The 131,110-nt window shown below is 46.2% G+C and overlaps 4 protein-coding genes across 11 annotated transcripts; 2 read left to right on the top strand and 2 right to left on the bottom strand.

Annotated features, from left to right (window-relative positions):
- The first annotated feature begins 12,512 nt into the window (after positions 1–12,512).
- RAP2C (RAP2C, member of RAS oncogene family) lies at positions 12,513–21,970 on the top strand. Its single transcript, XM_084212981.1, has 3 exons — positions 12,513–13,022; positions 14,755–15,074; positions 19,888–21,970. The coding sequence occupies exons 1-2, from the start codon at positions 12,750–12,752 to the stop codon at positions 15,031–15,033; spliced, it is 552 nt and encodes a 183-aa protein (XP_084069107.1). The 5' UTR covers positions 12,513–12,749; the 3' UTR covers positions 15,034–15,074; positions 19,888–21,970.
- Positions 21,971–26,060: 4,090 nt separating this feature from the next.
- Positions 26,061–43,761, top strand: FRMD7 (FERM domain containing 7). 7 transcript variants are annotated; one of them, XM_084212924.1, is made up of 16 exons: positions 26,061–26,288; positions 26,692–26,824; positions 28,247–28,293; positions 28,402–28,470; positions 31,700–31,903; positions 35,838–35,942; positions 36,283–36,325; positions 37,558–37,591; positions 38,254–38,351; positions 38,503–38,617; positions 38,809–38,956; positions 40,429–40,524; positions 40,783–40,946; positions 41,171–41,239; positions 41,334–41,409; positions 41,548–43,761. In XM_084212924.1, the coding sequence occupies exons 5-16, from the start codon at positions 31,847–31,849 to the stop codon at positions 42,580–42,582; spliced, it is 2,040 nt and encodes a 679-aa protein (XP_084069050.1). In that variant the 5' UTR covers positions 26,061–26,288; positions 26,692–26,824; positions 28,247–28,293; positions 28,402–28,470; positions 31,700–31,846; the 3' UTR covers positions 42,583–43,761. The 7 variants fall into 7 exon arrangements, with proteins under 7 accessions (XP_084069050.1, XP_084069046.1, XP_084069047.1 ...); XM_084212920.1 differs by having other exon boundaries at positions 37,513–37,591; XM_084212921.1 differs by having other exon boundaries at positions 26,581–26,824; positions 37,513–37,591.
- Positions 43,762–46,508: 2,747 nt separating this feature from the next.
- On the bottom strand, positions 46,509–76,290 carry STK26 (serine/threonine kinase 26; the record flags this gene model as incomplete). Of its 2 annotated transcripts, XM_084213075.1 has the most annotated exons (12): positions 76,059–76,290; positions 75,832–75,953; positions 60,797–61,027; positions 54,708–54,764; positions 52,925–53,033; positions 52,676–52,833; positions 51,184–51,369; positions 50,400–50,548; positions 49,651–49,744; positions 49,059–49,121; positions 48,832–48,968; positions 46,509–48,438 (listed from the first exon to the last, which is right to left on the bottom strand). In XM_084213075.1, the coding sequence occupies exons 2-12, from the start codon at positions 75,871–75,873 to the stop codon at positions 48,414–48,416; spliced, it is 1,251 nt and encodes a 416-aa protein (XP_084069201.1). In that variant the 5' UTR covers positions 75,874–75,953; positions 76,059–76,290. The 2 variants fall into 2 exon arrangements, with proteins under 2 accessions (XP_084069201.1, XP_084069202.1); XM_084213076.1 differs by lacking the exon at positions 46,509–48,438 and having other exon boundaries at positions 48,828–48,968.
- A 2,427-nt stretch (positions 76,291–78,717) lies between these two features.
- On the bottom strand, positions 78,718–90,980 carry LOC311157874 (uncharacterized protein). The gene is made up of 3 exons (XM_084212893.1): positions 90,762–90,980; positions 82,386–82,517; positions 78,718–78,850 (listed from the first exon to the last, which is right to left on the bottom strand). Exons 1-3 carry the CDS (start codon positions 90,876–90,878, stop codon positions 78,785–78,787), a joined length of 315 nt encoding a protein of 104 aa, XP_084069019.1. The 5' UTR covers positions 90,879–90,980; the 3' UTR covers positions 78,718–78,784.
- Between the last annotated feature and the right edge of the window lie 40,130 nt (positions 90,981–131,110).

The following is a 131,110-nucleotide window of genomic DNA, read 5'->3' as shown; positions in this document are numbered from 1 at the left end:
CCTGGATTCCCCAGCTCTCTTCCAAGTGCCCAGCTCATCCCGGGCTGCCCGGCCAGCACAAACTGGGGCTGCCTCTCACCAAGGTCTGGAGCCACCCTGGCTGAGCTGGGTCTAGGCTGCTGCAAGAGAAAATTGCTTCTTGATGAGCTTGTTTGTGCTTTCTGTAACATTGTGTAGATTTAGATGTAAGAAAACTGCTCAACAGTGAGGCCAGCTTGATCACCACCTTGTTACCAATAGCTCTGTGTCAGAGGGGCTTTCACCCTTCGACTGCCTTGCGGTCACCACGTGCTCCACCAAGGCTTAAAGCTGGAGGCACCGAGCCAGGACACGTGGCTGTGCCAGGCCACAGCATCACCCAGCTCACGGGCGGCAGAGGACAGCGTTGGAGCCCCCAGGATGTGAGTAACTGCCCTGAGGAGGTAACTGCCCCCAGGATGTGAGTGACTGCCCTGGTGATGTGAGTGACTGCCCCCAGGATATGAGTGACTGCCCTGGTGATGTGAGTGACTGCCCTGGTGGTGTAACTGCCCTGGTGGTGTAACTGCCCTGGTGACCTGTGAGTGTCGAGTGGCAGTGCAGCCTCGGCGCCCGGGTGGCCGTGACAGGACACGGCTGTGACGGGTGAGCCTGGATGGTGCAGCCAGAGGGGTCTGGTGCCAGCACGAAGGAGTCCCCTCTCAGCAGGGGAGGGATCCTTGGCTGTTTTCCCAAAGGAGTTTAAGAGTCTGACTGTGGGCACTTGGGGGAGGGATTAGGATTGGGAGTTTGAGGATGTGTTTCAGGGGATGTGGGTGCAGTAGAGCTGCTCCGGGCAGGAGTGGTGTCCGGGGGAGGCTGGGCAGACACTGCTCAGTAGGACAAGCTGCTGACTTTGAGAACAGGCAGACTGAGCCCAGGACAAATTATGTAACTGCTGCTTTTTCATCAGCCTGTTCCCCTGACTTCTCCTTGCAGGTTAATTGACTCTATTTGTGTGTCAAGGCCACTTAGAGCTTTCTTCTATAAATGACTCCTGCCTCATCTGATGGCACAGTTAAATGTCTGAATTGTTTCTAAGATCAAAAAAAAGTGGAACTGAAACTTTTCTAGGCAGTTGATGGGGAAGCAGGGATCCTTCCTGAATGGTTACTCATAATTTTTATTGCTAGCTTTGGTCCGGCTTTCTTTCCATGCAGGATGATGGAGACAGGAGCTTTCAACTGCATTTTATGGAGATTTGAGATGGGCTGGGCCTTGGAGACACCAGCTCTGCTCAGAAGCCTCCCCCATGGAGGAGGGTGGGGCTCAGAGTCCCACACTAGCGCTGAAAATTGAGAGTAGTCCATCAACAAGAGACTTGAAATTGTGTTTCAAGGCCAAACAGCATCCTTGGGCCAGGGATGTGGGATTTTACCTGTGGTCCATTTGCAGAAGTTACAGGAGGAGTTGCTGCAAACTGGTGGAGTTGGATGAAAGGATCTGACCAAAATTATTCATGATGCTCTATTTACAGCATATGTAATTTTGAAGTTTTACAGCACCTGGCCCATCTACTTTTTCATTGTGGCTTGTTTGTGCAGGAAAGTCAAGTTTCATAGAAAAACCTATTTTAGCTCTTTGGCTGTTGAAGCTTCAGTGGGGAACATGGGAAAAATTCAATTTTTCAAGACTTGCTGCATATTCAGATAGTCCAAAGCCAGTTTTTATTCAATCTGGTCTTAGTGCTGGATAAATAGATCAATTTAATCTATTTACTATGAGAAATACTGGAGAAAAGTTTGGCCAATCCCCAATGAATTGTGGATCTAAAATATACTCTCCAACACAAGCAGCCCTTAACTTTCCCTAGCAGGGGTTGTGTCAGAGTGCAGGGCAGTGTGAGGAGCAGCCTGCACCCTCTCACTTGTGCTCTGAGCTGTTACTGCAGACAATGGACTCAGGTGCCTTGAGTACCTCTCTGAGATGGCAGCACATGCCAACAAAGGATCCCTGTGAGTGGGCTGGGAGGCCTCTGAGCTCTCTGTGGACAGGGAGACAGAAAAAGCCACAGCCTGAGGGCCATGGGGACAGGCTTGGAGGAGCAGCCACCCAACTCTGATGGGGTCCCAGCTCTGGGGGCTCAATTGGAAGATCTTTGCTTTGCCCTTCCCTCCTCCTTTTGCCTTTTTCAGGGTGGCTCTGCCAGTCTTTAGCACCACGTGCCCTGGCATCTGCCCCACTGTTCCCACTGCCCTTCCCCTGGATCAAATGTGTAAATCCAGCCCTGAGGGGATGGCACTGTGACACCTCACCCCTGCCTGAGGAAGATCCCTGCTGCCAGGCAGGAGACCCTGGCACGTTGCTGCTGCACCATTTCTCTCTTCACAGCCACAGCTGGGCTCCAGAGAGGTATTTCTGCTTTGCTCCATGGTTGGTGTAAATGATTTGCTGGTAAATGTTATCAGAGCCTTCCCAAGGGAGCCGCTGCCTCCCACCCTCCGCAGCCGCCGCTGCTCTGAGCCCGTGTCTGTAATCGATGCTGCTTCTGCTTTAATGCTTCACAGCACCAGCCCTCAGCCCATCTCCATGGCAGTGCTGCTGCTGCAGTTCCTGCATGTCCTGCCCTCCCCATGGCCCCACCTGCCCCACAGCCCTGCCAGCCCCCCATTTTGCCCCCACACCGGCAGCACAGTGGCCCCTGAATGTCTGGCAGGGCTCCCACTGGTGGACAGCTCCTGGTGATCTCATCGAGGGGCACTGCGGGTGTTTTGGGCTGCATGTGGCTGCACCAAAGCAAAGGTGCTTGTGCTTTGGAAAGCTTCTGGAAAACTCTTATTGAGGAAACCTGTGTTTTGCTTTTCCCCACAGAAGCCTGACTCAAAGCCATCAGCCACTTGCCCTGTGGGGTGAGCCTGCCTGAGGGTCACACCCTTCCATGCTAGTAAGGAGACACAGGAGATTCCCATCACTGTTCTCAGAGCCACGTGTGGCTGTGCCAGGGCAGAGGAAATACAAAGGTAAGACCATGTATTCTCTGGGGTGCAAGGTGCTGGTGGCCACCTACAGCCCGTGACGTTGGGGTCTGCAGGAACAGCGGGTGCTGGCTCAGCAGCTCCCCTGTCTGGAGCATCCCTTGTGCTTTGGAAGCTGGACGTGCCCAGTCCTGCTGCCCTGGCCCTGCTGTGACCCTCAGTTAGGTTTGGGACAGGCAGGGCCCCAGCAGTGCTGGCAGCAGGAGGACGGGTGACGCGCAGGTCACACATCACGATGCCACTTGTGCTATTGCATAAATCAAGGGGATTTGGGTGAGGGTAACGAGGGCAACTTGGGGCTCTGAGCTGGGGAGGATGAGGCCTTGGAAGATTTTAATTTTCTACACTGAACAGTCCGAGGGTGGGGGCTGTGGGCACACTTGGACCAGTGGGGATAGACTGAGGGTAGCCCATGCTGAGAAGGGAGGTGGGCTGCAGTTCCCCCCACCAGGCTCTCACCCCTCTGCCAGCTTTGCTCAATTATGGGAAATCCTTTAAGCTTTTGCATTAGTGCTGTATTTAGGTCTGCACTGTATTAGGGCTTGGCATAGGGAGCACAGTGAGATTTCTCACTTAATAAAGAATGTTTTAAAGGCATTTGTCACCATGCCTGCTGCTGGGAGCCAGCTCTCTGGGCAGGCAGGGAGGGTGCTGTGGGAGGTGAGAGAGCTGGGCTGGCTCCAAGGCCTGCTGTGCTTGGCCCTGGCCAGGTCCCATCGCTGTCCCTGTGTTCCCACACTGAACATTGGGACAGAGGGTCCTGGTCTGCTTCCATTACCCAGCCGGGGGGTACCTCAGGTTGTGCATCCCAGGGCTGCAGCTGGTGGCCTCCCCACCCATCTGCATCAGCACAGATGCTGGCAAAGCCCAGCCACCCTCCCGTGAGGCTGCAGGGCTGCTGTGCTGGCAGGAGGCCCATCCCATCCTGCTGGCAGTAAGTGTGTCATGGGTGGTGATCAGGGATCATGAGTCACGAACGCCCACCCCAGGCAGCCAGCCTGGCCGGCCCTGGCACAGGGCTGCAGAGCAGGAGGTGGGACAGATCTGCCTCCTCCTCTCCTTCTGCCTGTCCCTCCTGCAGCCTCACCAACCTGCATCTTCCAGGGCACCAAATGATGGGGTACCCCTCAGGCAGCACTTACCTGGGGCCAAGGTGACAGTCAGCTCCCCTGGACCAGTGTGGGGATGTGTCCCCCCCCAGTCCTGCTCACAGGTGTCAGACACTGCCACAGCTCTACCCCTGGATCTTGGACAGCTTGGCAAGGATGGGGTTGAAGGGGCTGCCTGAGGAAATGTGTGTCCCCTGGACTGTAAGTAGCTGAAGCTGGGGCTGGGCCAGCTCAGGGTGTGCTGCTGGGAGCCAGGAGGAGCCTCTGGACTCCCCTTTCAGTGTGGATTTTTCTTTTAGTTTGGTAATTGTTCAGCCAACAGAGTATTAGATAGAGATTTTGAGCCTCTGGTGATGGAGCTGTGGCAATGGCTCTCACTCTTGAGGAGGGCAAAGCTCAACCCTTGGTTTGAGGGCAAGTGAGGAGCCTTCTCTCCCTGCTCAGCCTCATGAGTGTCACTTCAGCATTGATCCATGTCCCCAAACTCCAACCCCTGCAGTTGTTGTGAGGGCCACAACCTGGAGAAAGCCAGGCTTCTGCATCAGACCATGGCTGCTCATGAAGGACAGGAGAGAAGTTGTGCTGTGGCTCAAGTGCCATCCCTGGGCAAGCCCAGTGTAAGTGCATGTGGCAGCTCCCTTGTTGGGGGCTCAGCTGAGAGCCCTGGCAGCCTCTTCCCCTTTCCCTCAGACCTGCTGTGTGAGCAGGAAAAGAAAAATTTTGTGGGATTGTTGTGGATCTGCTGCTGAACCAGGCCCCAGGGCAAAAGCCTCTCCCAAAACCACCACTGGGGTCCCCAGGGAGGGCCACAACCCCAGAGAGAAATCATCAGACAGAGAAAGCTTTCATTTCCTTTCTGTCTTTGCCTTCTCCAGCGCCAGGCTTGATTATTCCTTTCAGCAACACAAAGTGCTAGCTAGAGAGGCTCAACAGCCAGAGATCAATTTTCTCTGCTCTTGGTGCAATGTGTCTGTGCAGGGGGAAGTGGCTTTTTTCCTTCCCTTCCCATTGTGCTGTGACTTGGTGGGTGGCACCAGGGGCAGTGGCAGCTGCCTTGCTGGAGGGAGGGTGGCAGGGAACGTGTGCCAGCCCTCACCTGGTGCTGTGCTGATGGAGGGTGTCAAAGCCTTTCACTCACAGCCATTGAAGAGCAAAGATATTGCTGGGAAAGAAATCCCAGCTTGTCTCAGACATCAGTATCACTCTGAGGCACAGTGCAGGGTGGGACTCTCCACTGCTGCCTCTGCTCCTGCTGTGACATCCCCTCTCATTCACCACTTGCTAATGGAGGATGACTTTCTTTCTAGGGAACATGCAAAAATTTGTCTCCACAGGAATAATATGCAAAGATCTCATGTTTAAGTGATTGGAACATAATGGCAGCACAAGGTATGAAGTCTGAACACAGAGGAATTCAAGATGGTTCTCAATTATGCAGACAAGATAAGGAAAAAAAAATAAAGAACTTCAGAATTTTAAGGGGATGGGAAAGAATTTGGCATGGGATTAAATATTAGGGAAAAGATTAGACCAGCAAAAAAACATGAGAAAAGCCTGAGGGGTGAGGCAGATGGACCAGAGCAAGGAAAGCTCTGGAAAGCAGGGAAAGCAAGGAAAGCTGTCAACCCACAGACAAGGACTAACCAAGGGATGAGTCCTAGCACTGACCCCACAGCATCCCAAGTCCACATTTCCACATTGGAACTGTGGCACAAGGCAGAGGGAAGAGAATCCTCTCCCTGGCACTGGCATGGCTGGACTTGCTCAGGGGCTGCTGACAGTGGGGTGTGGATCAGTGAGGCAGTGAGCCCTCGGTGTGAGTGCTGGCTCAGCCCATGTAGGGCTGTTTGTTGGTCCATCTGTACAGGGATGGGAGGTGCTTGCCTGTTCCTGGAGGCTGGGAGGGAGCACCAGCCTGGCAGAGCCACAGTTTGCTTCCACCAGCCACTGGTTTGGTCCTCTCCAGACTGTGTAAATTAGGAAACTCTTTGAAACACCAAAGTGTCACACTGCAATGCCAGGCAGCAGCCTTCACTTCTTTAAGCAGAAATACAGCTGGGGTTTGGATCATTGGCTTTTATCTACAAAATGCTCAAGCAAGTTCATAAACTGCAGAACAAAATACTAAAGACTGCAGGTAATTATGGTAGAAACCTCTGGAGTCCTCCCAGCACAAGGAGCCCCAGCAAAGCTGTCGATGGCTCCCACTGCTTCTGATCCTGGCTGGCAAATATTAATTTTGGTTTTTTTCAAGTTGAGAAATTAACTGCTTTGCAACCCCATCTAATTTGAATACTCTAATTAAGCAGTTTCGGTTCTTTTCTCCTCCCAGGACTTTCCCTGGCCAAGCACTTTAACTCCTTGGTTCCCAGGCTCCTGGAGCAGTCAGCCTCTGAGGTCTGCTGATTTGGCTCCCTTGGATGATGATGATGGATGCCACATGTCATCCAGGCTACAGCTCTCCAGGGTGTTATGAAGACCCTTGCTGGTGTCTGGATTGTCTCCAAGCAGCCAGGTGTTCTTTCCAGGAGCGCTGACAGGCTCTGGTGTGGAGGACACACAGCTTTGTCCCATCGGCCTCCCTTGACAGGGAAGCTGATCAAGTGTCTCATAATGAGCTCGCCGTGTTCCTGCTCTGCAGACGGTTTGTTGGCTGCTGGCAAAGGCAGCCTGGGGAGAAGCTCTGCCTGGCTCCCACTGCCCATGGCTCTGCCACTGCACTGCTATGGAAAGCCTTTCCCTCTGGCCTCAGGCTGATCTCTGGAGACATCTCATCCAAAACGTGCAGGGTGGCCATTTGGGGACATGTGCCAGGCACGGGGACTCTCTGCTGATGTGTTTGTGTGGCTGGGGAAAAGAGATGGATGGGAAAGTGTGAGTCCTCAGCCTGGGGAACAGGGCCATGCCAGGGAGATGGTCTGGGAAATTCTGGTTTGATATTCTATGACTCTAAATCAAGTGGGATGTGCCACCCTGCAGCCTTTGGTAACAGTGGCACTGCCCACCTGGGAAGAATCTCCCACACAGCATGACTGCTGCCGGAACTCAGATATTGTGCATCCCATGCTGGCCAGTGGCTCCAGGAAAGGGCCACCAGTATTCCAACAGAAATGTCTCCGTGTCACCCACCCGAGGCACTGAGGAGCCATGAAGACGAGGTGCTCAGCTGTCTCGGCGACACTGCCTGTCCAGGGCTGGGGACAGCACAAGGAGGGGTGTTCTGGTCTCAGGTCACCGCACAACCTGGCAGTGCCCGCCCGGGGACTCGGCACGCTTTAATGAGCTCAGAGCCTGCATGGAGGAATTAACGACTCGGAATAATACTTGTCACTTCTCTGTGAGGAAATTGTCAAGTGAAAAGCAATTTACTAAAAAAGGAGGGAGGAAAGAAATGGTTTTGCTTATTAAGATCAACATCATATTAAAGTATTTTCTCAATACCCCATTTGGGTTGAATTTTACATTTTCTCTCTCTTGCTCTCACCAATGGGAGTAAAGCAGGGGGTTTCACTCTAATTAATTGTCATCTGCTTCATTTGGCCAGCAAATTTCATGAGCAAGGTTACACATTTCTGTAGCATTTGAATTTCAAATGCTGCAGGAATATGATAAAAAAAGGAAAACACGTGGAATTCTAAAAGCAAATGGAAACCTTTCTGCTAGACATCAGTTTAAATTGCTTTATACTTACAAATCTTAAAAATATGTCTTGATGGGGTATTTACCTTCCCCCTCCTTTGTTTTCATTTGGAGTTTAAAGCAACAGGTTTTGGTTTATGTGTTCACTGTTGCCTTTTTTAGCCTTAAGGAGCTTTATTTTCAGTTTTACTCTACTGTTGGTTAGAAACTTTAAAATAGGTATTTGTGTTTCTATGAAGAGGCTGTCCCATGTGTTGGTGATTTAACAAAGGCAAATCTGAGGACAGCTCCATCCCCTCAGCTCTGCAGAAATTTGTGGAAGGTGGTACCCAAGGAGAGGGTGCTGTGCTGGCATCATGTCGGGTGCGTGCAGGACAGGCCACTCTGAGAGCCAGGAGCTACAGCTCGGTGTGAGCCCAGCACAGACCCAGAGAGCAATAGCTGGAGGCGCTTCCAGGCACTGCAGAAAGGATTACAGCAGCTTGGACTGTGAAGGGCAACGAGGAGAGAGCTCGACGTCTGGAGAAAATAGGAAGAGGAATGACCCGTGAAAGCACATTGCTGGTTCACCAGCACGGCTTGCTCGCACGGAGCGGTGACTCATCACCGCCCAGAGACCCGCTCGGATGCTGATCCTGCGGGCAGGAGGTGCAGCATCGCAGGGGATAACCAGCAGAGAGGGATGGTGGGGAGGTGAGGGGCTGCAGGCAGTGAGTGTGGCTGGGTGTAGCAACAGCATCTTCCCCTGTGGTGCTGTTCAGCTCCTGGCCAAGCTCTTCTAAATGGCTGGTGATCTGGTACCATGTCTGTGAGCCAGAGAGAGATGCTTCTCCCAGAAATCCCAATAGTCGCCTTGTTGTATCAGTTATATTTCAGTGCAGCCCTACTTCTGCTTCAGAATTGGTAATTGCTTTGGAAAATGTCCTTTACCTCTTTTGAAGCACCATCATGCCTTTTGTTGCAACTAAAGTAATGGCTAAAAGCTGAGGGATGGCAGAAAATCAGAAATTTCTGAGAAAGGTCCTTAGGATTTGCCTCTGAGTCATCTCTATATTGGCAGGAAAAGCTGGCAAAAAAGAAAAGCATCTCTGCAGGTTCTGAAACAGACCCAGAATTAGGAGTCTGGGCCAGGTGGACACATCCAACCCCTAAAACACATTTCACTGGAACCTGACTGGGCTGAGATCAAAAGCTGTCATTGCAGCTATGTGACTGGTGTAACACGACCTCCTTGAATGAGCTGCATGAGAGAGCAGTCCCCGGTGCTCCAGTAGCCATTTGAGCCCTGAGGAGCTGGTCCTACCCTGCAGCTTCCCTGCTGAACACCATAAGGCACAATAAGTGGATTAGCAAAACCTCTGGAAGAGGCAAAGAAGGAAGGACACTGGGTCTTAAGCTGGTTTTGCATGTATTTACGCAAATGACGTCCCCAGCTGGATGGTAACTGAGGTGAAATCTGGGCTATCCCTGCTTCCCCGGCTCAGAAGCCTGCTGCAGGCTTCCTGGCAGGGGAGAGCCTGGTTTGCAGCTCGAGGGAGTCAGAGCAGATCGATGATGGCAACGGGGACAGCCCACAAGAGGTGGTGGCAGTCACGCAACACCCACACTGTGGCTGCAGTGGGGAGGCTTTGGCTGCTGGGAATTGGTGCAGTCCCACCCTGGCATCCACAGGACATGTTCCAGACTCCTCACTCCATCCATGGCTTGGGGAGGCTGCTTTGTCACCTCTCGGGGTTCTGCTCCCTGTCACACCTCCCTGCTGGGCACAGCACCGGGCAGGATTCATCTCTTACATTGGTGAGATGGGGATTGCAATTATTCCTGGCCCTTGCTTGTGCCATCTGTCTGTTCCCTGAACATCCCTGCAGGATCTGTGTCTTAGCAGGTTAATTTAATAAGAGGCTGCTTTATTGTTGCTGGCTGCAGGCACAGCATAGAGCAGCTGAGTCCATCAACAGCACAGAGCTGCTCTGGCAGCAATCGAATCCTGCCCGGATGTTCAATTGAGAAGGTTGTTTTGCTGAGAAAGGGCAAACCCTCCTGGGGCAGCACCGAGGGCTGAGCCCTGCTCCTTTCTCCTTGGCAGGAGCTGGGGAGAAAGTGGCAGCACAGATTAAATCAGGCCTTTGACCCGGGATGTGCCACACCTCAGGGGAGGGGATGGTGATAGCGAGGGAGTGGCAGAGGTGGTGTTGGCAGGAGGTGCCCTGCATGGCTGGCTCAGGACTTGGCCATTTATGGCAGAAGCAGCTCTTCCCATCCAGACTTTCAAAACCTTTTACATCACCAGCTATTTTTGTGGCTCGGGATATGTGGTAGGGCACAAGGTGGTGAAAGAGCTGTGCAAACTGTTTAATGAAGGGAATGACTCGTCTTAAGGTTAACAAACAACCTGGTGCACTTTGAGTTTGGCCCTTTTTTTCAGCTATAGGCATCTATGCCCAGGTATAAAGCGCTGTGAGTTGGGAAATAAATCTTGGCAATCCAAATCAATACTGGAGGAGGGAAAAAAATCCATTTTCCCAATCCTGTGTCCACCTGCTTGGCCCTCCCCTCAGCCCAAGAGCGAGGTATTGCTGGTTAAAGTCAATTGCACAAAAATATATTTGGCTTTTCTCCCACTGTGCTCTTTGCCCCTTCCTCTCCTGCAGTCATTCCTCCACCCATCACAAACATAATGGACCAGCAGTGCCACAAAGACGTGCACATAATGAACCTAAGTGACCGTGTAATCTCTTTATTGTCACCCTCATCCTCCCTTGCCCCTTTTCTCCCTCCCCCCATTTGTCACTGTCGCCGATTGTGTCATGGTTAAATTTAGATGGGAAGGTCCTCTGGGAGCAACTGCGGCTTTCCTTTATCCCGAGCACCCTGAGTGCATTAAGGTACTTTGCAAACTCGTGACTTCTAATGGGGTTAAAGTAGGAGGCAGCCTGTTTTAATGCTCACCTTTTTACATTTTCGAGCTGATTCACCAGCCACATGAAAATCTTCCATCCAGGCACGTCTGCCTCCTGCCAGCAATTCACTTGACAACACAATTCTGGAGGCAACAGTGAAGGAAGGAGAGGGATTTTTACTTACATGTAATAAAGAAGAGTGAATCAAATTTGGTGTAACTTAAGTAAGATTTGTTCTGGAGGACAGAAGTACTCATTGACCTTTTCCCATAATGGACATGTTCTCTTTATGGAAAGAGAGTGAATAAAATAAAGCTGTTTGTGAAAACAGCCACAAGCAGAGTCACCTGCTCAGTACCTTTGGATGGTTTTAGGCTTGACCAGGCACATCTCTATGGCTGCTGGAAGCCCGGGATGGACACAACGCGGCAGCTGTGTCTGCCCTGGACTTGCAATCAAACAGGTGATGCAAAGGGGAAAGGGACAAATCAGCGCCTCGCACGTGCCTGCTGAAATTCTGCAGTCCGCAGGCAACAGCAGAAACAAGGGCGGTTATATTGGAGGGGAGCTTCTCCTACGGTGGGAATCATCGAGTTGGGTCTGAAGCGAATGGGGGATTTTATTTTAGAGGGAAAACAGACGTTGATTCTTTTTAATTGCTTCCTCGTAACAAGGGGGAGCTGGCGGGGAAGCGGTGGGGATGGCTCTGGTGCCGTGCTGACACCTGCTGTCAGCACTGCCGTGGGACTGCCGAGCCCGGCCCGGCTCAGCCCGGCCCAGCGCCCCGAGCCCGGCCCGACCCGACCCAGCCCAGCTCAGCTCAGCCCAGCTCAGCCCGACCCAGCGCCCCGAGCCCGGCCCGGCCCGGCCCAGCCGGGAAACTCCGGCCGTTTCTGGGGGCATTTTCACGGAACGGAGAAAAGCGGGGGGCAGCCGAGCACTGAGGCTTGGGCAGCTGTGGAAGTGTAAAGGTACGGGACAGGCAGAGGTAACAACTTTGACAGAGCCACGGAGTGGTTCGGGTGGGGAAGGAGCTTAAGGTGATCTGGTTTCAACCTTGCCATGGAGGGCCTTGGACGCTCCAGGCTCTAGGGCAGCCACAGCTTCTCTGCACAGCCTGTGCTAGGGCCTCACCACCCTGACAGGAAAGATTTTCTTCATAATATCAAATCTGAGCCCATTCATTCCGCCTTTCCTGTCACTACATGTATTTGTAAACAATCCCACTCCGTCTTTCCTGTAAATTCCCTTCAGGCACTGGAAGGGGCAATTAGGTCACCCCGAAGCTTTCTCATCTCCAGGCTGAACAATCCCAATTCTCTCAGCCTTTCTTTATATTAGAAGTCCCTCATCCCTGTGATCAACTTGGTGACCGTCTCTGTCCCCAGCCCAGCGGGCTTGCAGGGATGAAGAACCGCGGAGCCGGTGTCACAGCCCGGGTCCCGTGCGGGTCTCTTCCCTCAGGGAGCTGAGAGGAGTTTGTTATGTAGTTTGTTCAAGTTATCGAACAGGAGCTCGTGGACGGACAACGCGCCGCTCACAGAGCCGCCCTCCGAGCGGCCGCGGCCGCCATGTTAGGGCCGCCATGTTGGGGGGCCGGGCAGGGACAGTGCCTCGGTGCCACACTCAAACCTGTCCCCCGTCACAGCGCGGGTGCCTCGGTGCCACACTCAAACCTGTCCCCCGTCACAGCGCGGGTGCCTCGGTGCAACACTCAAACCTGTCCCCCGTCACAGCGCGGCTGCCTCGGTGCAACACTCAAACCCATCCCCCCGGGCGCAGTTCGGGCGGGCCGTGACGCAGCACGCCGGAAGTGAGCGGTGACGACGGGGCGGGGCCGCCTCCGGTGCCTCAGCAAAACTCTTCCGGGTGGGGGTGGCCCTGGCGGGCGGGTCCCGCGGCCGAGGCGGCGATGGCGGGAGCGCGGCGGTGAAGGAGCGCAGCGGGGCCGGGGCCGCGCCGGGCGCTGACGGGGGTCTCGCTCCCCCCAGGACGGCGCGGGAGCAGTGGGGCCTCGCCCTTCACCTGAGGCGGGCCGGGGCTATGCGAGGGCCGCGGTGCCGCCTGCCCTAGGCCCGGGCCCGGCGGGGAGCGGCGAGCGGGGCCCGATGCGGGAGTACAAGGTGGTGGTGCTGGGCAGCGGGGGGGTGGGGAAGTCCGCCCTGACGGTGCAGTTCGTCACCGGGACCTTCATCGAGAAGTACGACCCCACCATTGAGGACTTCTACCGCAAGGAGATCGAGGTGGACTCGTCCCCCTCGGTGCTGGAGATCCTGGACACGGCGGGCACCGAGCAGTTCGCCTCCATGCGCGACCTCTACATCAAGAACGGGCAGGGATTCATCCTCGTCTACAGCCTGGTCAACCAGCAATCCTTCCAGGTAACCTCGCCCGTGTCCCGTCCTCGGATAGAGCCGGCCCTGCCCCGGGAAAGGCGCTGGGCCGAGGAGGAAGTTTTAGGGGTAGCCACGTGTGCGTGGAAGCGCTTTATCTCCCAAGGGCCGAAAGTGTAAATGCCCAGCTTGAAAGCGCGTTTGCCAGCCCTCCTTCCTGATGGAAAACTGCTTGCTTTGCAGGTACTTATCAGGGTGCCACTATTGTTAAATCCCACGCAGTGCTGGAGAACAATGACTAGCTCCCACTTCCCCAGCAGAAATCTCTTGGCAATCCCCTTTTGTGAAGAAATCACTCGATATTAAAACTGAGACTTCCCCTTCCAACCCCCTCTCCTTCCTAAAAGGCATGTTTCTGCAGTTGCTCTTGCAGAGAGTCTCATTGTTCTGCAGTTGTGACTTGTTAAGCGAGCTGCTATTTTCCGCTCCCTGCCCCCAAAATATATTCCTGTCCAGCACGAGCTCGATGCTCTCACAGCGTAGGTGGAGTACTGGAGAGGAGAACTAGCTATACACGATCATTTTGAGGATCTGGATTTGATTTCTGCTATTAAAACTCTTAAAAAAAAAAAAGGGAAATGTCTCAGCTAGTAGCTGGTCTAAGCTGCCTGTAGAGATGGGGCTTTGTTTTTGGGCAGTAAGTGAGTTTAACAGCACTCCGTGCAGCGCAGGGATTTGCAGCTCCTGCCTTGGCTTGGGCTGCTGAGCTGGGTGTGTTCCAGCTGCTTGGCAAGACCTTGCACACCCCCACTGTTTGCTTCTGAAGGCTAAACCTTATCTTAGCAGAGGCCTCGAAACAGCCCTGTGCAAACTGAAGGCATGCTTATCTTTGGAAAACAACAGCAGTGACATTGGGATGCTTCTGCTCTCATTTTCACTGATTTTTGGGTTCCAGTGAGCCCTCATTATTTGAGGAATGGATGTGCAGTAATCCACCTTGTTAATATTTAATTATTCCCGTCTGTCTGTAGTGTTTGCTCTGAAGGCTGTAGGTGTAAGCCTCTCTGCAGTTCTTTACACAGTGGTAACTTCAAACGTTAGGCTTGCTTTGTCTCAGAACTATGCAAGAATTTGTAGTACTGATAGCAACTTAAAACACTCAGGGGGCAGGGGAGGCTGACTCAGACTTTCAAGTGTAAACGCCCCGTGTCGGCTCAGACTTGAATAAATGCATCTCTAGGTAATAAAATCTCTTTACAGCGTCTAATTTGGTTACTTACATGTGATTAAATGTGTTCACAATGAATTATTCCAAGCATTCCAGGACTGAGAAGGCTTTATTTAAATTGATGGCTCTCTCAAGCTGTAAACTAAGCACAAACTTCCTAAATGGTTGTGTAATGGCATGCCCCTGCTAGGGTTACAGGTCCTTAGACTTGAGACAACTTCTTCAGAAAGCTGAAACCAGCCTTCAGAGCAGCAATGCCGAGTCCTCCTCTGGCTGAAGGGACTGTCTGAGAGCACAGCAGTCGCTTTCTGTTTCTAAAGGCACATAAAATTCTCTAAAGTGCACATGCTTTATATAAAAGAAGTAACTTAGTGATAGGTAGTAAATTTTCTCTGAATTCTAGATCTGCGTGACCATGAGTTTAAAAAGCCTCCTGATGTATTTTTAATGTTCAGTTGCACGTGAGGGTTATTAAAATGTGTTTCTGCAGTGGTTGTGTAGCAGTTCCATGTGATCCCGTGCATGTACTAACCAGCTGGATTGTCTGACCAGGACATCAAGCCGATGAGGGACCAGATTGTCCGGGTGAAGAGATACGAGAAAGTTCCTCTGATCCTGGTGGGGAATAAAGTGGATCTGGAGTCGGAGAGGGAAGTCTTGTCTGCAGAAGGCAGAGCCCTGGCTCAGGAGTGGGGCTGTCCCTTCATGGAGACATCAGCCAAGAGCAAAACAATGGTGGATGAACTGTTTGCTGAGATCGTCAGGCAAATGAACTATGCCTCCCTGCCTGAAAAACAAGATCAATGTTGTACAACTTGCATCGTCCAGTGAGAGAGATTAAGAAAAACCTCAACCATGGCCATACAGAGCAGGTTGGTGGAACAGTCATAACTAACTGAGGTGTCTAAATATGGTGTTTCAGTAAGAGATAAAGGGACAGGGAGTCTGAAATGAGGCAGCCTTCCTCCAAAAGAGATGGGAGTGTGTGCACATGGTTGAGTCAAATGGACTTCTTGTGTTACCTCAGTAGGGTTAGTCAGGGAATACTGCATTTGGTTGCAGTTATTGTACAATGACAGAAAGTGAATGATCTCATTGGCACCTATTTTGACTGTCAGTGCTGTATTTGGTGCTGTGTTATTCTGCATAAGTGCTTTGTGATGTTGCAGTGGGTTTTTCTTGTAGCTGGTATCTGAATTATTTTCCAGTAATGGGAGTTACCTTGGAGTTCAATGGGATTATTGTGACCAAGTTTCCCTGTAGTTTTGCTGAGAAGACTTTGAGCTTGTTTAAAAGAAATAAAGTTCTGTAGTACAGAAACTGACAGTACCCTTTTGCCTTATCAGTGGAATAAGTTTCTCTTGCAAGAGAACCACCCTGAGCTGTGAGAAGTGGCTCAAAGCCCGCATGTAATAGTCAAGGGCGTGCACAAAGTGCTCTTCATCTCAAATCTCCAGAGCAGAGAACACACTGTAAAATGGCTTTCCAATGCACAACTCTCCTATCCCAGTGACTCACAAGAGGTGTGATGGGAGTCCAGTGTTCAGAGGGCTCTCTGTAAGGCTTCCCCTGTGTCAGGTGTTGCTTTAATTTTAATTTTTTTTTTTCCTCCAGGACAGCTGCCTTTGGCCTTTCACATGTGTGGTCTTTTTCATCACCTTTTTCCTCCTGACTGTGAGCGGGTCTGTCCCTCCCCGGTGTGCATTCCCATGAGGTGGTTCTGAGCCCCCCACTCCTGTTTCCCCTGTAGCTGTTGTAGGTCTTGTTTCACCTCTGGCTCCAATCCATGTGACTGCAAAGCACCCTTGGTGTGCTCTGTGTGTAGCCAGCTGGGCCCTCAGACCTCCAGTTGTCTGTTGGACCTTCACAAACAACTCGTGATCTCTGAGAGCAAGTGCAGGAGTGAGGGAGGATGTGGAAACTCAGGGGAAGGAACTGCCCCTCCTGACAGCTGCCCTGCTTGAGGCTCAGACTCCCACTGCCGTGGTAGTAACTTGCTTAACTCAAAGGAGCTTTTTGTGTCTGAATGACAAGAGGGAAAATAGGTTATTACTGGAAGCTTTGGACCGTGTATCCTCTTTAATCTTGAGTGCAAGGTCAGAGTGAAGTCTCAATGCTTCTCTTTGAGATTGTTATCAAGTGTTTTGTAAATATCAAGTTTTAGGTGCTCATGGTCCTAGCGCTGTCATGCTACAGATAATATGTGATGTTTTTATCTCCAGTTCTGTGAAATTAGGAAGGGCTGCTGTCACTGTGTAAGAGGTGCAAGTTTGAGATTTCCTTGTTGAAAGGTGAGCTGGTGTTTTGGAGCAGAGGAAAATAAAAATCAAGTCTTTCATTAATCACACCTGCAGAGTCTATGGAGTTCTAGGAAGAAATGAATCTAAGAAATTACTGCCTTTTTTTTTAATTGAGTGCTGCAGGGGTAATATCCTGAATTGTGTATAGTAATGCAATGTTGCAGCTATTTCTAAGGCAGCTTCACAAACAAGATTATGTGGACTAGAAGTATCGTGCCAAAGGATATGGCAATTCCCTGGGTTACTAGTGGTTTGTCTTGTGCAGGTTATTGTCTTAAACTCTGACAAAATCAGGGCTTTCATCCTTGAAATTTAGAGTTCTGGAATTGATTGCTTCTAAGGGAGGCTTTGTAACCTGTCTGCTTCTGGATTTAGCACTAAGTAGCACATTTAATCTTAAAAGTGAAATTGAAGAAGGGGCAGGAGGGCCACATGTTATTCCTTTGAATGATAACTTTTACTTAGATTTGGTGGCTTCCTAAACATGTTCTTGCTTCAGAAGAAGCATCTGTATTCTTATGTCTTTGAGAGGCCTTGAGACAGGGGATCTAAGCTTTTGTGATAGAGATTTCCTCTCCTTCCTTCTGCCTGGCTTAGACAGAAGGAATCACCCCAAGCCTTTAGCAGGAAACTGCTTCCTTGCTTCTGGGGAGTGCTGTCTCTGCCTAGTATAGTCTCATCACCTGTGCCAAACAAGTCTTTCCTTCCTGATCCATTTCCTCTTCAGTCCAGTTCTCACCATGTCTGGTACTTTTTATTACTCATTCTGGCTTTTCACAGGCTTCATGCTCTCTATATTTCATTTCAGGCTAACACTTTTGGGGTACTTTGCTCTTCTTGGCTCCCACTCTGTCCTTGTTCTTTGATTGAGTAGATGTAGGATCTCATTAACTTTATCATGAGCCTTTGCTGCTCGATAATTTCTGTCTGATGTGCTTTGGTAGGAGAGGTGCTGATGGTGTCTTGTGATAGCTCTAATCAGCTTTGTAATCCTGCTTATCTGTGATCCAGGAAACAATTGCTGCTTGTCAGTCCTCTGCTTTAGGAGTGACCCCTCCTAGGTAAATTGAAACTGAGGAAGTAGAACCACCTGTCTGAAAATCTGCGGGCTTGAACTACAGCCGTGTCCTGGGATCATCATCATCATCTCTGAGTTCTGTAACCTGGCTGTGTCCAGGAGGAGTCTTGGGTGTGTCAGTTCACAGAGCAGTGCATACAACAGTTTGTGTTCCTGCAGTTCTGATGCCAGGAGGGCACCAGAGGGGTGGGGCTGGATTTCTTTTCTGAGCCTAGCTTTGCCTGAGGCTGTTCCAGTGTCAGTTTTAACTCTCAGGTACCACTTAACCTGAGCTCTTTTTGGTGCTGATACTTCAGCCTGTCTGTCAGCTATGATGTGTAAGTTCTTTCATGACATTTTTGAGAAGCATTTGCTGAACTGTTGTTCCAGTCAGCTGCCTTGGCTGAGATGGAGGATGGAACATAACTGCATAGTCAGGATAACCCTTAGTTCCTTTTAAAAATGTGTGTTGTTCTCACATCCTGTTTCCCACCTCCTCTTTTGTGTTTCTGCAGTGGTCTTCTGTTGTTTTACTCTTGTATTCAGGGATAGGAGAGTTCCAGGACCTGCTTTGTTTTTCTTGCTCCAGTATTTCTCTTGAGTTTTCAGTATGACACTGTTTTGTATTTTGAATCTTATTTAAAGTATGGTTCCTGGTAGAGTGCTTGTGCACTGAAGTCTTTCTGATACTAACAGGATTGGTAACACCTTAAAGGTTGGGATGAAAGACTGATTCTGATTAGTGGTTTCTGTCCCATGTGTTCATGAATAATTGGTATTAGCAAGGCTGAAGGAAGAGGAATACTCTAGGAATAAAAACTGAAAGTGTACTCTGTTCTGGTCTGTGTGGCTGTGCAACAGAGACACATTTATTATACTATCTTGTCTGACTTCCCCTTCTCTCCTCCCTGCTCACAGAAGAGACCAGAGAGTAGTATAAAATATCACAGGCAAATGAAGCCAGATGAGGTATCCTGTAGTGTTAATTTTAGCGACTAAACACAAATGGAAAGACTACAAATCTGAACTGGGAGATCCCTAACCTGCAAATGCAAGGATGCTGAAGGGCATGTGGAGGAAAATACCATTACTTCATTTTTCTGTTCTTACTATTCCCAGCAATTCTTTGCTGGCCACATTATTGAATGCTGGGTTTAGATGAAGTTTTTGGAGTGGATTTAACTGTGGTAGGATAAGGAGCTACACTGTAAATTATTTGCCTCTTCTGTGCTCTAAGCAAAGATAAAACATCTATTAAGCAGGTCTTATCCATCCCCATTAGAACCTAAATGTTGGTTTGCTGCTTCTGACAATACAGGAACTCTCTGTCTAAAACTTGTGCCCCAGCAACAGTGTGTGAGGTAGGAGTGATCTCACCAGACTGGGAGAAAATTGCTGTTAGTTGGAAAACATACAAACCAGCAAGAAAAACGTGGATGTTGGCTCCTGTCAGGGCAGGACTGCTGCTCCTGAGTGTTGGCCAGTTGTTAGGCAGGAAGGGGAACCCTGGCCATGTCAGAGCACTGTGGTGACAGACTGTTAACTGAGAGCAAACCAACAGCTGAAAAGAAATGGTGCAGTAGGAAACATAGGTCCTGACTCATTTGGAGAAATTGAAGAATTGACAAGGCTCCTCAAAATCCCTGAAAAGTCATGGATCAAGCTAGAGTGAAGTACATGCACATACACATGACAGGTTTCTACAGACTTTGAGCTTCACCTGAGACTTTTAGGCTAGCGATCTCTGCAGATAAATCCTGGGAGCTACAAGCAAGTTATCTGTAATGCAAAGATGGTTTGGTGACATTGGTAATTGTGTTGGTGTGCTTGATTGAGGATGGTGGTATACAGCTCTGTCCCTGCTGAGGCTGTCTGAATGCTAAGGGGCTTTTTTGGAGTCATTTAGAGGGTCTGATTGCTGAGAACTCAGGTGTCAAAACTGAGTGAGTTGGCTCATCTGCCTGTTCCCAGCACTTGTGCTAAAGGCCATTGCTCTATGTTACTGGGTATTACACATACACTAGATGTCCTGCATTGGTGCATCTGTACAGGAGAACTTAAATTTCCTGGCTTTTTCAGATCTTTAGATGCAATTTCCTATCCCACAGCAGAAGCTATTACAAAGTGAATAGCAATAGGTTGTTACCTGCTTGCCTCCTGTATTAACAGTTAGTGGAGCATTTGGGAATGCTGCTGTGGAAAACTGGGCTTTGGAGCTCAGGATGGAAAACTGGCCATTCCAGGCAGGGGAGGAGCCGTGTTCGCTTTGGATATGTATTGAATCTGGCTTTCATTAGGCTTTTTGTTTTTTGTTTGTTTAAATTGCAGATAAAACTCAGAGGAAACTTGCACAGATGCTGCTTTGGAGAACTTTCAGCCCAGGTTGCAGAGCTGAGCCTTGGTAAACCTGTCTCTATTACAGCACATTGCCATACATCTAAGTGCATAAGGTTGGTGGCCTCCAGGATCCACACACCTTAATCAGAATGCTTAGCATGTTTACCATAAGTTTTAAAATCTGTTCTTTACCTATCAGTCCTTTTATAGCTTTCTAAGTTCATATAATGGCTAATATGCAAGAGTTCATTTTTAATATTTTAATTGATTTCTTTAATCAATTCTGAATTTGTATTTATTAAATACTTAAACTCAGTATTACCTACTCAATGCCTTTTAAAAGAAGAGAGTTTTAATGGAGAATAAGTTGAGCCTTAAACAAATGGTTACTTCTGTATATTACCTCGCATCAATGCTTATTTCTATTTGCAAGGTTTTCTCCTACAATGTAGTTGGTCATTCTTTGAGACTTTTTGTTTACGTGTGACAGTGTCATGGAAAGATACTGGAGGCACTCTGTCGTCTGGATGTAGTATCCCTTTTCTTGGCAAATGCAGCTGTGACAATGTGTTTGTAACTGGTCTGATTTGACAGTAGGGATCACTTGGAATGGCATAGAAAGTCTCCAGCTGATGTTTCTGGCAATCTCGGGTTTCTTAATTGAACACGACAATTGTAGCATTGAAAAACAGCAGCACACTTTTCCTTCTACTGAGTTTCTAAACTTGTTTGTTTACAAATTGCTTCTCTATGCCTTTGAAAAGGGATAATGTATCCTTCAAAAGGGGCTCTATGCCTTCTCTGTCAGCTCAGCTTTGCCTGGCACAGTAAGAGACATCTAGTAGACCTCTGCATATGTAAATCTAATGCAAATAAGATCACTTTACATTTTATAGTTTCTAATATTTGTCTTTCTGAATAATATTTTAAAGCAATATTTGTTAAAATTTTTCTTGCACTGTCACAAATTGCTTTTTAGTTTGGTTTTTTTTCCCCAATAAACAAGTTTAATATTAGAGACAAGTTGGTGTAACAAGGGGAAAAGCACCAGGTTTCAGTGATACTAACTGCAAGCGTGCTTTAAACAGCCATTGCCTTCCTTATTGTTTACCTGATCAACATTTTCTCTGAATACTTGAAAATTTTAACAATAACACAGGTATAAAGATCAGAATGAAAATGTACAAAGAACAGACAAAATCTTTTTGTTCACCTCTATTAACGTGTTGCATACATGAGAGCTTTTTCTAGCAGTGGTTTAAAATGTGTAATTTTTTTTGCAGAAATTTAATAACTGCAGCTCACCTACTGCACCAAAGTTCTAGGTTTTTAGGAGCCCAGCTTTAGTCATTTGAACATGCTTCTAGAAATGTACGTTCTTTCAGTGTAATAGCTAAATATCTATGAGAAAAGCTCCAGTAAAAGCAGTGATGGATATATGAGGTTAAGCAGTTGAAAACTCACAAATTGTATTGTGGATGATGGCATTTAAAACAATAAAAGATCACCGGTACAGTATCTCAATATTAATGTGTTTTATTGGTAATAATGCAGGCTGACTTTACAATATTAGCAGAAATAAAGATTCTGTGTCTACATTCAGTGTTGAATTTGAATCCTGAAAAGAAGAGGACAGGATTTCTGCCTGGTTATTAAAACACCTGATTCTTTTTCTGTGGGGTTACTTGAATTTATTTTTTTCCTGTTTGTACAAACTTTATAAACAGGCTGAGGCTAATACTTAGGTTTGCACTTTAATATCAGAATTAAACCAAACCTTGTATTCAAACTAGACCTTTTTTTTAAGTGATGGTTGTTGATCATTTTGGTAGGTTGTAAGGAAGTAATAGGATATGAAAGTAATTCATAAAGATCCTAGTTTTCCTTTGTCTAAGAAGGAAAAAGTTGGTTGATATTGGTCAGTGGTTCATTCCTATGGGTAGTTTTCAAAGCAGTGTTCATTTTCATTGACCTCAGCAAAAAAAGAAAAAAAAGAAAAAAAAAACCACAAAAAACAAACAAATGAAAAAAAACCTTAAACTTGAACTAGCTTAGAGTGACAGGACTGGGAAAATGAGAGATGGTTTCTTCAGCACACTTTGGGGGGAAAAAGGGACCAAAAGTTTATTTAGGCTTCCTCAATAGTTTGCATGTGAAGTTGCTTATTAGAGTAAGAGGCTAATAATAAATGCAATATGTATTGTCTTTACTATGGCATCTGTTTAGGAGTTGTTCAAATCACTGCAGTAGGGCTCTACAAATAAAAATGTAACCTAACATCTTGTATCTAATGTACTGTATCTTTATCAGTGATAGGTGAAATCTGGAATAACAAGTGCAAAAATGGAACAATTACCTATAATGCTTTGTAAAAAGTTTTTTCCAGTAGAATTCATTCTTGTCATTTTGTAAGACAACCCTACAGTCCACCTGTTTGTAACTTTTTTAATAAAATAGATACCTGTATTACCAAAATGGGGTGAGTAGTCTGTGTTCAGTTTCTTCTGGAGTGGGCTGAACTGACAAGCTGCTGCTGCTCTTTGTTTTGTGGGTTGTTTTTGAGGTCCTGTTTTTATTCTAAATGCAGGAACCACATCTGCATTGTCTTGAGTCCTGGTGTGGGGGAGCAGGGTGTACAGCTGTGCCCCAGCTGGGTGTAAAGCTCACAGTGTCGGGTGCTCTCAGGAGGGAGTAGGGGAGTGAAGGCTGTGCATTGTCTTCCTGTGCACGGCAGGCACTCCCCGAGCTGGGGGCCAGTTCAGAGCAGCCCCCTCACAGGCCAGTGTGATGGAGCTTTGTTCAAAAGAAATCTGTGTTTGTCTTGTGTGAGTCTTTAATGTTCTTGATTTCATGCAGGCTTTATGTGTGTGAAGATGGCCACAGGTCCTGACATCATCTTGCAGTGTCTGTAGCTGCCCTCCGGCCAGAGCCGACATCTTCCCAGCACCCTGGCAGAGTGAGTGCTCCTGGAGCTCTGCCACAGGAGAGGCACAAGATTTTTCCAGAAAACCAAAGTGCCCAAAGCTATTTGATAACAATTATCTTAAACGCTCAGTAAAAGCCCTGAATTTGCCAAGTCAATGATTGTCATCTGGGCTCTGTAACAAAAAGTGCATCTTCCTCAGGACATACAGTCTTGGCACTGACCTTTAGTACTGCATTTGTAACTAAAGCTGTGCATTAATGGAAAATGTGATTTCAAGTTGAGAAAAAGTTGATACCTTGGTACCTTCAGTCCTCAGCAGTGTGTCAGCAGGCAAAACCACGTAGCCTGCTCACCACCCCTCCTCCAGCTGAAGCAGCATTAGCCTTATCTTGCAGGTAGGTTTCTGTACTGTTTCTTCTTCCTGCTCACACTTCCTCTGCTGCAATAGAGAAGTAGTTTCCATCTCGAGAGGAAAATGCTTCTAAGTGATTTTGGCTGAAATGTCTGCTTCCCTAACCAAGCTGAGATGTGAGGGTGAAGCATGCTCTGTTCTCATTAGTGTCACTGAGGGTGGGAGCTGATACTTTAGGATCTGTCTGCTTTGAGGTGTTACTATTGGGTTCATTGCTGTGTGAGTCTGACTTCTTGAGTGATTTAAAACAAGTCAGAAGGTGGCAACAATACTCCCAATTCCTTATGGCACTCAGTGTAACTAAGGAAGCTGCTTCCTCTTTCCACTTGTAGGTTGGGAAGTGATGTGAGTTAAACCCCTGTGACTTACACCACTAGTTTGTTTCCAGGTGACAGTGTAATACAGGCTGGGTTGGGGATTTTAAGGAAGGACATAAGATTGTTATTTAAGCTATTATCTTTCAAAAGGCTTTGGTGCTGAGAATGAACTTGGTTGCTGCTGCACAACTTGTGTAGCATCCTTTGTTAAATAGGTGTGGCATAGTCATGTTGCTCTGTCTGGTTTTGGGGCTGTTTATGTAGTGTTTCATGGCAGCTTTTTCTTTGGTCTACCAGGTCTTGCTCTACAGGTGCCTGCAGTGTCCTGCAGCTTCCCCTGTGCAGCCAGAGGACAGGGATGTGCCCCCAGAGCCATCAGAGAGCAGGAGCCAGCTGCAGCACAGGCGAGAGGCTTGTCCCCACCCTGCTCCCCCAGCCAGCACGGGTGACACGTACCTGTGTCACTGCCCAGGGCAGAGCTGGGCCCTGCAGCCCGGCTGGATGTGCAGGGGTGCAGCCCACAGCCCCACAAACCCCACACTGGGCACAGAGACCCTGCCAGGGCGGAGGGTGAGCCGCCGGCCACACCTCGTGTGGAGCTGCACGCTGGCATCTGCCCCGGGAGGCTGGGCTGTAATTACAGTGTGAAACTAGGTGGAAGTGTCTCGTCTTAATTAAAATGAGATACGGGCTCCAGAGCCGTGCCTGGTGGCCGTGTGAGTTATCTGTGCTGGAGAGGCGCAGCCCGGGCCCTTGCTGGGGCTGGTGAGTCACGGCTGCTCCGGAGGAAACGCGAGCGGCTCCCGGCGCTCTGTCGGGAGGTGACGTGGCCCGATGTTCTGCGCTCTGAAAGTGAAATAATGTGGGTTTGGGGTGTTTTTTGTAGCCACTTTTATCTCTGCCTGGTGAAGGCAGCTGCGAGGAGCAGAGCAGGAGGACTGAGCTCGGTGCAGAGGTGATGTCCCGCTGGCAGCAGTGTGCTGGTGCTGCTGAGGGCAGCCCTGAGCTGGGCTGGCAGTGACCCTGCTGATGGCAGGATTGTCGGGGATGAAACTTGTTCTCTGTGGAAACAATGCATTTAGAATGGAATCAGCTTCCTTGCCGCTGGTGCTCTCCTTCAAAACAAGTTTTCTTTGAGTCCCTGCAAAGGCTCTGGAGCAATAACTGCAATAATTGATGGGAAAGAGTCTCTCATGTTGTAGGAACCTGTGAACTGTTCACTCACAGGAGAGGCTCTACTGCTTGTTTGGTTTGTGGCATGTCTGTGCTCTTTGGCGTTGTGCTGGTTCAGTCTGAGTGTGCTGTGACAGCTCTCTTAGCAGTGCCTTACTTTCCTCCTAAGCACATTTCTAGTGATTAGGCTTGCGTGGGATTTGACACTCAGAGACACTGCCAGTTACTGAGTGACCTCAATTGTTCTTGCCTGGGAAGAAAAATCCCAACTGTAGCACTTCCCTCCTGGGGGCATATGGACAAGGGTGTGTTAGAGATGTGGAGGTGCTTGGACTTGCTTGGAATCAGATGCACCGGCATTGTAGAATAATTTTGAAATTGGACTTCTTGCATGTAAATAAATAAGTGGACTAGAACTTAAATAACAAAGTTGAAAAATGAAAAGGGTTCATATTTCATGCATTTGTGAGACTACAATGTAACTTGTTCAGTCTTAAGGCTCCTGCTTCTACTAAAAGGTTTAATTGGTTTGTAAGTGTAACTCAGTAAAGCAAACAATCAGCTTTCTGGGAAGTTTCTGGCTTTTCCAGAAATTATTTTTCTCCTGCCACTAGGCTGACTAATTCATACAGTTTTATGTCCGTAGAAGATCTACCTTGACATAATGCTTAAATTATTTGGTCAGCCCAGAAAAGAGAAAATACACTTGCTGTGTGTGACATTCCTGAAGGACTACTTGTCTTTTTGGGAACTGGCAAGATAGGATGATCAGTCATTGGCTTGAGATTCATCCTACTGCTGGGACAGTTCTTAGACCCCTTTTCTTCAAATTAATAATGATTTTTTAAACTATAACAACCTGGCTTCTGTGGGAAAACAAGAAGAATTTAACTGAATTTTCAGAAAGCTGATCTATGTTGGAAAAGAGAGAAAGCTGCTCACAGAGCACATGTAAGAGCAAGTTGCAGCTCTGTGGGGTGGTGAGGGATTTTCTAAGATGATATTGGAATAGATATCCTCACTGCTGGAGGAAGGAGTGTGTGAGGAAAGTGTAACTCCTGCCTCTGTGTGTTGGGCTGTCACGTGGGATTTCTGAAGTCCCTTGCAGGGACCACAGTCACATTACTGATCTTGTCATTATTTTCCATTTGTTGTTCCAGGAATTAGCACAACCTTGCCAAGTGCTCTGGGTCTAATCTCAGTAATGCAGATGTTTTAATAGGTTAGAAGAAAGATTTTAACTGCAGGGCCTGCCCATTATCAGGCTGTGGTTAGAAGTGCTCGGGTGTCCAGCTGCATTCCTTTCCTTTCAGCTGTCTCTGAAGTAGTTGTCAGCCCAGGATCACCCAAATGTGCTCCCTCTTGGGGCCCAGTTTAATAATCTGGAAAGGTTTTGTGAATGTACCCCTGAGACCTTGGGACAGTCACAATGTAGGAATGTTTCCTGGTTTTGGAAATGAGTCTGTCTTGTAGCTGCCACCCCCTGCCAGAAGGCCCTGGAAGAGAAGCCATGAAGTGGGGATCACCTTTGATCACTACAAAAGGGCCAAGCTCCCAGCTTCAGGTGGGTACTGCTCTGTTCTCCTCCACTGCCTGCTGTGAAGAGTGGCTTTGACACTCCTTTCCCTCTGCTGTCAGCTGTATTCCTGAAATCTGGTGTGCCCTGCTAGGAGTGAAGTGTGAGAAGGGTCTTTTGGGAAAGAATAAAAGGGAAAAAAAAAAAGAGGGGCTACCTGGGAGGGAGGTGTTAATAAAGCTCAGGGTGAAGATCCATATGGTGGAATGGGTCTGATCCATGGGCCTGGAAGTACCTGGCCTGGTACTTGGCCTGGAGAACATGTGCTTGCTTTCTCTAGGTGTAATCAAGGCTTACTCAACCAGAGTCGTTTGTCTTGAGCCAAGAGGGAAACCACATCTGTCATGAAAATCAGCAGTATAGTTCCTTAGAACTCTCTCCTTCCCGCTAGGATTCACCTGGCATTGCAGAACTCCATTTGGCAGCTTCCTCACAGGAAGCCATTGGCTGTGGGATCCTTCCTGGTGCTCAGCAAGTGGCCCAGCAGCAACGTGTGAAAAAATAAAGGACAGCAAAATATAAAGGTACCGGCCCAGTGCAGTGCAGTGCTGCTCAGGTGTGGTGAGGTGCCTCTCCCCAGCTGGAAATCACTGAATGCTGTGTAATGCCCAAGTCCTTGGAGGCATCAGTGCTCCTTTGATTCAATGCATTTAAGAGGCTTTCTCTTGCTGCATAAATTGCTTTCTCATGTCTTTGAAGTGACCTGTTTGAATTAAACATGACAGAGTGCTTTTTATATAGCTGTGCCAACAACACAGTGCAACTGGCATATCAAAAATGAGATAAAGTGGTCTGGATATCACCAGAGTCAGGGCAGTATTTAGTTTCTTGCACAGCTTGTGCTGTCATTTGTATTTGCTTACAGCAAGCTGCCTTCTGCAGTCCTGGTAGCAGTTTTTACATAACATGTAAAATCTGAAAAAGGAGGAAAGGTCAGCAGTGCCCATGGGTGCACGCTGGAAAGTGTGATTGCAGGAGTGACCAGCTCGTCCCTGCACACCGAGTCCTCCCTGTGTTTGTTGTGGGGCACCACCAGCACCACGAGAGGGAGCGTGGAAGCAGCGAGTGGCTCGTCCTGCATGGTCCGGCTGCGAGCAGGGCGGTACTCCGGCCCTGCCAGCCAAACACAGGTTGAAAACAGAACAGAAATGGAAATAAATTCATGTTTCAGAGCTTCGGGACTCCAAAGAATGTTTTGCACGTAGGGTTAATTTGTCTCAGGTGTCTGGAGTTGCAGTTGTGCTTGGAGTTTTTGGTGCGTAATCTAGGTTATTTGGGATTTCCTGCTCTGTTATTGTAGGTAGGTAAAAAGAGACACTTTAGTGCTGGAGCTGAAATAAAAATATAATCACAAGATTTGCTTTAATTCTGTGATTCCTTGAGCATGAGATTATGCACTAATTTTGCCTTGGGTGGGGCTGGGGCAAAATGCTGCTGCATAATGTCACCTTCTGATATCAAAATGCTGCTTGGAGAAGTCTTATCCTGCAGTTGGAAGGTTATGGGTGAACCCCACCTAAACACAAAATAAAACATGCAATTATTTCCATTTTCCAATTATTTCCTATTACTTACGAGTAAGGAGTTTCAGCACACTGATGTCAGATTATTTAGCTGATGGTTGGTAAGCAAAATTTGTCGTTGTTTATTATATTCAATAAATAGAACAGTTTTGAGGCAGAAGTTTTTAGAAGGGCAGGACATGGCAAGACAGGTTTAACTGTTGGGATATGTCCAAGATGTAATGTGGAGAAAATGTAAAACAGTGATCACTGTTAAAGGTTTAAAGGAAGGACCATGTACCTGGACTGTCCCCTACAGGTGTGCCTAAATCAACTCCGGTTTCTCCAGCCTGATTTTTTCTGCCTCACAATTTAAGGGTCTTTCCTAGGACCTAACTCAGATCTTCCCTGCAATTTCTAGCAAATTCTTCTTTTTCTCTTTAGCTTGAGAACACAGCTGGTCCATTCTGGAGTGGCTCTGCATCAATCAGGTGATTGTTGTTCCTTTCTTCTCTTTTTGTGTTAACAAACTCAATTTTTTTCAGGCTTTTTTTTTTTTTAATACTTTTTAGGGGGTATATTTTATAAAAATTTTAAAGCAACTGTGTACAAGCTGTGAGCTCAGCTGAGAGTGAAGCCATTCCTCCTGGAAGGGCAGCAGGAATGTGGTAGGTACCCTATTCTGGGTAGAAATGTCCCTGTTGACAGTGCTGGTGCCATGCCTTGGGTTCATTAACCAGCTGGGATAGCCTGTTGTGGGTCTGGAGCTGCTCAGAAGGATTTTGGCTGTGCCAGAGCCTGCTCTCAGTAGTGCAGCCAAGAGCTGGGCTGCTCCCTGGCCCTGCAGCTGGGGGAGTCATGGCTGGGTGAGGAGGGAGCCTGGATGTTCTCCTTGCAGCTCCAGCTGAGGAAGGGGAGGTGAAGTGAGAGTGTATGAAAGGTCACAGCTGACCAAAGTCCACCTGGGTGAGTCCTGCCTGGCATTTCAAGTGTGCATTTCTGTCTGCTCAGCAACCAGCTGGGTGTGGGTTCTCACCTCTTGGACTGTGGGCTTTAAAATCCCCTGGCATGTCTATTCAATGATTTTATCTGTACATCTCAATTTCCTTTCCTCTAAACCACATTTGAAGATAAACATGACAAATTCTAAGGGACAGCAGTGCACAGTGATGCAGGGGTACCCTGTTATGTCCCTTCTCTGCCAGAGTTTGTTCTCTCACAGCCTGCTCCTCTCTCAGGAGGCAGTGGGGAGGTCTGGGGCATTTCCTTGCCCAGCCCCAGCCCCAGACAGCAGCTCTGCCCTGGCTGGCTCACTGCCCAGTGACAATGGCTCACCCTTCCAGGAGGCTCTGCAGGGCGTAGCTGCAGTGCTCAGCTCTCTGCCCTGTCTCTGCCCTCGCTCAAACAGGGAACAAAGGAGAAATGCCCAAACATTTCTCCTTGGGAAATGTGGCAGCAGGGTTTGGGAGGAAGGAAACTTCATTTCTTGTTCTGCTCAGTCCATCCCAGCAGGCTGCAGAGTATTTGAGAGGTTGAAGAAGACCCTGAGCCAATGCACCCAGCCTAATATGGGGTCAGATGCACTCGGTGGAAGAAAGTCCTTCCTGGGAGAGCTGGTGCACTGGAGGATGCTGCTAGCAGGGTCCAGAGTATTTAAAATCAAGGGCTGAGCTGGCTGAGCAAGGAGCCCTGAAGCAGAACTCACTCCACCATGCTGCTGCTCAGGCCCCTCTGTGCTCTGGTGCTGCTGCTTGGGGTCCCCTCCCCACCTGCCACTATGGCTGTGCCTGCCCTTCACCGGTTCTGTGCTTTCCTGCACCATTTCCACATTTTTCCCTGCCCCTGCAGATAAGGAGGACATACATACCAGGCTGGACTTTGGCATTGGCTCAGGCCAGGAGCCAGAATTACTCCTGGTGCTCCCCTTGTGTGCTGCTCCAGCTGGCCCCCAAGTCACCTCCAGAAGGAGGAGACAGGTGGGGGTAAAACAGGTTTCTCATCTGCTCAGACAGCAACAATCTCCATGCTTTTTGATCCTGTTTGCTGGCTCCATGCTGTGTCCATGGATAGCTTTATAGTGGCCAGAGGTCCTGTCTGACCCAACACAGCCTTATTCCTTCATAGCAAGGTAGTGAAATAAACCTTTTTCTTCTGCCCACAGCCCGACTGGCTGGTGCCCAGCTTCCAACAGCATCTGTGGAGTCCAGGTTCAGTGCCCTGGCATGCCAGGAGAGCCTGTAGCAGACTTGGCTTCTTCTGGGCTTTGGGGGCTCCTCTGTTGCACCCCCATACATCCCTCCTGCCAGCCCAGTGTCCCCACTGTGCTCCCAGTGCAGAGCTGTGCCTGTGATCTGAGTCACTCACAGGAGAGCTGCTCCTCTCCTTGTGCCTGTCAATATTTGACAGCACTAACATTTTAAGTGGCAGAGGGAGAGTGCACTCACCCCCCCCAGATGGTTTGTGTGTGATGCTGCCCTTCTGTGACACAAAGAGCTCAGACCCCAGGGCCACGTGCAGAGCTGCAAATTTGGTCCTTGACGTGGGGCTGGCACAGGGGGCACAGCCATCCCCTCCTGGCAGTGGAGCACAATGGACTCAGCTGATTTGTGGTGCAGCTTCATGGGGAAAAGCAGGTTGGCTTTGATTTTCAGCCTCTTTTTTTGTCTTGGTTAGCAGAGGATTTATACATTTTCTGTGGATAAAAAGCTCTGTGGTCTTTCTCTCTGTACCAGAGATGATGACAAGGCATTGTGTTGCCCTGATGGCTTCTGTCTTGACGTCCTCTGGAATATTTGGGAAGTGTAAGAGAGGCCATGGCAAATGGTCTGGAGTGACTTACAGGGGAATTTTCAGTAAGAAAGGGAAGGGAGCACCAAGCAAAAGTCTCTGCAGCACTACATGTGGGGTTTTTGTTTGCTGAGCCATGGTTCTATCACTCTGGGTCCCACAGGATTGTGTGTGGGTGTGACTTTTCCAGCAGCACTAATGATTCCCTATGCCAGTCCAGTGCCTGCCTTTGACACTGCTCAGTGCATTTCTTTCTGAAAGTGGGGGCTCCTGCCCAAAGGTGCTTTCCCCAAAAGTTCAGTGAGGCGGTGTCTGATGGAGAGAGGAACCAGAGGGGTCAGAGAGCTCCTCGTGGCCCTGCTCACCTGGGGCAGAGGAGCAAAACGAGCATCCCCAGGACCCAGCACAGAGCAGCCTGGGCTGAGCTGGGCTCTGAGGGTGGGGGTGGCTCTGGCACTCTGAGGATGAGCTGATGAGGGGGGACATGGACTTTTCAGATTTGAACTGGGAACCAGGTTGTCTCAAAGGCTTGTGAGACTTCATTAAGCTATTCAACCAGGGTGTGAGCTGGGAATTAGGAGCAGGTTCTCCTCTGCCTCTCCAGGAAGGACTCACAGCGGGTTTTGAGTCCAGTTGGAAGCATTTTCCAGTCTCTGGTGAAGTACATCAGCCCATGCACACATCACTCAGTGGACAGGACGTGATCTGCCCACCCCACGGAGCCAGAGCAGCTGCCAGCCAGCTGCTCTCCCAGTGCCCCTTGAGCAGAGCAGAGCAAGGGTGACACTCACTGCTGGGTGACTTTGGCAGCAGGGATGCTCAGCTCTTCTCCCCTGACCTGTGGCACCAAGCCTGGGCTTGCTTTGCCCTCTCTTTGCTCACCACCAGCTGTAAGAGCTGAGCATTTATCTCAGCCCCATTACTGCCAATCTCCCCCCATTAATACACTCATAATTCACAGGCAGAACACATCTTTTGTTGCAATGGTGACATTTAAAGCAAGGGAGGTATTGGGTTTTGGTTTGTTGGTTTTTTGTGGGTTTTTTTGGGAGGGGGGTGTTGTTTTTTGTTTTTTAATTAGTTTTTAGTCAGTCAGCTCGTTTGCTCCAGCCTCTGCTCCACATCTGTGAGTGCAGCCTTCTGCATCCAGCTGAGAGGGAATTATGTGTGCAAGAGGAGTCAGGGCTCCCTTCCCTGCTCCCAGCTCACACTGCTAGCACTGCCGTGCCTGCTGCACACCCAGCTGCGTGCCCGAGGATGCTGCACCTGAAAGTCCAGTTCCTGGATGATTCCCAGAAGATCTTTGTAGTTGATGTAAGTGGGTATCATATTCTTACTGATTTTTTTGGTGTTAATTATTAAATCATTGCTGCTCTGAAGGATTGCATGGTCTCTGATAGCTTCTTGTTTTCAGCTTAAAAAAAAAAAAAACAGCAAACAAAGAAGAAAACCAATCTCAAATTCGAAATGAAGCTTTCTAGAACTAATTGGTGAGTGCTTTTTGGTATCAACATGCTCCTGTGCTCCCCTGTTATTGGCATTATTTATGAAAAAGGAGGAATGGCTTTTACTTACCTGATGTGATCTTTAGTAAATCAGTTAATATGAAGTGATGGTCTTGACAAGTTCGAGTTCTCTCATCTGTCTGGCTGCCAGTGTAAACATTCAGCAAGGAAGAAAAGTCTGGGAACAGAATAAAAATAGCATATTTGTCCAAGTTATCCCTGTTGAGAAACATCTGCACACATCTTCTCCTGGGCATTCAGCTGAAAAAGAAAACTGTGTGGTTTTGTGAATAGCTGAGGAAAAAACCTCACTCTATCTTATTTTCTGCATGGCAGTGTCCCACAACACGTTGTGATTAATAATTCACATTTAAAAAAGGCTAGCTCTGAACTAGGCTTAAAATATTAAGTATTAATATCTATGGTGTTGGATCTATGCATATGTGTATAGATAACTGAAAGCAGGTGTGTCTTGACTGTGTGTTAGAAGCATCTTTTTTTAAAGTGTGATTGCACATTTACTGTGGTTAGGGTTTAATAATCACAGTAGCTAATTGAATTAGCTAATTCAAGTAGATTTGTTCTAGTACTTACCTGCATCTCCTTTGGGAGCAGAGTGTTTAATATAAAGTGGTTTTTTTTTTCAAATTCTGTTGCTTTTCTTCTACTGTTCTCTTCTGTGGTTTATAGCACAGCCTGAGTACTGCTCTCTCAGATGCACAGCTCCATTTCTTTGTGACAGCATTTTGCACAAAAGAGGATTATAAAGCAATTCCATGCCTTGACACAGTATGGAAGTTGTTTGGTTTAGTTTAATTAATCTATCCTAGTCCAGGAGTCAGTTTAAAAATGAGACTGGTCATTTTAAAAATGCCTTCCCCTCCTCCCCCCACTGATTAGATCAGGTCACAGTGAGACACTATTCAAAAGATGCTTCTGCTACAGTGTTGCTGCATTTTTTTCCACCTCTGTTTTCTTATTTGCTCAAAACACAGCACTATAGCTCTGCACGACATGTTATTGCAGCAAATAGCTTCCATTAGAGGAACTCCTGGTCATTTCCTTTTTTAGCATGGAGTGGTATTGGAAACCCCTTTTAGGCATTTCATGCATTTGCTGCTGCTGTGTGGCTACAATAAATGAGTAGCTGAATTAGTGACTTCTCCAGTATAAAAGGAGCGCTTTGGGCTAAGTTTTGAGCAGATATTTTAAGCAACTCTTCCTAAACCCCTCCTGACTTTGGAAAGCTCTTTTGAATGAGGAGTACTTCAGTATAATGGGAGGGAAAAGGACAAAAGAGGGAAAACACAGAGGGCCTGACTGTCCCTGCACCTCACTCAGTGTAAACATCTCTACCTGCCTCAGTGGGTGTCACAGCTGCTGGCATGTGCAGCAAGGTCTCCTTTCCAGGCTTGCATGAGAACAAATTCCTCTGCTGGTGCTGGATGCTGACCCAGGAAGGTTTCTGCCCCCATCTGCATCAGTGGGGACCACTGAGTTCCTTCAGCTGAGCACTGGAGGTGATTCCTGGGATAACAGGTCTGAGCCCTTAGGGGAGGGCAGAGCGGGGCTTGGCACATCTCTGAATGTCCCCACTGTGCCCTCCCTGCTGATCACCCCATGGCTGGGCCTGGGATGCTGTGGGCAAACCAAACAAGCCCAGAAAAACTAGCTGCTGAGGCTGAGTGAAGGACAGAGCCTCCTGTGGTCGTGTGTTCCCTGTAAAGCTGGGAATTCCTTGCCAGGAGGCATGTGGGCCTGGTGGCAGAGGAGTGACAGGGAGGCTGGTGGCTTTAGGTACGTGACCCTCTGTGCTGACAGGGCAGCCATCTCCCAAGGTGGAGGGGAAAAATCCCACCAAATGCCACGAGCTGTTGCTCACCCCTAAGCCCTAACCTGGTGTAGCAGCCTGTCCTGTGGGAATGCTGCAGAAATGGGCTTTGCCTTTGGGCTGCAGGTGCTGCCAGAGTCCCTTTAGGGACGTGTGTGCGTGTGTGTGTCCCATGTGCTGCTGTCTGCCCCTGGAAGTGCCTCTGGCTTTCTGATTCTGCTCACAGTCCCAGACCCTTTCAGTGAGGGTGAAGGGCAAGTGCAGCCTCTCCTTTTCATCTTCTGCTCTGGGGTTTCTGCTGTGGGTGCTCACCTGGCCCTGCATCATTCCCAGAGGCACCTGTGGGCTGGGACACGGCACAAACAGCCCCACAAACCACTCTTGCCCCTTGCACTGTGCTCCCCAGCACACAGCCCTCATCCCTCACTTGGGGCAGGGCAGGGCTGATGCTGCTGAGCACGGCTGTGCTGGAGGGAGCACTGGCCTCAGCATCCCAAAATCCAGGACGGGACACCTGCAAGCAGCACTCCACAGGAGAAAGGCTCTGCTTCCAAGCAGCCCCTGCAGCAGCAGGGCTGTGTCTCCCAGCCAGCAGGTTTTCCTGGGTTTGGGGCTGCTCCTGTCCTGTGGAGCCTGCCCCGGGCAGTGCTGGCCTCGGAGCAGAGTGGGTCACTCCCAGCAGACATGTGGTAGGTAATAACCCAGTCAGAAATGCTGGTCTTTCCTGGCTGCCTGACAAAGGCCAAGGCCTTTCATGCTAGAAAATTCTAGCTTGGGAAAAAAACATTTATAATTTTTTTAATTACCCTTGTGATCCCGTAATTTTGAGGAGAACTGGGAGTGCTGCAGAGCAAATGCTGTTATTATGCTATCACTTTTCTGCAGCCTTTCAGCACAGAGCCAGCAATTTCATCCCAGGAGAAGCCCTGAAAGGTGGTTATTAGTGTGCATCACCACCAGCAGCCAGGTCCCTCCCATCCCTGCTGGGGACAGCCACTGCCACAGGGAGCTGCAGCCTGTCTTCCCCTCCATCACCCAACATGTGATCATTTAGCAGCTGTCTAACCTGGCCTCTCTGCTCCAGCCTGCTTTTGCAATAACCATTACTTCTATTTGGTTTGCTTTTCACAAGCTGATGAAGGCATATCAGGGTTCTGTTGGAGGGGGCTGCTGCCATTTTAATTTCTGATGCTTTCTGGAGCAATTTCCAGAGTCAGGGGCCTCCTGGCTTGTTCTCCAGCCAGGTCATACAGCGTGGCAGCAAGTCAAGAAAATACCCTCCAAGTGTTTCTGTTTACTGGCAATAACTACAGCCTGGCCTCCCTTATCAGCATGTAGCACCACTTAATTCATATTGCTAAAGCCCAGGGATGACTCAGAGCCCACGGCACAGGATCTCTGGCCCTGTTAATTGCTGTTAATTACCATGAACCATAATAGCAGCTCAGCCCCAGCTGCTGGGACACACAGACTCACTGCACAGGTTTGAGGCTGCTCCCGTTGGCTCTCAATAAAGCACGTTTGCCATGGCTGTCCCTGGTTCAGGCAGGTGCTTGTCCTGGAGTTCACTCTCTGGTTTGCCAGGGACAGAACTGCCCAGACAGTGGTAGTTGTGAACAGTGAGTCAAAACATGGTTTATTTTCTCTTGCTCTCCTTTCTGGTTTATGTTCCTTAATAAAGGAGAGAAGTGATGGGAAGGAATCTGATTTCCAAAAGCAGGGAGCACAGCATGCAGCTGTCCTGTTGCACATGCTGAAGCCAACAGCATTTATTGAGTAAGACTTTGCTGCTGTGTGGTCAGGAAAGGGGAGCAGGAAGGGAGCTGAAACTTCCCCCCAACTGTCTGAAATCCCATCAGGCTGCTGCCAGCATTGCCTAACCTGCTGCTTCTGTGCTGTGTTTGTTTGCTAGCAAAAATCCTGTGGGAAAGGGCTCTTCAACCTCACCTGCAGCCACCTCAACCTGGTGGAGAAGGAGTATTTTGGGCTGGAGTTTCACAGCCAGGCTGGGAACCAGGTGAGTGCAGCTGGCAGTGTGGGGCCCTGGAGCTGCCAGTGCCTGCATGGCTGGGGATTGTCAGCACCTCCCTGAAATTCCAAATGGAAAATTAAATAGAAAGTTTTGCCATGATCCAGGAAATCCCTGAGAATGGGAGTTAGGAGGGGAGCCACAGCCTCCAGTGATATGTGCAGCTCATGGGATCTATCCGTGGCCATCCGTGTGGCACTGCCCAGCAGGACACTTGTCACAGCAGCCAGGCTGGCCAGCGTTTTCGTGCTGCATTCTACCATGCTGCTGCTTTTATTCCCATCTCTCGTGCTGTTTACTTACCCAGCTCTTCTTTGCCTTATTTCAGGTCTGGTTGGAACCACTAAAACCCATAACAAAGCAAGTGAAAAGTAAGTATTTCAAGACTAGAACTCTTATAAATCATTACCAGTGAGAGTCTAGCACGGACACATTCGGGCAGTGTTGTTTCTGGGGTCAGGATCTCTGGCTTCCAGCTCTTAACCAGGCTCATTTTAGAGGGTGAGGCTGGGCAAGGACGCCTCAGTCCCTACAAAATCCCACAGAAATACCACTGCCTTTGCAATCTGCTATCTGCACCATTTGAGGCGGGAGCTGTTAATAATCTGACAGCTTGGCAGAGGAGCAGGGTGGCTGAGTGCCTGTGGCCGTGCTGGCAGCGTGACAGGCACTGCTCCTGCTTGTCCTCCTTTTCCCTTTGCAGCTCAGAGTGGCCCAGGCACCTGCCCGAGGCAGGGTCCCCTCTCTGCCCTGCAGCTCCTCCCCAGCCCCACGGAGATGCTGCAGAGCCTGACCTGAATTCAGGCCATGGCCATGAGCAGTGTTAACTCAGTGCTGCTTTCAGGCCCCTTTCCATCCCCACAGTATTTCCCCAAGTACACGATGTCTGGGAGGTGACTGAGAGCCTGGGGCCATGACCCCAGCCTTTGCAGAGCAGGGTTTGCATGAATTTCCCTGAAAGGGGAAAGCCTGATAAGGATCCTTCCCTTTCTGGGTGCACCACGGATGGAATTGTTGCGGGCCCCTGTTTCCCTTCCCTGCTGCCCTGTCCCTCTGAGCCATCCCAGGGTGTTCTGTGGCAGTCAGTGCTTACATAATTGCCTCCCTCCCTTCACACATTTTGCCTTGGGCTTGAGTGCTTGTTCTCACTCATCCCACAAAAACCCCTTTGCCCAGGCAGCCTCCCATGGAGCTGTTGCATCCCAAGTGCTTGGAGGGCTGAGTTTAACACACAGCCCCAGTGACGGCAATTACACCAAGGCTCTGGCCACGCTCCCTGGCACCACTGCATGGAAACCCCCTCCAACAGGGATTTTTGCACTTTAAAGAATTGCTGGGACATTTTTCTCTTTAGTATTCTTTAGATATCCAAATCTCTATTTGTATTCATTGGTAATACTGGGGGCCTGGGCAGGCTGGTTTTGGGGGGCAGGCTGTAGTCCCTAATTTGTAAGGGTCCAGATAATCTACCCTGTAAGGAGGCAGCATGTGTGAAGAGAGTTGTAAATGTTCTGAATAGACATGTAAAAGAAAACTTATGAAGATGTTGTGTTTTAAGATCCTAAGGAGGTTCTTTTCAAATTTATGGTGAAATTTTTCCCAGTGGACCCCGGCCACCTGAGAGAAGAACTGACCAGGTACAGTGCTTGTTTTATTATTTTCTTAGCACACAGTTCTGTGTTTTGCAGTGTGTCAATCCTTTATCTTCATCCACCCCAGCCTGCCTGTGTGCAGTGGTTATCCCAAGTATCCTAAGTATTACACTTTACAGAACAAAACCAGAGAATATCTTTTCTTGATCCTCTGTTTTTAAACACAATCCACTTGAAGGATCAGCTGTCTTATGAGGCTGCAATTTGTTTACTGCCAAACACTTTAGCAGTTGGGCACAGAGTCTGATTGCTCAGTCTAGCTCCTGCCTCAAGCAGTGTTCTCAGAGAACAACTTTAGTTTTATTTTTAAAAATGACATTGTTAGCTTCTACAATTTTAGAGAAAGTATTGCAAACAGGGACTAAGAATAAAACCAAGACAGCGCTTCTGCAGAATGTCAGCCCCAAGAGAGGCAAATGCCCTTCAAAACAGAAAGGAATGTTAATTTTGAAATCTACTAATGAGCATTTCACTGACAGGGACGTGCTGGTCCTACTGGTGCCCAGCTGCAACCTTCTGCAGGGGCTGCATGCTCATCCTGTGGCCCTGGGGATGTGCATCCTGTGAGATCTGGGAACAGGCACAGCCCTCGTGGCTCAGCCCAGTGCCCAGTTTCCCCCAGGGCATGCTCCTGTCCCCCTCCACAGGTACCTCTTCACCCTCCAGATCAAGAAGGACCTGGCCCAGGGGCGGCTGCCCTGCAGCGACAAGAGCGCGGCGCTGCTCGTCTCCCACCTGCTGCAGTGTAAGGGCAAGAGAGGGCTGGCAGGGCCACACCTGCAGGGCCACACCTGCAGGGCCAGGGCCCCTTCCCTGCAGGGCTATGGCCGTGCAGCCAGGGCTGCCCTCTGCACTGACCCCTCACAGCCTAAGCCATGCTCTCCCTGTCCCCAAAGCCGAGCTGGGCGACTTCCACGAGGAGACAGACCAGCAGCACCTGGCCACGCACAGGTACCTGCCCAACCAGGAGTACCTGGACAACAAGATCATGCACTACCACCGGAGACACAGGTAAGGGCTGCTCCACACCACGGCCACCCACAGACCCGCCATGGACCTCTGCTGGCACGATGTTCCCGTCAGCAGGCAGGGCTGGCAGTGGGCTGGCTGTGATGCCAATGTGCACCCACAAAACGTCTTTTTTCAGCCCATTTCAGCACCTCCCTTCTCACTCCTGTCCTGCCTCTGCGTTGTGTCTCCAGAGGGAAGACGCCGGCCGAGTCGGACGCTCAGCTGCTGGACGTGGCCAGGAAGCTGGAGATGTACGGGATCCGCCCGCACCCCGCCAGCGACGGCGAGGGGACACAGATCAACCTGGCCGTGACACACATGGGGGTGCTGGTGCTGAGGGTGAGGGGACACAGATCAACCTGGCCGTGACACACATGGGGGTGCTGGTGCTGAGGGTGAGCCACATAAATCAACCTGGCTGTGACACACATGGGGTGCTGGTGCTGAGGGTGAGCCACATAAATCAACCTGGCTGTGACACACATGGGGTGCTGGTGCTGAGGGTGAGCCACACATGAACCTGGCTGTGACACACATGGGGTGCTGGTGCTGAGGGTGAGGGGACACAGATCAACCTGGCCGTGACACACATGGGGTGCTGGTGCTGAGGGTGAGCCACAGATCAACCTGGCTGTGACACACATGGGGTGCTGGTGCTGAGGGTGAGGGGACACAGATCAGCCTGGCTGTGACACACATGGGGTGCTGGTGCTGCGGGGGACCCCGGGGCTCAGGGGTGGCCTCTCCAGCTGGAGGTGACCCTTCTCCCCTTTTAGCCCCCCCAACTCTCCCAAATCCTACAAGAGGGCCCGTGTTCCACAGGCCATGGGGGTGAAGGGCATGCTGTAGGACTCAGCCCCACTGTCCCTGCGTGCCACTGAAGGTGCCCCAGCCCTGCTGGCCCTTGTCCCAGGAGCGTGGTGGCCCTGTGAGCAGCGCAGGTTCCACGGCTCTGTCACATGTGCTCACTGTGTAATCTTCCAGCGAAAATAGCCCCCCACGTCTGTGCAATTACATAAGGCTGTAATCACGGCCGAGCTGTGCAGTAAGTACAGACTTCCTCTCAGCCAGCATGGGGCAGTGCTCCGCTCCCACACCAGCTGATTTCAACCTGGGAACATCTTGTCACAGCAAAAAAAAAAAAACCAAACCCAAACATAAAACCTAGCTGTGGGTCTGCTGTTGGTAATTAGTGCTGCCAGACCTGGTTATTTATTCAGAGCCATAAACACCCCTCACATATGATTAGAGCATCTGTGAGCCCATTAAAATCTGGGCTCTTGCAGAAAGCTGCGAGGGTCCTGGTGCCACAGAGTGCAGTAACATGATTCTTCCTGGTTCTGCCATGTGGCTGCATCTAACCTTGTGCAAAATGATAACAGAGTAATTAAAGTGTGCTTGCAGCCTGCTTAAACCAGGTTTAAAGGTGTGGGGGTGAGCTAAGCACTACTACACTTCCCAGCAAAGGTGGGGAGAATATTATTTATCTGGGGCACTGATTCTGTCTTAACTCACATGATACTTGAGCTGGCACAGATAGGACTCCCTGCCTTAACCCCTCTGAGGTTTGTCTGGGGATCTTGGACTTCTGCAAAGAGCTTCAGCAGGCAGAATTAAGCCCTGAACCTCAATTTCTACTTGTAGAACCAGCTGATGGAGAGTCAAACACCAAGCCCCAGCACCCTTTTCCCCAGACTTCAGCAGCTCCAAGAGTCTGATGCACTGTCCTGTGAGCTCAGGCCTTGGCCCACTGCATTTCTGCATTTACAGGTTGCCCCATCCAGCTGTAATTGCTGTGTTTGTCCTTGCAGGGCAATACAAAGATCAACACCTTCAACTGGTCCAAAATTCGCAAACTGAGTTTCAAGAGGAAGCATTTTCTCATCAAGCTCCATGCAAACATCTCTGTAAGTACCACGCCACAGGCAGCTGCTGGGCTCAGGAGCAGACAGCTGGGATGGCAGGTCGGCCACACAACGTCCCCAATTCTGAGTAAAATCCATTCCTGCTGCTCATGATGGTGCTCCTTCTTGAGGGCCACTCCTGTGTCCCCAGTGAGGTGACAGTGCACTGCCTGGAGCCACTGACAGCCCGTCTGACCCCTGGGGATCAGGAGGGCCCATGGCAGAGCTCCTGACCCCGGCTGTCCTGTCTGTGGCACACAGGCGCTGTGCAAGGACACGCTGGAGTTCACCATGCTCAGCCGGGACACCTGCAAGGCCTTCTGGAAGACGTGTGTGGAGTACCACGCCTTCTTCAGGCTCTCTGAGGAGCCCAAGTCAAAGCCCAAAGCCCTTCTGTGCAGCAAAGGTTCCAGCTTCCGCTACAGGTAAATCCATGGGGAAACCCAACCTCCTGGGGCTGGGAAGGGCCCGGGGATGGCTCCGAGTGCCCCTTTTATGTCAGCCCTGTCTGAATCCGAGGGGGTGATAACAGCTACTTCTCCTGGAGAGCCCCCTGCCTCGGTCCTGCTGCATCCCCTCCCAAGGGGCACAGGGCCTGCCCAGGGCCGGGGCTGATGGTGCTGCTCACGTTTCTCCCTCCATGCTGCAGTGGCAGGACTCAGCGGCAGCTGCTGGAGCACGGGAGGAAGGCTAAGATGAAGAGCCTGCCCTTCGAGAGGTACCGGGGCATGGAGGGGGAGAGGTGCCTGAGGGACTGGGGAGAGGGGAAGGACTGTGCTGGCCATACACCTACCCTTGCTCCTGTCCTGCAGGAAACACTACACATCCCGCTACGATGAGAGGCAGTGCCGCTCCTCCCCGGACCTCCTGACGGATGTATCAAAGCAGGTGAGTCCCCACGGCATCAGCGACAGCTCTGTGCCGGGGCCTTGGCATTGCTGCCCCAGCTGGAGGAGCTCAGCTGGAGGCCAAACCAGACCCTCAGCTCTGGGTGCTCCCTTCCCACCCGCTCTGTGCCCTGCCCAGGTGGAGGAGCTGCGCCTGGCCTACGGCAGCCGGGGCTCCTACCACGCCAATGGAGTGCACGGCTCCGAGCCCACCCTGGACAGCCGGCGCCGCAGCTCCACCATGGAGGTGACGTTTGCCGCTGAGCTGGAGCGCTCCAGGCCCGAAGCATCCCCCACCTTCCTGCCCCACTCCAAGAGCTCGTCTGCCTTCCCCCTGCTCTACGCCGAGCTGGAGATGGAGCGGGCGTGGGAGCCCATCGACCTCTTCGGAGCCGGGAATCCCTTGACATCCTTCCGGCCCCACCACCAGTTCGCTGGGAACAGTAAAAGCACCTCCGTGGGCAACATGCGGGAGGTGAGCGCCCGGCAGCTGGTGTACACCGATGTGCCCTGTCCCCCGCCCGTGGCGGCCCCGACGCCCCCTGTGCTCTTCTACCTGGACAGGGCGCTGCAGCCCCCAGGCCCTGCGCTGGCCCCTGGCGAGGACACAGCAGGACCGGCTGGTGCAAGCGGCCCCGTGGCAGCAAAACCCCCCCGGCAGAGCCCGAGCGGGGCCCAGGCCGGGCAGCCCCATGGTGAGGCTGCAGGCACGGCCAGGGGCACGAGCGTGGCGAGGGAGAGCCGGTCACTGGCGCGCTCCTTCGATTACGGCCTGCAGGAGCAGCCTCCCAAGCGCTCTTGGAGCCAGTCGGACATGAAGACCATCCGCTTCCCCTACGGCTCCGAGTTCAGGCCCCTGGGGCCGTGCCCTGCTCTCAGCAGTCGCAGAGGGGGGGTTTTTTGGCACGTGCCAGCCCAGCAAGGGCTGGCTGCGGGGCTGCGGCGCTGCCCCGAGCGCTACCTGGGCAGCAGCACCGAGTCCAGCGACTCTGACCCGGAGCTGCTGGCCGCCGAGCACTGCTCCCGCTACGGCCGCGTGCTGCGCTCGCCCATGGCCCGCGTGCGGCTCTCCTCGGGCAGCCTCCAGCTGGACGAGGAGGATGAGGAGGTGTCCTTTGCCACCAGTGCTGCTGAAGAGAGGATTTCCAGAGGGGCCTCCAAGTATTTCACCTAGGTGCCTGACACGGGCCAGAGGGAGCAGAGGTGGCCTGTGCTAACCCAGGGTCAAAGAATGGTGACACTCTTGGTTTGCAGGTCTGCTTACAGCTTATGAAACATTGATGGGATCGTGTTGTGTGAGTGCTCTTAGCTATAGAGGATGTGTTAATGGACATCAGGGGTGTGTTCAGAAGTATTCAACCCCCGCACCACACTTGGAAGCTGGTTTGCCTCTGCCACACACTTCCAGAGCTGGGTCTTGCTTCAGCCAGAGATCTCCTAAAGCCCTGCTAAGCTTCTATGTCCTGCCCAAGCTGATGCTTGGAGCTCAGCTGCTGGAGTCTTCATTGAGGGGGAGGCAGAAGGAGACTTCTCACAGAATAGTTTCAGCTGCTGCTTTTCCCAGCTGCAGGGTGGCACACTGGAGGGAAGGGTGTTTCATGCCCTTTTGGAAAGGAACAAGGTCTTCATGGGGGCTGCTCCTCGAGCTGATGCCATGTGGACAGGACAAAACCCCAGCACAGAGCCCGTCTCCTCCACCTGCCTCGCCTCACTCCAGCGCTGCAGGGAGCACCTGGCACTCAAAGGCCAGGCTCTGTGTGTGGCTGTCTTCTCCCTGGCCAGTTCAGAGGATTATCCTTCTCCAGAAATATCTCAGGAGTGCTTGTCAAGCTTTAGAAGCAGCCCATGGTGAGCGCTGGGAAGCAGGTTCACACTCTCTAACTGTGCCTTGCTTAGGCACATCAGCCATCACCTCCTGGCAACACCGTGACAGCCCCAGTACCTCAGTGCTCTGCTTAAATCTGAGGGAGAGAGATGTGTAAGGGGGTTCTTTGTGGTCCTTTGCTTCCCCAAATCTGTCCCCAGTTAGGCAGCCTGGGAAGAAAGATTTCAGGAGCAAGTAGGAATGGAACAAGCAGCTTTTTGGAAGTACTTTTATTTTAAAAACTTACTGTTACCCTAAATCTACGTGAAATCTACTTGGAAATTTTGAGAATGGTGACACCTCCATAAGATTTTAGGGGGAGATCTTGGTAATTTTCTTTAAGAACAACCCTGTAAATCTTTGTAGGACATGACTGTAAGCAGGGACACAGCCCAGAAAATCCATGGTGGAAAAACAACTGCAGCCTACTAGAAGGATTTCAGAAACATGGAAGCTGGGACAAAAAAAATAGATTAAAATGTAGAAGGAACTGGGCTTATGGGTCCTGCTCACTCTGCATGTTGCTGTCCTTTGTTTTAGAAGGTGGACAATAAAAAACAGTTGTTCACACTGGAGTTCTGAGTTCCTCCTTCTGCCCTGTGAAATCTACACCCCCAGTCCTGCAGGCACCCCCCAGCACACCTTGCCTTGTGCAAACCAGCTCAGGAGCTTCACTCAGCGCTCTCAGGAGCTGGTTTCCTTCTCCTGCTCTGCTGCCTGGCCTCCTCTGTGCCTTTGCTGTCCTAGCAACTGTGGAGACTTGTGGAGATCCCTGAAGGCTGCTGAAAACAGCCACATTCTTGGTTGGCTGCCCAAAGAAATGCATTAGCCCAACAAGTGAGTACATTGTAAGGCTTGCTTCTGCTCCTAGTTACCCTGGGCTGAAGCTGGGGGCTGCAGTGATCCCTCACGCTGCTCTGGCACATGTTCTACTGAAAAAAGGGATAATCTTTCTGCCTAGAGGGTTGTTTCTTCCCCATTTCCAAAGCTCTGCACCTTGGAAAGAAGAATCACCACTCAGGACAACATTTGAGAATGGCAGTCTGTGGGCACAGTTTGGTAGAGGGTTAAAAAAAGCAGCAGCATTTCAAACACAGGCTGCACACACAGCCCTGGGATACATCCACAATTGCTGTTAGCTCCTCAAAGCACGTGGAGACACACCTTGGGCATGTCCCACCATGAGAGATCACTGTACAAACAACCTGCCCAAATCTTCAGGAACTGGCCAGGGCTGGTCTTCAAGACTGCGCTGGGAAAACAGCATTGAGAGGGAGAAACAAGGGCTTGGGAACTATTTTTGGATTTTTCCATGGACTAGGGAGCACTGGGGCACAGTGTGGGCACTGTGCCTCAGCACATCCTACACATGGTCAACAATAGCAGAGGAACAAAGCAGCTCGTCAGTAAATGACACAAATCAACATCTCTGAGCTAAATTCATTGCGTAAACCACTTTAGTGGGACTGACTAAAATGAAGGAACAATCCCAGTAAGCAGTGACTTACTTGTCAAGGAACAATTGAAACCACCCTTGCCTAAGTCCTTCCCCTCACTCCCTGCTTAGCCCTTTTCACCTTCAAGATAAGGACCACTAAATAAGTGATTTTGTTTCCCTAGGGAAGAAACCAAAGATGGAGGGAGGACGTGGAAAGATTTGGTTTGCTGGTGGTGAAAGACAAACAGCGGAACCTGGAAAATGTAAACTGTTAGAATCCTTACACAAAGGATTACTGAAGGGGGGAAGGCACTGCAGCATCACAGTGGGAAAACATTAAGCTACTCAGTGCATTCAGATAGAAGTAACTGGTTTATATAAAACAGATAAAGGTTTAGACAAAATAGATAAAGCTGTGAAATAAGCCAACATACACACCACTAAAACTTTGCCAAGAGGAAAAGAATCTTATTCCAGTGTTAAGTCATAAAACAGTGCAATAAAAATCAGACTTTTAACAATCACTAAACTTTGTGCAAACACATTAAAACCTACACACTCTCCTATTCAGCTGTCGAAATTGTAAGGCAAGAGCAGGTGTGATGACACTGCACAGAAATTAATAGAGGGGTCAGAGACCAAGGGCTTAAGGAACAGCTACATTGATAAAGGACTCATCTACCCTAAAACAAATACATTTCTCTATTCTGCAATTCAGACTAATTTGGTAAGATTACTTCAGCAACAATTCTTCTCAACCTACAGCAGGAAGCCTGGCAAACCAAAAGAGCAAGAAGATGGCTCCTGCATGAATATTTGGATCTATCTTTCCGTTAGCAATCTGCCAGCAACAGAATACTGCTGATTAAGTTACACAGTTCATCAATAACTAAAACCTGGGAAAAAGACAGCTCATTTCTGGAATCAGCAATACAGATGTCCCTTCTTAGGAGCTAATTATAGTCCTACTACGCACAGAGACCTCAGGCGTATGCAGCACAACAAAAAAACCTTCTTGAATGGACTGTAATACAAGAGAATGAGTCTGTTTTGTACACATGTGGGGGAGTTTTTCCCATGCTGTCCCACGAGGTAGGTATACATCCCACTCACTCCACAGGAAGAGGCACTATAGTTCAGCAACTTATTACAGCTGTATCTCAAATATGTCAGGTTCCAATTTCCCACGTCATTTGCTAACCCCACATACCCTGAACTGTCTGCAAAGTTGCACAGATTAAAGATCCTTCGTCAACAGGGTGGAGCCACCAGTTACAAAACTCAGGAGGAATTCCCATCAGTGCTTCTCTCAGACTGCCACAGGAAAAGAACACCTTAAGGGAAGTGACACGGAAGTAAAAACACGTTTTTCATTCTGAAAAACGTATATGGAGCTCCTTAAAATAAGATCTGTGTTGAGGCTGCTGAGGTGAAAGTTGAGGGAGCTGTGGCACAGGCCTTTGTGTCCCTTCACTGCCCCGTGCCGAGGCCAAAGGCCGGCAGAGCCGTGACAGAGCCGTGACGCTGCTGCACTGCCAGCCCGGTCTGGGCTCACACATCCCAGAGCCTCCTCCCTAGGAAAGGAACCAAAGTGACCCCTGGAACTGCTCCATCCATTCCCGGGGCACAGCAGCTGGGAGGTGTCCCCTGGCCAAGGACAGCGTGGGGCACCCAGAGCTTTGCAAAGCACCCACGCAGGGAACACCTTTCTCCCAGCACGAGCCTGTGCCAGACATGTCCACACCTCTGCACAGCTGCTGAAATCCAGAATAAAATGATGCACAACAGAACGAGCTCATGAAAGTTTACAGAACTTAAATATTTATTTTTAAACCATTTTAAACCCCCCAAAACATTGAAATAAGCTTCATCTATAAACAGATTTACAAGACTAACAACTACAGAAGCTAGAGGAGCACTACAATTTGTTTCTGTGATGCAGTTATTTTGTAAAGCTTCAGATCAACTGTATTTACAACTTTTGCTGCTTTTACATTTATAAAAATATTTATTTAATCCATAACATTATTGTTTTCAAAAACTATTTCCAGACTTTTTTCTCAGATATAAATTCTAATTGAATTTCAGTTATATAGCAGATGAAAGTTTTAAACAGAAACATTTTTTTTAAAATTAAAACAAGGAGTTAAAAGTAATTTTTTTTACAGTGTAGGCACCATTGAAAATAATTGTCCTTGGCATATCTAACCACCATCTCTCACAAGTGTCCTTTATATAAAAACGATGTAATGGCAACATTTGACGAAAAATGCAGTATTTACTTGCACACCATTACTTTTTCAATATTTGGCAGATATATTTCAGATTCTTTAAAATGACTTTTGTGCAAAAACAAAATGTGCAGGTCTGAACCATAAAATAAACACACCCAGCCTTTATCAAAAATAAATTTACACCAACAGTTCCACACCTAAGTACTGAAAAACAATCCCAGTTCAAAACTTCAGCATAATATACATACTGGGTTGAAAAAGGGAAAAAACCAAATCAAAACAAAACAACAGAAGAGATTACCCATCTAGCAGTACCATAAATATATAACTGAAAGCAACTTTATAGCCTTACGTATTTTTATGAAAAAAATCACTCCGTACTGCACAGTACTACCTTTTTGTGAAAGAATATCTATAACTCAGTCATTTGCATTTTAACTGGTAAATACATATTTAAAATACACTTTCAGAAAATTATAAACAAATTATGCTGATGTACTGTATTTAACATATTTCAGAACAAAAAATGTGTATAAATATCTTACAGGAGAAAGAACACCACCACACAGAACGCTGGTGTTACACCGATACCTGCGGGTGAGGTAAGTAACATGCGACGCTCGGCTTCTCTGGCTCCCTTCCACCCAGGCATGTAGACTCAGAGGAAAAAAAATTAAATTAAGTTAAATTGGACTTCAGGTTTTGTCCATTATTGCCGAAAGCCCCACCCCCTCAACTGTATTGCTCTAAATTTTCCTACCATGATGATATAAGATTGAGTTACTACTTCAAAACCTGTTCTAAACGGTAATACACAGACTGTACATCAGGATAGACCTGTTGCTACATATCACCTGCAAACTATTGCCATATTGCTCTCAAATATATTTAATCATAGAGCTGCCTAAAATACTGTACCAATTTAGAATTAAAATAGATACTGTTGCAGGTTTGTTTTTCAGGGCACGATAACTATATGCTGGTTGAAGCAGGTGCTACAGCAATACCCTTGCCACTACATTACATGTCTTGAATATGCTTGTGAAAAAGCTATTTTTCTCTGAAGCTCGTTAGTGATTTACAAAAGTTTAACTCATGAATATAAAAGACCTGTACAACTCCATGTACAGGAACAAAATAGCATCAAAACATACTGTACTTGCACATTCTATTAACTAAAGTAATGGTTATTTCTAAAAGCAAAACTGCACCTCAACATTTATCAGATTAAACAGGTGAAACTACAATATTAAAAGTTGTTCTTTACAAAATAATTTCCTGAAAATATAAAACCATGTGCACTGCCACAAAATAGTTGAGTAGGTTCTTCAAATCCTCAATCACCATCAATATGTTGCAAAGATCCAAAAGGCACAAGGAGCTCATGAGCTAAGCACTGCCAAGCTTGAAGTAGTTTTGGTGGGTTTCACTGGGTCCATATGAAACAGCAGTCAATTGTGTGAAGTTTCTTAGGATGAGTCATTAACAGAAAATCTACGGATAAAAAAGGTAAGTTAAAAAATTTGTTAATTATATTGTTTCAGCTAGGCAAACAGCACATAAATGTTTCTGCATCACCAAAGTAGTACATGCCTTCATTTCAATAGTTTATAGTACAAAACACACCGGAAATGACATTTTAAAGAAAACATTCCTAAAAGAGGTAAGAAAAAGATTCTCTGTCTCCCCTATTGCCTGCTTAAGACAAACCTGCAGGCTAAATTAAAGAAGCAAGATGTAGCAACTACAGTAAAACTGCAGCACTTCAAGACCAGATACAGTAATTGTTAGTATTAGTTTTGGTCTCAAGCAGAAGTGTTACCTGTAACTACAGAGCTAAAGTGCACTGGACATAGCAGATCTCTCTCTTATCACTAAACTACTTACTTCTGAAATTTCTCCATAAGTTTCTTCACCATTTTATCTGTGATCCCTGGACATGTTGCTTCTGCCACATTGATGCTTTTCTCAAGTTCCTCAATTGCTTTCTTTCTGTTAGCATTATTTGTGTCCTGCTGCTTGAGCTGAGGAGCAAACCAAAGAAGTTAAAACTCAGAAAAGTTATTAGACACTTGGCTAGTACTTCCAAAGAAGATTTTTAAGCCAACACTTACCTCAGCAAACACAGGGGTGATTATCATAGTTAAACAACTTAGGGTTTTAACAAGATCCTGATCCTGGAAGTTAACAAATATGAATTACATCAGCATATTACAACATACATCAGCATATATACAACATACACACTGCCTCTTAACACAGCACATGTGATCTTGGAAGTTGAATTAAATTTAATAAAGTGTTTAAAATACATTACAAAACCCACAGAGACACAGTAAGTACAGCAAAAAATGTTATGGGGTCTTGAAACAGATGCTTGATGGCACATCTCAAACAATGTCATTCAGCATCAGAAAAACAGTTCAGTTTTCCCTCACTAGTAAGAGACTTTAAAATTCCCATCTCTATGAATGGATACTACAGTACATCTGCAGTATATTTTGCATTTGAGGCTGACATGACATAGGAAATATCATTAACATGCACTACCTCTTGAACTGCAAAAAATACCAGTCAATTCTTATGAAAAGTGAAGTTAGTAAGTTTTATCACTATCTTCCTTAATTAGTAAGTTTTATCACTATCTTCCTTAAACTGGCTTCAGAGGCAGCAGTTAGAAAAAAGAACTCCTCTGTGTGTACGCACCGTCCCGTTCTGGAGCTTCTTTGCATCCGGCTTCTTCCGAACTGTAGTGAAGCTCCACTCAGGGTGAGAATTATTCTCTTTGTTGCTGGACTCCCTGAAACAAAAAGGACATGATGTACATAATACTAGCCACAACAGAACACCAAGCAAGCACAGGTAACCCAAATACATAACAAGTCTGTCAGCATTAGTTCCATACTCCTTAAAATACGAAGAAAAACATGTATTGAAAACTTAACTGAACTTGAAAAGAGACTGAATAAATTGAAATGTGATCAAAAGCAAACAGAAGATGATATCTACCTACAAGGCTTACCTTCTCCCATGGCATCCCATTTAAGAGTTATTTGATAGCCAGAAAAACAAGACTCTTACAGAAAGCATGTTATTCCACAGGCACTATGCAAACTTCTTCATGCACCTCAACTTTGCTCTGCAATATCTCTAATTGTGACTCAGTGGGTTTGGTACAACCACTGGCCTCAGACTAGGAAATAGACAGCACTTAAACAAAACTGAAACTGAGTTTAAAGAAAGAAAATTTAAAGAGGTAACAAACACATGGATTGACTTATGTGTTAATCTTTAGGGCCATACAGGGGGTTTTCTTGGAAGAAGACAATAAAAAAAGGACCAGAGACAGGTGTACAGAAATGGCATTATTACACAGAAAAGCTGCAGCAAACCCACTTTAAGAACATTATAGAAACAAAAAGCCACACCCAAAAAAGACTACAAAATAAACTTACGAATCTGAACCATCGGAATCACTTTCATCACTACTGTGTCCCTCTGCTTTCCATCTCTTAAACCTATCAATCAGCTCTGTCAGATAGGAAGTCTTCTTGGCATTTTTCATAATGAATTTGTGCTTCAGAAGTTCTTTTGCAGTGGGGCGCTGTAGGAAACACATTAAATATTTAATGTCATGCTAACATTTCATGATTTTAAATGCTAATAGGGGAGACTTAGTAAGACAACAGACTTCAAGAGCTAACTTGTATAATATCAGGAAATTAGTGAAACAGGAAGTCAGAAAAGTCAGTAATGCACATTTACGAGCACACTAAAAATATGAGCAAGTCACCCATAGACTATAGAGCTTATCCTTCTACGTTAGAAGGTCACACCCAGGAAAATGACTAATGAAAACTCTCCAGTGCAACATTTCCTTGTAAGCTGAATTCAGACAGCAAAAGTTGTGCTGAAGAAAAGGGTTTCAGATTATTCTCTCCTCTGTTAAAGCTTCTCTTCTGACATTAGCCTAGTTTAGAGCGCATTTTAGGAATCTGCCTCTGCCACTGTAAGTTCTTTCAGCACTCTCCCTCCTCCTTTTGAGTATTTTAAAACAAACTAGGATAGAGACAGAGATATTAAAAAGCACCACAAAAATTCACAGTGCAAAGTATAGTCCCTAAAATGATTTCAGTCACTGAAGATACACAATGCCAGCAAAATACTTCACAAGCACAGAAGAGCAGAAAACAAAACTGAAACATCTACACACACATGCACACATATTTATCTACTCACAAATGTTGGGTCCTTATTCAGACATGCATCAATGAATTCTTTAAAAGGTTTACTGAAGTCTCCTAATAAAGTGGGAGGATTGTTTTTCGGAATGAGGAACAGAACTCTCATTGGATGCATATCCGAGTTGGGAGGCTCCCCCTTGGCCAGTTCAATTGCAGTGATGCCCAGTGACCAAATGTCAGCCTGAGAGAGGAAAAAGGGACTGTTAGTATAAAATTATGGGCTGTCACGACTAAGTATTCAATAACTGACATCTTCATAGATAATGCATCTATATAATAAAACTAATGTTGGCCTAAGTAGATAATGCAAACATTCCCTTCTAACACTTCAGGAACACCTGACACACAAAGATCTGGCTGACTTAATCAGTCTTCAATGACAAACACCATAACTCATAATTTTTGTTTCAGCTGGTGTTCTACACTGCTAGCAAGTTAAATGGACACCTAAATTTACACACTTTTGAAACTTTTTTATCAGCAAGAACCCCTGTGACAAGGACACAAATTCCTTCGAGTGTGACTGATCCTGGGAAAGTCTCCTGGAGTGTGAATGCTTTCAGGACACTCTAGATATCCACCAGAATTTTTTTAAATATATGCACATCATGTAAGTATAGTTTCATGTCTACTATTGAGAAAAAGCAGTAAGAAAGTATTACTTTACACATACCAAAGTTTTTATTCTCTTGATGCTATTTTAAGGTTTTGTCTACAGAGGGTGGAAAGTCCAATGCCAAACTGAAACACATTGCTGTTTCACCAACCACATGCTCTAGGACATCCTGTGGTTTTACACAGAGAAGAGGGGACTGTTCCCTCCTTATTCTCATTTCTAGCACCAGTCCTCAGCTCTCAGAAAAACATGGAAGAACTCTGCTTTTCTACTGCTAGCTCACACAGGGAAACTCTCCTTTCAATTAGTCATCCATCAAGAGGTCTCATGACAAAGAAAGGCACAAGGTACCACAATGCTACTAAGCCACAGCCACCAAGTTACTTTTTACCTTCTCAAGACCTGTGCTAAAATTTTCAGTATTACATGGATCCTCAGAAATACCATTTGAGAAATGATACCCAGATCCATATGTATAGAAATGGGAGAAGAAATTAACACTTTGGTCACCATCTTGGCTTTAAATGAACTGCCATGTTCTGGTGGCATTTTACCTTGTGAGTACTTTATTACTGTTTGAATTCAATGCAAAACATAGAACTGAAACCAAATCAACCAACCACCCCACATCCACGGAATTGCTCTGAAAGAGACATGACATCACCATTTTACTTGGTGACTTTGTACCTGAGTACAATGACAGGTAACTATTGCATAAAACCAATTGAATTCTACTATCAATTTTATTATTTGAAACCCTGTAATTTCAAACCCACTTTTTTTTCTCCCCATACTGATAGAGCTAAAAGCAAAAAAATCAAAACAAATGCTGTTGGATAAGCAGATTTAAAAAAATAAGAGTTTTACTTACTTTTGAATCATATGCTGACTGCTGAATAACTTCAGGGGCCATCCAAAACGGGGTTCCAACAAAGGTATTTCTCTTAATTTGTGTGTCTGTTAGCTGTCCAGCAACTCCAAAATCAGCAAGCTTAACATCACCTTGTTCTGATAACAAGACATTGGCAGCTGCCAAGGGGAAATAACATAATAACTAATTAGAATACTGTTTTATGCTTTTTAAAGGCTTTAACAAAGTAACATTTGAAAAGTTGCACACCTTTTATATCCCTGTGAATTTTCTTCTCTGAGTGTAGGTAGTCAAGACCTTTCAAGATTTCCTTTAGCATAGTAGCAATCTGGAACTCATCAAATGGGCCAGCACGAAGCTTCAGAAAAAAGACACATTAAAATAATTTTAGTCTTGTATCTAATTTTTGCCTTGCTTTGATTAAATTAAATCTTAAACCTGATTTAAGATTTAAACAGGTTTCAAATTTTTCAAAATTAGAGAGCTAACAAAATTAATGCAATATTCAATGCAATATGTCAGCAGTCTAATTGAAATAGGTGCCACTGGAATGATCACTTTCACATCTCCTCTACTGCCAATACTTACTCCTCAAACACACACTGTCTGTGCTGCCCTCAGTATGCAAAGCACAACAAAAGCAACAACTAACTTTCCACAAAGTTGTATATTTCCCTACAAGCAGCAAACACAGCAAAATGAATTTTGCAATTTAGATTAAGTATATTAAGAAAACCAGTTCATTTCAAAATAGATTTATCTGTTTACTGTGGGTTTTAAACTTAATGATGCAGTTTTCACTTGTCCCAGTATTTTTGATTCCATGCTTACTTTTGGATCAAAAACATAACATGCTACTATAAAGCTGCTAATGGAATAAGTGCAAACTTTGCACATTAGAAAGCTATGCAATAAAACAAAAAAAAATTCAAGTGAGCAATCAAAAAAATACCAACAACACAGCACCAAAACAGTGAACACCGTCAAATTATGGTAAGGCAAAGTGGGGCAAAACTGAAATTTTATTCTTCTAAAATTTTATTCCTCTACAGGTTCAGTGATCTAAACTGGCACTAGTAATAGCTACTTCCGTTTCTGACACTCCACAGAATACAATCAATTACTCAAAAGTTTTAAAGTATCTCACAGCCCCTGCCTCAAAGGGCCAAGTTCTAGAGCTACAAACTACCACAAGCTATACCTAATTACTGTGCTTTTGATAAGTTAATGTGATGTAATTTGATAAAGAAGTTTAAATAGATTTGTAAAGTCAAGCACATACTTCAACTCTCACAGACAGGACCCCTGTCAGCAAAACCATAATTATTACCATTCTGTAATAGTGAAGACATGGTATTTTCCCTTCAGAATCACACAAAGATTAAGCTATATTATCTTACAGGAAAGGGTGGGTCTGTAGCATTGCAGCAGTTGAGGCAGACGTGCACTGAAACCATGGGGAAACCACATCACATTCACACCCAGTGGGCTGTGCTTGTGCCCTCTCCAGGCTACACCCTCCATGAATGCCACACTCTCTGAAGTAAAAGGCACTTTCATGCTTAACTGAAAATACCTGAACATGGAAAACCAACGTCTTTTAACCAGTTCAAATTAACTGTCTGTGGACACACTCCTCATTCATTCCTGAGACCCAAACCTAAAGGAAATGTTTTTTACTGAACTGTAATGAATTCTACTTGGAGGAGGTGGGAAGTGATGGACAGAGGACCCCAAACCTCCAGCAAACATACAGCAAGAAAAGGACTTCTCAAACTAAAAAAACCCTGAGAAGTGAAAACAAATGGATGCTTCCTAATGCTTACAGACAAAGAGCAAAACAGAAAAATCAACAGGAATTCAATGTGACAGGACTAGGACTACCATTCAAATTCACACTTTTTAGACCATTACCACATAGCAGTGATGTAATATCAGCTGCCTCCAGGTACTTATTTTTATAAAATGATATAAAACCACAATGAAATAAAGTCCACTGATACTTATAATGCAAAAAAAATCATATACTTACAAGATCCAAAGCTGACCCTCCACCCAAGTACTCCATTATTATCCATAATTTTGTGCCCTGTAAAGGAAGGCATGAGTTGTCAAAAGACCAAGGCTGCCATAAAAAAATTATATATATATTTCAACAGACTACCAGCACATTCTTAGGAAAAGGCAAATAGAGAGTTATTAATCTCCTAGTTGTATGCAATTACTTTTCGTAGAATAATCACACAGCTCCTGTGAAGTCCAATAGATTAATTAATAAGTTTGACTTCTGTATTTAAAAAAGCAATGAAAAAACACCATCACTACTAACCAATTTCTGCTAAATAGTGTTTAAAACAATTTCACTTAAAGGAACAGAACTTAAGAGGGGGGAAAAAAGTGATTAGGCAGTGGTTTAAGTTTTAATTAAATACAAATAATTGTTTAAAATGGACCTTGAGAATATGTGAGTTTCTGCACTTCCTTTGTGGAGATGTCTCAACCTCTAGAGCGGAAAAATTATTCTAACACTGATTTCTAGGTACTGACTTTGTCCTTGGCTTGTCACTGCAAAAGGTGGCTGGTTCATAGAAACAAAACTGGAAGCGCTCAACAAATCTACAGACTACTTCTTGCCAGAGTCCCCACAAAAGATGAAACTCAAATATGAATCTATGTGGTAACAGTTGAGAAAATTTTGTGAATAAATATATTTATTTAAAATAAAACCCAGTTATTAAAAATACTCAACTGAACCACAGCTGGTGAAGTACCACACACACTGTATAAGTTTCCAGCAAATATTTACCAGTGCTAGTTTCTCATTACAGAGCACAAGCTTAGGGCAGGAGTACTCTTTAAAGCCTCTTGCATTCTCCATTTTATACTTTCCCACCCTATGGCCTGCCCAGGGATGGAAATCTAAAGAAAACTCAGCAAGCAAATAAAGGTGCAGTTTCTTAAAGCACCACATCCAATCATCCTAACAAAGTCTGCTCTATTAGATTTATACTAAATTTAAAAACCAAACCATTTATAAGAGTCTATTCCAATATTATGATCTCAGCAGGGAAGGGCTGGCTAATTTTAGCAGTTTTTATAAAGCCCAACTTTGTCAGCTCAGAAGACCTGCAAGGAACTCCTGTTCAAGGCAAACATTGTGGTTACCAGACATGTTTGGAGAACTTGACTATTACTTGAAAACAGAACAGGGTGAAAATGAGTAAGTACTGTTTCTCAAACAATGTCTCAAAGAAATTGCTACTATCCACTGCAATCGGGTGTGGGTATTTTCTAGCCAGGCATGAACAACCTTTTTCCTAGCTATTTTCTGTCAGCCAAGTATAAATAGACAGGGCAGAACAACCAGTATCTTCAGATTGTCTCAAAGCTTTGCAGCACAAAGTGCTGCACAATTCTGATGGAAGTCTCTGGATGTCACTGTAGGATTTCTCCGTATTTAAATCTGAAAAGCTGAGAATAACTTCAGGTTTGTTTTAATTGCAAAAGAAAAGAGCAAGCTCAGGTGGCTGTAACAGTTCAAAGGCTAGATACTGACTGAAAACCTTGGTCTAAATGGCACAAATAAGGAAAACAGAAATGGAATTCCAGTCATCAAGAGATTTATCTCTATGGTACTGCTGGAAAGTCCAGCTGAAGCACTTCATCAAGAGCACTTTCAAAATTTGTGTAACCAGAACATGCCAGAACTACAGTAACTTTTAATACTTTTAATCTTTTTCTTGCCTGAACTGGTAGGGAAGTAATGCATTTTTACAAGCCATTATGCTGGAGGAAAACAATCATTTCAGCTACCTAACCTAACTTATCAAGGGGACCCTCCACACCCAATGGCTTATTAATTGAGATGTTAATTGCAATCCAAGTGCAACAGAGGATGAGGAGACAAATTTAGATCCTGACCTTCTACACATATGAAATAGCTACAAATACCACCAACAGGACTTAAATTATCTTACAGCCACAAAAGCTGCAAAACAGCTGAAGCTCATATGATTCTACCCACATTAGTGAAAGCCATGCTACAAAGGTAAAACATTCTATTATTGTACACGAATGTGTTTATTCAGGTGCATTCCTTGACTGTATATATGCTTGCACATCACCTACCAGTATGTTTAGAAAACACTATTGATCTTGCCAGACACCCAAGGAAAATTTAGGAAAAAATTACTAATACCTAAGCTTTAAGGTTAATTCAATGGGAAACTCCTATTTGAACTTTAAGATATCTCACATTACCACAATACGGGGCTTTTGTACCTTTTTGTGTCACAATAACTGGCATTAAATTCAACCTCAAGGAAGCTGACCTTCCATCCTGTACCAATGATAAGGTTTTTCAAGACTAAAATACCTGATAACAGACAAGTAACATTGCATTGCTAGGAAAACTATTAAAGTACTGTCCATACTTTTAAAATCACATTTACAGGTTGGATATACAAGTTGTAGCTAATGAACAGCTAGGCTGCAGAATGTCACAAGTTAGTAAGTCAAGTAATTGAAATAAAGACACTCTTCCTTTCTGCCTTTCAGCAGCAGGGGCATCTGGGAGAGCCTGCATGCAGCTGGCAAGCCTCAGGCTCCCTGGGACTGGGCCACTCCATCTCCATCAGCCACAAGGCTGCCTCTGCATCTTGAAGTGCAAAGAAACTGTCAAGATACAGAGTATGTAGAACAGAGCTTATCATTGGTACAAAAAAAACCTCTCATCTGAAATGTTTGCAATTAGAACCCCCTCACAATTACATTTCTTCTTCCATGTTTTAGTTGTAACAACATTTAGCTGTCAACTATCTTGCTGGAGGGAAAACTCAAAAACTACAAAATGACAAGAACAATCTCCTTACTTTAAGCTTAGTTAAAATTGGTTAAAAAAGAGTAAGTTACAACAGAAGCTGTTCCATTACAGTTCAACTGGAAGAACTGTGGCTTACATGATAAACCTGAAGTCAACACATGGTCTCAGTGTGACTTCTTCGAAGAGGAAACCATAAAATTTAAAGATTTTAAGACAGATCTAGATTACTGAACTAGAGAAATATCAGTTAAGTAGGCAATATCAGTAAGCTGTAGGCAACCTGAAGGCCTTTGCACTGAGGGTTTGCTTTGGTATTTACTCAGGAAAATACCAAGACTCTTTGAACAGTGTAAAACTACAAACATTTCTAACGGCATTTCTACAGCTTCAGAAAGAGCTACATGTATGATTAATACACTTTAGTAAACTATTTCTAGTTCATAAAGCATGATCTGAAACACAGCACACTGGCTCAACTGTTATATTAGCTGTAAAGAAAGATGCAAAAAAAAAAATCTTAAAATTTGAAATACCTTTTATTTACCTTATGCTCTTTTTAACCATTATCCTTAAAAAGTATTTCTAGGAATTTTTCAGTGATCTTTATATATAAATTGAAGTATCCAGGAATAAACATATGGGACCATTATGAATGTGAACTTCATTAGTTACATCCATGGCAAACTGTGTCTGATCTCTGCAGCCTAGGACTTGGCTTTGAAAGAATTAAGATGTCTTATTTTTCAGAATTTAACCTCAGTATTCTCTAACTTTTAATTATACAGTCATTAGGTACACAACTGTATCCATTTCATTGTTTCAAAGAGATATTAACAGTGTACAGAAAAATTAAATCCTGAATGAAGTACTTCACACTTTAAAAATTAGGCTGACAGCCACTCTCAAAGAAACAGCTAATAAAAAGTTCCCAGCTAGATCAATTAAGTAAAACAAACAAACAAGAAGTAGACAGACACAACTCTCAAAATACCTGCTACTGAAATGAAAAGGCAGAATAAAAGATTCTTGGCACGCTGAACAAAGCTAAGACCCTCTTTCCCCTAAGAAGTCTCAAGTGAAAGATTTTGACTAGCAACCAGGGATTAATCTAGTCTAAGAACAATTTAGATAGAAGATACTAGTTAAAAAGTTGCTTTATTCATTTTTAATTACAGAATTAAAGGCATTCATTTATTTGTGGACATTTTTATTCATTTACTTTGGGAATAGCAAGCAGCAGAATTACCTATCATGCTACTCTGGGATGGAAACATTCTTGTGAACAATTTTTTACTATTTTTTTTTAAGGGGGAAATTTCTTAAAGGAATGAGAAAGTAACCAGAATTCCACAAACACCTCCCCAAACTCCATGCACAGAAATTTTCCTTCCCCCAAAACTTTCCAAGTGTGAAAGGTAAACAAGAGATCAGCATTAATCTTTCAGAATGTATCCATTTAGAACAGAAATGGAAAGAGCCCACAGAGTGGTTAGGAGAGTACTGCTGCATTAACATGATCCTAGATTTACCAAAAATTTTTTTAAAATTAAAAAAAACCTAAGCAGAATTTAATAGCTGCACAGCATTGACAGAATAACTAGACTTTAGTTTCCACACCTATATTGCTGTAAATAACGATAAGACTATTTTCTTTCCCTACCCAATCCATAACTTAAAAAGTTTTTTCCACCCCCCACCTCTGAGAAAACAAAGAACAAACAAAATAAATCCCCACCCAATCAAAGTTTAATTCCTCCATTCATAGCTGCTGAAATCACTGTTCAGTTCTGAGATTTCACAAAACACTTTTCCAAGCAAAAACACTAACAAGTAAAAACACTTTCCAAGACTTACTTTGACCTGTTTGTACTCCAGGGCAAACAACTGGGCTTTTACAGCACACAGCTGAAATGATGGATACACAGGAGAATAGAATTTAGGACTTAGCTCATCACAGAAAAGAATGGACTGTAAAAAAGACTGATCATGTCTGGAGCTGCAGCACCATTTGTGCACTGCTCCAGGTGAACCTTACTAGCTGAACTTGAAGTTATCTTGATATGAACCTGCTTGTTCTAATATGCTGTGATGCTGGAAAGTAAATTCCACTTCTCAGACATTTATTACTTATTCACAAACACAACAAAAATCCCACCAATTGAGCCCAATAAAGAGAAGCAAAAATGGGTTATTAATGGCAATTTGTATGTTTACTCAGGTGTGAAGAACTCACAGTAAACAACAAAGCTACTACAGCTGTCTTACATTAGCCAAAATGAGAAGTTAGCACTTGGAGTATCCGAAACATACTGGAAATATTGGAAAAATAACTTGTCCACTTAGTATTAAAATATAAAAGATTGAATACTTTTGCAATTTAAATGGAAAAAAGCAAAATCTACAAAGAATATTACTAAAATTCTGCAAATACTTTTATGTATCACTGAAAGATACAGCAAAAATGTGAGACAGAGAACACTTATCAGAAATCTGTCTCTAAAATGTACAAAACCCCACTACACCTTAAGAAAGCAGAAATGCTGAGAGGGAGACCAAGCACCAAAAAACAGAACCAACCAGAAAAACCTTCCAAACTGAAGCAAACAAACCAAAACCAACAAAACCCCCATGTTTAAACACAAGCAAATAACACCTCCCAGATACTTAATATACTTTGAACTACCACTAAAACTTTAGCTTACATTAAATGTTTTCAAGGATTTTTTTAAAAGTCACCTAAAATATGTCAGCAGTGCAAAACATTTAAGCAGTACATAAAGTGAAAAGTTTTACTCAACATTTTGGGTTTCTGTAGGTTTTCATTTTTCTTTGTTTGTTAAATTATGCCTTAGATAACATTTCACAGAGTGGTTACATAACTCGGCTGATGTCAGTGTTACTTTGTCTCAGGCCTACTAAGCTGCATAACTGCCAACACATTTTACATGATGTAGGGCTTCTTTTCCACACCAGAACAGCTTTTGCTTCTGTAACTATGAAGGTGTATTTCTTTTGCTCAGGAAGGCCACAAAATTGTGCTAGGGATTGTGGAGGGAGGAGAGAAAACCAAGGCCTAAAAGCAATGGCAAAAAGAATCCTTTATCAACTCTGTTCATTCTTTAGCCATTTTGTGCAAATCCTAGGCCCAAAGAGCAAGCAGCAAAAAGAGAAAAATGAAGTGAAAAACTCTGTTCAAAGAAAAATAAAAACCTACTAAAAATGCCAAGCTGGCATGATAAATCTTCCTTAATTCTAGATGATTTTCGTAGCAGCATTCTTTGTGCAATATTATACATTACCTTTAAATATGATCCATAGTATTTTGTTACATAAGGACTATCACACTGACTTAAAACAGTTATCTCTTGCTGTATATCTTCTATTTCATCTTCTGCTTCCTCAAGGTCTATGATTTTTATGGCAACCACTTGCTGTGTCCGATTATCAATTCCTTTGAAGACCTCACCAAAGGAGCCCTTCCCAATGCGTTCTAATTTTGTGAAGAGTTCTTCTGGGTCTGCTCTGTGGTTCTAGAAAAAGAAAAAAAGGGAAAAAAGACACATGAGTTGCCTAATTTACTTCTAAGTTATTAGCCCTCATTACTCCCCAAGAAGCACACCATCCAGGTTTATCATCACCAGAAGGGTTGCATCAAGTAAATTTATTTCCTACACACTGACTTCCAATTCAGCTATTAGTTACAGAACATACATTATGCAATTCTGTCAAAGGTAAGTGAGCCTTACCAGGGAGGGAGTCAGGTACAAACCTCATTTCACTTCCTCACATAACCACCCTTTAAAGAACAGAGCTGTTCTTAACATCAATCCTGTCTGTGCAGGAATTCAGAAGACTGGGGAATGCAGTTACTGGCACAGGACCACCAACAACATCACCCAGGCAGAAAAGGCTGGGCTTCCCACCTGGCCAAGAGCTGGAGCAGGCACAGCTCCCTGTCACGTAACACAGAGAGGGGTGCCCAGGATTGCAGGACTGCCAGAGTCTGAGATCAGGTGAGACCAGGTGTCTTTGGGGCAGTTAAAAGTGCTGACAGAAAGATGAGCCAAAGGAACAGAGGTGTTTAGCAAGGAATGAGAAGCTGTCATGGAGTGCTGGACCCACGGCACTGCTCGGAACCAGATGATATCACCACACGTGCCTTACAGAGGGGAGCAGAGCACTGCTGAGGACTGGTTTGGAATCTCTGCTGAATAACTACTCTCAAAATCACCAGACTGGTTATTATAAAAATATTTTACATCTCTTAGTAGTCAAATAGATTTCTTAGCAGACAAGTAAGTAAATTTCTTAGTAGACAAGTAGTCGGGAGGGCAACAAAAAGGAAGCGAATTCTCATTTTCCCTTCAAGATAAAGCATGTCATGTAGCTTAGAGAGCCTTGCATATCCCAACATCAGAGCACTGGCTTTTGAAGGACATGGATGACACACTCCACAGTTTAACAACACAGAACTTGACATCAGAGTACAAAAGTTTACAGAGAAATGTTTTGAAAAGTTCAGACAGACACACCAAAAGAACAGAACAGCCCATGCTTTGCAGAGCAACAGAATTAATCACCTTACTGCTATCAGAACTGGGCAACTGACTGCACGAATCAGTGCTGAATAAAGAAAACATCCCTGCCTGAAAATTCAGTAATAAATTTTGAAAATATGGAAGAAATGCTTTGCTCTGCATCTCTCTCATATTCCAAAAGTCAGAACCAGCAAAAGAAGTGGCAGGTTTGGCAAAAGCAGATATTTAACCTAAAGCATAGATTACCCTTCACAACCAAATACTCAAGTATCAACATGAAACACCAGAAAATAACTTTACATTCGTGTTCTTGCACATTCCTGAGAAAATCATTACAGGGGAAAAAAATGCATAAGTACTTTAAGCTAGCCCAAAATGGGCCTGTCCAAAATGGGCAGTCCCATTTTCTTACATCTGGGCCCTTACTGCTGCTTCTTCCCTTTGACCAGAACCAGAATTTATTCCACAATATGGTGAAATGAATCAGGAAACAGATTTAGCTAAGAGTTAACCATATGATTTTCCAGGTTTATTTTCAGCTGAATCAGTTCACTGCTCATATATACCAAGCTGTTATTTCTGTTATCACAAGAGGAGGGAAACATGAATTACATGTACAAGTACATTACAAGTACAGCAGATTCATACTGATCTGTGGAGGTAAGATTTTGCAAACAGACAAGACACACTGCTGCTCCTGAGCAGCACATTACAACTGTGGAATGAGGAATTTCCCTTTTGTCTATAATGAACTCATTGCTACTCTACTCCATTGAAAACAATTCCTAGAAATAGCTAAACAAAAAAATTGCATTTTCTTCTGTTCTTCTGACAGAGACAGTGAAAGACCTAAAAGATTAACAAATACACAATCAAAGCAAATAAAAGAAAAAAAAAAAGGAAGAATCTATTTGGTCTGAAACCTGGAGGAACTAATTTTGTTATACTGGGCAAGAAAATGACTGAAACCTTCAGGTGCTCATAAAGCTTTTCATTAAAATGGTCACAAAAGAGCAGTAAATCTTGAGACTGTCTGAAGACAGACAAATTGCTGCACACTGCTGCACCAGCTCCTGCCATCATTTCACTGCTAAGATTAAAACCAATTTTTTAAAAACATCTGAATTTAAAATCTATTTTCAGGCATGCTCAAAAAAATAATTGTAGGGACAGGTATGGCAAAAGCAGCAGTGATTGCCACCCAGCCTTTCCCTGCTGCCAGACAAGGTGTAAAACTGTCCTCTAGCCAGGAATCATTTTTCAACTGCATTAGTTACAATAAGGAATAATTAACTGATAGTTCTCAATTTACAATAAACAAAGACACACACTTCCAAGAAACAAGAGAGATGACTGGAAAAACTTTTTATTGATGCTTAAATACTCATCTTCACAGAGACTAGCTTCAATTTAAGACATACTTAAATTCTGGGATTCCAGAAGTCATTCATACTAATTTGAAATTAAACCTGTTAAGCACTTCCAGTCAGATAAAAGAAAAGCAATTTAATAACAGACATGCTCAGCTAATCCAGCCCTTCATAAATGTCTGATCACCTCAATAGGCAACACTTGGGTTTTGCTGGGGGAGAAACCTTAAGCAGAAAACTCCTCTGGGCTCCTCAGTAGAAAAGCACATCACTCCATCCTGTACGCCTACTTAACCACCATCAACAGAACAAACCAGGCCTACAAATTCCCTCCCCCAAGCTACTTCAGGTGAATCAGAGCTTTAAAGGCTATTTTATCTTCCAACAACTCCTGATGCCATTATGTGTGAGTGTTGGAGTACAGGGAGATCAGTCATGGCTGGACTTCCCAGTGCTGCAGAACTCCATGTACATATCCCTGGGAGGAGGAGGTGGAACAGAGGGGCATCAGAGGAGAACAAACTGTGCAGGACTACTTGAGGAAACAGTCACATCTTTCTATTCTCAGAAAATCCTCTCACAGCAAGCAAAGTCAGCTTTACAGCTTCTGTTACTCACCAAGGCTGACAAGGGACTGTAGGACACTCCAGGATAAGGACAAATATTTCCGACCAACTACATCTAATATTGAGATAATGTTCTTTGGAAAGACTTCAAACTTGTAACACTACATAACTTAAAACATGGCCTGAGAACAAAGACTGCATTTTGAAACAGATTTGCTTCTACCTTTCTTAATTTCCTTGTCTTTAAGCCTACTGTTCTACAGGAATGTTTTTCTGTAACTAATGAAAACAAAACAAAACTTTAAAAGACTGCTCCATAAACAAATGTATAGCAAAGGATGGAGATATATTTTATATAAATAAAAGTATGTGTGCATACACATCCTCAATACATACCAGTAAATTTCTGCAACACAGCTGCCAGCTAAACTTCTAATATGGTAGAAATTAAGATTTTTAATACTATTTATACTCCTGAGCAAAACCACTCATTGTTATTCCTTGTTGTTTCACAGATTTTTCACTGAAATGGAAAAAAGCTTTGAAGGATGCCTGCATGAATAACCAGTATTCTTTTTTTCAAATATATATTGGTTTCCATGGAAAGCCATGTCTGTTGGGCAGCAGATGGTAACAACACAATAGACAGTATATGGACTCCATCATCACCTCCCCAAAGATAATACCTATAAGTGGACAAACCAGGCAGAGTATGTCTTGCTCTTTCCCTCCCTGAGCCCAGTTCCAGACAAAAGCAGCAACAAGTCCAACAAGCACAGGCACATCCACATGCCAGCTCCAGTCCCGCCGGTGTGACTAAGAGCAGCAGCACGAGCGTGACAACACAAGCCCTCTCTGCACCCTCTGCACGGTTTCCAAGTGCACCATTCCAGCAGCCCAGCACAGCACACAGCCTGGGGCCTTCAGGAAATCTCTCCTCCTCTCTTATTCAACCTTGCACCATCACTGTATGTGTTTATACACATCTGTATGTGCACACAAAGTCACACAATCTGGCTCCAAAAGGACCTCAGGAGGTCATCCAGCCTGACCACATGCTCTGAAGCCCCAAATAAAAAACACTATAGCATCATTTTTGCCAGCATACTTTTTTTTTTTAACATAATTTTTGCCAGTTGTTGCGTCAAGCACTCTGCCAATCTGGCTTATATAACCTCTTTCCTTTGATTCCAATAAACACATGTTTATGAAGCAATGTCCTGGCTATGTTCTGCTACAAGACTGACTTGCTGACTCACCTTTTCACCTCTGACCCTGTCATGTACCTGTTCTTCAAATTCTGAATTTTTCCTTTAAAACAAGCTTAAAACATACTGAATATGTAACTCTCAAGATTATACAGAAACCTAATGACACAGACCAAACTAGAAGAAACAGTAAGTCAGGCTGTGTCTGGATCTGTCAGTACAGGACAGCTCTTTTACAGAAACAGTTCTTCTGAAAATGCTCATTGATGAATTTCATTCAAAGGTATTGAACACAACTGAATGAAAAAATGAAACTTCAAAGAATCTTGGACAGAGACAGAACAAATGCTTTGATTCCAACAAAATCAAGCACCCAACAACCTCTAGGATTCTTAAAGCAACAATTTTAACAGTCCTGTGAGACTGCTCTAAGTAGTCTGTCAGTGTGAGAACACATATCCTCATAAGTATTTCTAAAACCTGACCAAGAAATGCTGTTACACTATGAGGACTTTGAGGCATCTCCCAGGGTTTATCTGGAACAGAAGGTCCCTTAGAATTGTAGCACTGCTGCAGAGCAGTTCACCTACACTTACACTTACATTACCCAAAAATGCATTAAAAAAGATACAATAAATAGTTCAAAGGATTTTATAAAAGATTGGTAAGAGAAGCCCATAGAGTGTTTACTCATGTTTTTCAAGCACCCACTACTATGGCAGCCTAACAGGTCCTGGTATCTTTGGAAGCCATCAGAATTACCTGTGTTTAAAAGACCGGAATTTCAAGCAATTCCATTTACCTGTTCTCAGCACCTCTTAAATTTTTATTCTGTTCAGATCCCCCTAAAATAAAATTAAGAGGGAGTAAGACTGACAAACTTGATAGGCTACAGTACTTCTCAAGAGTAATGTATTAATCAACAGATAGTCTTCTTTATCTCTTGCCATACACTATCTGCATGAAATTTCAGATATTTTATATCTATATATATACACACACACACTAATTATACCCCATGCATGTTGAAACATGTCACAATATTTATTCACATAAATAATATATTTTTTTCATATTTAACTTGCATAAGGAAGTTACTCACAGAAATTGTGCCATAGGCGCGCGCGTGTGTGTGTGTATACATAAAAATTTAAATAGTTTGAAGTTAATGAAGGCACAGGTGCAGATCCATTATTACTTAAAAAGAATAAGAAAAAATGAACCTGCTGACATTCAAGACAAGGGTAGAACCGGTACGCATCTCTTTTTCTTCATCTTGAACATATACATACTTTTTTATCCAGCTATTTTGCCATGTAAATAAACTCTGATGTTGCCCTGCAGTCCTGTTCAAGACTAAGATATCAGAATTTGATTATATTTACTGGAACTGTATGATACATATGCAGAGAATATTATTTTAACAACAAAACAATTAGATTTTTTCAAATTTTTACATTATCTACAAGTTTTTCTACTCAGCGGGTAATAAAAACTAGATCTGGGTTTTTCTGTCCTTAAATGGGACCTGACCTCAGTTACACCCTTTATGAAACATCTCTCTTACCTGACAAGGCCAAGACTCATTGCCATTTTTAGTGAGAACCTAGGGAGCTTCATATAAAAGGAAAAACAGCAAGCAAAAACGTTTGTGGCTTTGTTTTCATCAAGTTAGCCATAAGACGAGCTGCTTGAGAATTTCTATGACTATCAAAGCTCTAAAATCAGCATTCAAATCCACCTATTGTCAGATTTTGAAGGAAAGAATTACCTTCATATTCAAACCACCTCTGACCTACGGCAGATGCGAGCTGTCAATTGTACATTATGCTGGAAATGGAAACCACTGAACTCACTTCCTCTATTCTTAGCTTTTCTTTCACACACCATAAAGCAGCTTAGGAAAAAGCATAAATAAGCACAAAAAAGACTAATACCATATGTCGCAAAGATTAGCTCTTTGACACAGGCAATTTAAAAAATTTACACCAATTATTTATAAAGAGCACTCTGCATGGAGGAAAGGAAACAAAGAGAAATTTCCCATGAGTTTCTAACTGATATTCTACACATCCTACAGTTCAAATGGAGTCCCACTTGGCTTCTATTCTATGTATCAATACCTTTTAACTAACTAGTATATTTTTAAAATGTCCTCAAACCACTGCATACAACTGCATAATCTCCAATCTGTTCACATCTCTGAAGAGCACAGCCTGTCAAAAAAATCAGAGAAATTAAGGTGGGGGAGACACACAAATTGCATGATTGAGTCTTTAGTACAATTTGAAAAAGATGTGAGTGGCTGAATGTTTTCTAGCTGGAAGCATGGACATCCTGAAATTGAGACAGAAATCAATTCAAGACATCAACAGGTTATGATGTCCCAGTTTATCAACTAACTGTTCTGCATTTATTAAGAGTTCAACAAACTGATCTTTCACAACAAGTTTCATCTTCTCTGTTGAACAGTGCAGGACAAGTGACTGCTGAATGAGTAACTTACCCACCTCAATGAACTAACCTGAATCAGAAGTCAGAAGATAAAGGACTACTGCAATTTCTCCTTGCTTAAGAACACTTGTGACCTCTCCATTTTAAGAACTGCTTTGAAAAATGTACTCTGCAGAGAGACTTCAAAGGCCACATCTAATAGGAATATGGAAAAATAACCATTTATGGGCTGCAGCCTACTTTTAGCAATGTGCCTTTCCTTTCAGCACCAGCCTGCTTATCAGTACACAAACAATTTTTTTTGCCACACCCATTTAAAGGAATAACCGTGTCAGAACTCTGCCAGCAATACTGCCAGCAATAACTTATATCACTACAGCATTTCAACCATTTTCCTAATATTTAAATACAGCTAAGTGGCAACTGTTACATAAATTTGACAGGCCTTGTCACTCTAGAAGCTGTTTTAGCGTTTCCTGTGTAAGTTAGGACTTGATACACAGACCTTTCTCCTGTAAATAAGATTAGAATTATATTACAAGCCAGCTAGAACACAAATAACAACAAAATCTAGGTTTTTAACTTGCCAATTCATAAACTCAAAAGTAGCAAAAAGACCTCAAGTATGACACACATTAGTACTTTCACTAAATCTCTCCACTGAAGAAGTCATCACTTATTTTCAGGCCAAACAAAATTAAAGTGAGGCACAAACATGCTAGTTGAAAAAGGATGGCTCCAAACCACAGTGTGGGTGGGTTAAAGAGCACGCCACAAGTTTAGTTACCACAGATAAGGCTCCAGGCACAGTGACTGCCTGCAATGCACCCTAAGTGGGACCCCATACTTAGAGGGTATCACTATTCCTCTAATTTGGGGAGGGATCATTTGGAGAAAGGAAGGTAAACAGCAGTCTACTAGAATCCTACAGCTTCTGTCCTCTCCCCTAAGGCTAGAGGACCACAAGCTTGAAAGCTGTACTTTCTTCTTGAACACTGGCCCTTGATCATAACAATGATAATGGACCTGAAGCTACAAAAAGCACACAAAGAAAAACCAGAAATACAACTGCAAAATGACCTGCAAAGAAAGATACCTGTGCTGCCAGAACCAACCTGCCCGTTTCAGGAAACTCCTTTTTCAATTACTTTGCAGCTCATTCATAGCATGGCAAAGCATCTCATTATATAAAAGGCAAGGGGAAGGGGGAGGGGAGGAAAAGAAACACCCTGGAGAAAAAAAAAAAAAAGAATCAGATTCTTCTTGCCAACTAGGCTAGAATAAAGCTGTGCAGGAATGTAAAAATGTTCTTGCTATGACCAGCTGCCAGATGACACCTTCCTAGGTGAGAGATCAACAGCAAGAACATTTTGCTCCCCTCATAATTCTCTATGTTTTTAACTGATCTACATCAGTAGAAATTCAATCTTTTTACTCAGTGTTTTACATTTAGGCATGCTACAACACTCATGGTCGCATCAAGCTGTACACTGTTTTTATTATTCTGCATTCAGCTCCCAACACAGAAGCCTCCACTGAAACACAACTCGACATCTAGCAAAGCATAGCACCATCTGATCCTCCCCCAGTCAACATTATTCAGATATTCAGAACATACAACAGTACCCAGTTGAGAGGAAAGCCTGCAAAAGATTGGGGAGCAGGAGGAAACAGGAAAAAACCCTCCATTCTCTAGGACTGAACACATGGTTCTTGAATTCTGGTTCATGTAAACAGTGAAGCCACTCTGGGCTCTCAGACTCTCCCTTCCAAGGCTCAAGTGTGAAACCTGCAGATTTCTGCACATTTCTCATTCCTTTTACTCCTTCACTGATGCACAGAGAATTTATGCAGAACCATGACAGACCTTGTCAGAAAGCTTTTTCAGATATGCTGCCTCAATCAAGACCATTCAAATCCAGATTTCAGCAACACAAACTTGGACACACACTTCCAAAAACTGCATTTTTTGCAATTCTTCAAAGTTTTCCTTATGAAGAAAGAACTAAGTTGGAGCCAGGCTCTTTCCTGAGCTATGGACCTAATCAGTGTAGCTATCTCTGTAAAAACGTGCCCAAAATATGATGAAGAACGAGACCAGCAAGCTACTGCTACCTTGTCAGTACCTGTATTAATAGTTTATTTTATTCAGTCCTTTTTGCCAAATCTCTTTGGCTAGCTATCCTGTGGCAGAGGAGATTTCAGTAAATATCACCAGGTGGGCACCCTTCCCAGTAGATTTTAGCTTCTCCTTCAGAGCTAAGGAGTGTGCTCAGTGATCCTCACCTAGTCAGCAGAACAGACACATTCCAGAACAACTGCAAGAATTTTGAATTTAAAGAACAAATGACAGTTCCTTAAATAAATGCTGGTGAGGCAGTATTAGGAAGGAATTTTCTTTCCAATTATTGTAAGAAAAAAACAGGGGGATGTGGAACAGTGACTCCTGACGCAATAGATACCTCACCAACTATTTCTTTGAAGACACCATACAAACAGACACTACAGCATGACAAAAAATATTTATCACAGAAGATTTCAAAACCAACTTTGTACCATTCATCTCCATCCTTCTCTCTCCAAAACCCATTTCTGAACGCTTTTGTCAATTATTAAATTCAGTACCTAAGAATAAATGAAAGGCAAAAAAATAAGAGTGTCTTACAATTTTCCAAATTTCCCAACTTCTAAATCTGAAGACAGTCACTATAGAGAAAACAAATGGTCCTTTTACTACTGGTTTTAAAATTCAGCCTTTCACTTTTATAGATGACTGAAAGCTGAGGCTACTACTTTTGTCTATGTTCACCAACACATTTCACAGGTATCATAGGACAAATGCTGCTGCAGAGGCACTCAGTCATATCTACGCCTCCTGGCGTACCACCGAGTTTCTATATAGAAATGAACATTCCTCCCCTCGAAATATGTACCTAAACAAAAAATTGCAATGTTACTGAACTATTGCTTGCTATACATTCTCCTTTTGGAGAAAAAGGAGAAAAGCAAGACAAAGCTTTCATAAGGACTTGAAAAGCTGAGACACTGGAGTTCAAAAACAGCCAGTGCAAATATATTCAATGTTAAAATCAGAATAAAATAACAATTATATCCTTTTAAAAGTCGGAACTCTATTTTCAGATGTAATGTTTTTACCTTTGGGGGAATATTATCCTCTGCCCAAAACTGACAGTGTATGAAGGTACAGAACAGCACAGAGATTAAGGTGAGCTGGTTTATTTGCTCTCTGCAGCTTCAGCTGGTTTGCCTCCGAATTCCAAGTCAAAGCACTCAATGTGTCTATAAAATGTAAAATATGCACAGAAAATACTGCTACAGGACTGGACTTTTTCTTTTAACCTTGACAAAAGCATCTCTGAATTCCAGGTGATTATAGCTGCACAGCTCCCATGTACTGAATACTTTTCAGAGCTCTGTCTACTCTCCTCCTTAGACACGAGTAAGACATTACAAGGATGACTGAGCCATACTTTTCTTGCCACCAGAGCAACTTATCAACAGGCATAAGAGGGAAGAACCAAGTTCAGCTAATACAGCCTGAGCTGATTCAGGAATCTACTATTGGATACAATAGAGCTTGTAGGCCCTGCACAACCAGGAAAGGAACAACTGCAGTGTTGAATTCCACAAATATTTTGTGCTTCAAGCAGAAAAGAGGCTTGTTCTCCATAAGGCTTAAAATACTGTCTTCCTGCAATCTACCTGCACCACAGCTCAAAGTACCAATCAAGTAACTGAAACTGGAAAGAACACCACAGTCTACAGCAACTTAATCACAAGACATCAGTTTTCTAGGCACTGTGGAAGTCTCCTGGTGTCCAATAAGTGCTAGACTTTCCAGTTTCCCTTAAGTAAGACACGTTTCTAAATAGTAAAAGTTTAAAGCCTTTTCAAATTTGCTATAGAAGCATCTGGATACAGCTCAGTTCCTAAGAGAGGAATAAATTAAAAGAACCTTGAATTAATCTTTCTTTGAAAGTTTAAGTTTCTCTAACATGCACTTTCTGAACATTTAAGTATTTTACAGTAACAGACTGCTTACTCTTAACAGAAGCCATATTCTTTTAACTTCAGTGCAAAAAGTTTACTAGGAATCTGACACACTTCCAGACCAGCTTTAGGTACCACACATTTCTAGATGTGCACTAACTTAGGAGAAAATGTGGGGTTTTTTTCTAGGGCTATGAAAAAGACTACTTACAAAATTAAACACTACCTCTCATCTTTCTCTACTCACCCAACTAGGCATTAAGTGATCTGCCCCTGAGCAGCCTGCAGGGAGGGGCTCTCCAGCTGCCAGGCTCAGGCTGTTCAGTGAGCAGCGCCCTACGGCCATTCTGGTAACTGGCAGCACAGAGAGCAAAGCTCACCTTGACATCCAAGTTTTCATTTAATCAAGCAATCCTTCAGTTGTGAATCAGAGTACACTGCCTGACAGGTCACATGCTCCTGGCTGCTACACTTTTAGAGGAAGTTAGGTTCTTTATTGCAAGGTAGCCTGAATGCCAACAGAAACAGATGGAGAGTAGCTCTAAACAACCTTTCTGGCTGTGCTCAAAACTACTGTCATACAGCATCAGGAGATATCAACAAAGCCATGAGAAAGGAAACAGAAAGCGTTTAGATGAGTAGGATAGCAGAGATAATGGGATATAAAGCCTCAAACCAGGTTCAGAAGACACACATACTAACAAAAAATATAAACGAGAATAATCAATATTTCCATCAGTTAATAAATTAATATTTCACATCAGTTAATTAATATTAATAATTTAATATTCTAATTTGCATGACAAATTAGAATAGGAAAAGGGTTAAGTTTATATATTAAAGCTCCACCAGCTAAAAAAGGCACTTATTACTTGAGTGATGCTCCAGCAAATTTACAGACTTGTTTAGAAAATTTAAATGCTGACATATTGAAAAGTAGCCTCCTTGTCCACCTTAAGACAGGTTAATTGCTACTCACTTGCAAGTGAACAGTTTCCAATCTCTTGTATTTGTAAAGGGTTTTGGAGCATTGTGTGAGATGCTGCCAAGAACCTAAGTTCATCAGAAACACATCAATCTCAAATGACATCCTTGAAATGTTCCGATCACTTGAAACAAACAACCCTCTGAACTGTGTACTCTGTCTGCTAGGCAATGCACTAGCACTTAGGACTAACAATAAGGGGTCCAACATTCTTCACTCCAGCTGTTTTCAGCACCTGGGCTGGTAAAGACACAGGCAACATGTCTCCTGCAAGCTGTATCCACAAATGTTCTGTAGGAGTTCCATTCCTTCAAGACAGTGCTGGTGAACAGGTTTCTCACTGTGAGATCTCAAAGCATTCCAGACTAAGAACCAGTTTGAATATTTTTATCCCAAGGAACAAAGTTACTGTGACATTACTGAATAAAACCCCAAACCTGACAATCAAGCTCACTGCAAACTGTGCTTCCTGTAACCAGGACACCTTAACTGTGCTCACCATGCTTTCCATTTTCCATCTCACCTTGGATTCTGTGTAAAATGCCATAATTTGGGGTATCATATTCAGCTTCAGACTACTTATGTTATACATATACTGAGTACTTGGATCTAACTGAATGGGCTTAGGAGTTTGGCAGTTGCACAACTGCATCAAGTGGAGCCTTTCCAAAGGAGCAAGGAAACTGAACGTGTTTAGGAAGTTGTTTGCAGAGGCAAGAATTGTTAGGTATAAAATTTGGTTTTGTTACGGACACAAGACAGGTTAAACAGAATGCAACCACTACATAAACAAATGGCTCTGTAACGACTCATAAGGGCAACAGATAACAGCACCTCTGGGTCTGCCATTGCTGCCAGGGGACTAAAGTCAGACTCCAGGTCCACCAAAATAATTCTGTGTGATTTTCAGTAATTTTCCCTGTTTGCGGTTTTTTTTAAAGGGGACATGACTCTTGATAAGATGAAAAATCTTAAGAGTCAAAAAAACTTCTGATACACTGGTGATAAACTGTCTTAAGCCTTGTTTTTGGAATATGTGAATTACATAACATGTTTACTTCTGGATTTTTCTTGATACTTTTTGTATAATCAAATGTAACGGAAAGCATACGATGACAATAAAGCTGAAAACTTCAGGCTTGTGACATTCTCTAACAAATTCAGCTTCCAACTGTTACATTCAATAAAATCTTTCCTCAATAGATTACAAAACAAGAGGTTTGACATTACACTTTCCCACAGTGATAGTTTTAACATAATTATTACATTTTGTATCACAGAGGAACGTGCTTATTCCTTCTTCAATCAATCACCACACATTTACTTTAACACTGAGCAGAAGAAGGTCTGCTTTTACCACCACTTAGATGATCCTGCCTGAACGATCCAGATAGGTTAAAAAACCCCAAAGGAAACAACTCTTCTACTTCAGGCTGCCGTGCAGTTCTTGTGTTGTTTTTAGTTTATTTTTTAAATTAAAACACTCTGTATTACGACTCTTCTAGAAGAAGGATGAGCAGATTAACATCACATCAAATTCCATTTTTTTGTAGTCTGAGGGTTTCAGGACTTGTGTAATCATCTTCATTAAAAAAATCACTAAGGAAAAAACTGTGGTTTAATTCTATGTATCTGGATTTATCTCATGGTTTTAAAAAATGTTTTTAACATACTGATATATGTTAAGGGATGTGGGTTATACTACTAACAATACTAGTGGGGATAAGGATGCTATTAGGATAAAGTTTATTGGTATAACAATGAAAAAACAGAACCTTAAATAATTTCAAGGTCCTTTTGTGTTGGCAGTTACAGAAAATAGGACAGCAATACATTAAGCAGATATAAAAATAGGAAATTGACAAACTAGAATGTTGAAACAGAAGTTTCCCAAATACAAACACACTAGAAAGCCCAGAGGCTGTAACTAAAGAAGCTCAGACTAAAGCCTTTAAATCTTTTATCACAAAATTTCTTCAGGATGTTATAATGCAACAGTTATTCTGACACAATGGAAGATGTGGCTTGTGTCCTCTTATAGAAACAGAAAGTGAATGACCATAATTTAACAGATTTCAGAAAGCCTAGAAATTATTAGAAAAGAGAAAGGTAAAGTAAACCATAGTGCTGGTAAACCATAGTAACTGGCATAAATATACAAATACTGTTTATACATCACCTCTACACTTTCTACAAGTCATAAAGTTACCTGACCAAGAGATATATTAACTTTTTGTTCTGAAGCCTCCTGAACTCTATCTCTGAATAGTATCTGGACTGTATCTCTCACATACACAGAGATGTATCATAAATGTTTCTGTATTATTTGAAGTGAAAAAAACCCCAATGTTATACAGGTATCACTATCCCAGAAGTTAAGAGAATGCTCAAAACACTGACTGGGCTGCCAGTGTCTGACAAGCAAAAATCAGCACTGAAATAAGCTGATCTTTACACTGATAAAGATCTCTGACTAAATTTGTATCAGCTTGTCCAGCGGAGTAAGAAGGAAGAGTCAGAGGTATTCCACCTTTCCTATGGAAGTCAGTAACCCACCAACTTGTTTGTTTTCTAAGCAGGTAACACAAACATACAAAAACGACACTAGGCCTTATTCCCAGGCGAGCAGAGGTGCAGGTTTCTGACAGACTGTGTTCCCCGCTGCTCTGTCCCCACCAGACCTGGCAGATACCACCCTTCCACGAATGCCAAGGTCCTCCGAGAAGCTGCACTACAGGCCCAGCGCCAGGGCGGTGGGGAAGTCCTGCAGCAGGTCCGCCTGCCAGCGCGCCTGGTATGTCATTTACAGCGCACCCACACACCCTGCGATTAACTTCACTTCGCCTTTAATCAGTTTTAGAGGCTCTTACGTGCTCCTGGATGCGGCGCGGCCACCCCTGAACAAAGGGAGGCAGGGAGGGAAGGGAATCCCTTCTCCTCCGCCGGGGTGCAGGTAGGCGGCCCCCGCACCCTCCCGTTACCTCGGAACGGCCCCTGCTTCCCTCCCTCCCCGGCGAGGCGGCCGGCCCGGCCTCCCCCCAGCCCGAACGCGGCCTCCCCGCGGCCCCGCTCCTCTTCGCCCACCCGCGGCCCCCCGCGCCCCGGCGGCGGCTCCGCCCGGTGCGGGCCGCAAGCGCCGCTTCCGGAGCCGGGCCCGGGCCCGGGCCCTTCGCCTCCATTTTGGGCCCGGTGCGGAGCTCACCTGCATGCCGGGCACTTGCACCGCCACGGGCGAGTGGGCCATGGCGGGCTGCGGCGGCCGGGCGGGCGCCGCCCGCTGCTCCCCGATCTCGGCCTCTTTCTCCTGGGCGGCGGCGGCGGGGCCTGGAAGGACAAAGCGGCGGGGAGGCGGCGGCTTCAGCGCGGGCCGCGCTCCCTCCTTCCCTCCCCGCCCTGCCCGCCGGCCCCCGCCCGCCGCCGGCTCCTCACCTCGCGGCCGCGGGGCTGCGCTGCGCGAAGGGCGGGCGGGGGTCGCTAGCGCCGCTGTCCCCTGCCCGCCGGGCTCCCCGCAGCGGCCCTGCCCATGCCCCGCTCCCCGGTCCCGGCGCGGGGGCGGCTGCTCGGGGCCCCCCGGGGTGGCGGCTCTCGGCGCGGCCGGGGCAGGCTCAGAGCGCCATGTCAGGCTCCGGCTGCAGGCGGCGGCTGCTGTGCGGCGGATGCTTCCGTCTCGGCTCCGGCCTCGCGGGGCGGAGCCGCCGCACGGCCCCGGCGTCACGGCGCCCGCCTCCCCGGTCGGGCCGGCCCCGGGGCACGGCGGAGGGAGGGAAGGAGGGGCTGCCGGGACCCCTCAGCTTCAGCACGCCCCGGGCTGGGGACTGCGGCCGCCCGAGCTGTCACAGAGTGCCCAACAAATAGGTTGGAAAAGACCTCTGAGTCCAACCGACGGCCCAACGCCACTTTGTCAGCCAGACCATGGCACCGAGTGCCACGTTCTGTCTTTCCTTAAACACCTCCAGGAACGGTGACTCCACCACCTCCCCGGGCTGCCCGTTCCAATGTCTAATCACCCTTTCTGTGAAGAAATTCTCTCTAATGTCCAACCTAAACCTCCCCTGGCACAGCTAAGATCTCATCCCCTTGTCCTGTCGTGGTTCCCCGGGAGAAGAGCCCGACCCCCGCCTGGCTGCAGCCGCTGTCGGGGCGCTGTACGGAGCACTCAGGTCCTCCCTGAGCGTCCTTTGCTCCGGGCCAAGCACCCCCAGCTCCCTCGGGAGCTCCCATCACACTCGTGCTCCAGGGGCTTCACCCAGTCTTGGTGCCCTTCTCTGGACCCGGTCCGGCACCTCAGTGTCCTTCCTGAGCTGAGGGGCCCAGAACTGGACACAGCACTGAAGGTGCAGCATCACCAGTGGCAGTGCCAACCCTGGGGTGCTGCCATGGGGTCCCTCCTGCACAGTCACAGCGCTGCTCCTTGATGCCACTGTCCCCAACACCCCATCACCCCTGGCCCCTGCACCCCAGAGACACAGGGTAGTAACGGTACAAATAACCGAGGGAATATTTGATGAGGTTTACTTGCTTTTGTGACAAAAGTGATGTCTTGCCTCAGGGGTGCTCCTGGCAGCTGTGGCGGAGGTGGTGAGGACAGGTCCAGCTGTTCTTAGGAGGTTCAGCTCCCAGTTCAGGGTGGTTGGCTCTTTCTTGGCTCACCAGGGGGGCTCCCCCGTCCTTGGCCAGCTCTCCCCACCCTGCACCGGCTGCTGCAGGGCTGTCCCAGCAGCCTCTGTCCTTCGCCACCTCTGTCCTTCACCACCACCTGCTTTCCTGGTGAGGTGGGCTGCCCCAACATTCTACCAGGGCCTGGAGAGGGGAAAATAACAGTGGTTTTGAAGTGACTTTTTTCCCATTCATGCATGAGTCACACATTAGTGTGTGTGATTCACGTTCCTACACACGTAAGTTTTGCCAGTTACTGAAGCAAAGCTCAAACTGACATCTTTTATGGCACTGGTCTTCCCCAGCAGCCCTCTGATCAAGAGTATAGAAATCACATGGATCCATCACAAATATCCTCATGGGTATGTGAGGGCTTCCCTGAAATTCACAGGTTTCTAGGTCTAAAAGCCAAGAAAAAGTAAGGTAAGCTGGAGGTGTTGGATTGCTGGCTATACCAGAGCTATCCTGCTGAGAGGGTGGGTCCCTTCAAAAAGGATGTGACAGCAGGCGGTCTCCCTCCCTTAGGACTCAAAGGAATGTTGCACTGGGCAAGGAACACAAAACACCTCTGTTTAAGGTAAGGTTGTGTTAAAACAGGCTGAAGACAAGAATTTCAAAGTTAGGCAGTCTTTCCATCCTTAACTCACTGTGGTTTGAACCAAAAAACAAACAGTAATGTTTGTTAAACACGGGCTTGTGGATCATGGTGGAATATTTTTTTTTCCAGCTTGCCAGTTTGTTAAGCCTTTACTGTTACTAAAATATTTACTTTCTTCTGCACCTTTTTAAAAAAAATAGCACGATTTAAAAAGGCTTCTGTGTGATAGTTATACATCTAAGATACTTATGAGCCTACCTGGAGTTCATTTTAATGCGTGGAATGTTTAAGGTAAGTATTTCCTGAAAGTTGATACCATATACTTAAATTCAAAAATGTTTTCCATTAATAAACTTCTAGAAAGAAATGGGGAGTTCTACTGACAAAAATCTTTCTTAATTATGTACAGTGGTTCAGCAAATAAATGAATGAATATTCACTCATGGTACTTCTGATTCATTCTGCTCAAATATACTTAAATCACTTCTCCTGCTACCTTTTAACAATCTTTTGAACATAAGCCCTGAAAAAATCCTGACAAATGAAATAGGATGATTTTTATTTCATGCTGCTGCTGCATTGCAGACCTGCTGCTCTTCTTCTCGTTCTAAGGCTTTGCTTTTCTCTTTCTATCCATATATTACCTCTTTTCTCCAGATTCCTGCTAACTGTTTATCTCAGCCTTGACTTGATGTTATACATATTTTCTCTCTGTTTACTTTATACCAGAGAATAGTAATTGCCAATCCATTCTTCCTATTTTGGGGCCATATACTGAGACTTTTGGCCTTTTATGCATTTCTGACTTGCATGCAGCTTAATATAACATGAAAGGGATTGTAGCAGATATATTTAAGGGAGTTCTACTTCTGCTCTTGCAGGACAGCTGTGAAGCATGTGATTAGGTATTCTCTCCAGCAGTTATATCTGTAGCTGTGTCCCGTGCATAGCAGGTTGACCAAAGGAACTGCAAAGTGACAAAAACACAAAGAAAAACATCCTGTGAAAAGGCAGCTCAGAAAGCCCAGGAATGACATGGTGAGCAAAGCCAGGGAGGAAAACCTGTCAGGGAATCTTAAGTAATCAGCTGCTCATGCAATGACTGAATCATTGAGCCAGGCTGTGAAGTGAGGTAGACTGGCACCATAACATCTAAGAAAAGGGCTGTAATATTGTATTCCCCTCTGTAATTAGCAAATTCTAGTTTGTGCATTAAGAAAGACAGGTGGTCAGTTGCTGATATTGCTCTATGAAAGACCTTCCCTGCTCCCTCCCAGCCTGCCCTTTAAATACCTGGTGCTGCTGTTTTCCAAGACTTAAAATGTGTCTATAATTCACTTAGGACAGCTCCCAGGGCCTCACAGTAGCGATGTGACCCAAGTCAGACCTTCAACTGTTTCATGTTTTTTAACTACTATTTTTGTGTTGGTGGTGTGAAAATATAATTATTTTTACATCAGAAGACTGCAGGGAGCTATCAAAACCACAGAGCTTTTGGAGAGTGCCTGCACCACGTTAGTTGCTTTAGACATATCACAAAAAGTGGTAGAAATGTCTCTTAAACTTTCAAACGTAAATGAATAAAATTAAATTAATTAGAGTGCTAAGCAGAAAGATGCTGTATTTTACAGACTCTGGACTCCTCACAGTGGTGTGCTGGGGGGAGGGAGGGAACAGGTGTCTGATCTGGTTCTAGCAGAGCTGATGCAAACTCACACATCTCTCTAAAAATATGATGCCCAATTTCTATGTATTAGGATGGACCTGGGTGTTGGAAAGCCTTCAGTGTCTTTGCAAAGTTCAGCTGGCTGGTGCCCACTGACCTGGGCTTGTGGTGACAATCCCACGTGATGCATTTAGAGGCACCCACAATTCTCCTGCCTGGCACCTTTCTCTCAAAACAAGCAGCACAGCTAAAGGGTTGTCCCATAGAAATGGAATTCAGCATCCCAAACCAGTAGCTTTGAATGCGTTTCATGATTTTAAGTCTAAAATACCTTGCAAAAGATGTTGTATAAATTAAAAATTGACTGGAATTGGGGGGGAAATACCCCACATATTTATTTTATTAATGAGAACATCAGGGATCTCAAAGGAAGAATTAAAATGTTTTTGTAAGAACATAATTTTTCAATTTTTTGACATAAATCAGTCTCTAATTCATGGGCATTAGGGAAATCACTTTGTCTTCAAGGCAACTTATTTAGGACCTTCAGAATTTCCAGCACTAGAAGCTGCTGATACTCACTAGCTCATGGGAAACAAATGTAGTCCTTTTCAATCCCATAGTACAACTTTGACATCTCTGTATCCAATAAATAATTTAAAATTATAGAGTCTAGCAGCTGGACTAGAACTCAGACCATGGTACATTCACTTCTGCTCACCACCTTCATTCCCATGCCCAGGATACATCTTGTCTCATTCTCTAGTATTCTCAGTATCCCACCTTCCGTGCAGCCTCTGCAGCTCTCAGTTACCCTAGAGGAGGCAGCTCAGTTTTTCTGTAGGACACCAGGTGTGTAGAGCTCCTCCAGTAAATGGATTATTTAGATAATTCAGCTGCCAAAATCTGCCAGTGCCAACTGAGTGTTAAAAAATTGAGATTTTCATGTAATATAGCAAAACCAAGCATTTTCTCCAGGAGACAGCAATGGCACATGCTTGACACAAGGATGATGTTCCACATCCTCCCTCAGAAGCAAAGGGAACAAAATGATATTTCTTAGCAGGGCAAAATGATACATCTTCTTGCAATTTTCCTCTTAGAAATGCCTGAACTATTTTTTAATTGACACTTCCTGTACTTTTAAGGAAAATAATCAGGCTGAGGTAAATGCCTAGGATGGAAGAGGTGGGTGAAGGATGCTGGTTCACCATCTCCTTCAATGTAAAGGCTAAAGATCATTAAATCAAACAAGCAGATGCCAAGTTCAAAACAAACAAAAGAAGGCACTTCTTCACACAGGGTGTAGTTAAGCTGGTGAACTATTTGCTACAGGCCAAAAGTGACTGGACAGTTTCATGGAAGGAAAAAAAAAACCCTAACAGTGGGAAATACTGTTTATAAAACTGGCACCTCTGATTGAGGAATCAGGTGAGCTGCAAATCCTGTCAGGCCAGTGCAAGCACTGCCCGTGCTCACTCCATTCTCACCCACTTCCCCAGCCCCTTCCTTTGGCTCCAGTCAGAGATGAGCCACTGTGGTGGATGGGCTTTGTCCTTGCATGATTGGCCTGTTCCATGCACAAGTTTCAGCCTGAGGGGGTTAAAATTTTGCCAAAGTACTCAGCTGAGATGGAGGAACTGCCCTACAATTGTAGGCAGAGCTACTTGTTAACAGGACCAGGAGACACAGTGCCCATGGTACTAGATGAGTCTGTAGCACAGGAATTTTGTGCTGACATAATCTTTAATTTTCCATAACAGGGAAAAAAATAAATCAGTGAGTTGTCTTTATGAGGGTACTAAGCTGATAGTGCACGTGTATTGTACGAGTCTGCTGAATGGTGAGTCACTATGTTCCTAAGGATTATGATAAATTGAATGGACTGTTCACAAGTTCAAGGGCAACATTTCCACCTTCAACACAAAAGATCCTTGAGCCAGTTACCTTTTATTTCATTACAATATTTGGCTTAAAGAAGATGGTCTTCTGTAGGATAGTTCTGTGCTTCCAAGATTGCAAGATAAGTGAGATGGAGCTACTGTTTTGTTTCTGACCTTTTTATTACAAATATACTCTATTTACACTTCAATCTCTAAAATAATCCACACATCTCTAAATACAAACACGGAGACACACATATATGTATTTATAGGTAATTGTATCCAATTCAGTAGTTTAATATCACAGAACGTTGTTCTCAAATTATTGTTCTCATGTATTCTTCCTCCTGTTTGCAAATATATTTTGTAATTTTAAATAACTCTTCCCTGCTCTAAAGCAGGAAACCAGAATTTCAGCAAAGCTTGCGCTCTTGGAATACCAAAAATAGTTTGCTCACAGCAGTGGAAAGGGTGAAGGAAGTGAGAGGCCCTGCCAGACTCCAGCCCCAACAGCACAGTGTCTTTACATAGCCAGTCCAACCTTTTTTTTCACTAATTTTTTTTTTTAGTAAAATACATACAGTATTTATAGAATTAAAAACATTTCTATATAAGGAAACAGCAAGAAGCTGGTTCTGGTGAAATTCCTACACTAGCAAAGCACCCCTTCCATAGAGGCTGATAGCCCTGGGCAGAACTCTGGGCAGTGTATTTATGAGGGCATGTTGCTTTGCTAGCACCAAGAAAAGGGTGGAGAGAAAGACAAACAAGATGGGTTAAAGAAGAGAGAGGAGAGAGGAAAAAAAGAAGTATTTTTTAAAATATACCAACCAGAAAAAAAAGGAAGGAAAGGAAAGGGTAAAGGAGAAGAAAAAAACTTCAGAAAGAAGTAATTATCTCATCTTGATAATTCTCACATGGAATTACTGTACTAAAGGAAGGGATCTCCTTACCTTTCCTACCACATCTTCAATATTTTTTGGTGCCTGGTTTCTGTTGTTCTCAGGAAGACGTCCTCTTCTCCTCAGCCTCCAGCTAAGCTGGTCCACATGTGCAGCAAGGCAGCGATGTTCTGATGGAGACAACTGGGAGGGGGAAAAGAGGAGAATGAAGTGCTAGGAAGCACTAGCTGTGAGAAGGAGACTGCTTTTTCCCAGCCTTGCCAGGCTGCCAGGACCAAAACAGAGCCACATACACACACACACAGAGGTGCACACAAAAACGCACACACACACATGAATGCAGACACATACACATGCTCAGTCCCTATCCCCAGAGCTTCAGCCATCCTTCCTGAGAGGCCAGGGCCATCAGCTTGCTTTGTGCTGCTCTGCCACTTGCCTCTCAGCCGTGTTCCCTCCTCACTGGCTGCAGCCACAAGGCCTGCCTGTTGGACCCTGACAGCACGCTTGGCTCCTGGGAAGAAGTATTCACACACGATGGCAGCTCGAGCAAAAAGTTGAAAAGGAATCAAAGCCATCTCTATTGAAATAAACATCTGCTCTGCGTTCAGTATCGTGGCAACAAGGCTTACAAAATGCATGGGCAGCCCTCCAAGGGCTCCTGGCACATCACAGCTATCAGTACCTGCTGAAAACAGGCTGATGGAGCGGTCACAGCACAGTGGGGAGCACAGACGGGGACACTCAGAAGAGAAAACTTTGGTCAAAGCTAGAAATAACTTCATGGTTCCCTTGGAGGAATACAGCTCAGAAATCCACTGCCCCTGCAGTGATGCTGGCAGCTAGGAAGAAACGATGGCACTGCAGTCCCTTCCATGTGGCTGAGACGTGTGCTCATCACCCCAGCCCATGGTTTCTTCCCAGTTGCCCCAGTGCAGGCAGAGGAAGAAAGCAGTGGGATGTGGCTGTGGAAAAGCATTTTTCCCTGGAAACCATTTAGGGAGATGTGTGTTTGATGGTTCTCACTGTACATTCAGTTCCCTGAGGAGTGGTCAGAATAGGCAGAGACACGTTGCCTTTGCCTCTACCCACAAGTTCTGCCCAGACAAACTGGGACATTAAATGCAATCCTCTCTTTTTTGCTTTCCATTCCCGTGTCCCTACAGAGAGAGCACTGTGACAAAACATTGAGCTGAGTCCAAAGGAGGCAGTGACAGTCACAGACACTGCACCCAAGTGCTGCATTTGTCATGTATTTCCTTTGCTTTTAGTGATGGTGTCTTTGCAGGGGAAAGACCACAGCTTGGGTCATGGCGACTCACCTGAACCTCCAGCTGGAACTTAGCAATGATGGCAAGAGGTCTTTTTAATGAGTGAATTGTGTGTGGTTGAGCTAGGAATCAATGTGAAGAGATATGATAATGCCACAATGTGAAGAGTCTGATAATACCACTTCACTGAGCTTCTTAGAGCAGAAATGCACATGAAGTGCAGGAATCGGATATGTTCCTGGGAGAGGGAACAGAGGTATTTTTGTCTCCAGTCCAATTTACCCAAATTCCCCTCAGAACACTAAGTGACAAACATGGCCTTCACTGAGAGCGTCAAAAGGAAATTGCTGTTTGCATAAAAAACATACTCAGTTGAGTTGGTTATTAAAAGGGAGCTTGAACACGAGGAGAGAATGGAACAAATATCTTGGAAAAATGTCCAAAAGCCACCGGATTGTGGGAAATGAGACTCAACCTCTGTGTCCCAGTTGGGCTGTCACTCACGAACAGCAAGCACGCAGCTATATGTGAACTGCTAGATGTCACAGATGGTGGCTTTTGGGTGAAAAAAATCAGGAGATGCTCAAGATTTCAGCAAGGACAGTAAGGAGAAGGGGAGCAGTCTGAGGCTGAGATGAGGGCTTGAGATCTTGGTCAGTTTTACAGCAAGACGGGGAAAATGATGACAGAAAGGAAAAGGAAACATAGGGCTAGCAGAAAATCCTGCTAGGTTTTAATCTCTGAATATGTAAATAGGGTGATCTGAAAATTTTCCTGGCTTCACAATTCTCGTTTCCAGGAAATGAACCCTCAAGCAATGCTGCAAACCAACCCAGCTGCCATCACAGCTGCGACTAGCCAGGGGGCAAATGGGGTGACGATAAGGTGACAGTTCTTAGTCCCAGACCTGCAGTCAGACTGGTACAGGCAGAGCCTGGTAGGTAAAATTAAACTCCAGGCAAGGGCCAGGGTTTCTCTGCCTGAATGGGTGAGATCAGGGCACCAGCATGGTGAGTGTCCAGATCTAAGTGCAGTGTGTTCAATGACAGAGGATGCAACAAGGAAGGGAAATTTCCACAACAGAGTCACTTTTCTGCCAGCTAAGAGCAACCAAAGAGCTGATGACTCATGAGTACACATCTCCCCTGGCTGCTTTTGGAACTCTCCTCTATCTGGTCCAACTGCTACGTACACTTATCCCTTGTGCTGATGAGGAAGTCAGATGTAAACATGTGGATCCAGGCCAGCAAGGCTACTGGTGAGACTGTAAGTGCCACGATGGTGACAGTGTGACCTGTGTGCTAGAAGGCTGCGTCTATAAAACACTCACTAGGTGGTGACTCCTTCATGTGTGCTGGTGCTTGGACACCTTTGCACCCAGGAAAGGGGCTTGTTTTTCATAGAAACATAAATAATCGTGAGACCTAGTTAAATACCACCCTCTGCTACCACAGATTGAACAGCAGACTCAGTCCAAGAAACTGCCACTGCAAAGGTAAAAGGAGGGCCAGGATATGAGTGAGAAGGGGATGAAGGGAAGAGGAAGTTTCACAGACCCTATTACTTTTCACTGCTAACGAGCTGCTGAATACTTGGGCCATTGGTTCCCCCTTGCTCAATGTGTGAATGAGGAACGATAGCGAAATAACCTACCAGAAAGTGCAAAAGATCCATCCCCAGGAGATGCGTCAAGAGTGTGCTCCAGAGCCTGATCCTCCTGCTGTGTTTGACGAGGCTGCCACGGGGCAAAACGTTTACTAGCCTGCCTGAGATACTAATGGGAGTCAGGGGATAAATGGGAGAAGAGGGAAACAAAGAAGTCACTGCAGCAGGGGAGAGATGACCTTTCATAAGAGGGAAGTGAGGAAAGCTTGTTTATGAGCTGCTGCCTGTAAGTCCTGTGACTAACCTTATTTCACACACCGATTTTATGAACTAAAGTTATTTTTGTAGGAGGCATTATAAAATGCATAACCAAGCTGTGAAAAGGTGGGATCACCCTTCCTTTGGAAGGTTGCAGCACTCTGAAAGCTCTCCTGCCGTGAGAGCATCCCACCAGAGCAAGGCTTTGCCTTTGCAGCAGAGACTGTTGCCCGGAGGCCCGGGAGCAGATTTTGTAACCCTAGGGAGGAAAAAAACCGCAGCAAAGCTGTGTATTCTTGCAAAAAGAGCTGCTCTTTTTGCAATTCAGAGAGAGCAAATTTGACACGCTGTAGTTTTGCACTGTGCTGGTCTGATTGCTCCTGTGCAGCACAACAGGGCATCTCTTCTCTTTCCATTTCCTCTTTCCTGTACCTGTCCTCTCCTCTTTGCACTCAAAGAAAATCAATACTTTGTGTTTCTACAGCTTCAGTGATAACTTATGGATCATATGTAAAAAGTAGAGAAGGCACAGGAGTGTTCTCTAACAGAACTTTCCACTTTCAACGCATACTGCAACGTGGACAGAAAACCAGAGGTGATCTGGAAGTTTGTGCAAGTCAAACATGAAGCATAGCATCACCATAAAATGCCTGTGCTCGTGGCAGGGAAAGTTCAGGAGGATGCTGACAGACTTTTCAAAAACATCAGGAGGAGAAGGCTCAAGGGCAACAGTGCCAATGCAGAAATATTGTAACAAAATAATGCTTGGCTTGGTTAAACATCAACTCACAGATAAGAGGAACAAGTCAGCCTCCTGAAAGGGCTTGCACAAGCCCAAAGGATGAACTGTTTGGCTAGGCCAATAGGCACGTGTAGCAAAAGCAAACAAACAAGTGAAGTGATTTTGCACAAACAGGCTAAATAAGAGGAAAAGTGTTGCAGTGCCAGGAGGTACTAGCCTGGGCCAGAGGGTCCTGAGAGTGGAGCAAGTTGCACGTGGTGTCTCAGCTCTGTCACTGCTGTGTGCCCGTGCTGCCTGCCTCTGTGCATTGACAAGGGGGTGCTGCCTGGCAGGGTGAGGCAGCATCCTCAAATGTCCCCTCTGCCCCACATGCAGCCACCAAGGAGAGAAAACCCTGCAAAGTGCTCTTCCTCCTCTGCCAGCTTCTGAGGCAAGATGGGTCACAAATCTGCAAATGTAAGGTCAGAAGGGCAAGTAACACACCCAGAGTGGCCCAAGGTGGTGCCAGTCTGCAGAGGTTTGTGCTTCAGCTGATTCCCAGAGCCCATGAGCTGCTCAGAGGCAGCACCAAGCCCTGAGAAACAGGCCCAGCCACCAGATCCTTGGCCTCATGCCCCTATGGATTAGGTAGGTCCCAGCTAAGTTTATTATCCTACATGCCTTCTCTGGCATGTGATTTATGTTTGGTGATTTATGGCCGCTCAGAGGGATGTACTGCTGGCTGCTGGCTGGCTTGTCCCAGCCCAATGAGCAGATTTTGAGCTTCCTGCTGTTGGCAAGTCATACTGCCACAGGCATGGACAACCACCACGGCTATGTTTTGAGCTGTAGTGCTTTCCTTCCACTTGTCCCTGATGTGATGGGCAAAGGCTGTGGGAACCTGCTTTACTCTGCTGTATGGCTGTGGAGGGAGCAGGGACACAGCCAGCAGCAGTGGATGGCCCCTGGCAGAGATGCCCACCATGACACTGTCCTGCAGGAACTGCAGGGTTTGCACTTGCCAGAGCACTGGGCTCCCTCGTGCCAAGTCCCAGTGGCCCCCGTGCCCATATCCCTCCCGTCCCTTCTGTTCCTGGCACAGGCAGTGTCACCTCATCACACCCAGGTTACATGGAGCTCCTGCAGCCTTGTTTGTATGGCTGCAGTCACCTCCTGGCTAATTACAGCTGGGGTAGATTGAAGCCTCTCCTGGTGCCTCCCCATCTGGCACAGCAGCTAAGGCCCTGGCAGTGCATCCTGCTTCCCACCCACCTCCCTGTTCCCTCCATGGCTCTCCACAGCCCTGACCATGCTGTGCTGGCACGTGTCAGCTGGGTCTGTGCAGAACCTCACCTGCAGGACACCTGCTTTCCCTGGATTTCCCCAGGGGTTTCTGCAGGTGGTTTCTTTAGGTGCTTTGCTGTGCTCCAGAGGTGCCTGTATAAATAGATCTCATTTCACCCACATGCTTTTGCTCTCAGGTCTAGCAACTTGCCTCTCTCTACCTGCCCATGCTGGCACTCCTGTGGCATGCAAGTACCTGAATTTTTTCCAGCTGGATATCATTGCTGTGGTTCTACATCAAAATGAAACAGTTATGCTCTCACATACATATACAAATATTTGTGTGCATGGCCTGCAGACCCTTCTTTACACTACCATGATAAACACCCTGTTTGTCCTACAGCACAGCTTCCTCAGCCTTTTGGTTTTGTCCCAGTTACTTCCCCAGCCTGGAATTTTTCCACAGAGGGGACCTGAAGAGCAGGCCACAGACAGAAAGACCCCATGTGGGTTCTCTGGGGTCCAACATAGGTGACCCTTTGCCCTGGACTGGTTTTTGGGATCTGCCTCCATGGCTGTTTGGTGCAGACCTGGACACACATCTCCCTGCCAGGGACAGAGGTGACACCCAGCTGGTCCTTGGCTCAGTGCATGCCCCTGGCACATCCAGCAGGTAGGGCTACAGCTTCCTTCCCTGCATGGATCCCTGAAACTCCCTGAGTGGGGGCCCTTGTGAGGAGCTCTATTCCACCTGCTCCTATTTTCTCACACCAGTAAGATGGCAGGGATGAGGAGGTAGGTTGTCCCAGCTGCTGCCAAGGCAAAAGCTCAGCACCTCCCACCTGCCTCCAAGTTTATACTTTGTCTCCAAGGTGGTAAGGGAAAATACAGCCTGGCAGCATGCCCATCCAGCAATCTGCAGGGTGGAGGAGGGTGAGGATCAGAGTCAAACTTATTGGGTCAGGTAAGGTGAAGATAGGAGCCTCAGCCTCTGGGTCAGCCCCCATCCAGGAAGCCACTTCCATGGACACCTGCCCTTCTCACTACAAAATCCACTCTGAGGAATGGTGCCATGTCCCTGCTGAGGTCCCATTCCCTGGAAGGCCACTCCACATTGGCCCTTGCTGCCCAAAAGTCTCCGCTTTCCTCTGCTTTGGGGGATAAAGGAAAAGAGGGAAGGTGAGCAACAAGTGATGTCCTTTCCCAGCAGTAACTCTCACCCCAGTGAGTGGGGAGAAGCAGCAAAACTGTGACCAGATCACTCAGAGGCAGAGAGCACCTGTGAAGCAAGGCCTCTCCCCAGTTATTTGGTAGATATGTATCACACAACACCTGGGCCAGCACCACCTTTGAAGATGATCTGTTTGTATGAAACAAAAATGAGAGAAAATAACCAAGGCAGCCAAGGTGTTGGAGCACAAAAAGGAAGCTCAAGTCAATTAGCTTCCCTCTGATGCCTGAAGTGGATGGGGATTTGGGGGCAGAGGAGGGGTGATAAAGCAGCAGATTAGCTGACTTTCATGCATTTGCCAGTCTGGCCGGTTCCACAGGATTTCTGGCTGCTGACATCACAGCGCTCCTCCAGGAACCAGCCAACCTATGGTAGTTTTCAGGAAATGCCAACGAGGTGGTCATTAGTGGTTTACTAATAGAATGTCACCCTTCCTCAGTCATCTGAGGCTTTCAAGCAGGACCTGGGCACTCCACTCTGCCCTCTGCCCTGGGGGACTCTTCTCATGTGCTTTACCACTTCAGGCTATCCTGGCAGAGCAGCCCCGAGTCCTTTCCTATTTAGTTGTCCCGTTGAACATTTATTTGTTCCTCTTGATCTGGCAAGAGCATAAAGCATGTTTGTATTGTGCTGACAAATGGTCCTCCAGGCACCAGCACTGGATGTCCACAATGCCATGGGAAGGCAGTGGTGCAGAGGTAACCTGCTGACCCTATAGGTGTGTAGCAGCCACCTGCTGTATGACCACAGCACCCATCTTTTGCTACTGGGAGCCCTAAAGCAGTGTGGCACATTGTCAAACATCCCAGAGTGGCTGATCACAGGTCACAGGCTGCTTGCTCCTCCTTCCTAGAAAACACAGAGTCAGTTAAGCAAAAAAATCAGATTTTGTGGAAGTATCAGAGAGTGCCTGTTCCCAGGGAGTAGGGGGTCAAAGGTGACTGCAAGTGTCCTCTCTGAAAAAGGGAACATGAGATTTGCTGCTGACACTGGGTAACTATTGGGCAATACAGCCATGGGCAGTGCTCACTCACTGAATTTACTTAAAAAAAAAAAAAAAAAATCAGGATGTGGATGTGTAGGCAGCTCCTGGTAGGTTCACATCGCTAGAGCCCAAACCGCTCCCTTCCCACCCTTGGGCTGCATTTGACACCTTCACCAAAGCCCCTTCTGGTCCCTTCGGTGCTCCTCGGTGTTTGGGTCAAGGATTGTGCATCCACAGCGGAGAAGTAGGAAGAGCAGGAGGACTCACACAACAGCAGGAGGTTGGTGGGAGGCTGCACTTCAGGGACATTCTCACATGGAAGGTCCCTGTGCTCTGAGAGTTCTTTGAGGTGTTAATCCCCCATGGGCAGACATCCCCCAGTTTATACAAACAGCGGGAAGGATGTGCTCCCTCTGCTCACCCGCTAAACCAGGCCCGAGCATTGGTCCGAGTGACCCTGAAATGTGCATGCCCTCCTCGGAGCGCACCTGCAGCCCCCCAGCAGGGAGCACACCGGCACAGCCAGCCCTGGCCGTGCGCTGGGGCCACAGGGTGTCCGGGCTCCGTGGGGTGGGGGGCTAAGTGTGCACTTGGGGGGCCAGGGCACACTGTGCAGGGCTGGCCAGCCGGGCACGAAGGGGCTCTGGAAAAGCCCAAGGGATGCACAGAGCAGCGTGTTGGAGGTGCTGGGCTGGGAAGGGACGAACGAGCCGAGCTGGAGCCGTTTGCGGGAGCCTCCTGCCACCCAGTGTCGGCTCCAGCCAGCGGCGCTCTCCGGGGCTCCCCCGCCCGGGGCTAGCGGGGGCTCTGCAGCTTTCGAAACATCAGCTCAACAAAAGCAAACCCAAATCAGCACTCACACCCCTTAGAAAAACGCCAGAAAATCAAACAAGTCCCCAAGACACACACTTCTTCCAAAATCCGAACAAACCCACGGCCACAGAAGCGTCCCGAAGGTGTGCAGGACACGACCAAGGTCCCCGCGGATGACACCAGCTCTGTCCCCCCACGCTGGCCATGCTGTCTCAGGGCTGTGACAGTGTCACCCGCAGGCCTGTCCGGTCCCACTCACGTCATTGGTCATCTCTGCACTCCAATGTGACATTTCCCCTTGTGCAAAGCTGGTTTGATGGAGGTGCAGAGGGCGGGCCGAGCGCTTCCCCTCCGCTCCAGAGTAACTTCTGGACATTCCGGCCACTTTCGGCTGACTTGGTCAAGTCCCCAGCAGCGGCCACACCCGGTGCCTTCTCCTTCCCGGGGTCCGGGCCGGTTCCGACCGCCCGGGCTGGGCTTCCCCATCTGGAGCGAGCACCGAGCGGCGGAGCTCGGGCCGGGGAGCCCGCAGAGGAGGCGGCGGCAGCGGCCGGGGCCGGGCCAGGCGGAGCCACGGCCGGTACGGCGAGAGCCGGGCGGGGACGGGAGCGCGGCGGCCGCCCTGAGCGGGGGGAAGCGGCTCCGGGAGGAGCGGGGACAGGGCGGGGCACAGGAGGGCGAGAGAGACCGGGAACGGGAGAGGAGGAGGACGAGCAGAAGAGAGAACGGGTCGGTAGAGTCGCTGCTGCTGCCGCCGTTTGTCCGTTTGTCCCTTTGTCCCCGAGAGGGAAGATGTCTGCTAATGTCTTTACAAACAATTCGATGGGTGAAGGTGTGGATGCTAACAGCTTTGAAATGGCTCTTAATGTCTCTACTGATTTTGGCCAGCAGGTTTGTCGCAGAGCCCAGACAGTCTGGCTCCTGAGACAGCCACGGCTCTGCCTGTACGATCCCGAGTTTCTGAGCAGGTTCAAGGAGGAATACGCGGTAGGCGGTTCGGGAAGGCTGGGCCCTCCTGGTACCTCGGCCAATGGGGAAAGGAACGGGGCGGCGAGCGGCCGGGAGTCCGCGATAAAAGGAGGCTGCGCCGCCCGAACCCTCGAGAGAGAACATTTTGCAGGTGTGTGCCCTGTTGGGCTCGTTCCCTTTATTCGAATAAAGTGTCAGGACCCCTCTGTCTGCTTTTCGGACATAAACCTTTGGCGTTTGTGAATTAATTTTGCTGACATCCCTTTTTCTGTCTGTCCGTTTGCTCGTTCGCTCCCGCGCGGCCCGGGGGCTGCAGCGGCCGCTCCGCTCCGGGCAGGGGGCTCAGGGCGATGGGCACTGCCACAGGAACCCGGAGAACGGGACAAGCTCCGCTCCGCTCCGGGCACGGGGCTCAGGGCGATGGGCACTGCCGCAGGAACCCGGAGAACGGGACAAGCTCCGCTCCGGGCACGGGGCTCAGGGCGATGGGCACTGCCGGAGAACGGGACAAGCTCCATCCCTGGAGTGGTTCAGGGGCAGGTTGGATGTGCCTTTGAGCAGTCTGGTCTAGGGGAAGGTGTCGCTGCCCACGGCAGGGGGATTGCAACAACGTGTTTTTTCTTCTTAGTGTTTCAGCTGAAATTACAGGTGTCATGTATTGTAGAGTTTCAAAAATGGGGATAAACACAAATAACTATGTAAGTTATTCACTGACCTGGCACTTGGACCAGGGATTTTTTTTTTTTTACAGCATTCATGATTTCTGTGGTCAGTGCAAGGTATCATTATCCCATTTCCACAGTAGTTGTGTATGCCCTGAAAATTCTTTCCACATTACCTAATTTCTGAACTATAAATAAACATTCTCTTTTAATTTACAAGTAGTGTGAGATATTCTGAATGTCTGTGAGTATTTTCTAATGCCTTTACTATTTAGTGAGAAATTCTCTATGCTCACTTGAGTGTCATGGCATTTCAAGGTGGGATCACTGCAACTGTTTACAGGAAGTGAATGTTTTTGAGAATTGCAGTTGTAGTAATTTTGGCTTTTTTTTCAGAGCTGTCAAACCTAGAATGCATGCCTGATGACACAGATTAAGGACATCCTAGAGAGGGTTTCATTCCTGTGTGATATGCCTGTTTAGAGCATAAGTTTTATATATATATATATATATATATATATACACATTATAAAAGGAAGTTTACGTTGAAGCCATGTGCTAGAAAGATGCTTTCAGGAAGGGAATCCCAGCTTAACTTCGGTCACATGGACAGAGAAGAACCTGCAATAGATAAGCAAAGCTTATCGAATTAGAATTAAAAAAGGTTAGGAATGGTCTTTATCCATGTGGTTGTTGAATCAGTCTGGATAAATGTTATGTTAGTGCCAGAAATTGCTGTAATGTGTTTGTTTGGTGCAGCTTTGTCACCCTCTAGTGCTCGTACCCAAGAAGCTGGTGAGCCTGCTGTTACTCCCAATGCATTTTTAGCTGTATGGACCGGTTCAGTGTTTTTTAAGGAGGAATAATTTTTAGAAAAGAAGCTGATTGCTGGCAAGTCATTTGCCAGCAATAGCACAAGAAATTTTTAACTGATGTGGGACGTAAACCAGGAATTCCTGATTCCTAGGCTACAGTTTTAATCTCTGAACCAGTCTTTCATCTTGATTTAACTTCTTGAACTGAGTTTCTGAAACCTGATACACTAAGTACTGAAGAAACAATGAGATTTGTCATGGTGCAACTTTTTTTTGTGAAACACCCCACAAGGATAGGATTTCTTCTTTATTTAATTGTATGCTTTATAGTAGTTTTGATAACAGTTTTCCTTTGTTTAATTTGTTAGGTTCCTTTATTAATTATGTATTTATCGTGATATTAGTTGCAGTGAACTTCATGTTCTTCCCCAGCAAATAGAAAAATTGCAGTAATTTAGAGAATTAAGTATAAGAAGAAATAATCTCCATATGCTGCCAGATGGCATTTATTTAATGTAAGAAATGAGGAAAAGTGTTTAAAAATAGTGGATTATTTATTGTTGCTGTTGCTTCCCATCAGTCAGGACGTGGTTTCCAGCTGGTTGAGTTGAGCACTGGAAAGCAGGTGCTGCAGTGCTTCTCCAAAGGAACTCTGAGAGGGGTCAGTACTGAGACATTTTTTCTGCAACCTGCTGGTGGTGACAAACCTTCAGTTTTACCAGCTCCCTTCCATGGACTTATTTATCTACAGCTGGGATGTTTCCACCAAGCAATCCTGCTGTAGTCCCAGAACTTGGCGTAGCTTGCACTGCCGGTAGCAATCAGTGTGTGTGCCTCGATCCCTGGGCATGAAGTGTCAGTTCCAGGAAGGAAAAAACTTGATATTTTAGCTTTGCTCAGGTGTCTTTTTGCTGGTCCAAGCCCTGAAGCAGGAAGCACATCAGAGGAGCCCTCAGCAGTCTGTCCTCCTGCAGTTGCTTGCACAAGGTGCTGCAGGCTCCAGCCTGTTTGTTTCTCTGGGACAGCCACCATCACTTCCTACCCACTAACTGAGCTGTGCTCCCCTGTTCAACCCCTTGGTTTATTAGTGGAAGCTACTGTAGAATTATGCCTCCCAGCAACTGCTTATTACTCTCTTAATACCCAGCCACCTGAGTCATAGCAGTCATACCCTCAACACCTGAGTCATGCCAGTCTTTATTTTCAGGAATAATCACACTCCATGCACATGCCTGATCAGTTTAGGGCTCTTATTTATGCCTCCAGGACAGAGCCACTAAATGTGCCATCATGCTCACCACTTTGATGGGGTTTTTTAAAGCTTACAGAGCACACATGACCTGCTAATTGAATAGATTTTCATCAGTGCAGAAAATAATAACCACCTCTCACAGAGGCCCATCTACCCGCCGGATATCCACCTTCTACACCGAGCAACACTTGGAGCAAAGCCCTAAGAATTACTTCAATGGTGACCACATACATCCTTTCCCATCTCTCAAGTCTTAAACATAACTCAAAAAGGAAAATATTTCCAATTTTTATTTTTAATGTGTTACTGAGCAGAGGCAAGACCTAAGCATTTGAACTGAATGAAAAAAAATAGGCATTTTACACTAAAGAGCAAGAACAATCTGCCACATGGCTGCCACAGTGCTGGGAATCAGTGTCTCTGGTGTGGGGTGTCCACTTGCTACTGAAAAGTGTGTCTCTGAACCACAGCCCCCAGACAAGTCACCAACAGTCTCTTTTTGACTTCACTGAACCTTGGAAAATGCTCTGGGTGAAGGACAAATAGTGGTGAATTTTAACATGCCTCCTCTAAATGGTAATAGTAAGGTGAGGTGACACGGAATTTGTTTTTAAGGAACTAGTTTAAAATCTTTTAGGAACATATTTTGTAAAGATTATTTTTTGTGAAACCCCACAGGACCCAATTTAGTAAAACTATGCCAAATCTGAAGCTTATAAAAGCAACTGGGAAAATGCTGTTCCATATGTATGTGTGCCTGTACTCACCTGTGCATACAAATCCTGTGCACAGGCATACAAAGGATGGTGTCTGTGAAGTTTTTATGTAGATGGTTCTTTGAGGTGATCAGAGATCATAAAATTCAGCAGAATTCTCTATGACATTTGGGAACAGCTGTACCTTCCTTATCCCTTCACCTCTTGAGCTGATACCTGGCGATTTAAAGGGCTCACTCCACCAAATGTGGCAGCTGCTCCTCTCTTACAGCCAGGAACAGTATTCCTGAACTGTCTCCAAATTTGCTGTTGTTTTCCAAACCCTCATTAAAACAGTTATGTCCTACAAAAACAAACCCCTACTTTAGCATTCTTCAAAACCTGATTTATGATTACAGTGTTGCAAATTGATTACAGGGTTAACTTAATATAAGAATATTTATATACATAGTGATGCAAGAATCACATTAATTTTTTCCAGAAAAGGAAACTATTTTTTCATAATACTAAATGATTTATCTTTCCAATGTCTCACTAACGTTCTTATTCTGTGTAAGACTGACAAACACATTATTTGATTTGAAATAATATAGAAGAGAAAAGCCTTCCACCAATCTGATTCTTTACAAAGGCAGGAACACTCCAATCAGGAAACCTGTCAATCTGAGCTTACATTGTTGTGAATTAAGTGTGAAACAGGAGAAGCCTTTTGATACAGACACGCAAATGACTCAAATATCTGTAAGCCAACCCCACAGCGACCCGAAACAACTCTCTAAGTGCCCACATTCTAGCACTTGGCAAGCAAAGACTGGACCATAACATTTATTTATTTATTTATTTGTTTGTTTGTTTGTTTGTTTATTTATTTATTTATTTATTTATTCATTCATTCATTTTAAGTTTGACATATGCTTACTCCCTGCCTATACTGAAGAGGGCACCAGGGCATGCAGGAAGCAGCTGCCAAGCAGCACCTTGGGGTGCTTCACTCCTCACAACTGGGAGTGCTGCCTGGGAAAATGCACAGAAATGCAATGCAGCTCACAGGAGTTATTTACTTTGCAAACCATGTCCCTTCACTGCAGAAATGCAGTTGTGCAAATGTTCCTCTCTCGACAAACGCTGAATTTGGCAAACTCTTTCTTTTTATGGTCTCACTGTGTTTAATGGCCCTTTGTTTTTTATTCCTGCTTCTGTCCCCTTAAGTTGCTTTTCCCCTGTCTTGTTCCCTTCAGCCAGCACCCTGGGCCTGTGGAGCAGTCCGTGGTAGGTCACCAAGCCCTGCAGCACAGTTCTCCTGCGCCCTGGGCAGGGCAGCTCCTCTGCAGCGAGAGGCTCAGCTCAGCTCAGCTCAGCTCAGCTCAGCTCAGCTCAGCTCAGCTCAGCTCCCTCCTCTGGCCCTTCCACCCGGGCGATGGGAGGGATAGAAATGGTGCCTGTGTCAGTCTGTCCCTGTTAGAGAGGCTCTGCTCGGCAGTGCCCTCAGGCAGGGCTCAGCCGACACAAATCGCTGATGACACAGCCACCAGCCTCCCAGGGGAACCCCTGTCCTGTCACCCACCGGCTGCGGACCAAGGCTGCTTCTGGCTCCCTGTGCCTCCCAAACGCGGTGCTAGCAGGGATGCTCTTTCCTTAAGCCCCTGGCCATTTACAGACACGCGTGCGTTGTCCTTTGCTCACCTCTGTTCTGGAAGAGCCTCTGTTATCTCCCTGTCCGCTGCCTGGAAGCTGATCCAGCCCTCTCATCACCTCTGTAGCTCTGCCTGAGACAGCAGGGCTGGAGCAGACACGATAATTGAGGCAGATTTATAGTGAGGCTCTGCTTTGTTTTCTGTTCCTCTCCTAACAATTCCTAACATTCCAATTCCAGTTGCTTTTTAACCCGGAATAGCTGCCTGGAGCAGGAAATGGAAAGGCACAGTTCTATTGGTTCCATGCAACAAGTTTCCAGGGAACATTTTCTGCAGGAGCCCACATATTGGTGGGAGAGAGGACTCCTAGGAAGGCTGGCTGCAAGAGGATGTGCCCAAGGGTCTGCTTCCCCAGCTGAGATGACATTTGGTATTTTCTTTGCTTTTCATGGGATGTCTGGTTTGATGCTAAAAGCCACCTTTAATGAGTTTCACAGATGGGAGAGAATGCCAGTGCTCCCTCCAATTTTCTCTGTTTGTCGATTCTGGATGATTTTAGTGTCATATAACCAGTAGAAGAAGTGCATCAGGTTACTCCCCAGAATTCTGGGGCTCTTGCATTGCCAGAATAGCACATGGCAGGGTCCCAAAATGGTATCCTTGGAGGAGCAGGGTGGCAGGAGTGGCCTCAAGAATAACAGGCGTGTTTTGGAGCAGACCCATCAGTCAGCTGCATCCTGGAAGCAAGGCAGGGGCCAGGGAATCCCTGCCAGGGGCTGGCATTCTGTCCCACATTGGAGGGGGCTCCTGGTGCTGATGTCTGTCAGGCTGGCTGCAGAGCAGAGTCAGGCAGGGCAGGAACTCAGGGCCCAGCTGGAAGGTGCGAAGTGTCAGTGGAGCCTGCTGGCAGCAGCAGGAGTTGGTAGTTTTTAGGGGTCCTTGGAGGCATTCAGACAGCCACAAACCACAGGCATGTATTAAACAGAAATCTGAGACCCAAACAGCATCTCAGGCACTGCAGTTCCTTCCCTCTGGAGCTGGGATAGGCTGAGCTACAAGGAGAGTGCTCTGCTGGGAGCACAAGCACATAGTGCCACCAGTCAAGGCAGCAATATTGAATACCAGCCCCTTCTGCACCTCCCTAAGTCAGCCTTGCCAAGGGGGAATCTGCAGGAGCTCATGGATTTCACAAGTCCTCTGGGCCTGCAGAGAGCATGCATCCTAAATACAGATATTCCCCCTTCCCTAGACCTGGCACAATGATTCATCTGTACATTTGCTTAAAGGATTTCAGTGCTGACCAATCCAAGGTTTCTTTGTTGACCACAGTTAATTTTGGTATGCAGAAAATGCCTGGGTTAGGACAGGGATCTAAGCTGCATGTTCAGTGTCTGTGGGCTGCCTGCTGTATATGAACAGCAGACTAAACATCTCTCACCAGCTGAGGCTCAGTTTCCATCACTACAGTTGTGTAGTTACAACACTTCTGTGATGTGAAAAATAACTTGTGATAAACCTCATCTGAGGCAGGACTGAGCTGAAACATCTTTAGAGGTCTGGTCTATGGATACGTGGGATCCTGTGGGTTTCTTAGCCTGCATGGACTGAGGCTAGGGAAGAAAATATGGTCTGACATGAGACCAGCCTTGGCTGTAGGATACGTGGCATTGCTGAGGGTTTTCTCCCTGTAGGAAAGATTGAGGCCAAATATCTTTATTTGCATATTAGTGGTGATGGAAGTTGCTTGTGTGCAATGACAAGAGAGCACAGTCCAAACAGCTAGAGACTGATTTACTTTTTTTTTTTTGCACAAGCCTATAAATTGTCAAGAACTTGCTCCTTTTTTTTCTGAGAAACTGCTGTCATTTGCAAAAAATGTGACTAATTCCACCTCAACACAAGAAAGACACAAGGGAAGCAGATTCCTCAGGGATCTCAGTTCTTAAAGAAGAAAACAGGCTTTTAAGAGTTCACCAGCTCTACACCACAGGAAAAAACACACATTTGTTTATTTTGCTGATAGTGATGTAAAGGGGAAGGATCATTGGGAATGTGCCCTGCTTGGATGTTGGCATCAAACAGCTGACAAGGGCTGGGGAAGGTGGAGAGACTGCAAGAGGAAGGGGAAAAAGAGACAAAACCCTCTTGGAGCTGCAGAGGTTTTGTTGTTTTTTTTTTTTTTTTCCTCAAGGCACAAAGCTTGCCTGTGTTTTGTATCTGTGCTCCCTGATCACCTCCTCCCAGGCTAGGAAACCCTGGCAGCAGAAAGGAAGCTGGTGAGACAGAGGCACTTGGCACCCTTCCATGGCCATGAAATGCTGGAGGATGCATCTGAGTGTTAGCAAGCACCAAAGACAGACACCCTTGTTCCCAGGGCCTCCTCAGGCAGAGGGTCCCCAGCCCTGCCCAGGTGCTTGGATGACCCTGCTTGCTGCAGCCTGTTCCTGCAAGCCCTGCTAGGCAACCCCAGTGGGGGAAAAAGGAGCATTTTGGGTTGTGTTTCTACAGCAATCCAGAAACCAACAGGCCCAGGTACAGCTGCACCTGGGCTGCTTCTGGAGATGTCCTGGATTTTACAGTGAATCTAACACTGAACTTTGATCCATCCTGTTTGTGTGCCTGGTCATGGATCTGTGATGCAGATGAACACTACAGCACTTCTGAGGGGAAAAGGGACTCCTGTACTGCATACAAGATGTTCTGGTATTTAGATCAGCCCCAGCAGTCTTCATTAAAATAGACACTTATTGCAGAAGGTTGAAAACAGGATGATAACAGAATGCAGCCACAAACAGAATGAAAATGTAGCCATTTCCACCCAGCACCTAGCTTTAATGCAAGGTTCTATCTTCTAATTAGAGGCCCCAGTCACATATTTCTATGTATGGTTGTCTTTGCTTGAAAGTAGGCTAGGTGGTATGGTATTTGGAAAACTGCATTTTTATATTTGTAATTAAAAGCTGATTCCTTGCTGAGCTGCTCCCTTACTAGGGCCAGCCAGGAAAAAGTACTCAACATGTAATGAATTGAGGTCTGACTGATATATTGGTGGGATTTCACCAGGCACAAAGCCCAGGAAGAGCCAAGACAGAGTTTTTCTCTTTCTGAGCTGTCCTGCTACAGTCTGTGTTAGAAGTGAGCTCTGCACAGGCTGTGGTGGGCACACAGACCACAGCTGCTGGCCACAACTCACCTCCTTTGGTGAGCTCCCCACCTGCTCCTTTGCTCATGATCCTTGTGTCTGCTGTGAGGACCTTCCCCTCTTTATGTCCTCTGCAGCAGCTCCTCATTCCTGGGCAGGGCCAGTCCCTGCTGTGTCCTGGCAAAGGCAGATCCAGCTCACAGAGCAATGGCCCGTGGCTTCTGCCCTCCTGGGCTTGTCAGGACCACGTCCCACCAGTGTGACTGGTGGCTGTGCTGAGCCACAGAGCCCAGCTCCATCCTGGATCCATGTGCAGAAAACCCTTGCATAAGTCTCCAGGTCAGCACTTGCTCCATCTCACCAGGTGTCTGGTATATTTGCCTGGTTGCTGATTTATAGCTGGATAATTTCCTGCTCATCTGGGCTGCTGAGGATTTTGGCTACCTCAGGGCCAGGGGCAGATCCTCCGTTATCTCAGCTGTGGGTGTCCTGCTCTGCTCAGCCACACACCCTGGCAATTTCCAGCCACGGAAATCTGGAGGGAGGTGGAGCCAAGAAAGAGCCTGGAACTCCTATAAACCAGTTCACAGTTATTCATGATTCCCAAAGAGGTTTCCATCAGAGACAGGTGGTGGAAGAGCTGTGAGAGGTTATTTCATTCCAGACTACACCACTTCATATCTCACAATAAACTCCAACAAAACACTGCTTTTCCTTCAGTGCCCTCATTTGGTTCTCTGGATAGCAGCCATCACCTATGAATAAAATCCTTACAGAAGACAGCTTGAACCAGGAATGGGAATTCTGAATTTCATTCCATTTTGATCACAAACATTTTCTGCTGTTAAGGTGAACCTTCCCTTTGCTCTTGAGGAGAACCAGAAATGTTTTAATGAAAATGATGTGTTCTGTCAAGAAGCTGTCACTGCTGGGAATAAAGGAAATAAACATTTCCATAGGGGTTATTTATTGCAAACGAGTGTTCTGGCAAGATAGAGGATATTTAGTGTTTTTTCAGATTCTTTTGTATACATCAAATCAAGTGCCAGAATCATTCCACAATTTATGGGTTCCTTTCCACATCCTATCAGTCTCTGCAGCTGCCATTATAACAGGTCTCTCTTCCAAGAGCTGCTTTTGTCTGCATCCATCTGTCCTCTCCTTCCCAACAGCTACTGTGAACTGTAAGCTGTAACTCTAGACACAGTGAAAGAAAATCTTTCAAAGGTTTTCAAAGAATAGTCAACAAATTATAGGAGTCAATGTGACCTGTTTGTCAGGGTCAGATGGGCTGAGAGAGGCCCTGCTCAGAGGTGCTGCATCATTTTGCAGCAGCAACAAATTTCATCCTGCCCAAACTTGGGTGAACATTTGAGAAGCCCAAACATGACTGCTGCTCACAGCCATGTGAGCATTGCCTTTTCCTCCCTCCACTGCTGAGTGGTGACTGAGCTTGGGCTGAGCTGCCACACTGCAGTGAGGGGCTCCCCTGGAGCAGGGGAAGGACTGGGGGCACCACTTAAGGTAGAAAGTGAGTGACACATCGCATTTACTGCAGCACAGCCACCTGTCCCTGTGCCTGCTGCTCCTCAGGGTCACCTGCACCTGATGCTGATGGATGAGGAGCACATTCAGCTCCTGTCTCTCGCGGCAGGTGAAGTGACACTGAGGGGAGTCCATCCTTCATCCTGCCAGCAGCAGATCTGCCAAGGACTATGCCATTACACAGATGAGCAGGCAAAAGGGCACCTGCAGAACATATTTTGGGCCAGAGGCTTTAATTTCAGGCTGGTTCTTGCTCTGCATTCCTTTAAGCCCTGCAAAAGCTGTGATGACTCTTTGGTTGCCTACTAGCACCAGTGTTTTTTTTAAAGACATTAAAATAGATCTGACCATAAGCCCAGATGTACAGACAACAAGAACTTTGCATGTGTCAGGGTTTCAGGAATAGATCTAATTTTCGTGTCATTTTAAACCATTTTTAAACAAAAATGTTTCTGAATATCAACAGGTCAATGAAAGCTCTTTGGTTCAGTCTTGCTGAGTCAGATTAATCATCTTTACTAAGCCATAGAAATGCCTGATAAGTTTTTTCTGTCCTCTTTCCCCCTCCCCCTCCATTTTTTTTAAACTCAGCATTCCCAGAAATTGCTGGTTGCTTTTTAAAACAACTGACGAAGTAAAACCCACACAATACGAGAGCACTAAAAGACAGTTCCATGTGTTATTTTGCTCAGTTTGCTTGCATCACATTAGCACTCAATGAATTCTACTCCCTGCCCTAAAAAGTTGCAACACCTCAGCCTTTGTGTTGTTCACTTGAGTTCTTTCTGCAAGATGGACTCCACCTCGAAACTGATTGTGCCCAGTGCTGCCCTTTGCTGGGCTTTGTGCTGCCTTAGCACAACAAGTGTGTGCTAAATGTTATCATAAGAGCTGGATTGTAAAGTGGTGAAATCAACTGAAAGTGACCGGGCCTTATAGCCATAGCACAGCTCATGTTCATTAGAGCAAGCTCAGTCACAAATATCCTCTTGATATTTGCCAAGAAAATCTGTTGCTTTCCAGCAAACACAAAAAGCTGAAAGCAAAGGGTATTTTTCATCATTAGCTCCTGTCCTTTGTATTGCACGTTCTCTGTTCCAACCAGGCAGTGCAGAGTGAAAACTCCACAGAAGAATTAAAGCAAATGGGTTGAAAATATTTGTTCAGGCTTTTAAAACAGAAATACCCATTAAGGGCAGAGCCCTCTCAGCTTCTGCAGAGGTCCAGGGCAGTGGAGACAGCAGGAGGGGTTCACTGGGTGCTTGAGTGACCTGTTTCTCCCCAGACTGCCCCTACCACTCTTTCCCCAGAGCCACAGCCAGCAGTCAGCTCTGCTGCTCAGTCTCATCTTGCTCAGGAGGACAATTCACTGTCCAGGCAGGGCAAATAAAGCCCCTTGTGTGCAGCCAAATAATTTGTAATTCCTTTTCAAATAATTTTCTACCTTCAGCTACCACTGTGTGCTATATTGGCAAATGCAATGCATTCATTCACGATATCCTGATAAACATGTCAGCAGATTTGGGAAAGCAAATTTGTTTTTTCTCTGCCAAAGCAAACCAGTTCATGCCTGTGCTTTCCTTTTGACACAGAAGTGTGGTTTGCTGGGATTTACAAACAGTTACTGAGCAGGATCTCGGTCCCCATTCAAATTCTGTCTATTTTTGGCTCTAGAATTTCACATTTGGTCAGCTTTGAATGCCTGATTTTAGCTAAGAAATTTCTTATGTTGTCAATTAGAAGCTTCATTTCTCGGGGGTACCCCCCAAACCAACACGTTGTACATTACTCACACTGTATAATTTACTGTGTATCAAAGTCTTAAGTCCTACAATGTATCTCTAAAGGCTGCACAAAACTGTCTTTATATCTGCATCTGATCTACTACAGCTAATTCAGAATAAAACCTGCAGTTCTCAGTTTTGCACTGATTGCAGACTGGGAGCTCTTCTCCTGCCCTCCCCTGCCAACACAAACCTCCCTGACAGAACTGTGTGCAGAGCTGTGAGAGCAAGAAAAGGTCTCTCCCCAGGTGAAAAGGTCTCTCCCCAGGTGTGTCGTGGGAGTGACCACCCAGCAGCCCTGCTCCTGCTGCCCTGCCCCAGCCCCAGTCCGACCAGAACCCACGGTGTACACCCAGACAGACATCCTCTGCTCTGCTCTGTAATACGAGGCACCCAAGGGACTAATTAGGCATTGTTTGGACACTAATTGCTTGGCAGCCCTGTTTGCCTTCGGATACCTCGTTACAGCAGTTGCTTGGGTTTATTTGTTTCGTTAAATCCATGGGAGGCAGCTGGGCAGCAGCCAGGTCTGCCCCGAGGTGTTTCACTGCCCCTGTGGCATCCGGGACAGAAAATAATGCCCAAGCTGCAGGTCCCTGTGTGCAAAGCATTTCTCCTGGCTTGCCAAAGGCATTTGGGATCCGTAGAGCTACAGCTTATGGCATGGGAGGTGCCAGGCAGGGCTGGGTCCCTTGCCACAGGAAGGTGATGCTCAGGTGGAGCTGCAGAGTCACCCTCAGAGCCCACGGGCTGCAGCCGGAGCACAGAGAGCCTCGGAAGAAGCTCAGGTGAGATGAACAGCAAGGAAACTCTGCCTGAGTGGAGATGCACAGTACTAACTGCATCATTAGTGTGGAAACTCTGTTACAAGCCAGCGAGTCTTCCTCTAAACAGAGAAACTGTAACCTTTCTGACTCCGCTATCTCTGTGTGAGCACGCAGAGCGTTGTTTTCCCAACACTTGGATCATCGTGTTTGAGGTTGCAGGGGCAGAGCAATTCGGGCTTTCTGCTCTGCCTTGTGATCACCACAGAATAAAGCAGGCTCAGTGCAGTGCTCCAGACACTGTGTTCTTGCTGAAGTCCGTGGCTCAAGCTTATCAAGGATGGCTTCCCACTAAACCCAGGCATCCAATCCCTTGGGATCAGACAGGGGCTCCTGGGCAAGACCAAACCAAGACCACTGCTTAAACTCTAGACCAGCAGCTCCTCTAGGGGAGCAGCTCCATCTATGTCAGCATCTTGAAGATTTGGGCTGTGCCATGTGTGTCTCTATTAAATGCATGTTCTAGATCCACTTACAATTTTTCTGCTGCAGCAAACTACAGAATAAATTTTAGCTGCCATGTGCTGCAGAAGCCAAACAGGAAAGGGTAAATTTCCTGTGGCAATTACTTCTAATCAGAGATTTATGCCAGCATCCTCAAGAATTATCTGAAATAATATTTTGAGGGACTTTAATGATCAGACCTGAGTTGCTCAGAATATTCTCCTCAGGGAAATCAAAGTGTCTCATAGCAACAGACCTACCACCATTAGTGCCCCAAACTACTGACCCCCTGCTCCTCCAAGACCTGCATCTGCCATCCAGCAACACTCACCTGGTGGAGAAAGGTACACTGGGTCAGGCCTTGGAAGCAAATTGCTGGAACTGAATGAGTTTAAGGAATTCAGGGGAACAGAGGCTGTATGTTATGCTGTATCAGGGACAGTTGAAGCTGGTTTATAATATACACTACCAATTTCCAAATAAATAATTATTCTTAGTGGATTAGTCACTTTCTTGGCTAAACAGTGAATAATTGGACAAAGTCCAAATATTGATCCAGAACATTATTTGCTTCTATTGAACAAACAAAAAAAAATGTGTTTTGTTGGGAGGCCATGACTGAATTATTCTATTACCCTTCTTACAAAAACTTTTTGCCCAGACTTGGCTGGCATTTGTTTTCAAAAAGAAGCTAAAGTGATTGTTCTAAACAATAGTCTTGCTAAACATAATCTTAGTATAGGAGTTTGAGATTCAAATTTTGTTGCTGAACTTTCCGGCCAAGCCAGGCTTACTATTCTTGAACAAAACTGTCACTTCTAGGTTTTTGTTTTGCTTTTTTTCCACTTGTGAAAATGAAATTCTTCCACTTATCTGCACAAGAAAATAAAAGCTTTTCCTTAGCTGGCAGAAATGTCTTTTCTGTGTGTAATGGTAATTTCTGATTCTGCCATCAGGAAAGACAGACTCATAAAATGGTTTATGTTGGAGGAGACCTTAAAGCTCCCCTAGCTGCAGTGCCCTTTCCATGGGTGGGGACATCTTCCACTGTCTCAGGTTGCTCCAAGTTCTGTCCAGCCTGGCCTTGGACACTTCCAGGGATGGGGCAGCCACAGCTCCTCTGCTGCAAGGACAGAGCTCAGCTGGCACCTGGGCTCCCAGAGCAGTTTATCTGGTTCAGATTGTACAAACACAGCTCTGCTCTGGAACTGGGTCTCGATGTTTCCAAGGCCAAGCCAGGCCTCCAGCAGATATTCCTCATGATTTTTTGTTTTTATACATGTGAGATTTCTTAGAGAACAGTCTCATCAAAGAGTTGTTAATGAAACCTCTGAGCCATAACATCCCCAAACTGCAGGAAATGCTGGCATGGTAAACAGTAACTATTTTCATAAAAACTGGCTGTGTGTGGTGCTCTCCCTCATTGACTACACCCCTCACCTACAAGGTCTCTTAACAGCCTCTGTGTTTGTTGTTTGACAGGTGCAGCCAAAGATCTGCAAGCACAGGCAATGTCTGAGGAGCAAGTGCCTGGGCTGTCCCAGCCCCAGCAGCAGGGCTGGGTGCCTGTGCCTGCTAGGATGAATAAATACAGGAGAATAACACCTAACATCAACAGCCTGGGAAGGAGCAGAGAATTGAGGGAGGAACAAGAAAAAGAAAGCCAACACTAGCCTGTTCTGCTTTATAATGAAGTGTCTGAGGATGCAAACGAGGAGCAGGTTCTAGAACCAGGAGCTGCAGGTACTGCTTCAGTGACAGCCAGCTCTTTGTGGCTCCTCCTGCTTTGTGCCATCTCTGCCTGCAATGAGGGGCAGAGTGGGGAGCTCAGCTGAGGGCTGCTCTTGAGCTCTGGAGTTCTCCCATCTGACCCAGAGCTCCCTGCAAAGCTGGGCAGGCTGATGAGGAGAGCTGGCTGAAGGACTCTGGTCTGGACCTCACGTGGTGGGTGGGTCAGAAATGTCCTGCAGGTCTCTGTGTTGCCTTGGCTCTGATGCAAAGCACCTCTCCTGGCTTGCAAATGGCATCTGGGAGAGGTTCAGCTCTGTACAGAAGATGAAAGAACTGCTTTCAAAGAGGAAATGTGCAAATTAGAGCTGTAACTGGATTAGGCTGTGAGTACAACTCGCATTTGGATTATTTATGTCCCGTGTGCTTTGTCTTGATCATACTCATTACAGCAAGCACAGCCCAGGATTGTTTAAGCTTGGAGCCAGGGTAGATGAACAACAGCCTCTGGGCAGTGGGGTCTTGTGGCTGCTGTCAGCCACAGGAGGTGGAGAGAGGTGGCGGTGGCTGTGGCTTTAGGCTTGCTTCTGAATCACACATGCTATTTCAGGATGAGCACAGAACAAAGAGACACAAAGAAGTCACACTTTTGTATTTTTTTTAAATTTTAGTTTTAATGCATCCTTGCCTGATATGTTGTGCTGCCTCTTAGTGTCTCTTCCTTGCTCTGAGTGGAAGATCCACAGAGACTCCCAGAGCTTTTGCCAGGAGAAAGACTGCTGCTTTTGCCTGGCTCAGACACAGACAGATTCCTGTCCCAGGCACAGACAGATTCCTGTCCCAGGCACAGATTCCTGTCCCTTCTTCCTTCAGAGCAGCTGCTGGGTGCATCTCTGCTGACCAGGATGATGGAAGAGCAGCTGATCTTGTTGGAGCCTGTCCCTAGAGCTGCTCTAAGCACCAAGGGAAAATAACCAGCAGGTTTGACCCATCCTGACTGAGGTGAACTGCTGTTGGGGGAGCTGAAATGTTTATGGGCATGTGCCCTTTATTTATCCAAATGAAAATACTTGGGCACATCTGGAAGCTTCTTGAGATTCTGCAGATCTGTGGAGTTACAGCAAGTGACTGTGTGCAGCCCTCAGCAAATGCAAGTTAAAGCTGATGGAGGTGCTTTGTTTGGCTGCTGATTTGAGCATCCACATGATGATTTGAGCTGCTGAGCCCTTCCATGGCTGCACTGCCACCATCAGCACTTTGGGCTCTGCTTGCTCAGGAGCCTGTGGGGAGGGTGCTGAGCCCTGCTGAGAGCTCGCCACCTCCCAGGGCAGACTCCTTGCCCACTGCTCTAAATAAAGGGAGATTTGGATTGGGGAGATAATTTCCTTTTGTGGGGAAGCAGTTTGCACAGTAAACAAAGAGAGAGAATAGGTTTAGACTTGGTAAAGACATGGAAACTATAGATTACTATTCTGCTGTCTGTCTGCTTGAAATGAGAGACTTTGGGGTTTTTTTTACATGAGTGAGGATGAATTTTTAACAACAAGCACTTTTAAAATTGACCTGCATTTCAAGCAGATTCAAATGTAGGCTCCTGGGTCTGTATTTGGATATTTACTCAAATTCTGGGAGTACCCAACGCCCAGAATGTCCCAGTGATGTAAGGCAGGATGTTTCTGGGGTGAGGAAAGAACCAAGGTGCTCAGTCTTTTTTTAAGAACAGACTAACTATAGAAGAGAATTCTAACTTTTGGCTTGCTAATTTTTGTAGCAAGAGTCTGGAAGCAGCTTCCTTTTCTGAGCTGACCTTGGAAAATGTGTTAGGAGTGTTTTCTGCTTTCCATATCAGGAAATGTTATTTGCATCTTAGACTCTTTTTTTTTTCTTTTTAAAACGAGCAGAAAAAAAGCCTTTTCATGTGGCAACAAACTGCAAACTAAGAATTTTTTTTCCTATTTTAAAACTAAAAAAAAAAATTTTATATCTGAACCGTCTTTTTTATGGTGGAGACGCTTTGTCCTACTGGTTCTGTGTTAGCTGCTATAATTTGGTTAATTTAAGTCTCTGCAATGCATAACACTAACATGCTCTTTGTGCCCTGGCCATTGCACATACCAAGACTGAAAATTTTAAAATACTTCTGCATTTTTTCAGGACTGGTCCTTCGGTCCTCTGGGAAGGTATCTCAGGGATCAGTGAGTGGAAACAAGCTGGCTGGCAGAGAAGCCAGTGCCTTTGTGCTGGCACTTGGAGCTTGGAGCATGAACTGCCACATCAGCAGTGGCAGCCTGAGAGGAAGGGCTGTGCTGAGGAGGAACAGCAGTGCCAGGAGGGTGTTGCTGAACCTGAAGCTCAGGGTGGCTCTCAGGGCTGGCCATGGCTGTGAGACACACCTTGAGCCACATGCAGAGCCCCTGCAGCCAGAGGAGCCCAGGGGATCAGGGCTGAGCCTGCCTGGCACTGACCTGGCATGTTGCTGTGGATATCCACAGTGGGGATGAGGAATCCCACAAGGAATCCCACCAAGAGCTCCCTGTGCCACAGCCCAGCCCTGGGTGCTGGGCTAAAGGGGGACCTGTACCCTGGCTGCCTTCTGGTCCCACAAATGCCACTGTGAGGCCTGAACTGGCTCCAAGGGCAGCAGACAGCAGAGTGCTGTCTTGTATTCCTTGGGGCACCATCATCCATCCCAGGTGCTGCTTCAGAAAACCCAGTTTTGAGAAGCTGGATTCAATAAAGAAGAATCACATTAGCAAAATCTGAGATAGTCACCAATTCCTGACACGTGCTCCATCTTTGCCAAGACAGAGCAGATCCTGCAATGAGTGTCACCACAAACAAATATGTTTTCATAAAGAGATTTTTCAGGTAATGTGGGGTGGAGAAGCAGCTCAGGGCTGCATGGCAAGAGCACAGGGCAACATTGACAGAGGTGCTGCATCATTTTGCAAGGGAACATGGACTTTTTTCCTACTGCTTGTGTAATTTCATCACAGAATTGCTGTGTCACTATCACACAGGGTTTGGTCACCAGGCCCTAGGAACTCTGAATATGAAGAAAAATTCAGCTGACAACCATCTTGGAAAGATTGCTGGAATAAATACTCTCTCTCTAGTAGACTATCACCGACCTCCCCTGATGACCTGGCTCCTAAGAAGTCCTTTAGAGAAAAATCTGTCATCAGTGCTGCAGAATTCAGACAAGCACAGGAGATCTTCCTTGCTCTTTGAGGCATATGAACAAAAGTCTCATTAATGTTAATAGTAATAAATTATTCAAGGCTTACTGCTATTTAAAGCCAAATAGATGGCATCACTCACATCTGGGAATTCTACATGTGGCTATATTCCAGGCAAAAATAAAAGATATGGGACGACATCTGTTGGAAGACAGACACGTGGGCTTTACATTCTCATTGAGCATCTCCTGCATTCAGCCTGTCACTGCTGATTGTACTGCAGCATATTTTGCAGAAGGTGAACAGCCACTCTTTCTGTTGCTATTAATGTGATGGAAAAATTTACCTTCTTTCTATCTTAATAATTACTTAGCTTCATTACTAGCTATTTGCACCTTAATTCCAATGTTACCATTTTAGGTCAATTTAAAAGTGCTTGTTGTTAAAAATGCATCCTCATGTAGGCAGACTGTGATGGAGCCGCCCTCCTTTCTCCTCCTGGATGAACAGAATGCTCAGCTCCATGCTCTCATGCTGAAGGCATGTTTCTGGATTGCAAGCAATTTTTGTGGCTCTCTCTTGAGCTTCTTCAAAGCTTTGAGCATCCTGGGATATATTTACATCAGAATGGGAGGTGCTGAGTTTTGTTTGCCTGTTTTTCCCTCTTCCACTCCCTTGGCCAGTAGAGCCAACTTCTGCTTCATATGCAGCAGTACCAGTCCTGCATGGATCTCAGGTTCAAGTTACCATGAATTATTAGTGTGAGAAAAGCTGCCTGTCACTTGTATGCCTAGCAGGGAACCATTTTGTTTTCTAAGGAGTTTCCACTGAAAAAGGGGAAGAGCGTTTTAAAGCAGGACCTGGGGCTGACACTGAGGTTTCAAGCTGTGCCAGCACAAGGTCTGGGTTTGCATCAGTCTAGACAGTGGCCACCACATCTTGCAAGGGTGGCTGGGAAGCACCAGTGCCCTCAAACCAGAGCAACTCACCAGCAGCCAGTGGTGTGAGTTGTCACTCAATGTGACTGGGTTTTGGTTGGTTTTTTTCTTATTCTATTTTGGTTTTTTTTTTTTTTGGTCCCATTATCCAAGACAAAATTTTGCAACAGTGAATATTACCCAGGTCTAACAGATCACCTGCCCTGAGCATAATTTGTCAGCTCCTCTGTCATTTTCCTGCTTTACTAATAATCTGTTCTCAGCTGTGTATGTGATGGATGGTCAGGGATGGGGGAGCTCAGCTGCTCCAGTCTCAGCCCACCTGATGGCCAGGAACAGGGGAAAATTGCCCCAAGCTGCACAGGGCTGATGACTCGATGCCCTCTGTTATTACATTCCCGAATTTCAGGAGTTAGAAATGCTGATGGAGTAGTTTCTTAGGCTCCTTGTACTGCTTTTTTGCATTGCTGCCTAGGACAGGCAGATGTAGAGGGTAAACTACAGACAGTTCTGGGTGTTTCCAACAGCCCATGTGTTTGAGGGAGAGTGCAACTAGACAAGAGGTTCATAAGTTTTCAGAAAAGAGGCTCCATTTAGACAAAAAAACCCAAGACAAACCAAAAAAAAAGTAGGTACTTGACAACGTATTTTAAAGCTTATTATCTTATTAGTAAGAAGATGACTGCACTGGCATCTGCAGGATTAGTTAATACTCATCTTCCATTACTTTTAAATCTCATTTCATTTTACTTTTAATCAAAAATACATGAAAATTACTTGCAGTAGTATTACTTTCCTATAGTCTTTTCACAGTAATCTCCATTTTTGAGGATACTTCATTTTGGTTATAGGATGAATTCCAGTATGATAGCATTACTTCCTTTGCACTACAGAGATGAAACTTCAGGAATTCAGCAGTCTAATTTCAACCCTTGTCAGACCTGTTCATGGAGTAAATGAGGAGATTTTTCTTCAGAGAAAGTCTTTGTGTGGGCAGGAAGCTGTGAGTGTGCAGTGATGGGCAGAGCTGTGAGTGAATGTACATTCAAAGCTCACATTCATCCTGCTGCACAACAATGATTTTTTCCCCCCACTTGCAGAAATTGAATTAATTTTTGAATACAAGCTGGATTTTTGGAAAAAAAAACCTTAATATCTGGCTGAATTTTCAGCAGCAGTGCAGAATTAGGAAGGTTGCAAAGTCTGAAGTGTAGGCAATGGAACCTTGTACCTCCTTCTCTCTCTGCCTTAAATTTTTTTCCATGTGAAGACAAAAGTGTGCAAAGACTTCTGCAAGGTAAAAAACTGTGTGATTCCAAAGCTCTGGTAAGAATAGGAAGAACTGGAACACATTCATGGCAGAAAACTAAACCAAGACAGAAAGATGCACCTTTTTTTTTTTTTCTTTTTTTTTAAATTCAACAGCGTGACACAGGTCACAGAAGCACCCTTGATGGTTTCTGGTTGTTTCCAGTGATACAGGTGGATCTGGAAGCCACCACAAGCTGTATTTTCTTTACCTCCTGAAGCACAACAACCTCCTTGATGGGAAATGCTCTTTACAGCAGACCATATTCCAGCAGCCAAGGCTTATGATGTGTCCATAAAAGAAACATAAAAGAAGCTGGATGATGTTGTGATATATACTGGAAATGTTTCCCTGGTGTAAACTGGTGCTGCTTCACTGCTTCAAGCAAAGTTCTTTTCTTTTACAATGGACAAATACAGAGTTGCTTGTACTTTTATAATACCAAGAGCCTCCAGACCAATTGACGTGGTTAAATTTTGCCCAACCAGCCCTGAAACTCATCTTAAAAATAAAAAATGCCACACTAGATGGGTAAACTGATAGAGAAATGTGACACTTGGAGAAAATCTAGATGATTTAGTAAGGACTGTTCAAACTTGTGGAAGGGCTTAGTTCTGCCTTTCCAGAATGACTGTGACTATTGCACAATGAATCTGGGATTTTCATTTGACTGAAATCTCTCCTACAGCATAAATTGATGGTGGATGAGCAATTGACCTGACCTAGTGCTGCAAAATGTTCACTTGAGATGATATGTTCAACTACGCGTCACCTTTTCTCGTCCCACTTGTGCAAACACTGGTGGGTGCAGGGCTTTGCCTGTGCTCATGTTCACAGTGGCTGCTGCTCTGACAAATCAGGGGCACTTGTGAGACAGAAGGGACCACGGGTACTCCACAGCTTCCAGTGTAAATGGGGTCAGACTGCTCCATGCCTGTCTGCTCCCTTCCCTTACCCAGAGACAGCTCAGCCCAACCACAAACAACTCTCCATCTCAAGCACTCACAGCCTTTTCACTGAGCAGTTACAGACAGCAAATACATCCATAAAATGTACCTGTTCATTTGAGGATAACACAGGAAGAGAAAAGCTTCCTTTATGTGGCCTGGTAAATTATTTGCATGAATCATTCAACCAGTCAAAGTGCATTTGCTAATAAAAGAGAAGGGGAAGGGAGATGTGCTAGGGGCAGCAATGTGTTGTCAAGCCAGGATGAAAATGAAAGCAAGAAGTAGGGCACTTTGCTGCCTTCCCTCTCTCTCCTGCATTAGTGCTCAGGGAAGTTTAGACCCTTTAAAAGCCTAAGAGCTTTGCACTCCACAGGAAACTCCAGAAATAAAAGAGAGGGCACTGTGTCATAGGGCTCCTTCCTTGGGCTTCTGGAGTGTGCACAAACACATCATCTCTGTTTGCACATTTCCACTGAGATGCTGCCCAAAGGCTCAAGTGGGGCTGAACTGCATTTCCCCCTGAGGCCAGGGGGGCTGGGGGTGACCAGTGACCATGACAGCTGTGCCCAGTAGCAACTGGTGAGACCTGTCCTCTCTGCAGCTGCCAAGCAGCGGGACTGTGCAAACAGTAGCTAATTTCAAACCTGCCACAGAGAAATTTAGGAGCAGCTGGTGATTAAGAGGATGGAATTATCACAACAGGTTTCTTACTGCTCTGTGTGACATGATCAGCTGGATGCAGCACGCTGCCCACCAGCTGAACTGGCCATCAGGGATGCTGCAGGTTTTTGACCCAGTGCTGGGCAAGATGTCGCTTCCATTTGGGAATGAAGTGTTAGCAAAACTGGCTGAGCATCTGCAGGACAGCGTGCCTGGCCTGTGAAGGAATCAGTGTGAAGAGCCAACAGCTTTACAGAAAAGATTCCAGGTTTTCTTTTCCCTCTTCACCTTTCACTTGAGCTGTAGTTTTTAGGATGATCACATGACTCAGGGGATGTTTCAGATAAGTCATAAGAGACATTCAGAGAAGTTATAAGAGACATTTCAGATAAGTCATAAGAGACATAAATTTCTGTGTGCAAGGCACATCTCAGTCTCAAAAGCTGGAAAGAATAATCTCTGTGTATTCAATGACTGCACTGTCACCTTCCTGGTGACATGGCTCATGATGCCAGGGGTGGTGGCAGCCAGACTGTGGGAGCATTAGGAATGTATACCTGAGGAATGTTGCCATTTCCATCACACTTTGGGTCATGTGTGTTGAGAAGGAGAATTTTGCTACACACAGCTCTGTGCTGGGGAGTGTGGGGGCAGAACTTGGTGTGGGACAGGAGCTCTCTGTGGCTGATAGCTGGATGTTTCTTGCCCAGCTGAGCCTCAGTCTTATCTGTTTTTTGGGCATAAGGGGTATTAAACTCATTGGTAAAGTGTTTGAAACACACTGGGGGAATCCCCCTGATAAGATGAGAGGTTGTTATTAAAACATTAAAATTCCTCCAGTTTTCACAGACTGTTTTCAGTGCTTGCTTTGCCAACGTAGTGGAAAAAAAAAATTATTAATACCTTTTTCTTCTCTTGGCTGCTCTACTGCAGCCCTGTGTCCTTGCTTTAATACTCTGTCCCACATGCTCCAGCCTCCTTCTGTAGCCCACCAGCACAGTTCACTGGTACCTACACAATCCATAGTTCACCTAACCATAGGGATCATTTTTCCTAGATGATCCTTGCTTGGGAAAAGACCTCATCTCATGCAGTTCTTGTCCTGTCGATGGTAGGAGCCTTCCCCAGGGCAGCAATCCTCTGCTGTGCTCTCAGTGCCCCACTCCCCAGGGCTGCAGCTCCTGGTGCATAGCAGCATATCCTGGTGTGACTTCAGCTGGGTGCTAATATTGGCTACTGACAAAGGATGCAATATGTCTGCCCAATATTCACTGTGTGCACATCAGGGTGCATTAATTCTTTATTTTATGAGAGCTGCCAGTGTTTGCTGACTTCCTCCTCGGAGGAGACGAGGGTGGAAGTGCTGTGCCTCCTCACCAGAGCCAGGGTCTGACCATGGCTGCTGTTTGTTATTCACACACCAGAGACCACAACTAACCCTGGCTATTACATACATTATTCAAGGCAAGGAGACAGCAATTGCATTAAACAGAGCATGATGAAACAGTTCAGCAAAGGGCAGCTTTCCTCAAATGCATCTTAAACGTCTTAGTGCACTGCTGGGACGCCTAAAATGCCTCTGGATTTACCGTCTGTATTCCTTTCTTACGGGAGACAGTGGTTTTCCTAGCAAAGCACACAGATTGAAAGCACTTAAGAGCAGCAAAAGGAGGCCAGTTCACTTGATGACTGAATACAGGTTGCTCCTTCGAGAATCAGAAATAAAAAACCACTTTTGAAATGGAATTGCAGTCAGAGGCAAGGAAAGGGACATCGACCCTGTGTGCTACACGAGGCTGTCAGTTCAACTGCCTCCAGCACAGGGGGAGCAGCTCCTGGCTCATGCTGCTCATCAGCCCCATTGGGGTCACCCCTGACCTTGCTGTCCAGGACATGGTACCCAGCCCACAGGACTGGGCTGCTCAGCTCCCTCCACCCCTGGATCCCATTTCCCCAGCCGCCTTTCTGCGCTGCTGGTGCTCCTCGCAGACAGATGGGGGTCAAGGTGATCTGCCAGAGTAAGATTTCAAACCTTGTTATGGTGTGCACTTGTTCTCAGTCAGGATTTACGTGCCCAGCATGCTCCCTGCTTGGCCTCTGCTTTCTCTGTAGCCATTAAAATTAAAGGACCTCTGAGGGTGACAGCAAAGAAGAGATCATGCAGCATTTAGGGCTAAGAAAGAAAGCTGTGGCAGGACAGCCACATATTGCCTCCACGCCTGCAAGTTATCTCTCTCTGCCTTTGAGAGAGCCCAGGGAAGGAAACACATCTGAGAGCGTGAAAACTTGTCCCAAACTCACACTTCAGGAGAAGCTGCTGGTCTGAGCCACTTCCCTAAGCTCAGCCTGGGGGTGAGGCTGCTGTGCTCCTTGCTTTGCCCCAGGAACCAGAGAGGCAGGGCAGCACCCCCACATGCAGGGCTGTGGAGCTGATGTCCCACGGGAGAGGGCAAGCTGTGACAGGGTAAGCCTGACACAGCCACTCTGTGCCAGCTCTGCCTGCAAGGACACCGCGTTCCAGGACACCACCTCTGCGCTGCTATTTCCTTCAATTGACCCCACGGCAATTTCCCAGCTGGAAGCAGCTCCCTCACACCCAGTCCTGATAAAGTTATCACTGAGTTCAGGGCCATTAGCACCTGATTTTTTTCCCTCTGAGCTTTCACGGCTTTGTAGCTGATCAAATCTGAACAGGATGGGTTTTGCAGAGATGCCCTCATTCCCCCAACCCTGGGAGCTGCCCCAGGCTGCAGATGGGCAGAGCACTTTGGGGGAGCCGCATGGCACCGGAGGGCTTATGAGCTGCATGGAAAAAATGTGGAGCTGTGGGAAGCAATGATCTTTCAATAAGCATTGAAAAGTGTACAGTCAGACATTTAAGAGCAGCCCTGGCAGAAAAACAAAGAGAAACTCTGGGTGAACTAATCCAAAAACAACAAAAGACATTTTCCTTTGCCCCTCCTGGGTTTGAGCTCTGCCTTTCCATCACTTCAGCCTGTATTGCTGTCTCTCACACGCACCCATCCACTCCTGCCCAAAAAGGGACCAGAGAGGAAACCAGCTCTGCTGGGGAAACACTGATTTGCTGATTTTGCAAGAACACAAGAGGAGAAAGAAGTGGGGAGGAAAGACTTGAGATGGCACCCAGCAGGGTGGGCTGCCTGCACTGCTGGGGCTGCCTGCCTCCTGCTCTCCACCTTGAACACCTCTGGCCGTGTGGAGGGAAAGGCTGTGCAGGGAATGGGGGAAGGAAAGCCATCTGTTGGTCCAGCCTAGTTTAGTCAGTCAGTTGAGCTCAGTTTAGTAACCTGTAATCATAGCAGGTCATGAATGACACAGGGCATGGCCTCATGAGCAGCTTGGCTTGTGTCCCACCCCAGACTGACAGGCTTTGGTCTCCTAAATATATGTACTTGGTAAGGAAGGAAAGCTCACCTCCTGCCTCACAGAGGCCTGAAAATGAGGATTCTATTTGCTTTTGGGATGTGAAAGGTTTTCCAGAGCAAGTCCCAGGAGGGCTGTGATGACTCCATCCCTAAGCACAGCTCCACGACTGGACCCTGAGCCTGTATCCTGGGTCTGGGAGTTGTTGTCAAATGTTTCCTATCAGGGCATTTCCAGGCAAGCTCTGCCTGGCTTGGAAAGCTCCTGCCTGCCTGGAGGTTATTATTTGCAGCAGCACTGGCTGCTGCAGAGAGCTGGATGTGAAAGGCAATGCCCCAGGGAGCATCCTTCCTCCAGGCAGCTGCCTTCTGCTCAGGGCTACACACATCACACAGCCACACACCAGGGAACAACCTAAGAGATGTATGGAGATACCTGCATGGAAATGCCCTGTTCCCTGCAGTTAGGTGCCTGAATGCAGCACTCAGAGCTGCTTTTGGGCTCACATAGACACATGGCTCATATAGTGACAGCATTCCCAGGGCTCTTCTGATTCCCTTCCATAGATACCTGCATCCCTCTGCTCCCAATTTAGCAGGTCATCTACAGCCTGCTGCCTGGAGCAGGCAGGATACAGGAGCACAGTCTGACTCTCAGCTTATCCCTCATTTGGCCAGCAGAGAACAAGAATTTTTCTTTTTTTTTTTTTTTTTTTTGGCAATTTAAACAGACAAAATTCACGAGAAATGAAGGAATAGGGAAATATTTTGATGTCTGGCAAAATGAGAATGGTTGTGTTTGAGCAAATCTGAAGATTTAGAGAAAATACACTGACATTTTTAACATCCTTTGCAATTTCACTTCCAATTTTAAAAAATGCTGACCATTTAAATAATATTTTTAAAAATCAAAGAATATTTGTGTGTGAAAGAATAACTTCCCTGGAATATTTTAAGTCACTGTGGAAGATGACTTTTTAGTTTCTATGAAACTTTGCCCTTCACAGCAGCGAGTGTGAGTTGTCCTTTAGGACAGCCAGCAGCACAGCTGAACTCCTCAGCCAGGGGTGCATGGACCTTCTTGGTTCAACAGCAGATCCATAACCAATGAGCAATTATTTCTGCACTAATATGTGATGGCTATTATAATATTCTCATTGTACATTTTTCTCTTTTGCAGTCAGCAATGCTGACATATAAATGAAAACTTCTCTTCTGCTGGAGAAAGGATGGTGGTGTCCAGTGTGTCTGCACGTTTATCTGCCTCTGCCCCTTCCCCAGCTTCTCCCATGGTCGTTATTTCTGTGAGTTATCTGCTTGTGCCATTTGTCAGCAGGAAAGTTCACAGGGTTTCCCTGCTGGGTGGGACCATTTGTGGCTCCTGCAAACACCTTCCCTGGTGTCCTTCTGGCTCATATCTCATGGAGTAGTACAGAAACAGTCAGCAGACAACTCTTATAACACACTAGTCTCTTTTCATAAAAACTGAAGATGTGTTTGAGATCCTCCTGTGAACCTCCTCCCTTCTCAAAAACTGTTCCTTTGAATGACTTCCTGAAACATCCACGTGGCTCCAGGGAAAGTTCCATAGTTCTGAATTAGAGACACTTTGCTCTGCAATCAAGACTTCAAACATTGTCATTTAGCAGCCTTCTGAAATAGAGTATTTCAGTGTCTTTTGCTCTTCTCACAATAGCAGTAATGTGAGGAAATCTCACCAGCACAGCTGCTCTAAATAGTGACGTGTACAAAATAAAACAGACTTCTTGGGCCTGGTAAATACATCCTGCTGCTCTAGATGATTTCTAAACACAGCACACAATGAGCATGGATTGACAGCTCATAAACTCTTGAAAAGGGATGCTGGGCTACTTCTGTATCCTGGAAGTGTGCACTGTCTGAAGAGAATGAGAAAGAATAGTTTTGGTTTTGAGGTTACATCTAGCAAAAGGATTTTGACAGTAAAATACATTTAAAAATACCTTGTAGGTATTTTCTTTTCTTTTTCTGGAGTACCTGCTTAGTAACAACTTAACCCTGTGTTAATGCAAACATACCAACAGCCCAAGCTCAGAAAGGCTCAGTGAGTTCTTTAAGTGGGAGAAAAAGGAGACAATCTATGGCTGTGAATCTGGGGCAGGGTTCACTCTCTGCTCTTTTTTCACTCTCCATGGACCCCCTTTCCTGGGCAGTGGCTGTAGATGGCTGCAGAGTCTGCAGAGCCAGACTGTGTGTGCTCCAGGCCCTGGACTTCTGCGTGCCCCATATGCATAACCCCTAGAAATTAGAACATTAAACCCAGGGGATCAGCCCTGAGCCATTTCTGACAGGAGTTAATAAATGGCACAAGATCTGCTAAGGGACAGAGGGTAACAGGCTCATTTGTCAGCCTGTCCGAAGCAGTTGTCGTCTTTGTCTTCGGGATATATTTCAGCATCTCAAATATTTTGCAAGCTGCTAGCCCAGGCAACAGCACAAAATTCTTGCAGACACCACTGTGGTGGCTTCACTCTGGGTCAAGAGGCCACATTATGCTGCCACACTGAAACCACACTGGCACTGGGGCACACACTGAAGGGTTTTGGCCACATTAGCAAGAGCAACATTAGATATTCACTGATCTACTGAAATCAACAGATCTGCTGATACATTGGATACTGTAGGTGGGAAATCAGCTATTTGTTTTTAGAAAGATAGAATCCATCAAAAAACAGAAGAGACTGGGGAAGTCTCTGATAAAGAAGAAACCCTGGTTATAGCGGCAAAGTCCTGGTTAGAAGATCATCTGCATCCAGATACCAGGATCAGCAAAACCAAGAGAATATTGGAACAGCACTTAATGACACTTTTCTATGTAAGGATTCGAAACGACAGCACAGTGGAAAAATATGCATTTCCTTGAGATGTGCCAAGAAAACAGTGTGCATATCCCTGGTGTGACTGTGCCAAGCACGTGGTGTGGGTACCTGCCTCGGGCACAGAGAGTCCTGGCAAGCTGGGGCACCTTCGATGATCCAATTGCTGGGAAGAGATTTCTCCATTCACAGCAAGAGTTCACTGACTTTCAACATTTTGCCTCTCACCACAATATTCCTGGCAGCAAACTTGTTTGTTTGGATATTTGTATAAGGTGAATCATAACAAAGGAATCACAGACACAGCTGAAACAGGCTGCTGCTCAGTCCTTATTCTGCAGCTCATTTTTAAGGAATGTCACTGATTTACTGTGATTGACATCCAAAATCCTACAGATGAATCAGGCCTTTGCTTCTCAGGTACATGAATTTGATTTTTCTGGCTATGCTGAGTAATGGGAAGGTTGTTATTTAAATGGAAACAGTAAGTACAAAGTAAAGAAAAGAAAGAAAAAGGGAGAGAGCATAATGACTGCTGTGAGACCTCCAGCATTGGCAGCAGGAAGCTTGTGTGGCCTTTCTGTGAGTATTGGGCCAAGCAGTGCTGCTGGAGCTCCAGCTTTCTCTGTAGTGCTGTGGGAGACCTTTGCAGGGTTAGGGAGGAGAAGGCAGCACTCACCAGCTCTCACCCCCAGCCAGGGTGGTCCCCGTTGGGCTGTAAGACTGATGCTGGCTGCTGGTGATGCTCTGAGTAGGCTCTGTGCAGGTTCTTGGTACTGTGGCCCATGTCCAAAGAACACAATAGCATCAGGCTGCAATTCCCTTGACATGGTATCTATACCTACTGTGACACAGCAGAGACTGCAAAGAGCTCATCTGTTTTGGTTCTGGTGCTATGAAGGGTGATGCTCCCCTGCATTACCAGGAAGATCCACCCTAAACAGCACAGGGTGCACCCTTATTCAGCTGCAGATGCATATTTGGGGGTCAGGTGCTTTGGTTACAAGAGAAGCCATGGGCATCACAGGGTGCCTTCTCCCGAGGGAAGGAGGGACATGGCAGGAAAAGCTTCTCAGGCTGCACTGGGGAGGCTGGGTGGCCGTGCCTGGGCTGTGCCACAGGTTTGTGCAGGCACTGGGTGCTGGGGCCAGCTGTCCAGCAGCAGTGCAGGGGTGTGGGAGCTCCCCAGGGCATGGGAGCTGGCCCGTGGGATGTGCTCCAGGATTGCTGTGTCAGACAGGGAGCAGAGACAGAGGTGATTTCTCCTCTCTGTCACCTCGCTGTGGTGTGCAGGAGTTTGCCCTCCCAGGGAAAGGTGTAGTTGAAACTGAAGGATAATGGTTCAAGGAACTTCAGGCATTTAGCACATGGTAACTTGAAATCTTATCAGGATCAAAACGCCTCTGATATAAAAAGCCATTATGAAGTTGTTTCCAAGGTTTGACTTCCTTTGCCCTGCAGTGGATACAGTCCAAGGTAAAGTCCAAATTGAAACCAGTTGAGGGACACATTTTTCCTAGTGCTGACACTGCTTTTCTGACACATCTGAAGCTTTGCTGTGGGGGTAGATGCTATCTCTGAAAGCTGCCAGTGCAGGGTTGGACACCTTTCCTGAGTGCTCCCCACCATGATCCTTAGGATGAATGGCTATCGGGGGGATGTCCCTGGGAAGGGAAAGAGAAAAAGCCTGTTTGTACCAGGATCTGCTGTGCTGCAGCCCTGTACACACTTGTGCTTGCCCTTCTCATCCATACTCCACGTAATCAACTCATGAACCTAAAACTGCTCTCCAAAACTCTTAATAACCAAAGGTGCCTCTTAATTCAGTTTGCTTCATGCTTTAGTTGTTGAAAAAATTACATCTTTTTTTCAGAATAGGGGGCAAAGTACTACACAATGAGTTCCAAATGCTCCCAACAAGGGATCTGGAAAACATTTCTACAGCCCTGCAGGCTGGGGGGTGTCCTGGCAGGGAGAAGAGAAGGCAAGGTGCCACATGTCACCCTTTGTCCCTCACCACCGTCCTCGGGCTGAGCTGCCCTTGGCTTTGCAAGTGCTAAAGGGCAAGTCCCACCTAAACACTCAAAGGCAGATTAGGCCCCAGGTGTGTCTGGCACCATTCTACCTCAAAAAACACAGAAACCAAAAGCCCCAGGCTCCCTTGCTTGGCACATCCTTGGCTCCTCCTGGTACCAAGAGCCTCTGAGCTGCTGGGCCTATCTTGCTCCATGGCAGAGGCTCTGCTTTCTCATCCCTGCCTCCAGCACTGGAGACTCCAAAAGCAAAGCCAGAGGGGTTTATTGGGGATGAGTCCTTGCCAGATGCAAAGGTTAATGAACTCTGGAACCCACTGCTGTTTGCAGGTGGGTGATTATATGTTCACACTAAATATGCCATTAGTTCAGGGCAGTCAGGAACCTGTTTCATTGTGTGCACACTCAGGCACAGGGACAGGCTTGAGCTGCCTCCTTCCTTTTAAAATCTTTAATGATTTTTTTCTTCACCTGGATAGTCTCAGAGCTGCTGCCCATGGGTAGTTCTCACATCTCCCCTTCACAAAACGAGTGCACAAAGGCATTTGGGGAGAACAAAAAGTACTCAAGATTTTGACAACAACTAGAGCTGAAAAACGTGTTTGATTCAACATCTTCTGTTTTTCCTTTTGTTTCACCTGAGGACCTCTGTAACTATTTGAATTTCCAATGAAAGATTTTAAAATGCATTTTTTCCATTACAAGTAACCTTAAGTATAAGGGGAGTTAAATATAGAGTTAGGACACACAGGAATGTTCAGGTTGAACGAAATGCTTCTGATTGCTCAAGATTAAATATTTTTCTCCTCCCTGTCTTGCTAACCCAGACATGTTCTCTTTCTGGTTTGTTTTGACCTCTGAGCTGACACACGCTCCCTCCTCTGTGCCTGCTCCAGGGTACAGTAGGTGCACCTTTGGTAAGAATCTTGTTTTTCCCCCGGCGTTCTCATTTGCCTTGAGCTCTTTGAATTTAAAACCTTTATCTCTGCTTTCCAGCACATTTTCTCCCCTGCCAGCTGAGAAAAGGCACGCTCAGCACTGTGATGGTGGAGACAGCCACGCTGAGCCCTGTGGGCAAGCTGGGCTGTGGCAGAGCAGGCTGATGGAGCTGTGGAAACCCGTGGTCTCCCTGAATGCCAGCACTGAGGATTCTTTTAGGAGAAAAGAAGGACACTTCTACTTTCCCTTCATGGAATTTATTTTCCTTGTAAAAGAGCCAATTTGACCTTAGCAGGTCTTCTTGCACCTTGGGCAGAGCCAAGGCCAGGGACCTGCATTACCCTTTATACCTTTCTTGTAAGTACTCGCATGGCAGATGGGGTCACAGTCCTCCCTTATCGTGAGTTTTATATCACCTACTAATTTGCTAGGTCAGAGAACCCTTTCTGTCAGCCTGACTGGGTGGGCAGCAGAGGAAGAGACCCCATCCCCATGGGAGCAGCATGGGAGCAGCTCCAGCTCTCATCCCCAGCGAGTGGGTGCCTGCCTTGCTGCACCAGTGGTGCCCGGCTGCATGGGTGTCCCTTGCCACGTTGCAGATCAACTCCCACTCCTGAAAGCATCCTCACTTGGAAAGATGTCAGGATTCAGAGGATTCTGAGCTCAGCAAATTTTGGAGATACGCTGTGACACAATAAGGTTCCTTGCTTTGTGGTTCACTGTGTGCCCTTTGATGGATTCCTGACACTGTTCACTCCAGGACGGGTGGTTATCACACACTGAAAGCCTCTTCCAGATCATCAGGGACAGCCAAAAGTGCAGCATGAAGATACAGGCCAGCAGGCTGATGTGTGGAAGTTTCAACCTCTACATTGGTGGCTTGTCTAATTCTTCCTCTCAGTCCCTCATCATGGAGCACTGCCATCCCTGATCCTCCTGCAATGTCATGGAAGAGTGCTCATTGACAGAACCATGAACACGGGCAGTTTTACAGGAGAGCTGGTGTAATACACATTCAGCAGATAATTGTGCTGCTAGGACAGAGATAGCACAGGCAATAAAAAGTAAACAGAAAGTGTTTTCCCAGCAGCTTGTGGACTCACAGCAGGCTGCTGGAGGAAGCAGGGAGCAGCTCAGATCAACTACTTCATGGTCAAGGCCAGAGAAGCAGTAAAGGAGGTCCTGGGGAGGATCTGCTGACAGCTGGGTAGATCTGTGTTTGTGTCCTTCACAGACAGCTGCAGCCACTGCTCTCAACCATCCTGCTAAAACAGGCTGTGGTCTGACCGCCTGGGGCTTCTCCCACTGCCTGTTTGCTTCCACACTGTGTGAGGAAAAGGGGAGAGAAGACAAGCAGTATTATGGACTGTCCCCTGCTGAATCATGATTTTCATACAGCAAGTGGGGAAGTACTACACTCCTGTGTGAATAAATTATGCTTTTAATAAAAAATGAAAAATCAGTTTTGCATACATGTGGGAGTGCAAGAGGGCTGAGAGGAGCAGCACCCCATGCAACAGGTGATTCTGTCAGCCCCCCTGGCTGGCCACTCCACAGACAGCTGCCTGTAGCCAGGGTCAGCCCACCCAGCTGCTGTCCCAACAGCTGTGTCATCCTAATCCCCCACCACATGTCAGCATTCCCTTGGCATGCCCAGAGCTGCCAACCATGGCTGCAGCTCCACTCTGCAGCTCCCCTTGGCCAGAGCAGCTGGGCAAGGGTGGCCTCCAAGAAGTCTTTATTTTCACACTGATAAAGATCAAAGTTTTTCTCTCCAGGGTTCCACAGCTGTTCCCAGTGTGGAGGAGGGCTCTTGGAACTGAATGGCCTGTCCTGGGCTGGGGGCAGTGGCCACACTGATAAAGCAGAGCTGCAGGTGATGCCAAGGGCAGATCTCAAAGGGCACTTTGGGACAGAGGCGCTGTCAGCCCCTGGCAAATCCATGGCCAGAAGGAAAAGCTGTCATTGCAGGCCACCCAGACCACAGCACACCTGTCACCCAGCGGCTTGTCTGCAGAAAACAGGGATTTGTGTTGCCATGACCCTCCCCAGCCCATCACCCTCCTGTGCCCCCCAGGATGTCACCACTGCCTCCATAACCATGGTCCTGAGCATCCTCTTGTGTGGATCAGCACTCTGCTGGATGGCCCATGGCCAGGGGACAGGATCATCATTATCCCCAATTAATAAAGAGGGAGAGGTGGAGGCAGACACACAGTGGTGGAATCAGGAGGTGGTACTGTTCAACAAGAGTTCAAATTTTTAAAAATCATGCAAAACATTGAAAGTCACAACAAAAAATGTTGGGCTGTGCCAAGAAGGATATCCAACCCTGAGGCTGTAAGGACTAAGAAGCTGGAGGCCTTAGCTAGGGTGGGACTGATAAGGGAAGAATTAATAATTCTGTTTTGCTCACTTGGAGATTGCTATCATGATGAGAAGAAGATGCCAGGGTCTCAAGCTGGCATTTAAACCTGAGGAGCTGTGAATGAACCAGAAAGCTGCATGGATGTGGAAAAACCTTCATCCCAGCTGGGGATGTAAAACCATTACAGGCTTGTTTGAACTGCAGGGCAAAGTTTTTACTTAGTGTGTGCTACACAGCACATCTTCCAGCTCCCAGGTCTGTGAGGCTGGTCCCCAGTGGGGAAGTTAGATTCTTTTCCCAGTTACAAAATGGGGAAATCACAGTTTGGCTGGCAAAACAAAACAGGAGAAGGATCAGTTGTAGCCAGAGTGAAAATAAATAACTCATTTTGCATCAACTTGAAGATTTTCAACACCTGTGGCCTCCTTTATGTCTTTAACATCACATTCAAAAAGAAGTGATTGTGTTTTGAAATATTGCACTTGAAACTGTGGTTAGAATTTGCATTCCCCAGGATTTGGGGTCATTTGCTGAGTTTGACCTGACTCCAGACTTTCTGTCATTCACCTGGAGCAGCCCCTTCCTGAAGGGCTGACCCCATGCAAGGGACCCAGGATGGAGCAGGTTTTGATGAACTGCAGGACCTCTCATCATGTGTGATTTCCATCTCTTTGTAAATAAATCTTTCAAGATAATCTTTAAGTAGTTGCATTAATACAGGAATTAAATCCACAGAGAACACAGATCTTTACAATCACTTGTAAACAAGGTCAGGGTTTTCAAGCTGCCCTGGTGACTAGCTGGCCTGACAAAGCCATCAGACACTATTGATGTCATCATCACCAAAAATGGTGTGTTTCAAAAGATAGAGCAAATATGAGCCACTTTGCAGCTATGTGACAGAGAAAGCTACCTCAGGTTTTCTGCCAGCACCAATTTGATGGACCATAAACATATAATGATTGGAAAAAACTCTTTTCACAGACCAGGAGGGGATATTTAGTGGCTGAAAAATGTTTTTGTGTGTTAATGCCTTTGGCAGTGCTTCATTCTCAAATTTCTTATGAGATACATGTGTGAACACAAAAACTAAGTCAATTGTAAAAGTGTTTGGGATAAAATCAAAACTAAAGCCAAATGTTGCTTGCCCTACTTCTAGAAGAAAGCTTTTTATTTATACGTGTCACAGCAGTTGATGTTGGTCTGGATGGAAAATCAAAAATATGAAATGTGAGGATAGATAATGCTAAAATAACAACAACAACAACAAAAACCAGGAAGAAATCAAAGCTCTTCCTGCTGCCAAGCCAAAAATGAAATGAGATCTCTGTGGGACAGATCCATGTGACTTTGTGCATCAGAGGAGTGCCCTGCTCTCTCTGGGTACTTGCTGCTGGCAGCTCTTAACCCTGGTTTGTCTCCCTGTGCAGCACAGGAGGTGCTGAGGTTGGAGCTGGGCTGCACTGGGTGCCTCTCCTGCAAGTGTGGCCCTTGGACAAGTCTTGGGCCCCACAGCCCTTGTCAAAAAGCTGCATTTCTAAAGAAACAGAGCTTTGGGCTCTTCTGCTGGAGTGGCTGCTGGGGCAGGGACCCAAAAGTGGTGCCCTTAAACACTGAGGTGCTAAAATGCCTGGGGCAGAGGGTTTGGGGAATACCCTTGGCTTGGGCTGGAGCAGGGCACAGTGCCCTTCAAGAACCAGTCTGTCCTTTCCCTGCAGGTCAGGATGGCCAGGGTGGGGCATTCCAGGTATCCCCCACACACAGGAGCCAACAGCCTCTCACTGCTCTCATCTGCCACTCTTAAAGAGACTGTCAGTACCTGCTGCAGAGGCAGGAGGACACGGAATGCCCTTGCTTGAGGATAACACAGCCTGTTTTCTAATTCTGCCTGTGCCCAGCCCACTAGAGAGCCTTTTTTTCCCACAAGAGTATTATTTTCTCCTGTTTTTAAGCCACGTCGAAGCTCTGAATTCCCTTTGATCCAGCACGTCCCTATCAGCTCTAACAAAGTGAGCAGGAGAAGCTCCTGGGAGGAATTCCTGTCTGCAGCTGATGCTGAGAAACTCTTTTTATAAGCTGTTTACTGTCCTTTTCCAGTAAATTACTTTTTTTATAGAGCACGTTGGTCAAAACCTGCAGACTGTTGTTGGGCTGGAATGTGAAATGCCAGGACAGTGTCCACTTAAAAGTCCTGTGATGCAAATTATATGAATGCAGAAAAAGAAGTTTGTTCTCACCCATCTCATTTGGCACAAATGTCCTTCAATGCTGTGAAAGCAAATATCCATGCAAAACATGTTTTGTTACGACTTCAGAAAAAATTACATCCAAGTGAATTTTTAACTTTATGCATCTTCTTCATTGCTGAGCCCTCTCCCCTCAGCCAGGATGAGGTACAATGCTGCTCTGGCCAAAGAGGATTTTTTGGGACACAGAAGGTTTCTGTGAGCTCCTTTTGCAGACTGTCCCAAGGCTGCACACTCCTCAGAGGGGCTGAAGCACTCCCTGCAGGGCTGGGCTTGCTTTCAGAGCTGGGGACAGCTTTTGGAGAAAAGTTTTATGTTTTCTACAGTTGATGTCATCACAGTAGAGCTGTTGGTTTGTCCTCATCTCCTCCTGCCCAGGAGACATTAAACACTAGCTACAGACTACTGGCTGGTGTGGAGGCATATGGAAAAGGCTTTCTGCACTACTGGAAATAAATGTGGTAATGATTCCAGAATGCAGAGCAGAGGGAAATTGAGCTGAGCTCTTGACACATGAAGGCCAATCATTTTACAACATGGAATTGCATTTTCTTGTTCTCTTTGAATAAAACACTCCTTGTTTTTAAAATGAAGCTAGCAGGAGTTTTGATGCTGGTTAGTCAGTAAAGGTGGGTATTTAGTGGGTTACCAGCCCACAGCCCATAGCAAATGATTTCAGCAGCTGACAGTCACAGACTGCAGTGACCCAGCTATCTAATAACCTTGCCTAGAGTCAGGCACCAAGAGAAAAATTAATTTTAACACGTCTAGATCAGCAAAAACTAGAACAGCAAGAGCTAAGCACAGGGAGTACAGTGGTGGGGTCAGGAAGGCGAAAGCACTGCTGCCAGCTGGATGTAACCCTGCACATGCTGCTGCCTGGAGGACTGATCCATGCTCCTGTGCCAGGGGGATGGAGCTGAGCACCACTTATGGGGCTGCAAATGAGGTTAACTCCATTGTACACCCAGCTTGCAGCTGCTCCATGCACTGTGGCTGCACCCTCCCTGCTGCCTGGGATCCTGCACAGATGGATGGGGAAGGAAAGAAATCCCAGCGTGACTAGCACTAAAATTTGTTTTCCTGCAACAAACAGGAGTGGCAATAGCAAGAGATAAGGCTGGAAGTGCCTTGGAGAGGGTAACTAGCCATATCCTACAGCAGTAGGCATGAACCTGACCCACCCTAGGCTGACTTTTGTTTGCCCTGTCTCTGTAATTCCCTATGTTCTTCTTTTCTATCACAAGGAGTTCCTTTGCTTTCTGCCCCATCCCACACACAATTACCACAAAAGTCACATTACTTCCCAGCAGTTCTCTTTCCTGCTATGTCTTTGGCAATGAAGTTTAGGGAATGCAAAGCACGGATATATAAATGTGAGCACCAGTCCATGCACCCACATATCCTGAGCAGGCTGGTACCCTCCAGAGCCTTCTGGCTCTGATAGCAGGATCAGCCCTGCCCAGCAGCAGGATCAGCCCTGCCCAGCAGCACTCAGCTACCTGGAGATGCAACTCAGGGCAAAGCATCTTCCTTGGATCTGCTCAGACCGGGGCACCTGGCCTGATCTCTGCTCTGCAGAGCACAGGAGAAGCAAACAAAGCCTTGCAGCTGCTGGACCTGTGAATGAAGCTGCTCCACTGAGTTTGTCCCAGCCACTGCACTGGGTTTCGTGTGTCCTGGGCCCAAGGGGAGCTACGTGGGGTGTTTGGTTTGGCAGGTGTGGTGCAGCCTGGCCTCAGAGCTGGGAACAGCCACAGCCTGGGCTGGGAGGCTGCAGAGGAACTTCTGTGCTGGGCAGGGTGCAGGGAGTGTGTCACTGCCACACCTGCAACAGGGTCCTGCTCCTGCCACACAGGGCACAGCCCCTGCACAAACACATGGCTGGAGAGAGAGCGCTGCTTTTAAGGAAAACTTTCTTTTTTTCCCTGTGTAAATATCCTTATCCAAAATCAGCGTAAGAGAATTCTGTGAGTCTTATCTTGTTCTGCAATTTTCCTGCCTTACACAGTCACTAATGGTTCCTTATTTATTAGCACTGGCACACATCCACACCATCTCCCAGGCCCTGGGCTTGTAGGAATGTAGACAGCCCTGCTTCACTTCCGCTCACCATAGATTTTGGAAGCTGTGGGATGACTGAGTCTTGTAGGAGCTGAAGGAACTCGGTGCTAGCATGAGTAAAAGGAAGGAGGATGCAAAAGTTGGAGCAGCAAAACAGTAAGAAAAATCAAGGAGAAAGTCCAGAGAAAATGAGAACAAAATATTCACAGATATGTTACAGACTAGAAGGACTAAAAAGTCCAAATTAGTTAGAATCACAGAATAATTTAGGTTGTAAAAGACTTTTAAGATCATCAGTGTTAACCCACTGCTGCCAAGCCCACAACTAAACCACGTCCCTCAGTGCTATATCTACAAGACTTCAAAATCTCTCCAGGGATAGTGACTGAGCCACTTCCCTGGGCAGCCTATTTGAGTGCTTGACAACTCTTTTGGTGAAGATATGAACAAATCAGTAAGTATTAGGAACCTAAGAAAAAGTGTCCTTGAGCAGCAAGAACACTTCCTCAGTTATCAAGAGCAGCCTCCAGCTCTCAGCCTGCAGGTGAGTACAATCCATCAGCTGCCATGCAGTCTCTGTGTGCCTCATCTTAACTCCAGTTAAACCAAAGGAAGGCAGAGTGGAGAGAAAAATGAAAGCAAGGCCATTGCTGCAAGCCTGAGCAGCACGAAGGTCAGCGCTGTGCACTCCAGACTCCTCCCTGGAGGCCCTGTCCATGTCCCTGTTCAATCCCAATCCATCCCCAGCTCTCTGACCAGGCAGAATTCCCTGCACAAGGTCCTGTTGTGCCTCCTGCCTCCAGTCCTGCCCCAATGCAAAACCAACTGCATGAAGCACTGACACCCAGTATTGGCCTCTCTTGCCAAACCAGCAGGTTTTTCTCCCTTCAAGCCCCTACTGAAAACTTCACTCCAGGGTAATGTTGTCCAGATCTGAGCACATTGCCAGGATTTAATAAGAAGCTGCATGCAGAACATCAGGCCCTGGTAATAACCAGGTTACTGCACACTAAGCTAACTCTGCTTGGTTCTTCTGCCCTAAACTACCTGCATCTGACCTTCTGCATCTCATGATTTTCTTTGTAAGCAGTTGCTCGTACCTTAGCTACAAGAAAGGAAATGTGGATTCAGTAACTCCTCAGGATCTGATCTTGATGGGTTGATAAATCAAGTAAAGAGAAGAGACAAAACCACTTTTTCATTGTCATGCTTTTTTTGGTTTTTGGTCCACAATGATGAAGGAGGGGCGTTCACCCTGTTGATATGAACTGCAAATAAAATCTTTAGTCACACATTCTCCCTTGTGCTTCGAAGGTCAGTGAGTCCTCTATAAGCTCTGCCCACAAAAAAACTGTACAAAGGCATCACATGTGTAACTGGCTTGCCACTGAAGAGCTCTTGTAATGCTTCATGGGCAATCCCTGGAAAACTCTCCTTGACAAGAAAGAATACAATTTTAAACAAATAAACCACGCACTGCTGGATAGAGACAGATTAAATACGAGGCACTGGTGGTTTCCCAACACAACCCAGAATCCATGAGTGATAGGTTATCTGGCAGCCAGGACAGTGAGAGGGAAGGCAGCCTGCCCACGGCCTGGCAGGCTGTTAACTTTGGTGGGTCATCTGCACTCATGTGAGGAGTCTCAGAGACTTCTGCAGATTTTGAATATGAGCCCCCTGTGCTAGACAAACTTAATGGATAAGCTTACTGATACTTATCTCACAAAAGTTGTTTTTAAGTAAAGAAGTGCCCAGAACTATTTGAGTAAATGTTTCCAGTGGGAGGTAAATTCAATTTTCTGTAGTTCGAAATATTATGCAGATTCCCATCTGCTTTCTTGCAACAGAAAAAAATAGTTCCAGATTATGAATCTATTCACAGTACCACTTAGTTGTTCTCTTTGCTCGATGACAAGTGTTTTTGACATTAATATCCTAGTTCTTATATTCTGTTGATGCTGTGGGTAAGTATTTGTAGAAAACAAAACAAAAGTCTAGTTGAGAACAGATGCCCTAATTCTAATGGAAGAATTTCACACCAACTCCTTAAAGGCCTCTTCTGAACCCACATGAACTCCTACAATGTCTTGTGCAGTTTCTCTCTCTCCCTGGCACGCTGTGCATCACAGACACAAATTTTGAGTTGCCCTGCCAGGCTTCCTTTCC

The sequence above is a fragment of the Fringilla coelebs genome, assembly GCF_963513975.1.
Source record: "Fringilla coelebs genome assembly, chromosome: 11".
NCBI lineage: Eukaryota > Metazoa > Chordata > Aves > Passeriformes > Fringillidae > Fringilla > Fringilla coelebs.
This window is presented reverse-complemented; position numbering and strand designations above follow the sequence as displayed.

What these genes read in the sequence shown, in the direction of transcription:
- RAP2C (XM_084212981.1), top strand. Translation starts at nt 12,750, where the DNA reads ATGCGGGAGTACAAGGTGGTGGTGCTGGGCAGCGGGGGGGTGGGGAAG. An exon ending in TCAACCAGCAATCCTTCCAG is followed by an intron (nt 13,023 to 14,754) that starts GTAACCTCGCCC and finishes TTGTCTGACCAG; the next exon opens with GACATCAAGCCGATGAGGGA.
- FRMD7 (XM_084212922.1), top strand. Translation starts at nt 31,847, where the DNA reads ATGCTGCACCTGAAAGTCCAGTTCCTGGATGATTCCCAGAAGATCTTT. An exon ending in TGGGGGTGCTGGTGCTGAGG is followed by an intron (nt 38,957 to 40,428) that starts GTGAGGGGACAC and finishes TTGTCCTTGCAG; the next exon opens with GGCAATACAAAGATCAACAC. An exon ending in AGCTCCATGCAAACATCTCT is followed by an intron (nt 40,525 to 40,782) that starts GTAAGTACCACG and finishes TGTGGCACACAG; the next exon opens with GCGCTGTGCAAGGACACGCT.
- LOC311157874 (XM_084212893.1), bottom strand. Translation starts at nt 90,878, where the DNA reads ATGTCCAGAAGTTACTCTGGAGCGGAGGGGAAGCGCTCGGCCCGCCCT. An exon ending in GTGCAGAGATGACCAATGAC is followed by an intron (nt 82,518 to 90,761) that starts GTGAGTGGGACC and finishes TCCCCCTCCCAG; the next exon opens with TTGTCTCCATCAGAACATCG. An exon ending in TTGAAGATGTGGTAGGAAAG is followed by an intron (nt 78,851 to 82,385) that starts GTAAGGAGATCC and finishes GTCACTTTGCAG; the next exon opens with TTCCTTTGGTCAACCTGCTA.